At 38.7% G+C, this 144,179-nt stretch overlaps 1 protein-coding gene and 1 pseudogene across 1 annotated transcript in view; both read right to left on the reverse strand.

Moving 5' to 3' along the window:
* Positions 1-54,113: 54,113 nt before the first annotated feature.
* LOC128636468 (cytochrome P450 2G1-like) lies at positions 54,114-102,504 on the reverse strand (annotated as a pseudogene).
* Positions 102,505-126,439: 23,935 nt separating this feature from the next.
* Positions 126,440-144,179, reverse strand: part of LOC128636469 (putative inactive cytochrome P450 2G1) — a 49,954-nt gene continuing 32,214 nt past the window's right edge. The window contains exons 2-5 of the mRNA XM_053689481.1: positions 137,923-138,064; positions 132,778-132,965; positions 131,484-131,625; positions 126,440-127,314 (exon numbers count right to left, since the gene is read on the reverse strand). Coding sequence (XP_053545456.1) covers positions 127,133-127,314; positions 131,484-131,625; positions 132,778-132,965; positions 137,923-138,064 — 654 coding nt within the window. The 3' untranslated portion in view covers positions 126,440-127,132. The remainder of the gene's footprint in view (positions 127,315-131,483; positions 131,626-132,777; positions 132,966-137,922; positions 138,065-144,179) is intronic.

Consider the following 144,179-nt stretch of genomic DNA (forward strand, 5'->3'; position numbering starts at 1 on the left):
ATAGAAAATGAAATTAGATTACACTAACAAAATTATTTAAAAAGTTTTTTGTTTAAATTTACACTAATGATTGTTAATCAGATATCAGTGGTGGCAGAGAGCAATTAACCACAGTATATGCTGTGTGAGCCTGACACACATGCCTGATAGAAAATGAAATTAGATTACACTAGCAAAATGATTTAAAAGTTTTTTTGTTTAAATTTACACTAATGTTAAGCTGATATGAGTGGTGGCTGGCACAGCAATTAACCACAGTATATGCTGTGTGAGCCTGACACACAGGCCTGATAGAAAATGAAATTAGATAACACTAGCAAAATGATTTAAAAGTTTTTTTTTTAATTTTACACTAATGATTGTTAAGCAGATATCAGTGGTGGCACAGAAAAATTAACCACAGTATATGCTATGTGAGCATGACACACAGGCCTGATAGAAAATGAAATTAGATTACACTAGCAAAATGATTTAATTTTTTTAAAAAAATTACAATAATGTTAATCAGATATGAGTGGTGGCTGGCACAGCAATTAACCACTGTATATGCTGTGTAAGCCTGACACACAGGCCTGATAGAAAATGAAATTAGATTACACTAGCAAAATGATTTAAAAGTTTTTTGTTTAAATTTACACTAATGTTAAGCAGATATGAGTGGTGGCTGGCACAGAGCAATTAACCACAGTATATGCTGTGTGAGCCTGAGACACAGGCCTGATAGAAAATGAAATTAGATTACACTAGCAAAATGATTTAATTTTTTTTTTAAATTTACAATGATGTTAAGCAGATATGAGTGGTGGCTGGCACAGCAATTAACCACAGTATATGCTGTGTAAGCCTGACACACAGGCCTGATAGAAAATGAAATTAGATTACACTAGCAAAATGATTTAAAAGGTTTTTTTTTTAAATTTACAATAATGTTAAGCAGATATGAGTGGTGGCTGGCACAGAGCAATTAACCACAGTATATGCTGTGTGAGCCTGAGACACAGGCCTGATAGAAAATGAAATTAGATTACACTAGCAAAATTATTTAAAAAGTTTTTTGTTTAAATTTACACTAATGATTGTTAAGCAGATATCAGTGGTGGCAGAGAGCAATTAACCACAGTATATGCTGTGTGAGCCTGACACACAGGCCTGATAGAAAATTAAATTAGATTACACTAGCAAAATGATTTAAAAGTTTTTTTGTTTAAATTTACACTAATGTTAAGCTGATATGAGTGGTGGCTGGCACAGAGCAATTAACCACAGTATATGCTGTGTGAGCCTGAGACACAGGCCTGATAGAAAATGAAATTAGATTACACTAGCAAAATGATTTAATTTTTTAAAAAAAATTACAATAATGTTAAGCAGATATGAGTGGTGGCTGGCCCAGCAATTAACCACTGTATATGCTGTGTAAGCCTGACACACAGGCCTGATAGAAAATGAAACTAGATTACACTAGCAAAATGATTTAAATTTTTTTGTTTAAATTTACACTAATGTTAAGCAGATATGAGTGGTGGCTGGCACAGAGCAATTAACCACGGTATATGCTGTGTGAGCCTGAGACACAGGCCTGATAGAAAATGAAATTAGATTACACTAGCAAAAAAAATTTAAAGTTTTTTTTTAAATTTAAAATAATGTTAAGCAGATATGAGAGGTGGCTGGCACAGCAATTAACAACAGTATATGCTGTTTAAGCCTGACACACAGGCCTGATAGAAAATGAAATTAGATTACACTAGCAAAATGATTTAAACGTTTTTTTTTTTTTAAAATGTACACTAATGTTAAGCAGATATGAGTGGTGGCTGGCACAGAGCAATTAACCACAGTATATGCTGTGTGAGCCTGAGACACAGGCCTGATAGAAAATGAAATTAGATTACACTAGCAAAATGATTTAATTTTTTTTTTTTAAATTTATAATGATGTTAAGCAGATATGAGTGGTGGCTGGCACAGCAATTAACCACAGTATATGCTGTGTAAGCCTGACACACAGGCCTGATAGAAAATGAAATTAGATTACACTAGCAAAATGATTTAAAAGGTTTTTTTTTAAATTTGCAATAATGTTAAGCAGATATGAGTGGTGGCTGGCACAGAGCAATTAACCACAGTATATGCTGTGTGAGCCTGAGACACAGGCCTGATAGAAAATGAAATTAGATTACACTAGCAAAATGATTTAAAAGTTTTTTTTTAAAAATGTACAATAATGTTAAGCAGATATGAGTGGTGGCTGGCACAGCAATTAACCACAGTATATGCTGTTTAAGCCTTACACACAGGCCTGATAGAAAATTAAATTAGATTACACTAGCAAAATGATTTAAAAGTTTTTTTGTTTAAATTTACACTAATGTTAAGCAGATATCAGTGGTGGCAGAGAGCAATTAACCACAGTATATGCTGTGTGAGACTGACACACAGGCCTGATAGAAAATGAAATTAAATTACACTAGCAAAATGATTTAAAAGTTTTTTTGTTTAAATTTACCATAATGATTGTTAAGCAGTATCAGTGGTGGCACAGAAAAATTAACCACAGTATATGCTATGTGAGCATGACACACAGGCCTGATAGAAAATGAAATTAGATTACACTAGCAAAATGATTTAAAAGGTTTTTTTTTAAAATTTACACTAATGATTGTTAAGTAGATATCAGTGGTGGCACAGAGCAATTAACCACAGTCTATGCTGTGTGAGCCTGACACACAGGCCTGATAGAAAATGAAATTAGATTACACTAGCAAAATGATTTAAAAGTTTTTTTTTTTAATTTACAATAATGTTAAGCAGATATGAGTGGTGGCTGGCACAGAATTTAACCACAGTATATGCTGTGTGAGACGTACACACAGGCCTGATAGAAAATGAAATTAGATTACACTAGCAAAATGATTTAAAAGTTTTTTGTTTAAATTTATAATAGTGTTAAGCAGCTATGAGTGGTGGCTGGCACAGCAATTAACCACAGTATATGCTGTGTGAGACTGAAACACAGGCCTGATAGAAAATGAAATTAGATTACACTAGCAAAATGATGTAAAAGTTTTTTTGTTTAAATTTACACTAATGATTGTTAAGCAGATATCAATGGTGGCACAGAGCAATTAACCACAGTATATGCTGTGTAAGCCTGACACACAGGCCTGATAGAAAATGAAATTAGATTACACTAGCAAAATGATTTAAAAGTTTTTTTTTTTTAATTTACAATAATGTTAAGCAGATATGAGTGGTGGCTGGCACAACAATTAACCACAGTATATGCTGTGTGAGCCTGACACACAGGCCTGATAGAAAATGAAATTAGATTACACTAGCAAAATGATTTAAAAAGTTTTTTGTTTAAATTTACACTAATGATTGTTAATCAGATATCAGTGGTGGCAGAGAGCAATTAACCACAGTATATGCTGTGTGAGCCTGACACACATGCCTGATAGAAAATGAAATTAGATTACACTAGCAAAATGATTTAAAAGTTTTTTTGTTTAAATTTACACTAATGTTAAGCTGATATGAGTGGTGGCTGGCACAGCAATTAACCACAGTATATGCTGTGTGAGCCTGACACACAGGCCTGATAGAAAATGAAATTAGATAACACTAGCAAAATTATTTAAAAGTTTTTTTTTTAATTTTACACTAATGATTGTTAAGCAGATATCAGTGGTGGCACAGAAAAATTAACCACAGTATATGCTATGTGAGCATGACACACAGGCCTGATAGAAAATGAAATTAGATTACACTAGCAAAATGATTTAATTTTTTTTAAAAAATTACAATAATGTTAAGCAGATATGAGTGGTGGCTGGCACAGCAATTAACCACTGTATATGCTGTGTAAGCCTGACACACAGGCCTGATAGAAAATGAAATTAGATTACACTAGCAAAATGATTTAAAAGTTTTTTGTTTAAATTTACACTAATGTTAAGCAGATATGAGTGGTGGCTGGCACAGAGCAATTAACCACAGTATATGCTGTGTGAGCCTGAGACACAGGCCTGATAGAAAATGAAATTAGATTACACTAGCAAAAAAAATTTAAAGTTTTTTTTTAAATTTAAAATAATGTTAAGCAGATATGAGAGGTGGCTGGCACAGCAATTAACCACAGTATATGCTGTTTAAGCCTGACACACAGGCCTGATAGAAAATGAAATTAGATTACACTAGCAAAATGATTTAAACGTTTTTTTTTTTTTAAAATTTACACTAATGTTAAGCAGATATGAGTGGTGGCTGGCACAGAGCAATTAACCACAGTATATGCTGTGTGAGCCTGAGACACAGGCCTGATAGAAAATGAAATTAGATTACACTAGCAAAATGATTTAATTTTTTTTTTAAATTTACAATGATGTTAAGCAGATATGAGTGGTGGCTGGCACAGCAATTAACCACAGTATATGCTGTGTAAGCCTGACACACAGGCCTGATAGAAAATGAAATTAGATTACACTAGCAAAATGATTTAAAAGGTTTTTTTTTTAAATTTACAATAATGTTAAGCAGATATGAGTGGTGGCTGGCACAGAGCAATTAACCACAGTATATGCTGTGTGAGCCTGAGACACAAGCCTGATAGAAAATGAAATTAGATTACACTAGCAAAATTATTTAAAAAGTTTTTTGTTTAAATTTACACTAATGATTGTTAAGCAGATATCAGTGGTGGCAGAGAGCAATGAACCACAGTATATGCTGTGTGAGCCTGACACACAGGCCTGATAGAAAATTAAATTAGATTACACTAGCAAAATGATTTAAAAGTTTTTTTGTTTAAATTTACACTAATGTTAAGCTGATATGAGTGGTGGCTGGCACAGAGCAATTAACCACAGTATATGCTGTGTGAGCCTGAGACACAGGCCTGATAGAAAATGAAATTAGATTACACTAGCAAAATGATTTAATTTTTTAAAAAAAATTACAATAATGTTAAGCAGATATGAGTGGTGGCTGGCCCAGCAATTAACCACTGTATATGCTGTGTAAGCCTGACACACAGGCCTGATAGAAAATGAAACTAGATTACACTAGCAAAATGATTTAAAAGTTTTTTGTTTAAATTTACACTAATGTTAAGCAGATATGAGTGGTGGCTGGCACAGAGCAATTAACCACGGTATATGCTGTGTGAGCCTGAGACACAGGCCTGATAGAAAATGAAATTAGATTACACTAGCAAAAAAAATTTAAAGTTTTTTTTTAAATTTAAAATAATGTTAAGCAGATATGAGAGGTGGCTGGCACAGCAATTAACAACAGTATATGCTGTTTAAGCCTGACACACAGGCCTGATAGAAAATGAAATTAGATTACACTAGCAAAATGATTTAAACGTTGTTTTTTTTTTAAATTTACACTAATGTTAAGCAGATATGAGTGGTGGCTGGCACAGAGCAATTAACCACAGTATATGCTGTGTGAGCCTGAGACACAGGCCTGATAGAAAATGAAATTAGATTACACTAGCAAAATGATTTAATTTTTTTTTTTAAATTTATAATGATGTTAAGCAGATATGAGTGGTGGCTGGCACAGCAATTAACCACAGTATATGCTGTGTAAGCCTGACACACAGGCCTGATAGAAAATGAAATTAGATTACACTAGCAAAATGATTTAAAAGGTTTTTTTTTTAAATTTGCAATAATGTTAAGCAGATATGAGTGGTGGCTGGCACAGAGCAATTAACCACAGTATATGCTGTGTGAGCCTGAGACACAGGCCTGATAGAAAATGAAATTAGATTACACTAGCAAAATGATTTAAAAGTTTTTTTTAAAAAATTTACAATAATGTTAAGCAGATATGAGTGGTGGCTGGCACAGCAATTAACCACAGTATATGCTGTTTAAGCCTTACACACAGGCCTGATAGAAAATTAAATTAGATTACACTAGCAAAATGATTTAAAAGTTTTTTTGTTTAAATTTACACTAATGTTAAGCAGATATCAGTGGTGGCAGAGAGCAATTAACCACAGTATATGCTGTGTGAGACTGACACACAGGCCTGATAGAAAATGAAATTAAATTACACTAGCAAAATGATTTAAAAGTTTTTTTGTTTAAATTTACCATAATGATTGTTAAGCAGTATCAGTGGTGGCACAGAAAAATTAACCACAGTATATGCTATGTGAGCATGACACACAGGCCTGATAGAAAATGAAATTAGATTACACTAGCAAAATGATTTAAAAGGTTTTTTTTTTAAAATTTACACTAATGATTGTTAAGTAGATATCAGTGGTGGCACAGAGCAATTAACCACAGTCTATGCTGTGTGAGCCTGACACACAGGCCTGATAGAAAATGAAATTAGATTACACTAGCAAAATGATTTAAAAGTTTTTTTGTTTAAATTTACAATAGTGTTAAGCAGATATGAGTGGTGGCTGGCACAGCAATTAACCACAGTATATGCTGTGTGAGACTGACACACAGGCCTGATAGAAAATGAAATTAGATTACACTAGCAAAATGATTTAAAAGTTTTTTTGTTTAAATTTACACTAATGATTGTTAAGCAGATATCAGTGGTGGCACAGAGCAATTAACCACAGTATATGCTGTGTGAGCCTGACACACAGGCCTGATAGAAAATGAAATTAGATTACACTAGCAAAATGATTTAATAGTTTTTTAGTTTAAATTTACACTAATGTTAAGCAGATATGAGTGGTGGCTGGCACAGAGCAATTAACCACAGTATATGCTGTGTGAGCCTGAGACACAGGCCTGATAGAAAATGAAATTAGATTACACTAGCAAAATGATTTAATTTTTTTTTTAATTTACAGTAATGTTAAGCAGATATGAGTGGTGGCTGGCACAGTAATTAACCACAGTATATGCTGTGTAAGCCTGACACACAGACCTGATAGAAAATGAAATTAGATTACACTAGCAAAATGATTTAAAAGTTTTTTTTTTTAAATTTACAATAATGTTAAGCAGATATGAGTGGTGTCTGGCACAGAGCAATTAACCACAGTATATGCTGTGTGAGCCTGAGACACAGGCCTGATAGAAAATGAAATTAGATTACACTAGCAAAATGATTTAAAAGTTTTTTTGTTTAAATTTACACTAATGTTAAGCAGATATGAGTGGTGGCTGGCATAGAGCAATTAACCACAGTATATGCTGTGTAAGCCTGACACACAGGCCTGGTAGAAAATGAAATTAGATTACACTAGCAAAATGATTTAAAAGTTTTTTTGTTTAACTTTACACTAATGTTAAGCAGATATGAGTGGTGGCTGGCACAGAGCACTTAACCACAGTATATGCTGTGTGAGCCTGAGACACAGGCCTGATAGAAAATGAAATTAGATTACACTAGCAAAATGATTTTTTTTTTTTTTAAATTTACAATAATGTTAAGCAAATATGAGTGGTGGCTGGCACAGCAATTAACCACAGTATATGCTGTGTAAGCCCGACACACAGGCCTGATAGAAAATGAAATTAGATTACACTAGCAAAATGATTTAAAAGTTTTTTGTTTAAATTTACACTAATGATTGTTAAGCAGATATCAGTGGTGGCACAGAGCAATTAACCACAGTCTATGCTGTGTGAGCCTGACACACAGGCCTGATAGAAAATGAAATTAGATTACACTAGCAAAATGATTTAAAAGTTTTTTTTTTTAATTTACAATAATGTTAAGCAGATATGAGTGGTGGCTGGCACAGAAATTAACCACAGTATATGCTGTGTGAGACGTACACACAGGCCTGATAGAAAATGAAATTAGATTACACTAGCAAAATGATTTAAAAGTTTTTTTGTTTAAATTTACAATAGTGTTAAGCAGCTATGAGTGGTGGCTGGCACAGCAATTAACCACAGTATATGCTGTGTGAGACTGACACACAGGCCTGATAGAAAATGAAATTAGATTACACTAGCAAAATGATTTAAAAGTTTTTTTGTTTAAATTTACACTAATGATTGTTAAGCAGATATCAGTGGTGGCACAGAGCAATTAACCACAGTATATGCTGTGTAAGCCTGACACACAGGCCTGATAGAAAATGAAATTAGATTACACTAGCAAAATGATTTAAAAGTTTTTTTTTTTTAATTTACAATAATGTTAAGCTGATATGAGTGGTGGCTGGCACAGCAATTAACCACAGTCTATGCTGTGTGAGCCTGACACACAGGCCTGATAGAAAATGAAATTAGATTACACTAGCAAAATGATTTAAAAAGTTTTTTGTTTAAATTTACACTAATGATTGTTAAGCAGATATCAGTGGTGGCACAGAGCAATTAACCACAGTATATGCTGTGTGAGCCTGACACACAGGCCTGATAGAAAATGAAATTAGATTACACTAGCAAAATGATTTAATAGTTTTTTAGTTTAAATTTACACTAATGTTAAGCAGATATGAGTGGTGGCTGGCACAGAGCAATTAACCACAGTATATGCTGTGTGAGCCTGAGACACAGGCCTGATAGAAAATGAAATTAGATTACACTAGCAAAATGATTTAATTTTTTTTTTTAATTTACAGTAATGTTAAGCAGATATGAGTGGTGGCTGGCACAGTAATTAACCACAGTATATGCTGTGTAAGCCTGACACACAGACCTGATAGAAAATGAAATTAGATTACACTAGCAAAATGATTTAAAAGTTTTTTTTTTTAAATTTACAATAATGTTAAGCAGATATGAGTGGTGTCTGGCACAGAGGAATTAACCACAGTATATGCTGTGTGAGCCTGACACACAGGCCTGGTAGAAAATGAAATTAGATTACACTAGCAAAATGATTTAAAAGTTTTTTTGTTTAACTTTACACTAATGTTAAGCAGATATGAGTGGTGGCTGGCACAGAGCACTTAACCACAGTATATGCTGTGTGAGCCTGAGACACAGGCCTGATAGAAAATGAAATTAGATTACACTAGCAAAATGATTTTTTTTTTTTAAATTTACAATAATGTTAAGCAAATATGAGTGGTGGCTGGCACAGCAATTAACCACAGTATATGCTGTGTAAGCCCGACACACAGGCCTGATAGAAAATGAAATTAGATTACACTAGCAAAATGATTTAAAAGTTTTTTTTTTTAAATTTACAATAATGTTAAGCAGATATGAATGGTGGCTGGCACAGAGCAATTAACCACAGTATATGCTGTGTGAGCCTGAGACACAGGCCTGATAGAAAATGAAATTAGATTACACTAGCAAAATGATTTAAAAGTTTTTTTGTTTAAATTTACACTAATGTTAAGCAGATATGAGTGGTGGCTGGCACAGAGCAATTAACCACAGTATATGCTGTGTAAGCCTGACACACAGGCCTGATAGAAAATGAAATTAGGTTACACTAGCAAAATGATTTAAAAGTTTTTTTTTAAAATTTACAATAATGTTAAGCAGATATGAGTGGTGGCTGGCACAGAGCAATTAACCACAGTATATGCTGTGTGAGCCTTACACACAGGCCTGATAGAAAATGAAATTAGATTACACTAGCAAAAAAAATTTAAAGTTTTTTTTTTAAATTTACAATAATGTTAAGCAGATATGAGTGGTGGCTGGCACAGCAATTAACCACAGTATATGCTGTTTAAGCCTGACACACAGGCCTGATAGAAAATGAAATTAGATTACACTAGCAAAATGATTTAAAAGTTTTTTTGTTTAAATTTACACTAATGTTAAGCAGATATCAGTGGTGGCACTAATCACAGTATATGCTGTGAGCCTCACACACAGGCTGAAGCCAGGCAAATGCAAATACAAAAAAAAAAACAACTGAAGTTCGAGCCCTAAAAATGGCTTTTTTGGCTGAAGTTCTAGCCCTAAAAAGGGATTTTTGGGGTGCTGTCCTTACAACAGAGATTAGATGAGTCCTTCAGGACTGTAGTGGACACTAAATACACTAGCCTAGCTATCTATTTCCCTATAATATTAGCAGCAGCAGCACTAAACCTCCTCTCACTAAGAAAGCAGGATCGTAATGAATCTAAAATGGCTGCTGCCCAGGAGCTGGGAGGGTCTGTGTGGGAGTGTCTGCTGCTGATTGGCTCAAATGTGTTTGAAGGCTGTGAGATACAGGGTCAAAGTTTCCTCAATGATGACGATCGAATAGGGGGCGGATCGAACATCGCATATGTTTGCCCGCAGCGGCAAACACGAACAAGCTATCGGCTAGATTTAGAGTTTTGTCGGTAAGGACCCGCGTAGCTAACGCCAGCTTTTTTCTGGCCGCACCATAAAAATAACTCTGGTATTGAGAGTCCACATAAAGGCTGCGTTAGCCTCCAAAAAAGGAGCGTAGAGCATATTTAATGCAGCTTCAACTCTCGATACCAGAGTTGCTTACGGACGCGGCCAGCCTAAAAAACGTGCTCGTACACGATTCCCCCATAGGAAACAATGGGGCTGTTTGAGCTGAAAAAAAACCTAACACCTGCAAAAAAGCCGCGTTCAGCTCCTAACACAGCCCCATTGTTTGCTATGCGTAAACACTTCCTACGTCTGCACCTAACACTCTAAAATGTACCCGAGTCTAAACACCCCTAACCTTACACTTATTAACCCCTAATCTGCCGCCCCCGCTATCGCTGACCCCTGCATATTATTTTTAACCCCTGATCTGCCGCTCCGTAAACCGCCGCTACTTACATTATCCTTATGTACCCCTAATCTGCTGCCCCTAACACCGCCGACCCCTATATTATATTTATTAACCCCTAATCTGCCCCCCACAACGTCGCCTCCACCTGCCTACACTTATTAACCCCTAATCTGCCGAGCGGACCGCACCGCTACTATAATAAAGTTATTAACCCCTAATCCGCCTCACTAACCCTATAATAAATAGTATTAACCCCTAATCTGCCCTCCCTAACATCGCCGACACCTAACTTCAATTATTAACCTCTAATCTGCCGAACGGAGCTCACCGCTATTCTAATAAATGGATTAACCCCTAAAGCTAAGTCTAACCCTAACACTAACACCCCCCTAAATTAAATATAATTTTAATCTAACGAAATTAATTAACTCTTATTAAATAAATTATTCCTATTTAAAGCTAAATACTTACCTGTAAAATAAATCCTAATATAGCTACAATATAAATTATAATTACATTGTAGCTATTTTAAGATTAATATTTATTTTACAGGCAACTTTGTAATTATTTTAACCAGGTACAATAGCTATTAAATAGTTAAGAACTATTTAATAGCTAAAATAGTTAAAATAATTACAAAATTACCTGTAAAATAAATCCTAACCTAAGTTACAATTAAACCTAACACTATACTATCATTAAATTAATTAAATAAAATACCTACAATTACCTACAATTAAACCTAACACTACACTATCAATACATTAATTAAATACAATATCTACAAATAACTACAATGAAATAAACTAACTAAAGTACAAAAAATAAAAAAGAACTAAGTTACAAAAAATAAAAAAATATTTACAAACATAAGAAAAATATTACAACAATTTTAAACTAATTACACCTACTCTAAGCCCCCTAATAAAATAACAAAGACCCCCAAAATAAAAAATGCCCTACCCTATTCTAAATTACTAAAGTTCAAAGCTCTTTTACCTTACCAGCCCTGAACAGGGCCCTTTGCGGGGCATGCCCCAAGAAGTTCAGCTCTTTTGCCTGTAAAAAAAAACATACAATACCCCCCCCAACATTACAACCCACCACCCACATACCCCTAATCTAACCCAAACCCCCCTTAAATAAACCTAACACTAAGCCCCTGAAGATCATCCTACCTTGTCTTCACCTCACCAGGTATCACCGATCCGTCCTGGCTCCAAAATCTTCATCCAACCCAAGCGGGGGCTGGCGATCCATCATCCGGTGGCTGAAGAGGTCCAGAAGAGGCTCCAAAGTCTTCATCCTATCCGGGAAGAAGAGGTGATCCGGACCGGCAACCATCTTGATCCAAGCGGCATCTTCTATCTTCATCCAATGACGACCGGCTCCATCCTGAAGACCTCCACCGCGGACCCATCTTCTTCCGGCGACGTCCAACTGAAGAATGACGGTTTCTTTAAGGGACGTCATCCAAGATTGTGTCCCTCGAATTCCGATTGGCTGATAGGATTCTATCAGCCAATCGGAATTAAGGTAGGAATATTCTGATTGGCTGATGGAATCAGCCAATCAGAATCAAGTTCAATCCGATTGGCTGATCCAATCAGCCAATCAGATTGAGCTCGCATTCTATTGGCTGATCGGAACAGCCAATAGAATGCAAGCTCAATGTGATTGGCTGATTGGATCAGCCAATCGGATTGAACTTGATTCTGATTGGCTGATTCCATCAGCCAATCAGAATATTCCTACCTTAATTCCGATTGGCTGATAGAATCCTATCAGCCAATCGGAATTCGAGGGACGCCATCTTGGATGACGTCCCTTAAAGGAACCGTCATTCTTCAGTTGGATGTCGCCGGAAGAAGATGGGTCCGCGGTGGAGGTCTTCAGGATGGAGCCGGTCGTCATCGGATGAAGATAGAAGATGCCGCTTGGATCAAGATGGTTGCCGGTCCGGATCGCCTCTTCTTCCCGGATAGGATGAAGACTTTGGAGCCTCTTCTGGACCTCTTCAGCCACTGGATGATGGATCGCCAACCCCCGCTTGTGTTGGATGAAGATTTTGGAGCCAGGACGGATCGGTGATACCTGGTGAGGTGAAGACAAGGTAGGATGATCTTCAGGGGCTTAGTGTTAGGTTTATTTAAGGGGGGTTTGGGTTAGATTAGGGGTATGTGGGTGGTGGGTTGTAATGTTGGGGGGGTATTGTATGTTTTTTTTACAGGCAAAAGAGCTGAACTTCTTGGGGCATGCCCCGCAAAGGGCCCTGTTCAGGGCTGGTAAGGTAAAAGAGCTTTGACCTTTAGTAATTTAGAATAGGGTAGGGCATTTTTTATTTTGGGGGTCTTTGTTATTTTATTAGGGGGCTTAGAGTAGGTGTAATTAGTTTAAAATTGTTGTAATATTTTTCTTATGTTTGTAAATATTTTTTTATTTTTTGTAACTTAGTTCTTTTTTATTTTTTGTACTTTAGTTAGTTTATTTCATTGTAGTTATTTGTAGATATTGTATTTAATTAATATATTGATAGTGTAGTGTTAGGTTTAATTGTAGATAATTGTAGGTATTTTATTTAATTAATTTATTGATAGTGTAGTGCTAGGTTTAATTGTAACTTAGGTTAGGATTTATTTTACAGGTGATTTTGTACTTATTTTAACTAGGTAACTATTAAATAGTTCTTAACTATTTAATAGCTATTGTACCTGGTTAAAATAATTACAAAGTTGCCGGGGGGCGGAGCCGACCAAGGAAGAGCATGGTCGCAAAGTTTTAGAGCTCCGATAGTGATCAGCCAGATAGGGGCCCAACCTGGGGGAAAATCTTATGCAATCAAGCTAAAGGGCACCAAAACGAATCCCGACTAGCACAGGAGGCAAGCGACCACAGTGACAGTCGTGTCATCAGGCAGAAATGTCCTTTTATCTGTAACGGCAGAGAACTGGGCCTAGCTGGGAACAGAAAAGCCTACCTAAAGTTGGAACAACAGAGCAGCAGGTGAACAACGCATGGCGCTAAGCTGGACATAAGCAGTGTGCGATCACTCTCACTAAGCAAGACGACACAAGACGCCATAAAGGCCCACAGTACCTGAGCACACAAAGCTTAGAACACAGAGTACACCATAACGGATCCCGCAAAGACGCCATAAAAGGTACGTCACTTACACACAACGCTGAAACAGAATAGAGCGCCTCACACGATCATCCCTGAAGTACAACTTAAGACTTTATCTGAATATAACACAGCTTGACAAGGCTACAGAATAAGCCAAAAGGGAACCCCAAACACGCTATACCACAGAATAATTACAGTCACGCTATCATGGCGGCCACAAGTAAAAACAAAAACGACAGACAAAAACCGGCAACCCCAGGAGCAGGGAAACTCAACTCATTCTTCAAATTGACTGATACAGGGGGAGATTTAGAACCACCATATACCCACACTGAAGTCGATATGCAAGAGAGAACACAGTCTTCAGATGGAAGCAATTCACCCATAACAAAAGCGGACCTCTGCTCCCTTCCTACTAAACAAGATCTGACCACATTTATGTTACAGGTTAATAAAGCCATTAAAGATGGGTTGGCAGACATCAAGAGAGACATAAATGCACTGGGAAACAGAGTACAACAATTAGAGGAACAGACAGAGGAAACTGTTATGACGACAGACACAATGGCCTTAGAATTGCAGCAACAAAACTCCACTATTCTTCAGTTACAGACACAACTTGAAGATTTAGACAATAGAGGCCGGCGCCAAAATCTCCGTATCAGAGGGGTGCCAGAAAAAATTCTCCCTGCACAACTACAATCATATGCTCAGAATTTGTTCCGGTTTCTGTTGGAGTCAGGCAATAATGACACAGTCACTATAGACAGAATACATAGAGCCCTTAGGGCGAAGCCTTCAGACACAGCACCACCACGGGACATTGTCCTTTGTTGCCACAAGTTTACAGATAAGGAGAGGATTCTACAAGCAGCAAGGAAAAGGCCATCCATTACATTCGGCGAGGACAGGCTTCAAATATATGCAGATCTAAGCCCAATGACATTAGCAAAACGCAAAGAGGCATGATACCTCACTCTGCATCTGACTGAGCTAGGGATCCCATACAGATGGGGCTTCCCTTTTTCAATAAAAGTGGTCAAGGAAGACAAAACATATGTTTATAAGGAACCTGAAGATATTGACCAATTCTGTAAGCACCTGGAAATCCCTCAACCCTCCTTGCCAAAATTACGGGACAACAAAGATGAACAAAGAGCAACTCTCGCACCGCACCCTCAACGTCCAAAATGGGTGACAATACCCAAGAAAAGGAAAAATGGCCCGGTGACAGGCGATAATGAAGAGAACGCAGAAGCTTAGATCACCTGATAAGATCTGGACTCTTTTTAGATGAAAACCAATGGACACTCTCATGTGGTATAGTATAGCACAGCCTAGTTAGAGAAAGACCCATGGGACATATTCCACTATCCCCAAACGAAGCCCTTTTTAACACCCCCTCCCCCGGGGGGCTGGCCGTCTGGTAGATTACTGGCAAATTTACTGCCTTTCACCCCCTTACCCCCCTTTTTTCCACTTTTCTCCTTCCGCCTTTTCTTGTCCCCACCTTTCCCTCCTCTCACTTTCCCCCAGAACTTCCCTATATCAAGGAATTCTGACACCTGATAACGTTAGTGGGGGGCTGTGGGAAGGGCGGTGGGGAGGAGATTGTGAACTAGTAATGATGACTGGTAAAATGTTAACATTATTTTTCAACTTGTTTATAAATGTTAATTTTCTTGTATTTTTTTTTTAAGTTCGTCTGTTGCAACTCTTCAGGGCAATACTCACCCTCTCCTCATAAAGAACTTCTGGATACTGATCAGGTACTCTCTCTCATTCCAATACACTACAAAGGTCTGGTACAGAATATAGTTTGTATATATAAGATATGATATCATTAAACAGATGCACAAGTATAACCTAGTATACATAGATGACTGACCCAGTTATATCAATTATCACACAAAACACAAAGGGACTTAACTCACCTACCAAGCGCTCTATAGCCCTTAGAACCTTCAGGAAACATAAAGATTCCATTATATTCATACAGGAAACTCACTTTTTAGCTTCAGCAGCTCCAACATTCAAATCCAGAGACCATCCAGTAGGGTATTTTAACTCACACACTGCGGCAAAAAGAAATGGGGTAGGAATCCTTTTTCACCGAAACATACATTTCACTCTACTGAATAAGGCCTCAGACAAAGAAGGGCGTATAATGATTCTCGTAGGAATACTGTTCAATAGACCAGTGACTTTAGTAAATGTATATGCACCAAACAGTGGCAGACACAAATTTTACCAGCACCTATCAAAGTTAGTCACAACACACAGGAAAGGAATGTTAATACTAGGAGGTGATTTGAATGCAGCGCTGGATACAGCGTTGGACACCTCTACAGGCAGGGCTACACCAGGATCTAGACCGCCTAATGCAGTATATAATTGCCTCGCACAGCTAAGTACACTTGATGTATGGCGTATACAACATCCAAAACAAAAAAATTACACCTTCTTTTCTCACCCATGGTCTATATATACACGAATAGACTATATAATGGTAGATAGAAACCACTTGTCCTTGGTAAGAGACTCACATATACTACCGACCCCTTGGTCGGACCACTCAGCCGTCCTAGAAACCTTGCAGTGGCCGCACCACCCAGTCACCCCTTTTATATGGAGGATAGATGACTCATTATTGAGACACCCAGCCACATTGGAAGCCCTGACTAAATCACTAAAAGAATATTTTCACCATAATGCAACATAAGACATAACACCTGCCACTTTGTGGGAAGCCCACAAAGCGGTATTACGAGGAGAGTGCATTAAACACACAGCATACAGACGAAAAACTTACAATGACAGGACTAACATGTTGACGGAAAAGATGAGACAATTAGAGATAACCCATAAAAACAACCCTAGGGACTCAGCTTCCTTCAAACAACTAACAGAAACCAGAAAGGAACTAAATGCAGTCTTAACTAAAGAGGCACAGAGGAGAGCCCTTGGAATTAAAAAGATGTATTATTATGAAGGAAATAGGTCAGGACCGCTACTGGCTAAAATGTTAAGAAACCAAAAGGTAACATCACAAATACACAAACTAGTAACAACAGAGGGAGTCGAGGTCGTAGATAGTAAACATATAGCTAATCATTTTGGCTCTTTCTACAAAGCACTCTATAACTTAGACACTGACAACACTGCCGAACACCAAGAACACATGAAAGAATACATTAGACAGGCAAACTTACCACAGCTGCCGAATGTTAACAGGGAGGAACTGGAATCGCCCATCACTATAACAGAGATCCTAACAGCAATCCAACACTTACCGTCAGGTAAAAGCCCTGGGCCAGATGGTTTTACTAATTCATACTATAAAACATTCAAACACATATTAGCTCCACATCTACTAAAACTGTTCCAAGCACTGGATGATAATCACCACCTCCCACGCGAAATGCTATTGGCGCATATATCAGTTATCCCTAAGCCCAACAAACCACTCACCGAACCAAGCAGCTACAGACCTATATCCCTCCTAAACTCAGATATCAAGATTTTAGGCAAAATATTAGCCAACCGGATAAATAAAGTATTATTACATCTCATTCATTCAGACCAAGTGGGATTTGTCCCGGGAAGGGAAGCAAGAGACAATATTATTAGAGCCTTAACATTAACTTCATATGCCAAATCACACAACATCCCCACGACCTTGATAGCCACAGACGCGGAGAAAGCGTTTGATCGCATTAATTGGACATTCCTAAAAGAGACGCTAATAGCACTAGGATTCGGATCGAAAATGATAACGCGTATCCTCCAATTATATACGCATCCCAGTGCCAAAGTGAAAGCGAATGGCATGCTGTCCACCCCCTTTAACATCCAAAACGGGACAAGACAGGGATGTCCCCTGTCCCCAATCCTATTTATCCTATCAATGGAGGTATTTGCTGCACACATCCGACAAAACCAAGAGATCCATGGCATTAACATCGGCCCACATAACTTCAAAATCGCGTTATACGCAGATGATGTGCTGTTTACACTCACAAATCCCCAACTCTCTGTACCAGAGACCCTGAAGGAAATCAAACATTTCGGGGGTTTCTCGGGTTTCCTGGTTAATACACAAAAATCAGAGATTATGAATGTATCCCTGACGCCACAAAGATTCCAACTAATAACAGATACTTGCCCCTTAAGAATACAAAAGAAATCTCTAAAATACCTCGGAATACAACTCTCCTCTACCACATCACAGCTGTTTAATGATAACTATCTTGCACTGGCACGAAACATACAACAGGACCTATGCACTTGGGCAGCGAAACCAATCACATGGTGGGGACGCATACAGAGTATAAAAATGACAACACTACCCAGAATATTATATATAATACAGGCCCTCCCCATCCCTATCCCCAAATGGTATATACCCCAGTTACAGAGACACATCAACTCATTTATCTGGAACAAGAGTAAGCCTAGAATCAATAGAGAAAATATGTATAGGAGGCCAGAAAATGGAGGTTTAGGGGTCCCCCACATAGCAGACTATCATGAGGCAGTCACATTACAAAGGATTTTAGACTGGCATAGATCCAGGGACACAAAGGCGTGGGTGGCGATAGATTCTCATATCTTGAGGGTCCCAGAGGTGGGGGCGCTCTGTTGGGTACCAAAAGAATTGAGACCCCCTCAATGCACAGAATTAGCAATACATAAACATACTTTTGATACCTGGGATAACATAATCGCACGAAAGAAACATATCTCGGGTGTGCGCTCTCCTCTATTCCCTATCCCTATAAACGCAGAGTTAGTGGGGGGTCTAGATAGAGGAAAACAAAGGACCCAAGAATGGGGCTACTCCACACCTTTGAAGAGGTTCATAAGAAATGGAAAACTAGATAATAGAGAAAACTTAATGACAATTGCAGAGGGTAGATATTCTACCTGGTTAAAATATTCACAACTGGCACATTTTATACATACCTCCCCACATAAACAAGAGTTCCTAAGAGAATTAACTCCTTACGAAACACTTTGTTCTAACACAGAAGAGATCAGACACACACTCTCTATCTCCAAAAGACTAATACAATCTGACCACACTCGGAACCTGCCCACATATACATCTAAGTGGCAAGAAGAGCTAGACCATAACATAACAGGGGAAGAATGGTTGAGGATTTTTAAAAACACTAAGACAATTTCAACATCACCACAATTATTAAAATTGAATTTTAAAGTCATCATGAGGTGGTACCTAACCCCTTCAAGGTCACATTCAATCTACCCAGGTGTTAGCGACAGATGTTGGAGAGGTTGCGAAGAGAAGGGCAGTTACCTCCATATGTGGTGGAATTGTGGGAAACTCAAAGATTTCTGGTTAGACATAGAGAGACACTTCAGGCAGATATTAACACCCGAGTTCACACTAACACCCAGCGTGGCACTACTGAACGACACAACAAAGATCACATGCACCCTCAGACGCACTCTTTTACATTTGGGAACGTCAGGAGCAAAAGCATTAATCGCCCTGAATTGGAAGAGCCAGACACCACCCTTGATAGGTGCATGGAAAGAAAGGGTAACCGATATACTGGTAATGGAAGAATATGGCTATCAGAGAAGGAACAAGCTAAATCTTCTGGCGGAGGTCAGATTCTTATGGGATGAGATGATAGAGGGAACTAGGGTAGATATAAGATAAGCACACTAGAATAATAATACATATATGCTGAATTTAACAACACAGCTGAGTTCTAGAAAGATGGGCATAAACTTTTATACCTTTGTGTTAACGTTTTCTTACGACTCTACCAAGACCTAAACAGCAAAGAGAGAGAGTGATGAGAGACCAACAGAGCCCCGAACAAGGGGATAAACAGCCCCACCTAGTTAATGCCCTGGGGAGCGCAGCAGACGAAGCCCCTCAATAACAGGGGATTGTATTTCTATTTTATTTCGATTTCAAGTAAGTTTTCTTGTATTGCTATTTTTGCCTTTTGTGTTTTTTTTTTTTGTTGTTATATTTATTTCTCTCTCCGTTTAAAGAGAGGGAAAGAAAGAGAAAAAGCTCAACATTTAGATAAAATTTCCTCTTCACATACATATTTATGTTACCTCACATAAGGACAAAACAGACTATAGAGAGAGCTATACTGAGGTGAACATAACAAAGACCTTAGATGCAATTGGAAGGGAATACGAATGTATCTTTATAAGAGCAACATGTAACCACTTTGTTCTTCTTTGTTCTTTTCTCTTATATTTTGTGTTGTCAAGATGTAAATGTTGAGCAATAATAATAAAGCTTTTGAAAAGCCAAAAAAAAAAAAAAAAATAATTACAAAGTTGCCTGTAAAATAAATATTAATCCTAAAATAGCTACAATGTAATTATAATTTATATTGTAGCTATATTAGGATTTATTTTATAGGTAAGTATTTAGCTTTAAATAGTAATAATTTATTTAATAAGAGTTAATTAATTTCGTTAGATTAAAATTATATTTAATTTAGGGGGTGTTAGTGTTAGGGTTAGACTTAGCTTTAGGGGTTAATCCATTTATTAGAATAGCGGTGAGCTCTGGTCGGCAGATTAGGGGTTAATAATTGAAGTTAGGTGTCGGCGATGTTAGGGAGGGCAGATTAGGGGTTAATACTATTTATTATAGGGTTAGTGAGGCGGATTAGGGGTTAATAACTTTATTATAGTAGCGGTGCGGTCCGCTCGGCAGATTAGGGGTTAATAAGTGTAGGCAGGTGGAGGTGACATTGAGGGGGGCAGATTAGGGGTTAATAAATATAATATAGGGGTTGGCGGTGTTAGGGGCAGCAGATTAGGGGTACATAGCTATAATGTAGGTGGCGGCGCTTTGCGGTCGGCAGATTAGGGGTTAATTATTGTAGGTAGCTGGCGGCGACGTTGTGGGGGGCAGATTAGGGGTTAATAAATATAATACAGGGGTCGGCGGTGTTAGGGGCAGCAGATTAGGGGTACATAAGTATAACGTAGGTGGCGGTCGGCAGATTAGGGGTTAAAAAAATTTAATCGAATGGCGGCGATGTGGGGGGGCCTCGGTTTAGGGGTACATAGGTAGTTTATGGGTGTTAGTGTACTTTAGAGTACAGTAGTTAAGAGCTTTATGAACCGGCGTTAGCCCAAAAAGCTCTTAACTACTGACTTTTCTCTGCGGCTGGAGTTTTGTCGTTAGATTTCTAACGCTCACTTCAGACACGACTCTAAATACCGGAGTTAGAAAGATCCCATTGAAAAGATAGGATACGCAATTGACGTAAGGGGATCTGCGGTATGGAAAAGTCGCGGCTGAAAAGTGAGCGTTAGACCCTTTTTTGAGTGACTCCAAATACCGGAGTTAGCCTAAAACCAGCATTAGGAGCCTCTAACGCTGGTTTTCACGGCTAACGCCAAACTCCAAATCTAGGCCTATGTTTGCCGGGAACTGTTCTCCGGCGAACTGTTCGCGACATCACTATTAACTATATCACTAAAATATCTCTTTATTAGACATAAATTAACCACAGTATGTGCTGTGTGAGACTGACACACAGGCCTGATAGAAAATGAAATTAGATTACACTAGCAAAATGATTTAAAAGTTTTTTTTGTTTAAATTTACAATAATGTTAAGTTAAGCAGATATGAGTGGTGGCTGGCACAACAATTAACCACAGTATATGCTGTGTGAGACTGACACACAGACCTGATAGAAAATGAAATTAGATTACACTAGCAAAATGATTTAAAAGTTTTTTTGTTTAAATTTACACTAATGATTGTTAAGCTGATATCAGTGGTGGCACAGAGCAATTAACCACAGTATATGCTGTGTGAGCCTGACACACAGGCCTGATAGAAAATTAAATTAAATTACACTATTTTTTTTTTTTTTTTAAATTTACAATAATGTTAAGCAGATATGAGTGGTGGCTGTCACAGCAATTAACCACAGTATATGCTGTGTAAGCCTGACACACAGGCCTGATAGAAAATGAAATTAGATTACACTAGCAAAATGATTTAAAAGTTTTTTAAAATTTTTTTCCAATAATGTTAAGCAGATATGAGTGGTGGCTGGCACAGAGCAATTAACCACAGTATATGCTGTGTGAGCCTGAGACACAGGCCGGATAGAAAATGAAATTAGATTACACTAGCAAAATGATTTAAAAGTTTTTTTTTTTAAATTTACAATAATGTTAAGCAGATATGAGTGGTGGCTGGCACAGAGCAATTAACCACAGTATATGCTGTGTAAGCCTGACACACAGGCCTGATAGAAAATGAAATTAGATTACACTAGCTAAATGATTTAAAAGTTTTTTTGTTTAAATTTACACTAATGATTGTTAAGCTGATATCAGTGGTGGCACAGAGCAATTAACCACAGTATATGCTGTGTGAGCCTGACACACAGGCCTGATAGAAAATGAAATTAAATTACACTAGCAAAATTATTATTATTTTTTTTTTTTAATTTACAATAATGTTAAGCAGATATGAGTGGTGGCTGTCACAGCAATTAACCACAGTATATGCTGTGTAAGCCTGACACACAGGCCTGATAGAAAATGAAATTAGATTACACTAGCAAAATGATTTAAAAGTTTTTTTTAAAAAAATTACAATAATGTTAAGCAGATATGAGTGGTGGCTGGCACAGAGCAATTAACCACAGTATATGCTGTGTGAGCCTGAGACACAGGCCGGATAGAAAATGAAATTAGATTACACTAGCAAAATGATTTAAAAGTTTTTTTTTAAAATTTACAATAATGTTAAGCAGATATGAGTGGTGGCTGTCACAGCAATTAACCACAGTATATGCTGTGTAAGCCTGACACACAGGCCTGATAGAAAATGAAATTAGATTACACTAGCAAAATGATTTAAAAGTTTTTTTAAAAAAAATTTACAATAATGTTAAGCAGATATGAGTGGCGGCTGGCACAGAGCAATTAACCACAGTATATGCTGTGTGAGCCTGAGACACAGGCCTGATAGAAAATGAAATTAGATTACACTAGCAAAATGATTCAAAAGTTTTTTTTTTTTAAATTTACAATAATGTTAAGCAGATATGAGTGGTGGCTGGCACAGCAATTAACCACAGTATATGCTGTGTAAGCCTGACACACAGGCCTGATAGAAAATGAAATTAGATTACACTAGCAAAATGATTTAATTTTTTTTTTTTTAATTTACAATAATGTTAAGCAGATATGAGTGGTGGCTGACACAGCAATTAACCACAGTATATGCTGTGTAAGCCTGACACACAGGCCAGATAGAAAATGAAATTAGATTACACTAGCAAAATGATTTAAAAGGTTTTTTTTTTAAATTTACAATAATGTTAAGCAGATATGAGTGGTGGCTGGCACAGAGTAATTAACCACAGTATATGCTGTGTGAGCCTGAGAAACAGGCCTGATAGAAAATGAAATTAGATTACACTAGCAAAATGATTTAAAAGTTTTTTTGTTTAAATTTACACTAATGTTAAGCAGATATGAGTGGTGGCTGGCACAGAGAAATTAACCACATTATATGCTGTGTAAGCCTGACACACAGGCCTGATAGAAAATGAAATTAGGTTACACTAGCAAAATGATTTAAAAGTTTTTTGTTTTTTTTAATTTACAATAATGTTAAGCAGATATGAGTGGTGGCTGGCACAGCAATTAACCACAGTATATGCTGTGTGAGCCTTACACACAGGCCTGATAGAAAATGAAATTAGATTACACTAGCAAAAAAATTAAGTTTTTTTTTTAAATTTACAATAATGTTAAGCAGATATGAGTGGTGGCTGGCACAGCAATTAACCACAGTATATGCTGTTTAAGCCTGACACACAGGCCTGATAGAAAATGAAATTAGATTACACTAGCAAAATGATTTAAAAGTTTTTTTGTTTAAATTTACACTAATGTTAAGCAGATATGAGTGGTGGCACTAATCACAGTATATGCTGTGAGCCTCACACACAGGCTGACAGCCATGCAAATGCAAATACAAAAAAAAAACAAAAAAAAACAACTGAAGTTCTAGCCCTAAAAAGGGCTTTTTTGGCTGAAGTTCTAGCCCTAAAAAGGGATTTTTGGGGTGCTGTCCTTACAGCAGAGATTAGATGAGTCCTTCAGGACTGTAGTGGACACTAAATACACTAGCCTAGCTATCTATTTCCCTATAATATCATCAGCAGCAGCAGCAGCACTAAACCTCCTTTCACTAAGAAAGTAGGATCGTAATGAATCTAAAATGGCTGCTGCCCAGGAGCTGGGAGGGTCTGTGTGGGAGTGTCTGCTGCTGATTGGCTCAAATGTGTCTGAAGGCTGTGAGATACAGGGTCAAAGTTTCCTCAATGATGACGATCGAATAGGGGGCGGATCGAACATCGCATATGTTCGCCCGCAGCGGCAAACGCGAACAAGCTATGTTCGCCGGGAACTGTTCTCCGGCGAACTGTTCGCAACATCACTATTAACTATATCATTAAAATATCTCTTTATTAGACATATATTAACCACAGTATGTGCTGTGTGAGACTGACACACAGGCCTGATAGAAAATGAAATTAGATTACACTAGCAAAATGATTTAAAAGATTTTTTGTTTAAATTTACAATAATGTTAAGCAGATATGAGTGGTGGCTGGCACAGCAATTAACCACAGTATATGCTGTGTGAGACTGACACACAGGCCTGATAGAAAATTAAATTAGATTACACTAGCAAAATGATTTAAAAGTTTTTTTGTTTAAATTTACACTAATGATTGTTAAGCTGATATCAGTGGTGGCACAGAGCAATTAACCACAGTATATGCTGTGTGAGCCTGACACACAGGCCTGATAGAAAATGAAATTAGATTACACTAGCAAAATTATTTAATTTTTTTTTTAAATTTACAATAATGTTAAGCAGATATGAGTGGTGGCTGGCACAACAATTAACCACAGTATATGCTGTGTAAGCCTGACACACAGGCCTGATAGAAAATGAAATTAGATTACACTAGCAAAATGATTTACAAGTTTTTTTTTAAAATTTACAATAATGTTAAGCAGATATGAGTGGTGGCTGGCACAGAGCAATTAACCACAGTATATGCTGTGTGAGCCTGAGACACAGGCCTGATAGAAAATGAAATTAGATTACACTAGCAAAATGATTTAAAAGTTTTTTTAAAAAAAATTTACAATAATGTTAAGCAGATGTGAGTGGTGGCTGGCACAGCAATTAAACACAGTATATGCTGTTTAAGCCTGACACACAGGCCTGATAGAAAATGAAATTAGATTACACTAGCAAAATGATTTAAAAGTTTTTTTGTTTAAATTTACACTAATGTTAAGCAGATATGAGTGGTGGCTGGCACAGAGCAATTAACCACAGTATATGCTGTGTAAGCCTGACACACAAGCTTTATAGAAAATGAAATTAGATTACACTAGCAAAATGATTTAAAAGTTTTTTTGTTTAAATTTACACTAATGTTAAGCAGATATGAGTGGTGGCTGGCACAGAGCAATTAACCACAGTATATGCTGTGTGAGCCTGACACACAGGCCTGATAGAAAATGAAATTAGATTACACTAGGAAAAAATTTAAAAGTTTTTTTTTAAAATTTACTATAATGTTAAGCAGATATGAGTGGTGGCTGACACAGCAATTAACCACAGTATATGCTGTTTAAGCCTGACACACAGGCCTGATAGAAAATGAAATTAGATTACACTAGCAAAATGATTTAATAGTTTTTTAGTTTAAATTTACACTAATGTTAAGCAGATACGAGTGGTGGCTGGCACAGAGCAATTAACCACAGTATATGCTGTGTGAGCCTGAGACACAGGCCGGATAGAAAATGAAATTAGATTACACTAGCAAAATTATTTTTTTTTTTAAATTTACAATAATGTTAAGCAGATATGAGTGGTGGCTGGCACAGCAATTAACCACAGTATATGCTGTGTAAGCCTGACACACAGGCCTGATAGAAAATGAAATTAGATTACACTAGCAAAATGATTTAAAAGTTTTGTTTTTTTTAATTTACAATAATGTTAAGCAGATATGAGTGGTGGCTGGCACAGCAATTAACCACAGTATATGCTGTGTGAGCCTGACACACAGGCCTGATAGAAAATGAAATTAGATTACACTAGCAAAATGATTTAAAAGTTTTTTTTTTAAATTTACACTAATGATTGTTAAGCAGATATCAGTGGTGGCACAGAGCAATTAACCACAGTCTATGCTGTGTGAGCCTGACACACAGGCCTGATAGAAAATGAAATTAGATTACACTAGCAAAATGATTTAAAAGTTTTTTTGTTTAAATTTACACTAATGTTAAGCAGATATCAGTGTCGGCACTAATCACAGTATATGCTGTGAGCCTCACACACAGGCTGACAGTCAGGCAAATGCAAATAAAAAAAAAAAAAAACATCTGAAGTTCTAGCCCTAAAAAGGGATTTTTGGGGTGCTGTCCTTACAGCAGAGATTAGATGAGTCCTTCAGGACTGTAGTGGACATGAAATACACTAGCCTAGCTATCTATTTCCCTATAATATCAGCAGCAGCAGCACTAAACCTCCTCTTACTAAGAAAGCAGGATCGTAATGAATCTAAAATGGCTGCTGCCCAGGAGCTGGGAGGTTCTGTGAGGGAGTGTCTGCTGCTGATTTGCTCAAATGTGTCTGAAGGCTGTGAGATACAGGGTCAAAGTTTCCTCAATGATGACGAATAGGGGGCGGATCGAACATCGCATATGTTCGCCCGCAGCGGCGAACGCAAACAAGCTATGTTCGCCGGGAACTGTTCTCCGGCGAACTGTTTGCGACATCACTATTAACTATATAATTAAAATATCTCTTTATTAGACAAACAGTGCTGTTGTAAGGTATCTTTTTTTCTTTTGCAATGTTGAATAATAAAAGAGAACTCTAATGAAAAGAAGTGGGATTCGGGGGAGGGATAAACAATACACCTCACAACCATACATTGAATTGTCACTATATGCCAAATATATGCAAATGAGTCTATTTCCCCAGTACACATTTTGATGATGAACCTCCTACCAATAGATGGAGCTGTGTTACACATGCCAAGGAACTTTCAACCAACAGATGGCGCTATGGCGTGTTAAACAATGTCCATGTATGTGACTGGGGAACAGTTACAATTTTATTTTATTTTTTAAAAACTGGTTCTTAAACAGCTCTTGTTTATTTTATAGAGTTTAAAACAAATTTTTTTCTTTGTAATTTTAGTTAATACATTTACTTTATCTTTAAGAGTTAACATCTTGATGCTCTAAATATAAACATTAAAATGTTAAGTGCTTGTTTGCTGTTTATAACCAGTATCATTGGATATATCGGTTATTGAGTATTTTTTTTTTTGCTTCTTGTATGTTACCAACAACGATTGAACATAATTATTTTGCTGTACAACATGTATGTTGCGCTCATTTTGGGTAACTGCCAGTTATGTGAATATGAATAATTGAGGTGTACATATGATATGGACTTGCAGAGTTTGGCAGCCTTGAACCACCCATCCCCCTCAACCTTTTAGTCACACAAGTGTTTGTACCTTTTTGGGGGGATTAAATGGTACAGACATGGGCCCTTTGACAGTGGGAAACATATTTGTACCTTATTTACCAATAAATGGTACATATTAGTTCCTTAAGGTGTTGGCAAACGGACACCAACCGTACCCTTTTTTTTCTGACAGTGCAGACACTCAATCAAAAACCACTGTGAAACAAAATAATGTACCCCTGTTGGTCACCATTTCACCCAACCTGGCCACTCCATCCAAAACCTCAAAATCAAGATTCTCAGAGGCAACTTAAAAAACACCATGGATAGAAAAACCTTTGAAATGAAAATAATGCACTTCAACTTGCTAAATTCTGGACTAAATGTGGACCCTAGTTTCTTAACCCATTATCAAAAAATGTTGTAATCTACTTTCATATACTGTAGTCAATTACATTGTATATTCCACACTCTCTATGCATAGCTACGCAGGTAAGCCTATGTCCACACTTTTGTCATTATTATTATTCCCCTTTCTTTCCATTCTCCTTTCTTGGCTATATTATATTCCCCTGTATACCTAATTTCCCATCTTTATTCATATTGATTCTATGTTGATATATAAATTTGTCAGTATATGCTTTGTGTATAACCATATATTTCCCCTGTCTGTTATCCTTTACTGACACTGTCTGCCTCTGCCTCTGTCTCCTAAACCCCTCTTATGATTTTACAACACCCCCTCCTCCCCCTGCATTCAGTCCTCTGTAACACTTTCTGTCTTTTTTTTTTTTAAATACTTTATTTATACCAGTGTGGCTTACAGCGACAAATCAACAAATAACAAGATACAGAAAAACATTGAAATACAATATGTGAACATGACTCGTCCCCTCCACCACAATGGATTTTACTTTTTCAATCCCCTCTCCACAATCTCCATATCCTCACTCGAACCTTTCCTGTTCCACTCTCCCTCATCCCCTACCATGTATGTTATGTTTACACTGAGTAGCATCTGGGTAGTATTCTACTCCTATTGCCGTCAATCTCAGCCTCACTGATTTATCTATTTCTCAGCTTCTAATTCATCAGCTCTCCCCCCCGGGTGCCGCCCAGAGGAACTTCCCTCTCAGAACTGGGCCCTATGTCAACTGTTCTCCCCCTCTCTAGGCAAAGATATTCCATTGTCCCCTCATTTGTGCATTTAGTATATAGTCCGAGTCTTTGAACGGGTAAATGATTTGTCTTTGGTGGTGAATATCTAGTGATCTAATGAATGGTTCCCATTTAGTCATAAACTTCTTCGTTCTCCGTGTTATGTCTCCCTGAGTGTCTTTTTGTTCATAAGTCATCTGTCGTCTTAAGGCTTCTTTGAGTTGTGCTAAGTGCGGGGGGGGGGGGGGCCTGAGCCAGCCACTGTTGTAGAATAAGTCTCCTAGCATGCAGTATAACATTGTATATGTACGCCCCGTGTTTTTTATGTCCTGTCTGTGTATATAAGAATATCACCATTTCGGGTGTAAGTCTGATTCTTTCCCCAGTATGTCTCTCCAACCACCTCTGCGTCATGCCCCAGAATTTTGTAAGTTGTGGACATTGCCATATCATATGTATAATGTTTGGGTTGTCATTGGAGCATTTTGGGCACAGACCTGTTGTGTCATGTTTCCACTTGAGAAATAGTTTTGGCGTAATATATGCATTGTGGATCAGTTTGGTGTGTGATTCTCTTATCTCATTTGACAGGGTGGCTTCTCTTACTTTTACGAAGCTTTGTTCAATACAGCTGTCTGGGACAGCCTGCCCCAGTAGTTCAGTCCATGTTTTCGTAATGTGTGTTAAGTTAGCTTTGTTCGGTCGTTTTTGCAAAGTTTTATAGGTGTATGATATAGAGGTCAGTCCCCCCCTTGTCAGAGTTAGTAATTGATATATGTCACAATTAGTGTCTGGCAATTTCCCTGATCTTAATAGGGACACTTTCTGTCTTTTTAGCCATCCTACATTTTAAGATATAATCTGTAAATTCAGTATTGCTTCAGACTTGACATTCTTCCGAAAACTTGTCATCTTATAAATGTATAGTTAGTCCAATAAAATAGTATATATATATATATATATATATATATATATATATATATATATATATATATATATTTAGAAATAAATAGAACATATTCCGTTAACAAAACAATTGATGCTTACGTCATTACAGACGTTCCGAATACACATTCGGCTCTATTTGACACTTTTTCCCATTTATCAAATAGTTAACAGGTACACTCTCGGCTGTTCCGACCCAGCGTACCTGGTTTTCAATCCGCCACCCTGGAGGCCGCGGATGCTATAGAAATCAATGGGAGTCTAAAAGCACTAAAAGCTTATGTTCGATGCTGCCAGATATCCCATTGATTTATATGGTTGAAAACAAGTTATGTTTACACCTAATACCCTAACATAAATCCCGAGTCTAAACACCCCTAATCTGCTGCTCCCGACATCGCCACAACTTAAATAAAATGTAATAACCGCTATTCCGCCACTCCCGACACCGCCGCCACTAAATAAACTTATTAACCCCTAAACCCCTAGCCTCCCACATCACTACCACTAACTAAACCTATTAAACGCTAAACCGTCAGCCCCCCACATCGCCATCAACTAAATTAAGCTATTAACCCCTAAACCTAACAACCCGCTAACTTTAAATTAAAATTACAACATCCCTATCTTAATATAAATGTAAACTTACCTGTAGAATTAAAATAAACTATTTTAAACTATTAATTAACCTACCCTAACTATTATACTACAATTAAATTAAACTACTAATTAAATTAACTAAATTACATATTAAAAAACCCTATAATGTGAACCCTACTCAAATTATTTAAATATACTATTAAACTTTATTAAAAGTACTACATTACCAAAAAAACCTAAGTTACAACCCCCCCCCACTAAATTACGAAAAATGAAAAAACACATTATCAAAAATAAAAAAGAATTACACCTAATTTAATAGCCGTATCAAAATAAAAAAGCTCCCTTAAAATAAAAAAAAAAACCTACAAGGGCATTTAGCTCTTTTACATGCCCAGACCCTAATCTAAAAATAAAACCCACCCAAAAAACTCTTAAAAAACCTAACACTAACCCCCGACGATCCACTTACAGTTCTTGAAGTCTTGCTTGTAGGATCTATCCAGCCGGAGAAGTCATCAACCAGGCGGCAAGAAGTCTTCATCCGGGCGGCTCTTCCATCTTCATCCAGCCGGAGAAGTCCTCATCCAGACGGCAAGAAGTCTTCTTCATCCAGACGGCATCTTCTATCTTCATCCAGCTCTCATCTTCATGAGCTCTCAACCTATCGGCTGATTGGAACAGCCAATAGGATTTTAGCGGCTCTAATCCTATTGGCTGATTGAAATCTTTCAACCAATAGGAATGCAAGGGACGCCATCTTGGATGACGTCACTTGCATTGAAGTTCCAGTTTACGTTGGCGACCGTATGCCGGATGTCTTCAGGATGGACCCGCTCTGCGCTGGATGCATAAAGATAGAAGATGCTGTCTGGATAAAGACTTCTTGCCGCCTGGATGAGGACTTCTCATACTCTCTGACTCTAAGATTACAAAAAATAATAAACAAAATGATCCAAAATAATAAAAAGTACACCTAATCTTAAAGCCCTATAAAAACAAAAAAAAATAACAAAATAAAAAACCTAAAATACTTATTGCCCCTAAAGGGGCATTTGATCAGCCAATAGGATTTCAGTAGCTCTTATCCTATTGGCTGATTTGAAAATGTCAGCCAATTGGAATGCAAGGTACCCCATATTTAAACGGGTATCTTGCATTTAAGCTTCAGTGTACGCAGTGATCGTATGAAGAGGATCCTCCATGCTGGATGTCTGCACCACCGGCAAAGATGCTCTGCGCCACCACAGCTCCGCAACACCAGGATGAAAAAAGAAGATAGGGCTGGTCATTTTAAGACACTTTTAAATTCACTTCTATTTTCAAATGTGCTTCATTCTCTTAGTATACCTTGTTGAAAATGAATACGCACATATCATACACTAGTGGGAGCTGCTGCTAATTGGTGCCTGAAAACATCTGTCTCTTGTGATTGGCTAACTAGATGTGTTAAGCTAGCTGCCAGTAGTGCAATGCTGTCCCTGCAGCAATGGATAACAATAGGATAAAGCAAATTTGATAATAGAAGTAAATTGGAAAGTTGTTTAAAATTACATCCTCTATCCAAATCATAAAATAAAATGTTGGGGTTTACTATCCCTTTAGGGGTTAATCATTTTATTTAGTGTGGGTGATGTCGGGGAGCGGCGGAGTAGAGGTGTTTAGACTAGGGGGTTATGTTAGGTTTAAACATAACTTTCTTTTCCCCATAGACATCAATAGGGTTGCGTTACGGCGATCGGCATTCTGCGATCCCAGGTGTTCGTTTTTTTCTAACACTTTCTCCCCATTAATGTCGAGGATGCTTATATGTTTCATTTTATAGTTAGGATGCCCCTACATATTGCCTCCTCACTCAAAGTTATTTTAATTTAAACTTTATAAAGAGAACCACATAATTTTACTTTAGTATTAGGAGATATATCTGTCATTTTCTCCCTACCCTTTTAATAAGTTTTAGTTTTTGGGGTTCTTCCTTAATATATATTTTATTACATTTTAGGTTAGCTTCCTTACCAGGGCAAAGCTACTTAAAGGGACAGTCTAGTCAAACTTAAACTTTCATGATTCAGATAGGGCATGCAATTTTAAACTACTTTCCAATTCACTTTTATCATACAATTTGCTTTGTTCTCTTGGTATTCTTAGTTGAAAACTAAACCTCATATGCTAATTTCTAAGCTTTTGAAGGCCACCCCTTATCTCAATGCTTTTTTCACCATTAGAGGGCATTAGTTCATGTGTGCCATATAGATAACATTGTGTTCACAGCTGTGGAGTTAGTTGCAAGTCTGTCAAAATAGCTGAAATAAGGCGGCAGCCTGCAGAGGCTTAGATACAAGATAATCACAGAGGTAAAAATGTATTTATATAACTGTGTTGGTTATGCAAAACTGGGGAATGGGTAATAAAGGGATTCGCTATCTTTTTTAAACAGTAAAAATTCTGCAGTAGACTGTCCCTTTAAATTACAATTTTTTCTGCAAATAATAATAATTTGCATATTATCTATAATTGGCCTATAGCTTTTTGCCCAAGAGCATGAACTGAATTTGAGGTCCAAAAAGTGGTCTATTTTGTATCCCTTCCTCTTATCCCTAGGTGACATATATTATGCAAGCAGTCCAAAAGAAACAGCATTTTGTTAAAGGGACAGTAAAGTCATAATTAGAGAGTCATAATTTAGACAGAGCATACAATTTCAAACAACTTTCCAATTTACTTCTATTATTTAATTTGCTTCCTTCTCTTGTTATCCTTTGCTGAAATGTTTATCTAGGTAAGATCAGGAGCAGCAAAGACCCTAAGTTCTAGCTGCTGATTGGTGGCTGCATTTATATAAACCAATTGTCATTGGCTCACTATGGCCTAGATTTAGAGTTTTGTCGGTAAAGAGCTGCGTTGCTAACGCTCCTTTTTTTTCCAGTGCACGCTTTAAACAACGCTGGTATTATGAGTTGTCTGAATGGCTGTGTTAGGCTCAGAAAAGTGAGCGTTGAGCATAATTTAGCACCACTTCAACCCTCAATACCAGCGTTGCTTACGGTAGAGGTAAGCTGGAAAAACATGCTCGTGCACGATTTCCCCATAGGAAACAATGGGGCAGTTTCGGCTGAAAAAAACACCTGCAAAAAAGCAGCGTTCTGCTCCTAACGCAGTCCCATCTTTTCCTATGGGGAAACACTCTCTAAATCTACACTTAACACCCTAAAATGAACCCCGAGTCTAAACACCCCTAATCTTACACTTATTAACCCCTAATCTGCCGCCCCCGACATCCTCGCCACCTGCATTATATTATTAACCCCTAATCTGCCGATCCGGACACCGCCGCCACCAACATTATAGCTATGAACCCCTAATCTGCTGCCCCTAACCTCGCTGACACCTACATTATATTTATTAACCCCTAATTTGCCCCCCCATGTTGCCGCCACCTAACTATAATTATTAACCCCTAATCTGCCACCACTATAATAAAGTTATTAACCCCAAACCGCCGCACTCCTGCCTTGCAAACACTATAATAAATTGTATTAACCCCTAATCTGCCGTCCCTAACATCGCCGACACCTACTTACATTTATTAACCCCTAATCTGCCACCCCCAACTTCGCCGCTACTATAATAAAGTTATTAACCCCTGGATGAAGATAGAAGATGCAGCCTGGATGAAGACTTCTACCGGATGGAGGACCTTTTCTTTCCCCGCTTGGATGAAGACTTCTACCGGATGGAGGACCTCTTCTTTGCCGCTTGGATGAAGAGTTCGGCCCGGTTGGGTGAAGACGACTCAAGGTAGGGAGATCTTCAGGGGGTTAGTGTTAGGTTTTTTTAAGGGGGGTTTGGGTGGGTTTTAGAGTAGGGGTATGTGGGTGGTGGGTTGTAATGTTGGGGGGTTGTCTTTTTATTTACAGGTAAAAGAGCTGATTACTTTGGGGCAATGTCCCGCAAAAAGCCCTTTTAAGGGCTGGTAAAAGAGCTGATTACTTTGTAATTTTGGATAGGGTAGGGCATTTTATTATTTTTGGGGGCTTTTTTATTTTATTAGGGGGCTTAGATTAGGTGTAATTAGTTTAAACTTCTTGTAATATTTTTTATTTTCTGTAATTTAGTGGGGGGGGTTTTTGTACTATAGTTTAGTTAATTTAATTGTATTTAATTGTAGGTAGTTTAGTTAATTAATTTAATTATAGAGTAGTGTTAGGTGTATATGTAACTTAGGTTAGGATTTATTTTACAGCTAATTTTGTAATTATTTTAACTAGGTAGCTATTAAATAGTTAATAACTATTTAATAGCTATTGTACCTAGTTAAAATAAATACAAAGTTGCCTGTAAAATAAATATAAATCCTAAAATAGCTATGTAACTATTAGTTATATTGTAGCTATATTAGGGTTTATTTTATAGGTAAGTATTTCGTTTTAATAGGATTAATTTATTTAATTATAGTAAGTTTATTTCGTTTTATTTAAATTATATTTAACTTAGGGGGGTGTTAGGGTTAGAGTTAGGTTTAGGGGTTAATAACTTTATTATAGTAGCGGCGACGTTGGGGGTGGCAGATTAGGGGTTAATAAATGTAAGTAGGTGTTGGCGATGTTAGGGACGGCAGATTAGGGGTCAATAAAGTTTATTCTAGTGTTTGCAAGGCGGGAGTGCGGTGGTTTAGCGGTTAATAACTTTATTATAGTGGCAGCGATGTTCAGTCTGCAGATTAGGGATTAATAATTGTAGTTAGGTGGCGGCGACGTTGGGGGGGGCAAATTTTGGGTTAATAAATATAATGTAGGTGTCGGCGATGTTAGGGACAGCAGATTAGGGGTTCATAGCTATAATATAGGTGGCAGCGGTGTCGGTCGGCAGATTAGGGGTTAAATCATTTAATTTTAGTGTTTGCAATGTGGGGGGGGGGCTCGGTTTAGGGGTTCATAGGTATTTTATGGGTGTTAGTGTACTTTTTAGCACTGTAGTTAAGAGCTTTATGTTCCACGTTAGCCCTGACGTTTTTAGGCGGTAGGAGTCTTGTCGGTAGAGGCTGTACCGCTCACTTCTTCCAAGACTCGTAATACCGGCGTTAGGTAAATCCCATATAAAAGATAGGATATGCAATTGACGTAAGGGGATCTGCGGTAGCCAAAAGTCGCGGAAGAAAAGTGAGCGGTACACTTTTACCTACCTGACTCTAAATACCAGCGGGCGGTAAAAAGCAGCGTTAGGACTTTTTACGGCTAACGCAGAACTCTAAATCTAGGTGTATGTGTTCAGTTAGAAACCAGTTATGCATTGCTGATCCTTCAACAAATGATACCAAAAGAATGAAGCAAAATTGATAATAGAAATAAATTGGAAAGTTGTTTAAAATTTTATGTTCTACCTAAATCATGAAAGAAAAATGTTGGGTTTCATTTCTCCTTAAAGGGACACTGAACCCATTTTTTTCTTTTGTGATTCAGATAGAGCATGCAACTTTAAGCAACTTTCTAATTTACTCCTATCATCAAATTTTCTTCATTCTTTTGCTATCTTTAGTTAAAAAGCAAGAATGTAAGTTTAGATGCCGGCCCATTTTTGGTGAACAACCTGGGTTGTTCTTGTTGATTGGTGGATAAATTCATCCACAAATAAACAAGTGCTGTCCAAAGGTCTGAACCTAAAACATAGCTTCTTTTTCAAATAAAGATAGCAAGAGAACGAAGAAAATTTGATAACAGGAGTAAATTAGAAAGTTGCTTAAAATTGCATGCTCTATCTGAATCACAAAAGAAAACATGTGGGTTCAGTGTCCCTTTAAGGGAGGTCTGTCTTATAATGAGGTTATTAGGGTTTCGTTAATTTCATCTAGGTTATTTTAAAACACACATTGGGCGCGATCCGATATACGGCGCAGGTTTCAGCGCAAGCGTGGAAACCTGCGCCGCCCGTAGTTTCAGCTCACAACTCGAGCTATCCCATATACGGCGCCGTCAGAGGCTAAAGTGCCGTAAGTCTCACAAACCAGCAATGTCCAGAAATCTGCGTAAGTACAAATTTCTGGAGTCGCCAGTGACTTACGGCACTTTAGAAACTGCCGCCGCATAAAAAACCTGACTAAGTTATTAAATCACCCGTACTGTCTAACACGCCTCCCAAACATAGCCCGACACGTATACCCCTCTATCCGCTATCCCCCCTCACTCTCCTAATAATAATAAATGTATTAATCCCTAAACTGCCACTCCCGGACCCCGCTGCACCTAATAAAGTTATTAACCCCTAAACCGCCGCTCCCGGACCCTGCCGCCACCTACATTATCTATATTACCCCCTAATGTGAGCCCCCTACACCGCCGCTACCTATTTTATCTATATTACCCCTAATGTGAGCTCCTACACCGCCGCCATCTATATTACCTACCCCCTAATGTGAGCCCCTTACACCACCGCCATCTATATTACCTACCCCCTAATGTGAGCTCCTACCCCGCCGCCAGCTATATTAAAATTATTAACCCCTAATCTAATCCCCCTACACCGCTGCCACCTATATTAAATAGATTAACCCCTAATCTAATCCCCCTACACCGCCGCCACCTATATTTAATAGATTAACCCCTAATCTAATCCCCCTACACCGCCGCCACCTATATTAAATAGATTAACCCCTAATCTAATCCCCCTACACCGCCACCAGCTATATTAACTATATTAGCCCTAATTATATTAGGCTTAATCTAGTTAATATAGTTATATTATATATATTAACTATATTAACCCTAATTATATTAGGGTTAATATAGTTGATATCGTTATTATATTATATATATACTCCTCTAGTAAGACAGGGACGATCTTTTTTGAAAGACACTAGTGATTTTCTAAGTAAAATCAGAAGTTTGGCTGACCTTCCAGAGGATATCATTTTGGCTACTTGGGATGTAAGCAGTTTGTATACTATAATCCCCCATACTGATGGTTTAAACAGTGTCTGGTCTTCTCTTATGCGGTCAGCCAAATATTCTGATAGACAAATCAACTTCTTTATGGAGTTATTAGAACTAGTGTTAACCCACAATTATTTTTCTTTTGATTACAGATTTTTTCTGCAGTTACGGGGTACCTCAATGGGTTCAAATGTTGCTCCTGCCTACGCCTGCCTCTATATGGATCAATTGGAGGAACAAGTGATATATATTGATCCTGAATTTCATAAATGTTTGGCTTGGTGGCGCTATATAGATGATCTGTTTATAATTTGGCAGGGCGACATTGAATCCATTGAGGCACTCCGTTTAAGATCTCACTAATTTATGACATTATGCTGTCCAAACAAACGCAAGGCTTCCTTAGTAAGATCAGTGGTCAATGGAGTAGATCAATACGGGATATAGATCCCGATAGAATTATACAAAGTTTCAAGTCCCTAGAAAACTGTAAAGTCCCCTCAATATGGAAGGAATCGCATATGAAAGTAATAAACAATTTTTATCTCCATCCAGTCAAACTGGCGCGATTTTATCCATCTAGATCAGCTCATTGCCCTAGGTGTGTATACAAGGAAGCGGACCTATCGCATATGTTCTGGACTTGTCCTAAGATAAACCAGCTCTGGTTGAAATTTATATATTGGTTTAATAATATATTCGGTGTGTCTGTCTCCCTCACGTTCCGGGATATTATCCTATTGGTGGAATCCTCGAACAGTTCAGGATCCGCTCTATAAATACTTCAATATTAGCCATAAGACAGAGTATTCTTAAAAAATGGAAAGCTAAAAAAGGGCCTGTATTATCCGAGATCTTGTACGCTATTCAAGATCAAATTATCTTTGAATCATATCATCTACAGGATGCCTCAGAAGCCAGAATTAAAAAATTTCTATTGGGCTGGTATCCCATTATTAACTCTTATCCTGTGCCCATACAAAAACAGATTTTAGCGCCCTTTACATCCTCAGTAAGCTTTGCCGAAATGGTCATATTAGATCTTTTTCCACATTCATGGATATCTAATGGTACAGAAATTTAATATCAACTTTGGTTAGGATAAGGGGGCTGAGTGAGGGGATTCCTTTCCCTTTTTTTTTTTTTTTTTCTCTCTCTCTTTCCCCCTTCTTTCTTCCACTCTTTTTCTTTTTATTCTTTTTTTTTTTGTCTTTTGCCAATGTGAGTGTTTCTTTTTTTGTTTGATGTACTTAAAACAGAAAAAATCCAGCTCAGTGCATAAATATTGCTCACAGGGAGATGATTAATCAATTGTGAGAAAATTTATATGTTACTCTAATTTGTTATGTTTTTGCTTTATAACATGCTTTACCTTGCCCTGTGTGGCATAAAAGGCTGGAGTTATTTGATTGTACACTGTGTTGGATATAAAATAAATATATTAAAAAAAAAAAAGAATAGAAAATAAGGTGCCAGCAGTAAAATTTACTGCTAATTATCATACTGAGAGTGTGGCTTTCCTAGACACTGTTGTCATGCGTGCTGGCAACCATTTTGAGACAGACATTTTTAGAAAGCCTACTGACAAGAATACCTTATTGTCCCGTCAAAGCCATCACCCGCCAAGAGTGTTTAAGAGTGTACCAAAATCTCAATTGCTTAGAGTGAAGAGGATAGTCTCAGACCCCTTAACCTGTTCATTGCGCTTAGATGAGATGCGTATGAGGTTTCAAGAAAGAGGTTATTCTTATGGGGAATTAGAATCTATCAATCTTCAACCTAAGCAAAATAGAGATGAGTCTAAGAAGTTGGCCTTTGTTTCTAATTTTAGCAATATGAGTGTCAAATTACATAGAGTGATTTGTAAAAATTGGTTTATGTTAAGGGATTCTATGCCTGAAATTAGGGAGTTTAAATTACCACCTTTTTCTTCTTTTAGAAAGGGTAATTCTATTGGTAAGCAATTAGTTAGGGCTAAGGTAACATCTATGAAAAATGCACAAAGGGTTTTTCGACCTATTGAAAATGGGACTTTTCCCTGCCTTAACTGCTCTCATTGTAATAGCATTATTAAGGGTAATACAATAAGTCATCCCCATTCAGGAAAAATCTTTCATATTAAAGGCCATTTCACTTGTAAATCATCTTATATGGTGTATGCTCTTAAGTGTCCGTGTGGACTATTATATGTCGGTGAGACGACACAGAGTGTCAAGGAGCGACTCACCCAGCATAAGTCTACTATTAGGAACTCCAAAATGAGACACCTTCCGGTCCCCTTTCATTTTTTTGAGAGGGGACACCAGGTGAACCAGTTGAGATTTATGATACTTGACTCGGTTTCAAAAGGTTCTATTGGCTTTGACAGGGAAAGGATGTTGCTAAAAAAGGAAGCTATGTGGATACATAGACTTAGCACATTACATCCTAGGGGGATTAATAGAGAATATCATTTGGCAGGTCTGTTTTAATACTCTTTAGGTTAGAGAAAGGATAATAAGTAACAATAATAAAGAAATAATAATAAAAAAACAAATAAATAAAAAACAAAAAAAGTAATATTAATAACATAACAATAAATATCTCAAATGTATGAAATGCGTATGATATATGTTTAAGGTATGAACAGAGAGTGAGGCATGAGAAGTGGTGATTTGTCATGCTTAAATATCAGATTATATGAGATTGATTGTATAGTGTTATTAATTGAATGTTACAAAAAAGGGGTGTATTTTCTTTGTATTTTCTTTCTTTTGATGATGTCATAATTGACAATTGTTAATTGGGGGTGGGTCTATTTGGCTATATAAGATGTACATTTGGCATTTGTTTGTATTGAGCCTGAGGAGGGGGTAACTTCCCCCGAAACGTTGCTCTGTATGTCTGCCTAATTTCTTTGACATATATATATATATATATATATATATATATATATATATATAAAGTATAATAACCCTATCTAACTCTAACATCCCTAACTAAATTCTTATTAAAATAAATCTAATTAATATTATTAATTAAAATATTCTTATTTAAATCTAAATACTTAGCTATAAAATAAACCCTAAGATAGCTACAATGTAATTAATAATTACATTGTAGCTATTTTAGGGTTTATATTTATTTTACAGGTAACTTGGTATTTATTTTAACTAGGTACAATAGCTATTAAATAGTTAATAACTATTTAATAGCTAATTAGTTAAAATAATTACCAATTTACCTGTAAAATACTAAAATAATTACCAGTTTACCTGTAAAATACTAAACTAAATTACAAAAACAAACACTAAATTACAAAAAATAAAAAAAGATTACAAGAATTTTAAGCTAATTACACCTATTCTAAGCCCCCTAATAAATTCTATTGGCTGATTTGAATAGCCTATTACACCTATTCTAAGCCCCCCTAACTTTAATTCTATTGGCTGATTTGAATAGCCAATAGAATAAGAGCAACTGTAATTCTATTGGCTATTCTAATCAGCCAATAGAGTTACAGTAGCTCTTATTCTATTGGCTATTCAAATCAGCCAATAGAATTAAAGTAGCTTGCATCCGATTGGCTGATTTGAATTTGAAGGCTCAAATCAGCCAATAGGATTTCAAGGGACGGCATTTTTAATCGCATACCTTGAATTCCTAATCAGTGTACGGCGGCAATCGTATGAATAGGATCCTCCACGTTCCAGCTCCGGTCTTCAGTTCCAGAGATCTTCGGTTCCAGCGTCGCCGATCTTCAGTTCCAGCATCGCCGGTCTTCAGTTCCAGCATCGCCGGTCTTCAGCTCCGCGGTCATCGGTCTTCAACTCCTCCGCTCCGCACCGGCTGGATCCTGGAAGAAGAAGAGGTAGCCGCCTGGAAGAAGACATCTCCGCCTGGAACAGGACCTTCTCCGCCGGTCTTCAGGACAGGTAAGGAGCACTTGGGGGTTAGACTTAGGTTTTTTAAGGGGGGATTGGGTGGGTTAGAATAGGGGTATGTGGGTGGTGGGTTGTAATGGGGGGGTGTTATTTTTTTTACAGGCAAAAGAGCTGATTTCTTTGGGGCATGTCCCACAAAAGGCCCTTTTAAGGGCTGGTAATAGAGCTGTTAAATTTTGTAATTTAGATTAGGGTAGGGAATTTTTTTTATTTTGGGGGGCTTTGTTATTTTATTAGGGGGCTTAGAATAGGTGTAATTAGCTTAAAATTCTTGTAATCTTTTTTTATTTTTTGTAATTTAGTGTTTTTTGTTTGTTTTTTTGTAATTTAGTTTAGTGTATTTAATTGTAGTTTAGTTTAGATATTTGTAGTTTATTTAATTTATTGATAGTGTAGGTGTATTTGTAACTTAGGTTAGGATTTATTTTACAGGTAAATTGGTAATTATTTTAACTAGGTAGCTATTAAATAGTTATTAACTATTTAATAGCTATTGTACCTAGTTAAAATAAATACCAAGTTACCTGTAAAATACATATAAACCTTAAAATAGCTACAATGTAATTATTAATTACATTGTAGCTATCTTAGGGTTTATTTTATAGGTATTTAGATTTAAATAGGAATATTTTAATTAATAATATTAATATTAATTAGATTTATTTTAATAAGAATTTAGTTAGGGATGTTAGAGTTAGATAGGGTTATTATACTTAATATATACACTGCTCAAAAAAATAAAGGGAACACTTAAACAGCACAATGTATCTCCAAGTCAATCACACTTCTGTGAAATCAAACTGTCCACTTAGGAAGCAACACTGAGTGACAATCAATTTCACATGCTGTTGTGCAAATGGGATAGACAACAGGTGGAAATTATAGGCAATTAGCAAGACACCCCCAATAAAGGAGTGGTTCTGCAGGTGGTGACCACAGACCACTTCTCAGTTCCTATGCTTTCTGGCTGATGTTATGGTCACTTTTGAATGCTGGTGGTGCTTGCACTCTAGTGGTAGCATGAGATGGAGTCTACAACCCACACAAGTGGCTCAGGTAGTGCAGCTCATCCAGGATGGCACATCAGTGCGAGCTGTGGCAAGAAGGATTGCTGTGTCTGTCAGCGTAGTGTCCAGAGCATTGAGGCGCTACCAGGAGACAGGCCAGTACATCAGGAGACGTGGAGGAGGCCGTAGGAGGGCAACAACCCAGCAGTAGGACCGCTACCTCCGCCTTTGTGCAAGGAGGAACAGGAGGAGCACTGCCAGAGCCCTGCAAAATGACCTCCAGCAGGCCACAAATGTGCATGTGTCTGCTCAAATGGTCAGAAACAGACTCCATGAGGGTGGTATGAGGACCCAACGTCAACAGGTGGGGGTTGTGCTTACAGTCCAACACCGTGCAGGACGTTTGACATTTGAAAGAGAACACCAAGATTGGCAAATTCGCCACTGGGGCCCTGTGCTCTTCACAGATGAAAGCAGGGGCACACTGAGCACATTTGACAGACGTGACAGTCTGGAGACGCAGTGGAGAACGTTCTGCTGCCTGCAAAATCCTCCAGCATGGCCAGTTTGGCAGTGGGTCAGTAATGGTGTGGGGTGGCATTTCTTTGAGGGGCCGAACAGCCCTCCATGTGCTCGCCAGAGGTAGCCTGACTGCCATTAGGTATCAAGATGAGATCCTCAGACCCCTTGTGAGACCATATGCTGGTGCGGTTGGCCCTGGGTTCCTCCTAATGCAAGACAATGCTAGACCTCATGTGGCTGGAGTGTGTCAGCAGTTCCTGCAAGACGAAGGCATTGATGCTATGGACTGGCCCTCCCGTTCCCCAGACCTGAATCCAATTGAGCACATCTGGGACATCATGTCTCGCTCCATCCACCAACTTCACTTTGCACCACAGACTGTCCAGGAGTTGGTGGATGCTTTAGTCCAGGTCTGGGAGGAGATCCCTCAGGAGACCATCCGCCACCTCATCAGGAGCATGCACAGGCGTTGTAGGGAGGTCATACAGGCACGTGGAGGCCACACACACTACTGAGCCTCATTTTGACTTGTTTTAAGGACATTACATCAAAGTTGGATCTGCCTGTAGTGTGTTTTTCCACTTTAATTTTGAGTGTGACTCCAAATCCAGACCTCCATGGGTTGAAAATTTTGATTTCCATTTTTTAATTTTTGTGTGATTTTGTTGTCAGCACATTCAACTATGTAAAGAACAAAGTATTTAATTAGAATATTTTATTCATTCAGATCTAGGATGTGTTATTTTAGTGTTCCCTTTATTTTTTTGAGCAGTGTATATAATATAATAATGATATTAACTATATTAACCCTAATATAATTAGGGTTAATATAGTTAAGATATATAATATAATAACTATATTAACTAGATTAACCCTAATATAATTAGGGTTACTATAGTTAATATAGCTGGCGGCGGTGTAGGAGGATTAGATTAGGGGTTAATCTATTTAATATAGGTGGCGGCGGTGTAGGGGGATTTAGATTAGATGCAAAAGAGCTGATTACTTTGTGACAATGCCCCGCAAAATGCCTTTTTAAGGGCTGGTAAAAGAGCTGATTTCTTTGGGGCATGCCCCGCAAAAAGCCCTTTTAAGGGCTGGCAATAGAGCTGTTACTTTGGGGCAATGTCACGCAAAAGGCCCTTTTAAGGGCTGGTAATAGAGGTGATTACTTTAGGGGGATTAGATTAGGGGTTAATGTATTTAATATAGCTGGCGGCAGTGTAGGGGATTAGATTAGGGGTTAATTAATTTAATATAGCTGGCGGCGGTGTAGGGGGATTAGATTAGTTGTTAATACATTTAATATAGCTGGCAGCGGGGTAGGAGCTCACATTAGGGGGTAGTTTAATGTAGCTGGCGGCGGTGTAAGGGGCTCACATTAGGGGGTAGTTTAATGTAGCTGGCGGCGGTGTAAGGGGCTCACATTAGGTTGTAGATAATGTAGATGGCGGCGGTGTAAGGGGCTCACATTAGGTTGTAGATAATGTAGATGGCGGCGGTGTAAGGAGCTCACATTAGGGGGTATGTAATGTAGCTGGTGACGGTGTAGGGGGATCACATTAGGGGGTTATACTTTTAATGTAGGTGGCGGCGGGGTCCAGGAGCGGCGGTTTAGGGGTTAAATACTTTATTAGGGATTGCGGCGGGGGATCGCGGTTGACAGGTAGATAGACATTGCGCATGCGTTAGGTGTTAGGTTTTATATAGCAGATCGCGGTTGACAGGTAGATAGACATTGTGCATGCGTTAGGTGTTAGGTTTTATTTGGCAGCTAGTTTAGGGAGTTACGGGGCTCCAATAGACAGCGTAAGGCTTACTACGGCTGCATTTTGTGGCAAGGTAAAAATGGAGTAAGATTTCTCCATTTTCGCCACGTAAGTCCTTACGCTGTATATTGGATACCAAACTGCGCGGGTTTGGTATACCTGCCTATGGCCCAAAAAACTACGGGCGAAGGCAGAAATATACGAGCGTAACTTCTAGGTTAAGCCGTATATAGGATACCAAACCCGCGCAAATTTTGGCGTCGCCGGCTTCTGCGGGCGACGCTGTATATCGGATCGAGGCCCTTGTGTTTACATCTTGCACATTTTAAGGGACAAAAAATAAAAATAAAAACAGAGTTTTATACAGTTTGTTCATATGGATACACTATGTGAAACAGGCATAATATATGTTGGTTTAAATTTACAATACGTTTTCTTTTCCTGTAGTTTGTATTATCTATGTACTGTTGAAACCTCAAAAAAATAAAAAATAAAAAAAAATATATCTATATAAACATTTAATTTTATATACAAATCATTTGCAATGTAGGGCGACATTACATATGCAGCGTAAGTTTCAGCGCAGCTGCTGAAACCCACGTCGCCTGTATGTTCACCTCGGGTGAATCACATAAACGGTGCCGCCAGATGCTATACTGGCGTAAGTAGGAGAAACTGGCAAGGTTCAGAAATGTGCGCAACTACAATTTCTGGTGTCACCAGTAACTTACAATTACAATTTCTGGCGTCACCAGTAACTTACGCCAGTATTTTGCACGCGTAAGTTGAAAATAAAAAGTAGTTTTATGTAAATGAGGAGTTTACACGTAAAAATCAAAACCGAAAGAAAAAAATAAACTGACACATGAATTTTAATACACCATTCAAAATCCCTATATAAATCCATGCATAACCTCCATATTTTGCATGTGTTGGATTGTTCTTTGAGCTACAACACACTGCCCAGGAGTGGAGGATTTAGATAGTGAAGAGAGAGAGGCGCATACAAAAAAGTTAGTAAGGTCGCATTGGTTTGAGGAGAATTTGTACACTTACACATATTTGGACATATTGCGCACATTGCATACATACATATATACATACACCACACTTTTATTTTCAAACATCTCACACATTTTTATTTTTTGTACAGTGCGATAGGCTGAGTGCTTGTTTGTGATTGTGTGTGACTACGCCTGCGTGGGAGTGACTGAGAGTGTGTGTGGTGTGAAAAGTGTTAGGATGGCAGGGAGAGGTAAGGAGGAGGGGAGAGGAGTGGCAGGGAGAGTAGAAGAGGAGAGGACAGGAGGAACATTGGGTTCCCCCGACAGGGAGTAAGTGGAGTGGGGAGAAGGAGAGCCAGAAGGGAAGATGGGAGGAGAGATGCCAGAGAGCCCCAGAGCCCAGGAACAGAGGGTGCACATGGGAACAGAAGGGGGAAGATAGCTAGGAACATACACTGCCAGGGACATCTCAGGGAGGAAGACAAGTGGCCATAGATGAGGAGAGGCTGAGATGGCCCAACTTTTCCTTAGAAGAAAATGTTGTCCTAGTCCAGGCCATCACCTCCTCCACAGAACCAACTCTTGAACCACCTCTGACAAGGATACAAACAGCACCCTCTGTGCAGTCATCAGGTCCTTTCGCCATGCCACCACCACCAACATTCTCCAGGCAACCACAGGACCTGTAGGCTCCCAGGCAGGAGCCTGGTTGGCTGACTTTAATGCAGGACCTGGGAGTGATGCCGCCAACATTGCCATATGACCCATGGCTAATATATCTGGTTTTGAGGGGAAGCCAACATGGGAACAAAGGGTCCAGGTATATACCCCCCACAAATGCAATCACAGTCTCAAATCAGTCACAGCTATGATCCAAGGACACTGTCACAGGATGTGGCTATTGAAAAGGCTGGGTAGTCGCACACTTGTCCACAGTAGGAATTTGAAGCATCTGGGCGACCTCCACCATCGGCATTATTTTTACGAGCTCCACCATCTGCTTCCTTAGGACGAGCTCCAACATCTGCAACCTCAGCAGCATAAACTACACCAGCAGCTTCAGCAGAAACAACTACAACAGAAGCATCAGCTATTCCACATCCATCAGCAGAAGCATCAGCTATTCCACCTCCATCAGCAGAAGCATCAGCTATTCCACCTCCATCAGCAGAAGCATCAGCTATTCCACCTCCATCAGCAGCTATTCCACCTCCATCAGCAGAAGCATCAGCCATTCCACCTCCATCATCAGAAGCAGCAGCTATTCTACCTCCATCAGCAGAAGCAACAGCTATTCCACCTCCATTAGCAGAAGCAGCAGCTATTCCACCTCCATCAGCAGAAGCAGCAGCTATTCCACCTCCAACAGCAGAAGCAGGTCCATCAGCATCACCTGTTCTCCAACATCCTGTAGCTCAACATTCTGTGCATGCAGTGGATTCTCCCTTTGATCAAGAATACATTATGCTCCAGAGGAGGAGCATCAGAAGCACAGAGAGGTTCCAAAGATGGAGCCTAGAGCTGCAGAGAGACATAGCAACATTGTTAAGTGCAACTGTGCAAAATCAGTCACAGATGCTGAGATTGCAGATTGATATGCAGATGCAGCTGGACAATAGATTCCGAGAACAAAATCAGCTTTTGAGTGTGTTGGTGGAACACCAGCAAAACACAGCCTCAAGCTTATCATCTAAACAAGTAGGACAAGGTCATCCACCACAGGCACATCAGCTCCCTCATCCAAAAAGCCACATAAAAAATAAAGCTTTTTTTTAAAAAAAAAACAAAACAATTTAATTGGATAATTATATTTATACAAAAATGTCATTAATTTTTCTACAGTTACTTCTTTTAAACAAAGATTCCAGATATTTTGAATGTGCCTCACTGGCACAAGGGATTAGAAGAATCTTTTTATTAAAGCTACTAGTTTACAAATTCACTTAGCCAAGCATACCTACTTCTCTTCTCTCATATCTACTCTTTCCTCAAACCCTAAACGACTCTTCTCCCCCTTTAACTCTCTCCTCTACACACCTGCTCCACCCCCATCTGTCTTTAGTGCTCAAGACCTGGCAGACTACTTTTTAAACAAAACACGTACTATCCGAAGCAACTTCCCAACACTAACCTGCAATATTCAATCAACAGGCCCAGTTACTCCCTCTGCCACCCTCTGCATCTTCCATCCAACCACTGAGAATTAAGTTTCTTCCTTACTATCTTCGTCACGCCTCACTACCTGCCGGCTCGACCCTATCCCTTCCCATCTAATACCCTCCCTATCTTCCACCCTCACTCCTGCTCTTACGTACATCTTCAACCTATCTCTCAATACCTGCTCATTCCTATCTTCTTTCATACATGCAAAAGTCACTCCCATACTCAAAAAACCTCCCTCAACCCTAATTCTCCTGAAAGCTACTGCTCCATATCACTGCTTCCACTAACATCAAAACTCCTTGAAAAACTAGTTTACAATCGCCTAACCCACTTCGTGTCCGCCAACTCCTTGCTTGACCCCCTGCAATCCGGATTTCACCCCAAATACTCAACTGAGACTGCCCTTATCAAGGTTACTAACAATCGTCTCTCTGCTAAAAATATTGGCCACTACTCTATACTCATCTTAATTGAACTCGCAGCTGCCTTTGACACAGTGACCACCCCCCCTCCTCCTACAGACCCTTAGCTCTTTTGGCCTCTGTGACACTGCTCTTTCCTGGATTCACTCCTATCTTTCTCACAGGTCTTTTTCTGTGTCATTTGCCGGTAACTCCTTTACAATTCATCTGTCTGTTTGAGTACCTCAAGGATCTGTTCTGGGTCCTCTACTCTTCTTCATTTATACTTCTTCACTGGGTAAACTTTTCAACAGTTATGGCTTCAAATATCACCTCTATGCTGATGACACCCAGAACTACCTCTCCACCCCTGCTCTCTCTCCCTCTGTCCTTTCTCATGTCAACGACTGCTTATCTGGTATTTCTTCCTGGATGGCCTCTTACCACCTTAAGATTAACATGTCCCAGACTGAGCTTCTTCTTATCCCTCCCTCAAGCTCTTCACCAACTTGTGAATTCTCTATCACTGTTGACGGCATCACCCTTTCCCCATCGCCCCAAGTCCGCTGCCTCGGAGTTACTCTTGACTCAAATCTATCCTTCGTCCCCTATATCCAATTGCTTTCTACATCCTGTCGCAACCATCTACGCAATATTTTCAAGATTTTACCTTTTCTGTGCACTAACACCACAAAGAAAATAATCCACTCCCTTGTTATTTCCCGACTTGCCTACTGCAATAACCTACTTACTGGCCTTCCTTTTCCCGCCCCTCCCCCTTCAATCCATCCTAAATGCTTCTGCCAGGCTGATCCACCTTTCCCGTCGCTCTGTATCTGCTGCACCTCTCTGTTAGTCCCTTCATTGGCTCCCCATTCACAGCAGAATTAAATTCAAAATTCTCACCCTTGCATACAAAGCGCTCACCAACACCGCTCCCCTCTACCTATGCTCTCTAATCAACAAGTATACTCCAGCCCACCCACTAAGATCCACTAAGATGCTCCTTGCATCTGCGACTATCACCTCTGCTCATGCTAAACTGCAGGACATCTGTCGTGCAGCACCTACCCTCTGGAACACTCTCCCTTGTGCTGTCAGGCTTTGCCCTAATCTTTCTTCCTTTAAATGCTCTCTGAAGACTTTTCTGTTCAGAGAAGCCTACCACCCAACTCAATAATAAATTAATTTCTCTTACCTAACATAATTTCCCTCATCTAACTCTGCATTAACATCTTTCTCAATCTTGCAGTCCTCACCTCCTGTTTCTCAACCCTTCTAGATTGTAAGTTCCCACGGGAATAGGGCCCTCAATTCCTCCTGTATGTGTTTGTAAATTTTGTGAATTGTATCCATGGACAGCGCTGTGGAATATGTTGGCGCTTTATAAATAAAGTATAATAATAATAAGGAGAAGAACGTTGTAACACCATAGTGATATACTGGTGGTATTCTGCACCAACTTAAAGCTGCATTCAGGACCTCCACTTTGGATATATTCCATTTCCTCATTAGACATGTATTTTCTTCTGTATTTCTATGGAAGTGACCTCATTGATTCAGACGTGTCTGGTGTCCCTTGTGCCTTACGGATGGACAATATGTTTTGATTTCCTGGAGGGTTATCACTGACTGTTTTATGAGCAGTTATCGGGGGTGTAGTGAACGGAAATATCATGGATTTTAAGGCTTCTTGTACATTAGGCTTAGGATCGTCGTTCTTCCTATCAGGAAACCTAATTATAGGTACATGAGGCTTCACATTCTGAACGACCCTGCTGGCCACCGCCATTTTACTTTTTCTATTTCACCACAACCATTGTCCTTTGTTATTTGCCATTTGAAGGTCATACACATCCATGTTATGGGTGTTAGAGCACACTAATATTGAATAAAAATGATGATATACCTGTGTTAAAGTGGCACTACACCACAGGTAATATTATCATCTTTATGATATATTATTGTACTCTAACTCACATGACATAGGCATCTATGTGCAGCTATTGAGCTAATTTATATATACTTTTCAACTAAGGATATCAAGAGAATGAAGCAAATTAGATAATAGAAGGGAATTGGAAAGTTGTCTAAAATTGGATGCTCTTTCTAAATCATGAAAGAAGAAATTTGGGTTTCATGTCGTTTTAAGTGACCATACAAGGTTTAAAGGGATAGGAAAGTCAGAATTAAACTTTCATGATTTAGATAGAGCATGTAATTTTAAGACACTTTTAAATGCACTTCTAGTTTCCAATGTGCTCCGTTCTCTTAGAATCCCTTGTTAAAAATAAATACGCACATATCATACACTAGTGGGAGCTGCTGCTAATTGGTGGCTGCACACATTTGTCTCTTGTGATTGGCTAACTAGATGTGTTCAGCTTCCTGCCAGTAGTACAATGCTGTTCCTTCAGCAATGGATAACAAGAGAATTAAGCAAATTTGATAATAGAATTAAATTGGAAAGTTGTTTAATATTGTAAGTTCAATCTGAATCATAAAAGAAAATTTTGGGGGTTTACTATCCCTTTAACTGTTTGAGATGTGCGTCTTAAATGTATGTGATTGCGCATGCGTTGGATGTTTGTTAAGGCTTCCAGGGAGTTACAAGCTTTTACTCAGTGCAAGGCTTGCTGCGTGAAAATGGAATAAAATCTCTCCATTCTGCACTCGTAAGTCCTTGCGCTGAATATGTGATACCGACTGCCAATGCCAGTTCTATGTTAGATAATGGTAGTAAAAACTGCGGGCAACGTGTAAAATATACGTGCGTAACTTGTATGCGGCACCATATATGTGATCGCTCGATTAGACTAAAAATTGGCGATGCCGGGTTTCGCACCTGATGCCACATATGTCATCTCTCCCCTAGTGATTAATTGCTGGTTTATACTGTATATATAATACATTACTTTAATGTCCTTTTAAGGCTAATATACATAAAAGGACTATATTCCAAGCAGAAGTTATAGGAGCTGTAAAGGAAAAGTCTGAAATTAAGAGCTTATTGTTTACCAGTAAAATGGGAAACCCTGCCGCATTGAAACTACAGTCTAGTAATATGATATACAGCTTCCCAATGAACTGGGTCAAAGTAAGCTTATAACAGGCTTATAATATGAAACTGTCCTAAGGAGCTTGCAATCGTTTCGTATTATGATACGTTCTGTCCCAAGAATCTTTCACTTTAGTTGTATAATGGGAGACCCAGCTTCAAGGAGCTTACAATCTAGTGGTATAATGGGAGATAATGTGGTAGATTTATTAAATGTCCGCCCAACATCGCTAAATGCCAACTGCATACGCTGTTGGCATCTAACATTGAACAAGCATTTCTAATGAGCAGGGGCCGTCAATCACCTGGATCAGATCAGGAGGATTTCAGTCCGTCACCTAAAAGGTGTCGGAGAAGTTAAGGAGCAGCAAGCTTAAAGGGATATTAAACCCAAAAAATTTCTTTCATCATTCAGACAGAGAATCCAATTTTAAACAACATTCCCATTTACTTCTATTATCTAATTTGCTTCATTCTTTAGATATCCTTTGCTGAAAAATTGCAATGCACATGGTTGAGCCAATCACACAATGCATCTATGTGCAGCCACCAATCAGCTGCTACTGAGCCTATCTACATATGCCTTTCAGCAAAGGATATCAAGAGAATTAAGCAAATTAGATAATAGAAGTAAATTAGAAAGATGATTAAAAATGCATGTTCTATCTAAATCATGGAAGAAAAAAATGTGGGTTTCATGTCCCTTTAAGACCGCTGCTTCTTAACTTCCGTTTCTGGTGGACCAGAAATGATGGGGCGTGGATGCATTATCTGCTGCTTAATAAATCGAGGCCCCTAATCTTTTACTGTTTTTCTACTTTTTAGAGATGAAATTTATATGAGGATATAGTCTTTTGAGTTTAAAAAACACCCACACAATTGTTAACAAATTTGTTTATTAAAATGTTTATAAAATATACATTTTTCACACATTTTGTTGTAGAGAACTCACGTGCCATGATATTTACATAAAATAACAGTATAGTTTGAATCTGCTGGATATATATATATATATATAAAAATGACCAGTAGGGATTTAATATTAATAGCATATACAAACTCCAAAACAGCTCAGCACAATGGTTGTAATGGCTCAGCACTTAGGGGTTTATCAATGGTTTATTTACAAAGTTAAAATGTCACAATATGTGTGTACCTACATAAAAAATTAATAAAAACGAATAAGCAGTGTGTGTCACAATACTAAATTGACAAATCAATGGAAAAGCAATAGATTGTAAAGAGACCGTTTAAACTGCTTGCCTGGCCAGGTACATTTAATCTTTACTACGCGTTTCACGGCTCCTCCCCCTTCCTCAGCTGTGTCCGGCTAAGAGATATTTGTATATTTAAAGGGATATTAACCCCTATTTTTTTCATGATTCAGATACAGCATGCATTTTTAAACAACTTTCTAATCTACTTTGATTATCAATTTTGCTATGTTCTCTTTAACATAAGCTCAGGAGCCTACGAGTCTCCGGAACACTACATGGCAGCAGTTTTGCAAGAATGTTATCTATTTGCAAGAACTTTAGATGGCAGCACTGTTTTCTGCCATATTGTTCTCTAAACACCTACCTAGGTATCCCTTCAACAAATAAAAACATGGGAACAAAGCAAATTTGATATTAGAAGTAAATTGGAAACTTAAAATTGGTTTGCTCTGAATCACAAATATTATGTTGACTGTTGATCTAAAGGGACATCAAACCCAATTGTTTTCTTTCATGATTTAGTAAGAGCATGCAATTTTAAACAACTTTCCAATTTACTTCTATTAACAAATTTGCTTCTTTCTCTTGATATCCTTTGTTGAAAAGCATATCTAGATAGGCTCAGTAGCTGTTGATTGGTGGCTGCACATAGATGCCTCATGTGATTGACTCACCCATGTGCATAGCTATTTCTTCAACAAAGGATATCTAAAGAATGAAGCAAATTAGATAACAGAAGTAAATTGGAATACATATGTTGGGTTTCATGTACCATTAAGTTGTGCTTAATATCTGCAAATATAGATGTCCTGAATGCATTACTGTGCCACCAAATATGTCAGAAGGGAATGTCAGGCGGTAAATATCAGTGTGCTCTCCATTAGGATTGTGAGTTTCTTAGAACTATTTCTGCTGTTATACTTGCGGACAATTATTTTGTTAAAGAGACAGTCTAGTTAACATTAAACTTTTATGATTCAGATAGGGCATGCAATTTTAAACAATTTTCCAATTTATTTTTATCATCACATTTGCTTTGTTCTCTTGATTTTCTTTGTTGAAAGCTAAACCTAGTAAGGGTAATATGCTAATTTCAAAGCCCTTGACGGCCGCCTCTTATCTCAGTGCATTTTTACAGTTTGTCACAGTTAGACAGTGCTAGTTCATGTGTGCCATATAGATAACATTGTACTCACTCCCGTGGAGTTATTTAACAGTTTGTAAAAAGCACTGAAATAAGGGGGCAATCTGCAGAGTTTCAGATACAAGGTAATAACAGAGGTAAAAAGTACATTAATATGACTGTATTAGTTATGCAAAACTGGGGAATGGGTAATAAAGGGATTATCTATCTTTTTAAACAATAACAATTCTGGAGTAGACTGTCATTTAATGCACATAAAACTCATTTTACTCTGCAGCAGTGTATGTTACTATATCCACTGCGGCCAATTTGGGACAGATATGTGGCAGAGTTAGGCTTTGGAAGTCTGCAGCATTCACTACTTCCAGTTCTCAGAATTGGAAAGCCAAACATATTCAGAGTTTTCTTCAGAGTTTTTTCATACGCTGTCAGCATTTATCATTACACAAGCATTTCTAGTGAACTGCTTGTGCAATGCCGCCCCCTGCACATTCGCGTCCAATTGGCCGCTAGCAGGGGGTGTCCATAAACCCAATTGTATCCAATCAGGATGATTGCTGTCCGCCGCCTCAGCGGTGGCGGACGAGTTAAGGAGCAGTGGGCCGGAAGCAGCATCCACTGATTCATAAATCGACTCCCTAGGCTGCACATTGCCTCTTGCTATACCCAATGTGGTCAGTAAGCTCATTGTAGTGCATTTCTACTCCTTCAAAAAAGGATACTAAGATAATTAAGCAAATTTAATAACAGAAGTAAAATAAAAGTTGTTTAACATCATATGCTCTATAGGAATCATGAAAGAAAAAAAATTGTTTCATATCCCTTTAAGAACTGTAATCAAAAAGACAGTTTAAAAAATAAACAGACTGGGAAAGGATGGGGGTACATGTTAATTATTGTGTTTAATTGAGCCCTAACAGTTGATTGGTAGATTATTCTCATCAGCTCGGGATGAAGGCAAGCTTGTAATTTATGGGAATGTTTGCTAATCCATTCATTCTTGGAGCAATGTCGGATTCTGTAAATTGTGTTGAAGAGTTGAGTCTAAAGTTCTGCAGGATGGTAGTTAAAAACAGGAAGAGTTCCATACGTGCAAGGCCTTCCCCAAGGCACTTCCGCTTCCCTGTTAGCAGCAAGATCAGGGAAAAGATGTTTCACAAATTAATACTGTAAAACATAGGCCATTGTTTATAAGAACAAGTGGTTTTTTTAAGTTTGAAGAATATAACAAATGTTCCCCTTGACATTTGTTCCACTTTTCAGAAGTTTCTATAGACCAGGTTTAAGGGGACATATAGCTGCAATAAGTAAATGCTATAATGAACTAGAGTAATTTCTTATTGTGCAATTGGTATTGGCATGACTAAGGGTGGATAACCCAAAACGTTGCTGTATCATGTATTGGATCTAATTCCTTAATAAAAGTATCTCAAAAGAATTCAGTGTTGAGGATTAAGAATAAAAATATTAGGTTTTATGTCCCGTTATAACGTGTGGGACATCTTGTGAAATGAAACTTAAACTACATATTATTTATTATCATTTGTACCTGCTGAAAATGCCATAAAAGCATCACTCTTCCTAAAACAGCCGTTGTTGTCTAGAAAATGATCAGGGTTAAATTTGTCTGGAGTAGAGTATTGCTCTGGGTCACTTAACACTGAACCGAGAAGTGGTATAACATCAATGCCCTATGGGGGAAAAAAAAGATATTGTGAGATAAATACTGTTCATTTTTTTTTAATATATATACAGTATATATATATATATATATATATATATATATATTTGGAGAGTAGCATTAATGTTTCCCTAAACATCTGTCCCACATTCAAATCTTTCTTTAGAACAAATGTGAACATTCAAAAATTTTACTTCAATATTTGCATGTTGAATAAATTATTGAAAAGTAATATTTAAATATTATATTTGAATGTTGATTCCTATAGACTACCATTGATTTATTTGAAAATCAACATTCAAATGTTAATATCTAATATCTATTACATTGTATATTCAAATGTTGAATGAAATATAGATAACTAATGTTTGTTTCCAAGTATTCAACATTTCTTTCTAATAAATTAATGTGTCAAAAACTTGTTATTTTTTAACAAGATGCCACAATATTACCCATCCTTAGTTTGTAAAAATATAAATTTAAAATGTATGTTTTTTTTTATGTTTTGTAATTTATTATAGAGAATGTTTCTTAAATATATGAACAAGACGTTGACCCAAGACCATTATGATTGTATGTACAATATTTCTTTATCTGGAAGTGTGTACATGTTGTAACAGAATTTATTGGTGTGTTACCTTAGGGATAGCAAATCCCCTGAATTTAATATTCCTAGTTACAGAATGTGTGAGACCCATAGGAGTGACATTGCAAAATCTCTGAATTTCATGGATCACTGCGTTCATGTATGGCATCTTAATCCGGTCTTCCATATTTGGAAGACGATTCTGACCAATAACCTGGTTAATTTCCTTGTGTAACTTTGCTGAAAAAATAAAATAAAAAATAGTAATGTATGTTTAAATTAGGGCAAGAAAATGATTTTATGTTATAAAATATTTATTTTCATTATTAATATACTTAAAACAAAAATATATCATAAAAATCATATATGGCAGTGCTATACATTCTATTCATTATTAATTTAATGACAAAAAATAGAATAGTGAACTATAATAAAATGTAAATGATTAAGCACTTTATCTCTATGGGTATTAATAATGTTGATGGTTTTAAAATGTTGTTGCCTCCATATGAAGAGTAAAAAACATGGTATAAAAGTTAGAATGGTATTCTTAAATAAAAAATAAATTAAAAATAAACATTTTATAGTACTTTGAGAGCATAGAAACACCTGTTAACTACATGGGCTAGATGATATTTGTTAAAGAGACATGCAAGTTAAAATTTAAAGGAGCAATAAATACATTAGAACTCCAAAATCAATAAATGCATAATAAAAAAGGCATTGTAATTGCACTTACTCTAAATTAAGCAGTAGATTTTTTTTAAATTCCATTCCCCCAGCCCCTGTATCATGTGACAGTCATCAGCTAATCACAGACTCATATACTTATACACTGTGAACATGTCAAATAGAAGATGGTGCCTAGAAAAGTGTGCAAATAAAAAGATAGTGCACAATTTAATAAGGGAAATACATTAGAATTATTTTTTTTTTAAATTACATTCACTATTTGAATTGTGAACATTAAATTTTCATTTCATTTTAGTTATATATATATATATATATATATATATATATATATATATATATATATATATATATATATATATACTGTATATATTTAAAAATAAATAGAACATTTTTGACTATGTGAAGAACATTTGAATGTTAATAATTTATGTTGGGTATAGTTTAGGGCACTTGGTTTAAATAGAGTCGGGTTTAGCGCACAATCGATGTATTACGTGTTTTTTTCAATTTCATTTCTATTGAAGTCTATGGGGGATATTTATCAAAGGTCTGGTGGACCTGATCCGACAGTGCGGATCAGGTCCGCCAGACCTCACTGAATGCGGAGAGCAATACACTCTCCGTATTCAGGAAAAACAATACCGGTATTGGCGCTGTGGTAGAAGAAATATATGCTGATCAGTGCATAATGGAAACGTGTTGTCCCTGTTTAGGAAAATGGACAAGCACAGAGCGTAGATGGTTCAATCTAGAAAGTGGTTCTGGATCCTCTGTGATGTCATCTAGGTGGCCTGCTAGTGGGTGTGTACTTCCAAATTACACCCAATAGAAGGAGAAAGCTGTATGAGACAAAGAAACACAGGCTCAGCCCGACTCAAATGCAGATTATTTATTACAGAGTAAGTCCATGTGACAAAATGCATACTCACTAGCATTTAAAATCAATAGAAGCATGTGTAATACAAACAATCCTTCCGGTGTGATTCTCAAGTCCTGAGCAGATTCAGCCCACCTCGGTCGAACTATACCAAGTCTGGATGTAAGGTGCCAGGGAATATTAAATACACTGCTGGTGCAACGTCGCCCCCTGCAGATTCGCGGCCAATCGGCCGCCAGCAGGGAGGTGTCAATCAACCTGATCGTACTCGATCGGGTTGATTTTCGGCGATGTGTTTCCACCTGCTCAGAGCAGGCGGACAGGGTTATGGAGCAGCAGTCTTGATAAATGGACCCCTATGGGTAGAATAAATTAACAGTGCTACAGTATCCAAAGTCCTGAAGTTTGCGCGCATCGGCTTTAGCTCACACACAAACCATTTACTTTCAACTTATAATACCAGCGCTAACCAGCACGTGCAAAATGGTTACTTCTAGCAGTGTTTATGCTCAAGTGGAATCTAGCCCTATGCACATTTTATAAGCATAGTATTGTGGATATTCCCTATCTCCCTCTAGTCGTGGGTGCAACCATGTTGAAATTTGCCTTTCATTGCATTCCAGTGCTGACGTGTTTGCACATGTGCAGTAACCCTTCTTCAGATACCTGCAGTGTAACCTAAGTTCCAAAATGGCGGCACCTATAATTAGAGGGAGGAGCATGAAATTTATTTAATTTTTAGTGTTTTTTTAAGCAGTAAATGTATAACTTGTTTGCAAACACTGCTGCTGTATAGGGCTCAAGACACATGCGCACTTCTACACCTATCTAGGTAAAGTCTCAGGAAAGGAACTGTTTTAACAAAGAGAACAGTAAATTTGATTAAAACAAATTTAAAAAAATAATAAACTCTGGGCTTTATCTGAGCCTGTTTTATTTAGCTTGGTTTAATATTGACTTCTTATTGACAAGTCTCTTTATAGGAAATAAAACTAAATATTGCCATTCGATGTTAGACATTTTTCATTTTTCAAATTGAATTTGATGGTTAATCAACAACAAATTCAGGGCTAGAAATTCTTAATGTATTATGTTTGCAATATTTATATCCACATACATTTTTTTAATTTGAAGTTTGGACATTTGGAATATTGCAATAAATGTATTGAGAGAAAATGATGGAATGGTGTAAGATCGCACATTGGTTTGTGTATACTCCATAGATGAGCCCAATAAATTGGTAATTATATGTTTGCATTCAAAGGATCAGAATATGAGTCTGAGAACAACTGATTAAACATTTGTTCCTATTCATGTGCCTCGTATATCAGAACATTGTACCTTGTATCTCTGGATATTTGAGAAGAATTAGTAATCCATAATTCAACGTAGTGCTAATTGTCTCTGTCCCAGCAAAGAACATGTCCAGACATGATATGAGCATATTGTTCGTGTTGAACTCAGAGTCTGGTTTGTGCTTCTCCTAAATCCATATAAGAATGAACAAAAATAAGGTTAGTAAGGGACACACCACATTGTGAGATTTTGGATTCTGTTTAAAGGGACACTAAAGGGACATTCCAGCCAAAATTGGAATCCACGTGGATGCATTTCAGTTTTGAATAGAATCCTTTTTGAAATATAAATGTATAAGCAAAAATTATTCTAATAAAATCTATTGCTGTTTCAAAAGAGTATTTAAGTATGCACAGTGCACCAACATTTTAAACACAACAGACTCAATTTGTTAATTGCTGATATGATACAAGCCCCACTGACACTCAGAGCAGCTGCAGTATTTAAAATGCTGGTGCACTGAGAATATCTAGCTATGCTTCACATGCACATGCAGAGAAAAAATTAAAAAATGTCATAACTTTTACTAGAAGCTTTTTTTGCCAATATATGTATATAGCAAATATGTTTCTATTCAAAGATGTAACTCATCTATGTGTATTTCAATTTTAACTGGAATGTCCCTTTAAATTCTGCTTGGTAAAAAAAAGCTTTGCAATATACTTTCATTATTTAATGTGCCCCATTTTCCTGTAATTTAATTGTGTAGACTATGTGCTGTTCCAATTCCCATGACGACTTGGAAGTGCAAGTTCAAAACTTTCCAAACACGGTTACATTCCCCACAGACATTCCGCTAGATTTAGAGTTTTGTCGGTAAAAACCAGCGTAGCTAACGCTGCTTTTTTTCCCAACGCACCCTTCCAACAACGCTGGTATTTAGAGTAGTCTGAGGGGCTGCGTTAGGCTCAAAAAAGGGTGCGTTGAGCCTAATTCAGCTCCACTTCAACCCTCAATACCAGCGTTGCTTATGGTAGCGGTAAGCTGGAAAAACGTGCTCGTGCACAATATCCCCATAGGAAACAATGGGGCATTTTGGGCTGGAAAAAAACAGCGTTCAGCTCCTAACGCAGCCCCATTGTTTCCTATGGGGAAACACTCTCTAAGTCTGCACCTAACACCCTAACATGAACCCCGAGTCTAAACACCCCTAACCTTACACTTATTAACCCCTAATCTGCCGCCCCCGCTATCGCTGACACCTACATTATATTATTAACCCCTAATCTGCCGCTCCGGACACCGCCGCAACCTACATTATAGCTATGAACCCCTAATCTGCTGCCCCTAACACCGCCGACCCCTATATTATATTTATTAACCCCTAATCTGCCCCCCCAATGTCGCCGCCACCTACCTACACTTATTAACCCCTAATCTGCAGACCGGACCTCGCCGCCACTATAATAAATGTATTAACCCCTAAACCGCCGCACTCCCACCTCGCAAACAGTAGAATAAAAAGTATTAACCCCTAATCTGCCCTCCCCAACATCGCCGCCACCTACCTACAATTATTAACCCCTAATCTCCTGCCCGCACCGTCGTCGCTACTATAATAAAGTTATTAACCCCTAAACCTAAGTCTAACCCTAGCACCCCCTAACATAAATATAATTTAAATTAAACGAAATAATATTCCTAAAATTAACTAAATTAATCCGATTTAAAACTAAATACTTACCTATAAAATAAACCCTAATATAGCTACAATATAACTAATAATTACATTGTAGCTATTTTAGGATTTATATTTATTTTACAGGCAACTTTGTATTTATTTTAACTAGGTACAATAGCTATTAAATAGTTAATAACTATTTAATAGCTACCTAGTTCAAATAAGTACAGAATTACCTGTAAAATAAATCCTAACCTAAGTTACAATTACACCTAAAATTACACTATCATTAAATTAATTAAATAAATTACCTACAATTACCTAAAATAAAGTACTATAAAATAAACTATTCTATAATACAAAAACAAACAAACACTAAATTACAAAAAATAAAAAAGAATTACAAGAAGTTTAAACGAATTACACCTAATCTAAGCCCCCTAATAAAATAAAAAATCCCCCCAAAATAAAAAATTCCCTACCCTATTCTAAAATACAAAAGCAATCAGCTCTTTTACCAGCCCTTAAAAGGGCTTTTTGCGGGGCATTGCCCCAAAGTAATCAGCTCTTTTACCTATAAAAAAAAATACAATACCCCCCCAACATTACAACCCACCACCCACATACCCCTACTCTAACCCACCCAAACCCCCCTTAAAAAAACCTATCGCTAACCCCCTGAAGATCTCCCTACCTTGAGTCGTCTTCACCCAGTCAAGCTGAATTCTTCATCCAAGGTGCGCAGAGGAGGTCCTTGATCCGGTAGAAGTCTTCATCCAAGTGGCAAAGAAGAGGTCCTCCATCTGGTAGAAGTGTTCATCCAGGCGGCGTCTTCAATCTTCATCCATTCGGAGCGGGGCGGAGCCATCTTCAACGGAGACGACGCAGAGCCATCCTCTTCAACCAATGACTTCCCGACGAATGAAGGTTCCTTTAAGGGACATCATCCAAGATGGCGTCCCTTCAATTCCGATTGGCTGATAGAATTCTATCAGCCAATCGGAAATAAGGTTGAAAAAAATCTGATTGAAGTTCAATCTGATTGGCTGATCCAACTAACCAATCGTATTGAACTCGCATTCTATTGGCTGATTGGAACAGCCAATAGAATGCGAGTTCAATACGACTGGCTGATTGGATCAGACAATCGGATTGAACTTCAATCTGATTGGCTGATTGAATCGGCCAATCAGATTTTTCCTACCTTAATTCAGATTGGCTGATAGAATCCTATCAGCCAATCGGAATTCGAGGGACGCCATCTTGGATGACGTCATTTAAACGACCAGGCATTCATCGTTAGTCCGTCGGCCAAGAAGGATGCTCCGCGCTGGAGGTCTTGAAGATGGAGCCGCTCCTCGTCGGATGGCTGAAGATAGAAGATGCCGCTTGTATGAAGATGTCTGCTGGTCCGGATGTCTTCTTCTGCCCGGATAGGATGAAGACTTCTGCTGGTCTGGATGTCCCCTTCTGCCCCATCGGATGAAGACTTCGGCCCGGCTGGGTGAAGACGACTCAAGGTAGGGAGATCTTCAGGGGGTAGTGTTAGGTTTATTTAAGGGGGGTTTGGGTGGGTTAGAGTAGGGGTATGTGGGTGGGGGGTTTTAATGTTGGGGGGTATTGCATTTTTATTTTCAGGTAAAAGAGCTGATTACTTTGGGGCAATGCCCCACAAAAAGCCCTTTTAAGGGATGGTAAAAGAGCTGGTTACTTGGTAATTTAGAATAGGGTAGGGATTTTTTTATTTTGGGGGGATTTTTTATTTTATTAGGGGGCTTAGATTAGGTGTAATTAGTTTAAACTTCTTGTAATTCTTTTTTATTTTTTGTAATTTAGTGTTTGTTTTTTTGTATTATAGAATAGTTTATTTTATTGTATTTTATTTTAGGTAATTGTAGGTAATTTATTTAATTCATTTAATGATAGTGTAGTGTTAGGTTTAATTGTAACTTAGGTTAGGATTTATTTTACAGGTAATTTTGTACTTATTTTAACTAGGTAGCTATTAAATAGTTATTAACTATTTAATAGCTATTGTACCTAGTTAAAATAAATACGAAGTTGCCTGTAAAATAAATATAAATCCTAAAATAGCTACAATGTAATTATTAGTTATATTGTAGCTATATTAGGGTTTATTTTATAGGTATGTATTTAGTTTTAAATAGGATTCATTTAGTTAATTTTAGGAATATTATTTCATTTAATTTAAATTATATTTATGTTAGGGGGGTGTTAGGGTTAGGGTTAGACTTAGGTTTAGGGGTTAATAACTTTATTATAGTAGCGGCGACGGTGCGGGCGGGAGATTACGGGTTAATAATTGTAGGTAGGTGGCGGCGATGTTAGGGAGGGCAGATTAGGGGTTAATACTATTTATTCTAGTGTTTGCGAGGCAGGAGGGCGGCGGTTTAGGGGTTAATACATTTTTTTATAGTGGCGGCGAGGTCCAGTCGGCAGATTAGGGGTCAATAAGTGTAGTTAGGTAGCGGCAACGTTGGGGGGGGCAGATTAGGGGTTAATAAATATAATATAGGGGTCGGCGATGTTAGGGGCAGCAGATTAAAGGTTTATAGGTATAATGTAGGTGGCGGCCGTGTCCGGTCGGCAGATTAGGGGTTACAAAATTTTTTTTATAGTGGCGGCGATGTGGGGGGGGCCTCGGTTTAGGGGTACATAGGCAGTTTATGGGTGTTAGTGTACTTTAGAGCACAGTAGTTAAGAGCTTTATATTCACGCATTAGCACATAAAGCTCTTAACTACTGACTTTTTTTGTCGCTAGGAATCTTGTTGGTAGAGGGTCTGCCGCTCACTTCTTCCAAGACTCCAAATACCGGCATTAGGCAGATCCCATTGAAAAGATAGGATACGCAATTGGCATAACGGGATCTGCGGTAGCCTGGAGTCGCGGTAGGGAAGTGAGCGTTAGGCTCTTTCCTGCCTGACTCTAAATACCAGCGGGCAGTAAAAAGCAGCGTTAGGACCCCTTAACGCTGCTTTTGATGGCTAACGCAGAACTCTAAATCTAGGTGATTGTTTTCGCACTCTGGTAATTCATTAACATAAAACCTAAACATTTCTAATTTACTTATCTAATATGTTTCATTGTCTTGAATCCTTTGTTGAAAAGCATACCTAGGTAGTCTCAGAAGCAACAAATTACTACTGGGAGCAAGCTGGTATTTGTGGCTACACATATATGTCAGTCATGTGTGTTCAGCTAGCTCCCAGAAGTGCATTATTGCTCCTTCAAAAAATGATTCCAAGAGAATGATGCAAATCTGATCATAGAAATAAATTGGAAAGTTGTTTAAAATTGTATATTCTATCTGAACTATGAAAGCAAAATGTTGTGGGTATGTATGTCCCTTTAATTGGCCTCAGCAGATAAGACAAATTAAATCTAGTTTTTAACATGATGGATGGCACTGTTTTTCAAACCTGTCCTAACAGGCCAGATTTTGAGGATATCTGAACTAGAGCACAAGTGAAATAATCAGATGATTAGTAAACATGATTATTTTACCTGCTCTCACCCATGGTAATCCTGCAAATCTGACCTGTTAGGGAGGCCTGAGTATAGGTTTGAAATAAGGATGGGCAGATGTTTCAAAACACCCATAATTTAAAACAATGTTTGATATATTTGTTCATTCAAATCAAATTTCAAATGTTCATAAAACATTCTAACATTCTTTTTTCGAATGTTTGTTTTTGCATTTTAAAGAACATGATCAAATGTTTAGCTATGTATTTTACATCAAATTCGAAAATATTACTAACATTCAATTTCAAATTTGTTTTATGCAATCAAATTTTTAATATTCAATTTCAAAATAGTATTTATAATCTACATTTATCTTTTTATAAATGTAGAATTCAATTTCGAATTCAATTTCTAAATAGTATTTCTAATCTACATTTATCTTTTATAAGTGTAATTTTGATTTCGAAATAAACATTCAAATTCAAATCCAACATTCAAAATAGAAACCAAAATTCAAAATAGAAAGTTACATTAAAAAACTAAAGTTTTATTGGAAATCGAAACCAAAATTTGAATTTAAAAGTTACATTTGAAAACTGGAAATAACATTTGATTTTCGAATTTTAAAGAATATTCGTTCTTATCAACATTCAATTTTCCAAACCTAATTTCGACAATAAAATTAATTCTACCATTTAAATTTAAACACATTCGCCCATCCCTAGTTTGAAAACCAAAGGCTTTAGTTATCATGTGTCGCTGTAGCGTATCATATCCGCAGGAAAGAAATACTTGTGCAATGCCGCCTCCTGCTTACTGGCGGCCAATCAACTGCTAGCAGGGGCTGTCAATCATCCCGATCATATAGGATCAGGATGATTTAAATCCACCACCATTTAGATAGTGGAGAGGTTAAAGGGCAGAGCTGCTTTTTAACTATAATGAGCTTCGGAAACAGCATTCGCTACAAGATAGATGGAGCCCTAAAATTTTAAAGGGACACTTGTCACTTAACCTAAATTTTTTATTTCATGATTCAGATAGAGCATGCAGTGTTGAGCAACTTTCTAATTTAATCCTATTATCAATTTTTCTTCATTCTCTTGCTATCTTTATTTAAAAAGGAGGAATGTAAGAAGCCAGCCCATTTTAGGTTCAGAACCCTGGATAGTGTTTGCTTATTGGTGGCAACATTTAGCAAACTAATAAGGAAGCAAACCCAAGTTCTGAACCAAAAATAGGCCGGTTCCTATCCTGCTTTTTAAATAAAGATAGCAACAGAACGAAGAAAAATTGATAATAGGAGTAAATTAATAAGTTGCTTAAAATTGCATTATCTATCTGAATCATGAAATAAAATATTTGGGTTTAGTGTCCCTTTAAGGAACAGACTTTCCCTTTAGCTTCTACTCAAAGAAACATATGAACCTCAAAAAAGTGTGTGTGCAAAATTAAAGCACCTCTTCAATTTTATTGATGAAGCAGTCAATGTAATCTCTGGGTGAGGATGGATCTATTGTCTCTTGGTTTTGTTTCACTTTTTCAGCAATGTATTCTATAATCATGCTGGTAATTTTTGTTATCTTATGGTGAGGACCTGGTATGTGGTTCATTAACAGAGGAAATAAATCTTGAGCCTGAAAGACAGAAAAAAAATATTAATAACGTTTACTTGAACAAAGCCCCTCTAAACATCAATACACAACTGAATGATCAGTCCACATTAATATGTTGTTGCAAAATGTGACATTTCCATGTACCCACTATGGTTAAAGGGACATGAAACCCAATACTTTTCTTGATTTTTATTTATTTAAACAATTATTAAATCCTATTTACAATAAATAAAGCAATATCAGTTTTTCATTTCCTTCCAATACTCATTGGCTAAAAAGGACTTCCTGATAAACCATCATTGGCAGATGGTTTCTCATAGGTGAGAAATACCTATCAGCTAATAAGCACATAATAGGCAACAAGCAACTCATACTGCTGCATTAGTGTCCACTTAAAGTTAAATAGCTTTTAATTCATATTTTTAACGGGGAAAAAAAAATCTTAAATACTGTTCTCTGCTAGGACCCTTTAAAAAAAACACAATTGCCCCATTAGAGATTGTGCTGTGAAAATGTATTCAAATTCATTTTTGTTTTTTTGCTTCCTATTCTATGATATTCCAATCCATTAGCATACATCCTAACATTTGTGGCTGAGGAAACCTATCGATCAAGCTCCGAATGGAGCTTGATCCCCCGTGTTTCTGGCGAGCCTGATTGACACCTCCCTGCTGGCGGCCGACTGGCCGCGAGTCAGCAGGGGGCGGCGTTGCACCAGCAGCTCTTGTGAGCTGCTGATGCAATGCTGAATACAGAGAGCGTATTGCTCTCCGCATTCAGCGAGGTCTTGCGGACAAAGGTCCGCAAGACCTTTGTTAAATAGAGGCTTGAGAATGAGATACATAGTAGGTTGATATGAGCCTGTCACCACATTGTGGGTGGAGCCATGTTGGGAAGGGAGAGATCATAGGTGGTTATTGGACAGGATTGTGGGTATTTCTGGGAGGGACATCTGGCTGTCTCAGAGGGACAGAGCACAGATTCAGGGACTGTCCCTTTTAAATAGGGACAGCTGGGAGGTCTGCTTAGACATTTATTATGACTATGATTTTACAATCAAATTAAGTAAAAATTCTAAAAATGATGATCCGGTTTTCATTGGTGGTGTTATTTGTTTTAGGTCATCTGTTATCCATTAAAAGAGTTGTTGATAAACCTAAAATCATATGTCAGTTTAGAAATCTGTCAGATCTTTTTTTGGCACTCCCCATACTATAGCATTTAAATGCTGTTTTTTCAATTGAGTTGAGTGGGAGGTGAAAACCTCAAATGTTTCTTTCATGGTTTGGATACAACATACAATTTAAACAACTTTCCAATTTACTTCTATTATCAAATTTGCTTCATCATCTTGGTATCCTTTGCTGAAGGAACAGCATTGCACTACTGGCAACTAGCTGAAAACATCTAGTTAGCCAATCCCAAGAGACAAATTTGTGCAGGCACCAATCAGAAGCTAGCTCCCACTGGTGTAGGATATGTGTAGGATATGTGGGTACCAAGAGAACAAAGCACATTTAAAAATAGAAATTAATCTAAAAATGTCAAATTTGTCCTAAAAAATGACTTCAGTGAGTTAGGTAGCAAGCTTAAAGGAAGGACCTCCATTTCCAACTGGAATCTTGTAGACAGTTACCAATTACTCTGCTTGTCACATGTGTATTCAAATAACCTGCAGGCATGCTACAACTGGAATCTTGTAGACAGTTACCAATTACTCTGCTTGTCACATGTGTATTCAAATAACCTGCAGGCACGCTACAACTGGAATCTTGTAGACAGTTACCAATTACTCTGCTTGTCACATGTGTATTCAAATAACCTGCAGGCACGCTACAACTGGAATATTGTAGACAGTTACCAATTACTCTGCTTGTCACATGTGTATTCAAATAACCTGCAGGCACGCTACAACTGGAATCTTGTAGACAGTTACCAATTACTCTGCTTGTCACATGTGTATTCAAATAACCTGCAGGCACGCTATAACTGGAATCTTTATCGCAGCAACCATCTCCACTGCTTTCACTTGTAGAGACCACAACACAGTTACTTGTGGGGTCTGGGGAAGAACATTTTTGTAGAGATATTTAGGGCCCCATGCACGAAGGAGCGAGCAGACAAGCTTTTTAACTCGAGAAGTTGTCCGCTTGCCTTCGCTACATCAGGCAGCGGATGAACAGGATCCGCTGCTGTTTGTATCATTACACGCTGAAGGTAGTATGTAATGCCCGCCCCTTCTCTCGTGCAATTAATCTCGTGAGAGAAGGGATTGTCAATCACTGAGAGCAAGCGCGTTTAATATCTAGGATTTCTTGACATACAGTGCTCCAATTTCATAACGGCTAGGCACCAAACGCTGTAATGTTATTTCTCTGCTTTACCGACACATGTTTCAACCCAGCATGCTTTGCAGGTCACAGGGGCCTAATCTTCCAACCTTGGAATAGACTTGTATTGTGGCATAACTTTATGGGGTAGATTTACTAAATGTCGAGTGGACATCAATCGCTATAGCGGCATTTATCATTGCACATCCGCTGCTTGATAAATGGAGCCCTATGTCTGGCTGCAATATCTTGTTACTATTGTTATTATGTAACTACACTTGGTGATTTTATTAACTTAATAACATTGCCAGCTCCCTTACTTTTATGACTGTGTCTAGGCACTAATGGTTCTTATTGTAAATACTTGCACATTTGCTGTGACTATATAATGATGATATATTTATAATCTGTTAAAGAGACAGTTTAGTAAAAAAAACTTTCATGATTTAAATAGGGCATGTAATTTTAAACAACTTCCCAATTTACTTTTATCACCAATTTTGCTCTGTTCTCTTGGTATTCTTAGTTGAAAGCTAAACCTAGGCGATTCATATGCTAATTTCTTAGACCTTGAAGACTGCCTCTAATCTGAATGTATTTTGACCACTAGAGGGCATTAGTTCATGTGTTTCATATAGATAACATTGAGCTCATGCACGTGAAGTTACCCTGGAGTGAGCACCGACTGGCTAAAATGCAAGTCTGTCAAAAGAACTGAAATAAGGGGGCAGTTTGCAGAAGCTTAGATACTAGGTACTAACAGAGGTAAAATGTGTATTATTATAACAGTGTTGGTTATGCAAAACTGGGGAATGGGTAATAAAGGCATTATCTTTCTTTTTAATCAACAAAAAATCTGGTATTCACTGTCCCTTTTATCAATTTTTGATATATTTAAAAAGAGTGCTGGAATCCCTTTCTCTTTTTCAGGTTGACTAATGGTTTAAACATGATTATTCTTTCTACATTTACTATTTTAGTATTAAGTGTAAGGGTCTGCACCAATTGATACTATAATATATTGATATATAAGAGCCTTCAAAATAAAAGTTGTTCTCTCTCCAACTTTTGAATATATCAGTTAAATTATAATCACTAAATCTACATCTATCTTATAACTGCTTGCTTAGAACAAGTTCCTATGGGGCTGATTTATCACGGCCCTAATGGGGCTGTATACCCCTGTTTCCGCGATTGGCCGCAAATCTGCAGGGGGTGGCATTGCACAAGCAGTTCACCAGAACTGCTTGTGCAATGAAAAATGCAGACAGTGTATGCTGTCGGCATTTATCAATGTCTGATGGACATGATTCGCCAGACACTTGATAAATTGAGCCCTTTGTCTAAGATACCGCTATCACAATAAACATTTCAAAACCTTACAGGACAAACTAATTAAAACTGTAAAATATACAACCTCTATAAAAAAGTTCAAGAGAATAAAAATAAAAATGATACATCTTTGTCAGTGAGGCATGACCACAAGAGTAATCTTGACTTTCTAAATTCTGGATGCTGAACCAAGGTTTAGGAGGAAAACTCTTAGAGAATGCCCCAGAATGCCCGGAAATTGTTCAGTTATGCAACGTTTCTGAGACACCGTTCATTCTATCCAGTAAGACTACATTAAAGGACCATTAAATGGGCAGTAAAGTCATAATGAGACATTCATGATTTAGACAGAGCATACAATTTTAAACAATCATCCAATTTACTTCTATTTTTTAATTTGATTTGTTCTTTTGTTATTCTTTGCTGAAAGGTTTTTCTAGGTACGCTCAGGAGCAGCAAATAACCTATATTCTAGCTTCTGATTGGTGGATGCAAATATATACTGATTGTCATTGGCTCACCCATGTGTTCAGTTAGAAACAAGTAGTGCATTGCTGCTCCTTCAACAAATGATACCAAGAGAATGAAATAAATTTGATAATAACATTTTAAACAACTTTTCAGTTTATTTCTATGCTCTACCTAAATAATGAAAGAAAATTTGGGGTTTTATGTCCCTTTAACCTCAAAAAATGGCCTTTGACTTACTAAAATATTGGTAAATTTTCCAATTTGTATAAACTGAACCAGAATGGAAACAATATTTTATATGGACTTTAATTCATCCATTCTAATGAAGATGCTTTATAACGTACTTTTTATTATATCAATGAAATTCTAATACACTGTGCTCTGTCCACCCGCTTCAAAAGTAATTTTTTTTTGTGAGCTAATGGTTTTGACAGTTCTCCAATTGGCGCCACGCACACAAATTTTTTTTTGCATGAGTGCCATATGACTAGAGCACCGATTGGAGAACAGTCAAAACTGCTAGCTCACAAAAAAAATCTTTTTAAGTGGGCGGCCGGAGCGAGGGGTATTAGAATTAAATTAAAAAGTTCATTCCTGATTTTCATATAAAGATACAAAGAGAACAAAGAAAATTTGATAATAGGAGTAAATTAGAAAGTTGCTTAAAAATTGCATGCTTTATCAGAATAATTCAAGAAAAAAAATCGGGTTTGTTATCCCTTTAAGAAATTTCTTTCTCCAATGTCCTTTTTCTTATTATAGTAAAATGTTGAGAATACAATCATTTACCTTAGCCCATGGAGAACTCATTACTTGGTACCCTTCATTAAACAAGTAGAGCAATTTCCACAGCTTCTTGTCTTCATAGTTAGATCGTTTTCCAAAGACCATTGAGGACATCACGTTGGCTACAGATTGGTTGAGGATATGAGTTGGATCCACCTCCCTCTCTAGAATGGAATAACATCATTCTCAAATTCATATTACATATTATGTAAAAACATCCTGAAGAGTGCCCACAGGCCAAAATATGTAAATGAGATGACTCTAGAGGCATTCAGTAGCTGTTCATGCTTCTGAAGTAATCAGTAAGGTAAGCTGCTAATCATTCAAAGTCATAACCCAGAAATTTTTATTTTAGCTGATGACTTTACAAGCCTGGTGGTGTTTAATGATGTGCAGATTACCTCTAAAGTAGTTTTTAAACCATCAAATGTCTCCAAGATGTTCTCCGATGTAATCCTGTTTGTCTTGGGAGCACAATGTCTACTATACCAGGGGTCAGACACCTTGGGTCCCCAGATGTTTTGGGACTACATTTTCTATGATGCTGAGACACTCTTTATGCTCTCTGAGCATCATGGGAAGTGTAGCTCCCAAACACATGGGGGCCAAAGGTTGCTGACCCCTGTACTATACTAATAACGCCCTTGCTTAAATGATTTAAAAAATACATACATGCATATTTCTATGGTTTTGGACCACAACAGGTTAATTTCATGCATGTAACTTATTAGCATCACTACACACTATTAGTGATGTCCCGAACTGTTCGCCCGCGAACGGTTCACAGCGAACATAGCTTGTTCGCGTTCGCGTTTGTGGGCGAACACATGGCGATGTTCGATCCGCCCCTATGTGTCATCATTGTGGAAACTTTGACCCTTTATGTCACAGCCTCCTGACACATTAGAGCCAATCAACATCAGACACTCCCTCACAGACCCTCCCAGCTACTCGGAATCCGCCATTTTAGACTCATAACGACCTTGCTTTTTTAATGAGAGGACGTGTTGTGTTTTCGCTCCTGACATTAATAGTAAAAACATAGCTAGGCTAGTGTATTTACAGTCCAGAAGGACTCCACTCATCTCTGCTGCAAGCACAGCACCCCAAAAAGCCCTTTTTAGGGCTATATTTCGTGCCGTTTTTTTTTTTTTTATTAGCATTTGCCTGGCTTTCAGGCTGTGTTTTTAAGGCTCACAGCATATGCTGTGACTACTGCCACCACTGATATCTCCCTAACAACATTAGTTTAAATTTAACTAACCCAAAAATATAATTATTTTTCTAGTGTAATTTTTTTTCATTTTCTATCAGGCCAGTGTCACACAGCATATACTCTGGTTCATTGCTCTGTGCCAGCCAGCAGCCAGCAGTGTTAATATCCGTTTATAACATTATTTTTAATTTTAATAAAAACACAAAAAAATATTTTTCTAGTGTAATCTAATTACATTTACTATCATGCCTGTGTCTGTCAGGCTCACTCAGCATTAATATACCTCTTTTTTTTTCAGTCTTTTGGTTAATTGGTCTGTGCCAGGCAGCCACCCAGCACTCATATCTATTTTTCTTTCACCTTAATTTTAATATAAAAAAAAAGTTTACATTTGTTTGCTAGTGTAATCAAATCTAATTTTCTATCCGGCCTGTGTGTTTTGCTGACATAGAGAGCCTACTGTGTTTACTTGCTGCCCTGAGGATACTTCTCTAACCGAACCGCTCAACAAAAGTGAATTAGAGAACAAAGTCCGACAACATCCAACTAAATAATTAACAAGAACAAAGAGAGGATTGTATTTTGCACAATAAAATACACTTGAAAGACAGTGTAAGACCCCCTGGTGGGTCCTCCAACAAAGGATACAAAAAATCGTAACCTCCACATCATCAAAAAGATCACAACTAAAGCAACAAACTATTGCCATACTAACCCTCTGGATACTATTATAAGAGACCCCCTGGTGGGTTTCCACAAAAGTTTGCCTCAACGAACAGGATTTACAGAATAACTATACCGGTATAGTACAACCATCTTGGAATTTTTTCTTTTTTAAGGTACCTTTTATTTTTTAAGCCCCGGGCGAATGCATTTTTGCATACTCTTCTATTTCATGTGTGTTATATCAATATCTGCAGGATTCTACATATAAACTGTAAGCCCCTTTTTTGCTCTAGTTAATAATATCACATACACATTTCTAGGAACGCTATTATATTTTAGAATAATTATATTTCTTACTGTTTTGTATTGATTATATTTTAATTCCGGATCCGGTCAAAAAATAGGTAGTTCTAGCTTTTATTGTTTTTACTGTATGCATGTATTTATAAGTTACTTTGAATAAATTCTTATATATTATTTACTAAATATCAGATATCTGTCTTTCATATAACGGATTGAAATTATTATACTTCTAGTAAATTCAAACTTACACTTGCATTTGTTTTACACAGTATCAAATAAACATCTTAACATAGTATCAAACACTAGGCAAGATTTAGACTAGAGTAAATCTGGTTCAGAGCTACTCCGGTCGCACTGCAAACTATACAAATATCCCCATATTCTAACAACTATTTTTTTAGTTATAGGTGGTTTTCTTTGAGGTAAAACCACAGTTTGTAGTGTTTTCGTTGCCGCTAAATTCACACCAACATTTAGGGTAAAATTGAAAGTTGCTCTTCCAAAAGCAACTATCACATTTGTCCATTACTTGCTGCCCTCCCTAGTCTATGAGCCACGACTCATATGTGTTTAACCTTTTTTTAATTTCCCCCCCAAAAAAATAATTTCAATCATTTTTCTAGTGTAATCTAATAGTATTTTCTATCAGGCGTGTGTGTATCCGACATACATAGCCTACTGTTTTTAATAGCTGCCCTTCCAAGGCTATCAGCCACGATTCATATGTATGTGCTTAACCTTTTTCTTAAAATTTCCAAAAAAAAGTCTTTAAATCATTATGCTAGTGTAATCTAATTGTATTTTCTATCAGGCCTGTGTCTAACTGTCTATCTGACTTACACAGCATACTGTTGTTATAATTGCTGCCCTACGTAGCAGCCAGCCAGTGCGACCACTCATAGAGTCATATGTGCATTGCACTTCTTAACATAATTTTAATATTAAAATCTAAAATTTTAAAATATTTTGCTAGTGTAATGTAACTTAATTTTCTATCAGTCCTGTGTTTTTGTCACTTACACAGCATACTGTGTTCAATTACTGCCCTACCTACCATCCACGACTCATATCTGCCAGCCTGTCTGCTAGGCCCAAGTAGCCAATTAGTGGCACCAATCACAATTCTTGTAACAGTAATAAAAATAAAAAAAATCATAATTTTTTGGACTGCAAATATTCAGTCTCCTAGGGCCATTGAATTTAATTTACCTCCTGCCTGCCACTGCCAGCCTTTTGTGCCAGGCCGTCTAGCCAACTATTTACACAAATCATAATTGTTGTCACAGTCAGACAGTATAGTTATTAATTTAAATAAAAAAAAAATTTAGTGTTGATCTTAACCCTCAGTTTGCTCGTGCCTTTGAATTGCACTTTTCTACAGCCTTCCAAGCCTGTGTGCCAGGCCTACTTAAAAAATATTTACACCAATCATATTTGTTGTGACAGTATTCTAATAATTAAAAATTAAAATTTTTAGTAATAGTTGCTGTGATTTGAATCGTCAGTTTGCTGGTGCCATTGAAACGCACTTTCCTCCTGCCTTGCAGCCTGCTGTGAGCCAGGCCCCTACCTAGACAATTGTTGTCAGCAATCATATTTCTGTTAACAGTATTGCAAAAATTGTCAATCATCACTGTTTAGACTGTCAGTAATCAGTCTCCTAGTGTCCTTGAATTGCATCTCCCTCCTGCCTGCCATCCTTTTGTGCCAGGCCGTCTTGCCAACTATTTACACCAATCCTAATTTTTTGTCACAGTATAGTTACTAATTATAATTAAAAAAATCTTTATTGTTGATGATCTTAACCCTCAGTTTGCTCGTGCCTTTGAATTCAGTTGTCTACAGCCTTCCAAGCCTGTGTGCCAGGCCTACTTAAAAAATATTTACACCAATCATATTTGTTGTGACAGTATTCTAATAATTAAAAATTAAAATTTTTGGTAATAGTTGCTGTGATTTGAATCGTCAGTTTGCTGGTGCCATTGAAACGCACTTTCCTGCTGCCTTGCAGCCTGCTGTGAGCCAGGCCCCCACCTAGCCAATTGTTGTCAGCAATCATATTTCTGTTAACAGTATTGCAAAAATTGTCAATCATCACTGTTTAGACTGTCAGTAATCAGTCTCCTAGTGTCCTTGAATTGCATCTCCCTCCTGCCTGCCATCCTTTTGTGCCAGGCCGTCTTGCCAACTATTTACACCAATCCTAATTTTTTGTCACAGTATAGTTACTAATTATAATTAAAAAAATCTTTATTGTTGATGATCTTAACCCTCAGTTTGCTCGTGCCTTTGAATTCAGTTGTCTACAGCCTTCCAAGCCTGTGTGCCAGGCCTACTTAAAAAATATTTACACCAATCATATTTGTTGTGACAGTATTCTAATAATTAAAAATTAAAAATTTTGGTAATAGTTGCTGTGATTTGAATCGTCAGTTTGCTGGTGCCATTGAAAAGCACTTTCCTGCTGCCTTGCAGCCTGCTGTGAGCCAGGCCCCCACCTAGCCAATTGTTGTCAGCAATCATATTTCTTTTAACAGTATTGCAAAAATTGTCAATCATCACTGTTTAGACTGTCAGTAATCAGTCTCCTAGTGTCCTTGAATTGCATCTCCCTCCTGCCTGCCATCCTTTTGTGCCAGGCCGTCTTGCCAACTATTTACACCAATCTTAATTTTTTGTCACAGTATAGTTACTAATTAAAATTAAAAAAATCTTTATTGTTGATGATCTTAACCCTCAGTTTGCTTGTGCCTTTGAATTGCAGTTTTCTACAGCCTTCCAAGCCTGTGTGCCAGGCCTACTTAAAAAATATTTACACCAATCATATTTGTTGTGACAGTATTCTAATAATTAAAAATTAAAATTTTTGGTAATAGTTGCTGTGATTTGAATCGTCAGTTTGCTGGTGCCATTGAAACGCACTTTCCTGCTGCCTTGCAGCCTGCTGTGAGCCAGGCCCCCACCTAGCCAATTGTTGTCAGCAATCATATTTCTGTTAACAGTATTGCAAAAATTGTCAATCATCACTGTTTAGACTGTCAGTAATCAGTCTCCTAGTGTCCTTGAATTGCATCTCCCTCCTGCCTGCCATCCTTTTGTGCCAGGCCGTCTTGCCAACTATTTACACCAATCCTAATTTTTTGTCACAGTATAGTTACTAATTATAATTAAAAAAAATCTTTATTGTTGATGATCTTAACCCTCAGTTCACTCGTGCCTTTGAATTCAGTTGTCTACAGCCTTCCAAGCCTGTGTGCCAGGCCTACTTAAAAAAATATTTACACCAATCATATTTGTTGTGACAGTATTCTAATAATTAAAAATTAAAAATTTTGGTAATAGTTGCTGTGATTTGAATCGTCAGTTTGCTGGTGCCATTGAAACGCACTTTCCTGCTGCCTTGCAGCCTGCTGTGAGCCAGGCCCCCACCTAGCCAATTGTTGTCAGCAATCATATTTCTTTTAACAGTATTGCAAAAATTGTCAATCATCACTGTTTAGACTGTCAGTAATCAGTCTCCTAGTGTCCTTGCATTGCATCTCCCTCCTGCCTGCCATCCTATTGTGCCAGGCCGTCTTGCCAACTATTTACACCAATCTTAATTTTTTGTCACAGTATAGTTACTAATTAAAATTAAAAAAATCTTTATTGTTGATGATCTTAACCCTCAGTTTGCTCGTGCCTTTGAATTGCAGTTTTCTACAGCCTTCCAAGCCTGTGTGCCAGGCCTACTTAAAAAATATTTACACCAATCATATTTGTTGTGACAGTATTCTAATAATTAAAAATTAAAAATTTTGGTAATGGTTGCTGTGATTTGAATCGTCAGTTTGCTGGTGCCATTGAAACGCACTTTCCTGCTGCCTTGCAGCCTGCTGTGAGCCAGGCCCCCACCTAGCCAATTGTTGTCAGCAATCATATTTCTGTTAACAGTATTGCAAAAATTGTCAATCATCACTGTTTAGACTGTCAGTAATCAGTCTCCTAGTGTCCTTGAATTGCATCTCCCTCCTGCCTGCCATCCTTTTGTGCCAGGCCGTCTTGCCAACTATTTACACCAATCCTAATTTTTTGTCACAGTATAGTTACTAATTAAAATTAAAAAAATCTTTATTGTTGATGATCTTAACCCTCAGTTTGCTTGTGCCTTTGAATTCAGTTGTCTACAGCCTTCCAAGCCTGTGTGCCAGGCCTACTTAAAAAATATTTACACCAATCATATTTGTTGTGACAGTATTCTAATAATTAAAAATTAAAAATTTTGGTAATAGTTGCTGTGATTTGAATCGTCAGTTTGCTGGTGCCATTGAAACGCACTTTCCTGCTGCCTTGCAGCCTGCTGTGAGCCAGGCCCCCACCTAGCCAATTGTTGTCAGCAATCATATTTCTTTTAACAGTATTGCAAAAATTGTCAATCATCACTGTTTAGACTGTCAGTAATCAGTCTCCTAGTGTCCTTGAATTGCATCTCCCTCCTGCCTGCCATCCTTTTGTGCCAGGCCGTCTTGCCAACTATTTACACCAATCTTAATTTTTTGTCACAGTATAGTTACTAATTAAAATTAAAAAAATCTTTATTGTTGATGATCTTAACCCTCAGTTTGCTCGTGCCCTTGAATTGCAGTTTTCTACAGCCTTCCAAGCCTGTGTGCCAGGCCTACTTAAAAAATATTTACACCAATCATATTTGTTGTGACAGTATTCTAATAATTAAAAATAAAATTTTTTGGTAATAGTTGCTGTGATTTGAATCGTCAGTTTGCTGGTGCCATTGAAACGCACTTTCCTGCTGCCTTGCAGCCTGCTGTGAGCCAGGCCCCCACCTAGCCAATTGTTGTCAGCAATCATATTTCTGTTAACAGTATTGCAAAAATTGTCAATCATCACTGTTTAGACTGTCAGTAATCAGTCTCCTAGTGTCCTTGAATTGCATCTCCCTCCTGCCTGCCATCCTTTTGTGCCAGGCCGTCTTGCAACTATTTACACCAATCCTAATTTTTTGTCACAGTATAGTTACTAATTATAATTAAAAAAATCTTTATTGTTGATGATCTTAACCCTCAGTTTGCTCGTGCCTTTGAATTCAGTTGTCTACAGCCTTCCAAGCCTGTGTGCCAGGCCTACTTAAAAAATATTTACACCAATCATATTTGTTGTGACAGTATTCTAATAATTAAAAATTAAATTTTTTGGTAATAGTTGCTGTGATTTGAATCGTCAGTTTGCTGGTGCCATTGAAACGCATTTTCCTGCTGCCTTGCAGCCTGCTGTGAGCCAGGCCCCCACCTAGCCAATTGTTGTCAGCAATCATATTTCTGTTAACAGTATTGCAAAAATTGTCAATCATCACTGTTTAGACTGTCAGTAATCAGTCTCCTAGTGTCCTTGAATTGCATCTCCCTCCTGCCTGCCATCCTTTTGTGCCAGGCCGTCTTGCCAACTATTTACACCAATCTTAATTTTTTGTCACAGTATAGTTACTAATTAAAATTAAAAAAATCTTTATTGTTGATGATCTTAACCCTCAGTTTGCTCGTGCCTTTGAATTGCACTTTTCTACAGCCTTCCAAGCCTGTGTGCCAGGCCTACTTAAAAAATATTTACACCAATCATATTTGTTGTGACAGTATTCTAATAATTAAAAATTAAAATTTTTGGTAATAGTTGCTGTGATTTGAATCGTCAGTTTGCTGGTGCCATTAAAACGCACTTTCCTCCTGCTGCCTTGCAGCCTGCTGTGAGCCAGGCCCCTACCTAGCCAATTGTTGTCAGCAATCATATTTCTGTTAACAGTATTGCAAAAATTGTCAATCATCACTGTTTAGACTGTCAGTAATCAGTCTCCTAGTGTCCTTGAATTGCATCTCCCTCCTGCCTGCCATCCTTTTGTGCCAGGCCGTCTTGCCAACTATTTACACCAATCCTAATTTTTTGTCACAGTATAGTTACTAATTATAATTAAAAAAATCTTTATTGTTGATGATCTTAACCCTCAGTTTGCTCGTGCCTTTGAATTCAGTTTTCTACAGCCTTCCAAGCTTGTGTGCCAGGCCTACTTAAAAAATATTTACACCAATCATATTTGTTGTGACAGTATTCTAATAATTAAAAATTAAATTTTTTGGTAATAGTTGCTGTGATTTGAATCGTCAGTTTGCTGGTGCCATTGAAACGCACTTTCCTCCTGCCTTGCAGCCTGCTGTGAGCCAGGCCCCTACCTAGCCAATTGTTGTCAGCAATCATATTTCTGTTAACAGTATTGCAAAAATTGTCAATCATCACTGTTTAGACTGTCAGTAATCAGTCTCCTAGTGTCCTTGAATTGCATCTCCCTCCTGCCTGCCATCCTTTTGTGCCAGGCCGTCTTGCCAACTATTTACACCAATCCTAATTTTTTGTCACAGTATAGTTACTAATTATAATTAAAAAAATCTTTATTGTTGATGATCTTAACCCTCAGTTTGCTCGTGCCTTTGAATTCAGTTGTCTACAGCCTTCCAAGCCTGTGTGCCAGGCCTACTTAAAAAATATTTACACCAATCATATTTGTTGTGACAGTATTCTAATAATTAAAAATTAAAATTTTTGGTAATAGTTGCTGTGATTTGAATCGTCAGTTTGCTGTTGCCATTGAAACGCACTTTCCTGCTGCCTTGCAGCCTGCTGTGAGCCAGGCCCCCACCTAGCCAATTGTTGTCAGCAATCATATTTCTGTTAACAGTATTGCAAAAATTGTCAATCATCACTGTTTAGACTGTCAGTAATCAGTCTCCTAGTGTCCTTGAATTGCATCTCCCTCCTGCCTGCCATCCTTTTGTGCCAGGCCGTCTTGCCAACTATTTACATCAATCCTAATTTTTTGTCACAGTATAGATACTAATTATAATTAAAAAAATCTTTATTGTTGATGATCTTAACCCTCAGTTTGCTCGTGCCTTTGAATTCAGTTGTCTACAGCCTTCCAAGCCTGTGTGCCAGGCCTACTTAAAAAATATTTACACCAATCATATTTGTTGTGACAGTATTCTAATAATTAAAAATTAAAATATTTGGTAATAGTTGCTGTGATTTGAATCGTCAGTTTGCTGGTGCCATTGAAACGCACTTTCCTGCTGCCTTGCAGCCTGCTGTGAGCCAGGCCCCCACCTAGCCAATTGTTGTCAGCAATCATATTTCTGTTAACAGTATTGCAAAAATTGTCAATCATCACTGTTTAGACTGTCAGTAATCAGTCTCCTAGTGTCCTTGAATTGCATCTCCCTCCTGCCTGCCATCCTTTTGTGCCAGGCCGTCTTGCCAACTATTTACACCAATCCTAATTTTTTGTCACAGTATAGTTACTAATTATAATTAAAAAAATCTTTATTGTTGATGATCTTAACCCTCAGTTTGCTCGTGCCTTTGAATTCAGTTGTCTACAGCCTTCCAAGCCTGTGTGCCAGGCCTACTTAAAAAATATTTACACCAATCATATTTGTTGTGACAGTATTCTAATAATTAAAAATTAAACTTTTTGGTAATAGTTGCTATGATTTGAATCGTCAGTTTGCTGGTGCCATTGAAACGCACTTTCCTGCTGCCTTGCAGCCTGCTGTGAGCCAGGCCCCCACCTAGCCAATTGTTGTCAGCAATCATATTTCTGTTAACAGTATTGCAAAAATTGTCAATCATCACTGTTTAGACTGTCAGTAATCAGTCTCCTAGTGTCCTTGAATTGCATCTCCCTCCTGCCTGCCATCCTTTTGTGCCAGGCCGTCTTGCCAACTATTTACACCAATCTTAATTTTTTGTCACAGTATAGTTACTAATTAAAATTAAAAAAATCTTTATTGTTGATGATCTTAACCCTCAGTTTGCTCGTGCCTTTGAATTGCAGTTTTCTACAGCCTTCCAAGCCTGTGTGCCAGGCCTACTTAAAAAATATTTACACCAACCATATTTGTTGTGACAGTATTCTAATAATTAAAAATTAAAATTTTTGGTAATAGTTGCTGTGATTTGAAACCTCAGTTTGCTGGTGCCATTGAATAGCACTTTCCTCCTGCCTTGCAGCCTGCTGTGAGCCAGGCACACCTAGCCAATTGTTGTCAGCAATCATATTTCTGTTAACAGTATTGCAAAAATTGTCAATCATCACTGTTTTGACTGTCATTAATCAGTCTCCTAGTGTCCTTGAATTGCATCTCCCTCCTACCTGCCATCCTTTTGTGCCAGGCCGTCTTGCCAACTATTTACACCAATCCTAATTGTTGTCACAGTATAGTTACTAATTTAAATAAAAAAAAATCTTTATTGTTGATCTTAATCCTCATTTTGCTTGTGCCATTGAATTGCACTTTTCTACTGCCTGCCAGCTTGTGTGCCAGGCCCAACTATCCAATCAGTGCTAGCAATCATATTTCTTTTAACAGTATTGCAAAATTTGTCAATCAACACTGTTTTGACTGTCAATCTGCAGTCTACTAGTGCCCTTGAATTGCATTTTCCTCCTTCCTGTCTGCCTGTGTGCCAGTCCCAACTAGCCAATTAGTGCCACCACTCATATTTATTGTAACAGGATTGGAATTTTTGTTAATCATAACTGTTTTGACTGTGATTCTTCAGTCTCCTAGTGCCATTGAATTGCAGTTTCCTTTCTCCCAGCGTGTGTGCCAGACAGGCTCATTTGCCAAATAGTGCCAAACAATCATATTTGTTGCCACAGTACTAGTAATATTTCAAAAAATTAACAATTTGTGATTTTTAAAACATCTGTCTTTTTTGTTGTTGTCAGTCTCACAGCGTATACTGTGCCCACTTTCACAGTGCCACCACTCAATTGGTGTAATAGTATTGTTAGCGTCCATTTAAAAAAAAATGACAGACAGAGGCAGGCCACCCCGCAGGTTCCGTGGTCGTGGTCGTGGTGCTGTGATTCCTTTAGACCCTACAAATATGCACATTGTTCAGACGCCGGGTGCCAGGGGGGATGCAAAAACTTCTGAGGAGGACCTAGTTGAATGGCTAACACAGGAAACCCAATCTTCTTCAGCTTCCGCTGCTAGTCCTCCTAACCTTGACGCACCATCTAAGTCCAGCTGTGCTTTGGGCAGGTCTCAAGTGACCAGTGACACTCCGCCGCCTGTCGCCACCACCAACACTAGAACCACAGCCGCTTCACTTGATCTGTCACAGGAGTTATTGACACATCATTTTGAAGAAATGAGTGATGCGCAACCATCATTGAGGATGTAGATAATAGTGATCAGTCTCAGTCAGGCAGCATTACCAACATGGAGGTACGGTGTGATGATGATGGTGATGTTGTACCCACTGCTGCTTCCTTTCTTGATGTTTCAGATACAAGTGAAGCGGTTGATGATGATGTGTCGGTGGATGTCACGTGGGTGCCTGCTAGAAGAGAAGAAGAAGAGGGGGAAAGTTCAGATGGGGAGACAGAGAGGAGGAGGAGGAGGAGACGATTTGGAAGCACGGGGAGGTCGTCTCAAGGAGCTAGTGGTACAGTCAGACAGCATGCATTGTCACCAGGGGTCAGCCAGACAGCCCGCCGACGCCCATCAACGCATGCTGTTGCCACCACCAGAATGCCGTCATCGCAGAGCTCAGCAGTGTGGCATTTTTTTTGTGTGTCTGCCTCTGACAACAGCGATGCCATTTGCAACCTGTGCCAAAAGAAACTGAGTCGTGGGAAGTCCAACAGCCACCTAGGTACAACTGCTTTGCGAAGGCACATGGTCTCCCATCACAAAGGCCAATGGGAAGAACACATGAGTAGAAGCAGCACACAAAGTGAAAGCCGCCCTCCTCCTCCTGCTCCAGCATCTTCAGCCACGTCAACCAGTGCTGTCCTCCTTGCCCCCTCTCAACCATCCTCCACTCAGTCTCTCTTACGTAGCAGTTCCTGGTCATCTGCCCACAGTCAGGTGTCTGTCAAGGACATGTTTGAGCGTAAGAAGCCAATTTCTCAAAGTCACCCCCTTGCCCGGCGTCTGACAGCTGGCTTGTCTGAACTCTTAGCCCGCCAGCTTTTACCATACAAGCTGGTGGAGTCTGATGCTTTCAAAAAATTTGTATCTATTGGGACACCGCAGTGGAAGGTACCTGGCAGAAATTTTTTTTCACAAAAGGCAATCCCAAACCTGTACTCTGTTGTGAGAAAGGAAGTTATGGCATGTCTGGCACACAGCGTTGGGGCAAGGGTCCATATGACCACGGATAGCTGGTCTGCAAAGCATGGTCAGGGCAGGTATATCACCTACACTGCGCATTGGGTAAACCTGCTGACTTCTGACAAGCATGGAATGCGTGGCTCTGCAGAAGAGTTGGTGACACCGCCATGACTTGCAGGCAGGCCTGCTGCTACCTCCTCTACTCCTCCTACTCCATCCTCTTCCATAACCTCTTCCTCGGCTGAGTCCTCTTCAACTTCTGCGTCTTGCTCCACATCTATGGCACCCCCCCAGCTCCCCAGGTACTATGCTACATCCCGGGTAAGGCAGTGTCACGCCGTCTTGGGGTTGACTTGCCTGAAAGCGGAGAGTCACACCGCACTAGCACTCCTGATGCACAGGTGGAGCAGTGGCTGACTCCGCACCAACTGGAGATTGGCAAGGTTGTTTCTGACAATGGAAGTAATTTGGTGGCGGCATTGAAATTGGGCAAGTTGACACATGTGCCGTGCATGGCACATGTGTGTAATCTGATTGTACAACGATTTGTCCATAAGTACCCAGGCTTACAGGACGTCCTGAAGCAGGCCAGGAAGGTGTGTGGCCATTTCAGGCGTTCCTACACGGCCATGGCGCACTTGTCTGATATCCAGCGTTGAAACAACCTGCCAGTGAGGCGCTTGATTTGCGACAGCCCGACACGGTGGAATTCAACACTCCTAATGTTTGACCGCCTGCTCCAACAAGAAAAAGCTGTTAATGAGTATTTGTATGACCGGGGTGCTAGGACAGCCTCTGGGGAGCTGGAGATATTTTTGCCAAATTACTGGACGCTCATGCGCAATGCCTGTAGGCTCATGCGTCCTTTTGAGGAGGTGACAAACCTTGTCAGTCGCACCGAAGGCACCATCAGCGACATCATACCATTTGTTTTCTTCCTGGAGCGTGCCCTGCGAAGAGTGCTGGATCAGGCAGTAGATGAGCGTGAAGAGGAAGAGGAAGAGTTGTGGTGTCCATCACCCCCACAAACAGCCGAATCAGCATTTCTTGCTGGACCTGCGGCAATGCAGGAAGAGGATTGTGAGGAAGAGGAGTCAGAGGAGGAATGTGGCTTTGGGGAGGATGAGGAGGAGGAAGACCGAGCACAACAGTCATCCCAGGGTGCTAGTTGTTGTCACCTCTCAGGTACCCGTGGTGTTGTACGTGGCTGGGGGGAAGAAGATACCATCAGTGAGATCAGCGAGGAGGAGGAACGCGACATGATTAGCTCAGCATCCAACCTTGTTCAAATGGGTTCTTTCATGCTGTCGTGCCTGTTGAGGGACCCTCGTATAAAAAAGCTGAAGGAGAACGACCTGTACTGGGTGTCCACGCTCCTCGACCCCCGGTATAAGCATAAAGTGCCTGAAATGTTACCAAATTCCGCAAGTCGGAAAGGATGGAGCATTTTCATAATAAATTAAAAACTATGCTTTATACAGCGTATAAGGGTGATGTCACAGCACCACGGGAATGTAACAGGGGAAGAGATGAAATTTATCCTTCTCCTCCCACGACCACGGCGGCAAGGAACGGGCGCTTTCCTGACGTCTTGTTGATGGAGGACATGCGTACCTTTTTAACTCCCATGCACCATCAGAGCCTTTCGGGATCCAGCCTTAGAGAAAGACTCAATCGACAGCTAGCAGACTACCTAGCTTTAACTGCGGATCTCGACACTCTCAGGAGCGATGGACCCCTTGACTACTGGGTGTGCAGGCTGGACTTGTGGCCTGAGCTATCCCAATTTGCAATGGAACTTCTGGCCTGCCCCGCTTCAAGTGTCCTGTCCGAAAGGACTTTTAGTGCAGCAGGAGGTTTTGTCACTGAGAAGAGAAGTCGCCTAGGTCAAAAAAGCCTTGACTATCTCACTTTTATAAAAATGAATGAGGGCTGGATCCCGAAGGGACTGACATTGGGCGATACATTTGAATAAAAAACTACTGATGATGATATGAGCTGCCTTGGGCTACAACTGTTACACAGGCTGGCCTTTTTTTCTTGGTTATAAAGACGGAGGACTTGCTTGACTTATCCGCCAACAACTAGTGTTCAAGCCACAAGCTTTTCGGGCACTTTATAAATGTTTCACAAACATCGATTTTTCTGGCCGCTGCTACAGCAGTTGCTCCAACAATACCCCAATGTTTCAGTCATTTGTACATTCCTAATTTTTCTGGCCTCTGCTGCATCTCTGTGGGTACAAAACTCAAATAAAAAAAATAAGGCACATAACACTAGTGATTAAACTGTTACGAATTGTACAACTTTACACACCACTCATATCCGGTGGACCATTCAATTGAACGCAAAATGCAACAAATTTGAAAGAGTAGGACCGACCAAGCATCTTTATCCGTCTCTTGGTTGATCTAAATTATCTCTGTGTTCCATCTATGACATACCTGTACTCTATTGTGCAAAAGGGTGGCATATGTTTTGTTTCATGCTGTTGTGCCTGTTGCGGGTCGTGGCCCATGATATAAAAAGGCTGAAGGAGAACGACCTGTAGTAATGGTTGCCCCATCCAGTTTTTATAAAAATGTTCCTGGTTCCTCTCAATTATCTTTGGGTTTCTAAAATGGATGCCATACCTGTACTCGCTTGTGCAAAAGGATGGCATATGTGGTGGTGTTTCCTGCAGTTGTTTCTGTTGAGGGTGCTGGACCCTCTTATAAAAAAGCTGAAGGTGAACGACCTGGAGTGGGAGTCCAAGCATGGTTTTTGGTGCTATTTCACTTTTACAAACAATTATCTGTTGTTTTCACAAATCAATGCCGTACCAGTACTCTATTGTTCCAAAGTATGCCATATGTTCTCTTTCTTGCTGGTATTTTGTTTGAGGGTCCTGGACACTCTTATAAAAAGGCCTAAGGTGAAAGAGGTGTACTGGGTGTCCACTCATTTTTATTTTCTATTTCTCATTTGACCAAAATTATCTCTGGTTTTGTAAAATCAATGCCGTACCTGTACTCTATTGTTCAAAAGGATGCCATACGCCCTCTTTCCTGCTGGTGTTTTTTTTGGAGTGTCCAGGACCATCTTATAAAAAGGCCTAAGGAGAAAGAGGTGTACTGGTTGGCCACTCATTGTTATTTTTCTATTGAACAATTGACCAAAATGATCTCTGTGTTTGTAAAATCAATGCTGTACCTGTACTCTATTGTTCAAAAGGATGCCATACGTCCTCTTTCCTGCTGGTTTTTTTTTTGAGGGTCCAGGACCCTCTTATAAAAAGGCCTAAGGAGAAAGAGGTGTACTGGCTGTCCATTGAATCATTTTTTTTATTCAAATTTACATTTTAAAAAAAAATTCTATGGGTTTCTAAAATCTATGCCTTTCCTGTACTCTATTGTTCAAAAGTATGCCATATGTCCTCTTTCCTGCTGGTTTTTTGTTTGAGGGTCCTGGACCCTCTTATAAAAAGGCATTATGGATAAAGAATTGTACCTGGTGACTGTCCATCCAATCATTTTTTTTAATTCAAATTCACGGTTGCAACAAATTATCCCCGGGTTTCTAAAATCAATGCCTTTCCTATAATCTTTTTTTTCACAAAGGATGCCATATGTCCTCTTTCCTACTGCTGGTTTTGTTGAGTGTCCTGGAGTCTCTGCTAAAAAGGCCGAAGGATAAAGAAGTGTACTGGGTGTCTATTCAATGTTTTTTTTAGATTTCACATGTGTATCTTATTTTTTCTGTCTTTCAAAAATCAATGCCTTTCCTGTAATCTATTTTTCAAAAGGATGCCATATGTCCTCTTTCATGCTGTTCTTTCTGTTGAGGCTCCGGGACACTCTGTTAAAAAGGCCTAAGGATAAAGTAGTGTACTGGGTGTCCAATCAATGTTTTTTTTCTATTTCCCGGGTCATATAACTGATCTCTGTTTTTCTACAATCAATGCCTTTCCTGTAATCTAATTTTCAAAAGTATGCCATATTTCCTCTTTCCTGCTGGTGTTTTTTTTGAGGGTCCAGGACCCTCTTATAAAAAGGCCTAAGGAGAAAGTGGTGTACTGGGTGTCCATCGAATCATTTTTTTGATTCAAATTTACATTTGCAAAAAATTATCTATGGGTTTCTAAAATCAATGCCTTTCCTGTACTCTTACTGTATTGTTAAAAAGTATGCCATATGTCCCCTTTCCTGCTGGTGTTTTGTTTGAGGGTCCTGGACCCTCTTATAAAAAGGCCTAGGGAGAAAGAATTGTACTGGGTGTCCATCCAACCATTTTTTTGATTCAAATTCACGGTTGCAACAAATTATCCCCGGGTTTCTAAAATCAAGGCCTTTCCTATAATATTTTTTTCACAAAGGATGCCATATGTCCTCTTTCCTACTGCTGGTTTTGTTTAGTGTCCTGGAGCCTCTGCTAAAAAGGCCGAAGGATAAAGAAGTGTACTGGGTGTCTATTCAATGTTTTTTTAGATTTCACATGTGTATCTTATTTTTTCTGTCTTTCAAAAATCAATGCCTTTCCTGTAATCTATTTTTCAAAAGGATGCCATATGTCCTCTTTCATGCTCCGGGACACTCTTCTAAAAAGGCCTAAGGATAAATAAGTGTACTGGGTGTATAATCTATGTTTTTTTAGATTTCACGGTTGCAACTAATGATCTCTGTGTTTCTGAAATCAATGCCTTTCCTATAATCATTTTTTCCAAAGGATGCCATATGTCCTCTTTCCTGCTGCTGGTTTTGTCGAGGGTCCTGGAGCCTCTGCTGCGCATAATAAAGAAAAAAAAAATTAATTTAACTTGACATAATAACTGAGGCATGACTTCAGGAGTCAGGTGTGGTCGTAGGTAGTGGTTGTTGTTAGCAGATTATTTTTATTGCAAATTGCAATTGCCACAGCGTGCATAAAATGTGCGTCACTAGTCCAAATTGTTATTTTTTTTTTTCATTCAGGATTAGTTTGGGGTACGGCGCAATATTGGAAACGCAAAAAACAGGTCTCCATACCCGTTGATATAAGGGGTGACTACTACTGCTTTTACCAGGCTCCTCTTGGATAGCCCCAGAAAGTGTGACTATGAATCCCAAAAAGAAAATTAAATTAAGGTTGAAAACTAACTCCAAAGTAACTTGTAAGACCTGGAGCTCCTCAAACACACGTCCTACCTTAACAGCTATAGGCTCCACAACCCACAAATCTTAACTTTTTCATGCCAATTGATATTGCCACAGCTGGAACAACAGTAAATAACATGTGCGTCACCACAGTCTCCGAAGCTGTTGTCGGATGTATACAAAAACACTGATAAAGTATTCCTTTAGGAGCGCAAAGAGCTGGCTACCGGAACACCAGGAACTTCACAAGAGTGGCTGTATTGTGTTTCTGGTGATGTTTGAGACATCTGGGTAGTGTACAGGGAGGGCAAAAATCGTCTCCATCTCTGTGCACCAAAGGACATGACGTCCTTGTCATCCATAAGCACATGAAATTGCTGGCATTTTTGTTGCTTCAAGAAGTTCATTTTTTGTGGTGATAGATAGTACTGAATTAAATAAACTTTGGTTTCCTACCATACTCAAGAAAAACTTGTATTTCAAAATTCGTACTTGCTGTGGGAAACACTGGCCTGTCCATACCAGGAAGATGATTTAGACAGAAGTAACGAGCTCTGCTTGCAGGTGACACATGTTTATCGTTAATCATCAAAGGGGTTGCGTGCAGAATATGGCTGATGGCCCCTTATTCACATGTTTGTCCAGAGCCACAACATTTGCAAACAGCCAGAAGAAAGTTCGTTTCTCACCAGCCTAAGTTGAGCTTCATTTAACAAATGCTGATATTCAAAAAAATAGACAAACAGTGCCTTAAATAACACATTTGCGATATGGATTCACCAGAGCAAGGTCATTGCAAGTACTAAGTTCCCACGATAACAAAATTAAAATGCCACAACTATGCAATCTTCACCTTCAGATTATTATTGTCACACTCCATTGTACTCCTATGCCCAGCTCCCTGCTCTTGTTTTTATTGAGGGTCCTGGAGCCTCTGCTGAAAAGGCCTATGGATAATAAAGTGTACTGGGTGTCTGTTCAATTTTTTTTTTGATTTCCCGGTTGCAAGTAATTATCTCAGTGTTTCTAAAATCAATGCCTTTCCTGTAATCTATAATTCAAAAAGATTGACATATGTCCTCTTTCATGCTGCTGTTTCAGTTGCGGCTCCGGGACCCTCGTATTAACAAGGCCTGAGGATAAATAAGTGTAACCGGTGTCTAATGAATGTTTTTTTCTATTACACGGGTCATATAAATGATCTGTGGGTTTCTAAAATCAATGCCTTTCCTGTAATCTTTTATTCAAAAGTATGACATATCTCCTCTTTCATGCTGTTGTTTCGGTTGAGGCTCCGGGACCCTCGTATTAAAAAGGCCTGAGCATAAATAAGTGTCACGGCTATGTAATCATTTTTTTTTTCTAAATTCACGGTTGCAAATAATGATCTGTGGGTTTCTAAAATCAATGCCTTTCCTGTAATCTTTTATTCAAAAAGATGACATATCTCCTCTTTCATGCTGTTGTTTCGGTTGAGGCTCCAGGACCCTCGTATTAAAAAGGCCTGAGCATAAATAGGTGTCACGGCTGTGTAATCAATTTTTTTTTCTAAATTCACGGTTGCAAATAATGATCTGTGGGTTTCTAAAATCAATGCCTTTCCTGTAATCTTTTATTCAAAAGGATGACATATCTCCTCTTTCATGCTGTTGTTTCGGTTGAGGCTCCAGGACCCTCGTATTAAAAAGGCCTGAGCATAAATAAGTGTGACGGGTGTGTAATCAATTTTTTTTTCTAAATTCACGGTTGCAAATAATGATCTGTGGCTTTCTAAAATCAATGCCTTTCCTGTAATCTTTTATTCAAAAGTATGACATATCTCCTCTTTCATGCTGTTGTTTCGGTTGAGGCTCCGGGACCCTCGTATTAAAAAGGCCTGAGCATAAATAAGTGTCACGGCTGTGTAATCAATTTTTTTTTCTAAATTCACGGTTGCAAATAATGATCTGTGGCTTTCTAAAATCAATGCCTTTCCTGTAATCTTTTATTCAAAAGGATGACATATCTCCTCTTTCATGCTGTTGTTTCGGTTGAGGCTCCGGGACCCTCGTATTAAAAAGGCCTGAGCATAAATAAGTGTCACGGCTGTGTAATCAATTTTTTTTTCAAATTTCACGGTTGCAAATAATGATCTGTGGCTTTCTAAAATCAATGCCTTTCCTGTAATCTTTTATTCAAAAGTATGACATATCTCCTCTTTCATGCTGTTGTTTCGGTTGAGGCTCCGGGACCCTCGTATTAAAAAGGCCTGAGCATAAATAAGTGTCACGGCTGTGTAATCAATTTTTTTTTCTAAATTCACGGTTGCAAATAATGATCTGTGGCTTTCTAAAATCAATGCCTTTCCTGTAATCTTTTATTCAAAAGGATGACATATCTCCTCTTTCATGCTGTTGTTTCGGTTGAGGCTCCAGGACCCTCGTATTAAAAAGGCCTGAGCATAAATAGGTGTCACGGCTGTGTAATCAATTTTTTTTCTAAATTCACGGTTGCAAATAATGATCTGTGGGTTTCTAAAATCAATGCCTTTCTTGTAATCTTTTATTCAAAAGTATGACATATCTCCTCTTTCATGCTGTTGTTTCGGTTGAGGCTCCGAGACCCTCGTATTAAAAAGGCCTGAGCATAAATAAGTGTCACGGCTGTGTAATCAATTTTTTTTTTTAAATTCATGGTTGCAAATAATGATCTGTGGCTTTCTAAAATCAATGCCTTTCCTGTAATCTTTTATTCAAAAGGATGACATATCTCCTCTTTCATGCTGTTGTTTCGGTTGAGGCTCCGGGACCCTCGTATTAAAAAGGCCTGAGCATAAATAAGTGTCACGGCTGTGTAATCAATTTTTTTTTCAAATTTCACGGTTGCAAATAATGATCTGTGGCTTTCTAAAATCAATGCCTTTCCTGTAATCTTTTATTCAAAAGTATGACATATCTCCTCTTTCATGCTGTTGTTTCGGTTGAGGCTCCGGGACCCTCGTATTAAAAAGGCCTGAGCATAAATAAGTGTCACGGCTGTGTAATCAATTTTTTTTTCTACATTCACGGTTGCAAATATTGATCTGTGGGTTTCTAAAATCAATGCCTTTCCTGTAATCTTTTATTCAAAAGGATGACATATCTCCTCTTTCATGCTGTTGTTTCGGTTGAGGCTCCAGGACCCTCGTATTAAAAAAGGCCTGAGCATAAATAAGTGTGACGGATGTGTAATCGATTTTTTTTTCTAAATTCACGGTTGCAAATAATGATCTGTGGCTTTCTAAAATCAATGCCTTTCCTGTAATCTTTTATTCAAAAGGATGACATATCTCCTCTTTCATGCTGTTGTTTCGGTTGAGGCTCCGGGACCCTCGTATTAAAAAGGCCTGAGCATAAATAAGTGTCACGGCTGTGTAATCAATTTATTTTTCTAAATTCACGGTTGCAAATAATGATCTGTGGGTTTCTAAAATCAATGCCTTTACTGTAATCTTTTATTCAAAAGGATGACAGTACTACAGCCAATGAAGGGCCTTAGGAAGACTGAGCCAAGGTTGGATTGTAGTATTTGGTTAGGCTAATCATGATGGCCATGTAGACCACCACCGCCGAGAGTCCTGGAAGTAACAGGGATGATGAGATGAAAGAGCTAAGAATAGTAGAACTTGAAACAACAGAGTTAGCCATGGGTGTTAGTGCAAAACCGCTTGGCTTTTTTTTGGCTTTGGGTGCGGCTATTCATGCAGGCCATATAGAGCTGACAACATTCGGTGTCGTATCAGCTATTAAACTAATAAGAACAGTACTACCAAAATACAGCCAATGAAGGGCCTTAGGAAGACTGGGCCAAGGTTGGATTGTAGTATTTGGTTAGGCTAATCATGATGGCCATGTAGACCACCACCACCAAGAGTCCTGGAAGTAACAGGGATGATGAGATGAAAGAGCTAAGAATAGTAGAACTTGAAACAACAGAGTTAGCCATGGGTGTTAGTGAAAAACCGCTTGGCTTTTTTTTGGCTTTGGGTGTAGCTATTCATGCAGGCCATATAGAGCTGACAACATTCGGTGTCGTATCAGCTATTAAACTAATAAGAACAGTACTACCAAAATACAGCCAATGAAGGGCCTTAGGAAGACTGGGCCAAGGTTGGATTGTAGTATTTGTTTAGGCTAATCATGATGGCCATGTAGACCACCACCACCGAGAGTCCTGGAAGTAACAGGGATGATGAGATGAAAGAGCTAAGAATAGTAGAACTTGAAACAACAGAGTTAGCCATGGGTGTTAGTGCAAAACCGCTTGGCTTTTTTTGGCTTTGGGTGCGGCTATTCATGCAGGCCATATAGAGCTGACAACATTTGGTGTCGTATCAGCTATTAAACTAATAAGAACAGTACTACCAAAATACAGCCAATGAAGGGCCTTAGGAAGACTGGGCCAAGGTTGGATTGTAGTATTTGGTTAGTCTAATCATGATGGCCATGTAGACCACCACCACCGAGAGTCCTGGAAGTAACAGGGATGATGAGATGAAAGAGCTAAGAATAGTAGAACTTGAAACAACAGAGTTAGCCATGGGTGTTAGTGCAAAACCTCTTGGCTTTTTTTTGGCTTTGAGTGCGGCTATTCATGCAGGCCATATAGAGCTGACAACATTCGGTGTCGTATCAGCTATTAAACTAATAAGAACAGTACTACCAAAATACAGCCAATGAAGGGCCTTAGCAAGACTGGGCCAAGGTTGGATTGTAGTATTTGGTTAGGCTAATCATGATGGCCATATAGACCACCACCACCGAGAGTCCAGGAAGTAACAGGGATGATGAGATGAAAGTGCTAAGAATAGTACTACTTGAAACAACAGAGTTAGCCATGGGTGTTAATCCAAGACCGCTTGGATTTATTTTTGTATTGGGTGCAGCTAATCATGCAGGCCATATAGAGCTGACAACATTCGGTGTTGTATCAGCTATAAAAATAATAAGAACTGTACTATCAAAATACAGACAATGAAGGGTCTATGAAGACTGAGCAAAGGTTGGATTGTAGTATTTTGTTCGGCTAATCATGATGGCCATGTAGACCGCCCGTAACAGGGATGAAAGTGCTAAGAATAGTACTAATTGAAACAACAGAGTTAGCCATGGGTGTTAGTCTAAGACCACTCTGCTTTTTTTTGGGTTTGGGTGCAGCTAATCATGAAGGACAGATAGACCTGCCACCATTTGGTGTTGTAACAGGTATGAAAATGCAAAGAACAGTACTACATAACACAACCTACTTACCATGGGTCCCAGAACATATGTTTGGTTGTTATATTTTGTAAGGGTAATCATGCAGGCCATATAGACCTCCACCGATAGGGTGAGTATGAGTAACAGCTATTAAAATGCGAAGGACATTACTAATTAACACAACATAGTTACCATGGGTCGCAGACCAAGAGCAGATGTCTTATTATTATATTTTGTATGGGTAATCATCCAGGCCGTATAGACCTCACCAAATAGGGGGAGTTACAGAGATTAAAGTGCTAAGAATGGTAGTACTTAAAACACAACCTTGTTAAAATAGGTAGCAGACCACATGTCTTATTATTATAATTTTTCAGGGTAATCTGGCAGGCCATATAGAACTCCCACGATAGGGGGGGGGGGGAACAGGGATTAAAGTGCTAAGAAAAGTACTAATTGACACAAGCTAGTTGGGTCCAAGAACGCATGTTTGATTATTAGAATTTATTAGGGTAATTATATATCTAACAAATATATCTATTTCTCTTCTATCGATTCTATCTAACTATCAATCTATGTATATCTATCTATCCTATCTATCACTATCAATCTATCTTCTGTCCGGGATGTTTTGAGACAGCCACTTTGGGAATGTTAGTTGATTTAGACCCATTATGGCTTAAAAGCAGACTCTGCATCAACTATGTAATTTTCCATGGGAGTTTTGCCAGGGATCCCCCTCCAGCATGCAACAGTCCAGGTGTTAGGACCCTTGAAACAACTTTTCCATCACTATTGTGGCCAGAAAGAGTCCTTGTAGGTTTTAAAGTTCGCCTGCCTATTGAATTCAATGGCGGTTCGCGCGTTCGCGAACAATACCGGAAGTTCGAGTCTGCGGTTTGCGAACCAAAAATTTTAGGTTCGCGACATCACTACACACTATAAAAAGGCATCAAACAATATACAGATGCCCATTAACCTGTAATGTATTTCCTAAACCCAACACAAATCTTTATTTTGTTTGTCATTAAAGAGACAGTAAAACAAAATTAATAAACTTAAATGATCTGGATAGAGCAAGGAATTTTTGAACAACTTTGAAATTTACAAAACAAAAAAAAGGACCACACTCTCAGACTGGACAGAGTACACATCCTAAGTCACTGCTACACCACAGCCCTGAATACTTACAGACAGTTGTACAGTTCCAAGCAACCCAGACAGGTAACCCCTGAGCAGCCCGGGTGACAGGCCCATAGCGAAACTCACATAGATTATTAACATAGCACACAGAAAACCTGGTACTCACTAGCAGGCACACAGTAATATTTAAAGGCAAAAATGGGAGAGTCAGTTGTATTTGGGTGACACGGGCCTTTGTAATTTCCCTATGTACATACAAAACACAAACATGGACAGCACTCTCAGTAAAGAAAAAAATAAACTTAAATGGACTGGATAGCGCATGGAATTTTTGAACAACTTTCCAATTTACAGAGCAAAAAAATGGACCACACTCTCAGACTGGACAGAGTACACATCCTAAGTAACTGTGACCCTACAGCCCTGAATACATACAGACAGCTGTACAGTTCCCAGCAACCCAGACAGATAACCCCTGGGCAGCCTGGGTGACAGGCCCAAAGAGAAACTTCCAAAAATAATCAATACACTGGCACTCACTAGCAAGCACACAGTAATTTTTGAAAGCAAAACAATGGGTGAGTCAGTTGTATTTGTAAGTTTCCCTTTGGGACGGTCACCCAGGCTGCTCAGGAGTTAACTGCTTGGGATGCTGGGAACTTTACAGCTGTCTGTAAGATTGTGCCATTTTTGCTTATAAATATTGCTGTGTGCCTGCTAGCGAGTGCCAGGTTTTCTGTATGTTGTGTTGATAATTTTCCAATTTACTTCTGTTATCAATTTTGCTTCATTCTCTTGCTATTCTTTTTTTAAATTCTAGGTGTACTCAGGAGTGTGCATGTGTCTTGAATCATCTGGCAACAGTGTTTATGTTATACATAGAAGCTCAGGAGCATGCATGTCTTTAGTAGTCTATGGCAGCAGTGTTTGTATCTATCAGCCTACCTAGCTTTACTCTTAAAGCAGTGGAGGCTCCTCTATAGGAGCACAGATGCACGTAAACCTCCTTTTTGGCTGAATAAATATCATTTTTCCAATAGCCCCACTATTGGAAAAATTATATTTATTCAGCTAAAAAGGTTCCAGTCCAATCTTGTAGAAAAAAATGCAGTTTTTGCTTCTATCACACCGCACGTGCGATAGATAGAAATAAGTGCAAAGGGCTTTAAGCCTATACTTCTAAGTGCCTGTGCGCCGCCCTCAACCCTGCTCCTAACCTTCTTAATCTCATAGTTTTTGCTCTGCGAGTGAGAGCCACGTGAGAGTAAGTGATGACAATGTGCAGGAGGAGGAGCCTGGTCGGAGCAAAACGGAGTCGGAGCGTGTGAGAGGAGAGGCCAGGGGTGGACCTACTGCAACCACAATGTAAGCTTATAGGGAGAAAAGTGGACTTGGAGTTGGAGCACCTTATCTTCAAAACACAGCAATTCAGATTATTTTGCAATAATTATAGATTTGCATCATGGCCTAAGCACTAAGACAGGGCCAATTGGAAATTGATTTATGCCAGCTTCCACTTATCAGCAATCTATGCTGACTTTCTAAAGCCAATAGTCCCCTATACCCTACCAATATACCAACTGTTTCAGGAATCTTGGCAGTATTGGACAGAGCTAGGAGACAGTTTAATGTTATATCAACACCTCTATCTCTCTCCGTACCCCATTGTTGAATAACACTTTTTTTTTTCTAAACCAACTTTATAAGTAGATTTTTATTGTTCAAGGATGGGCATTTACCATCTCTATTCTAACCTTTTTTCAGGTACCTCTATACAACTATTTGTGCTAATAAAGAAAAAGATAGGCCATCTTTTAACACCTGACTGTCCTATTTCCAAATAAGGCATTTTCTTACCAGTGTTCCTTATAAGTCTGACATTGCTAGATCTCTATCCTCTTTCAAAAGATTTATGCACATGAAAAGAGAAGGTTTGGGGCTCCATTTTCTTGATGCAGCATAACTGTATAAAGCTGACAGGAAAATATCACCTGAACATCTCTATGTAAGAAAGGAATATATTTTACTTCACAATTTCCTTAGCTCACCAGAGTAAGTTCTGTGTATAAAGTTATACTTCAGCTGCTGCCCAGTTGCAGGTAAAACAAATAAAAATGAAGAAATGAAATGCAGTCAATCAGCATCAACAGTGCTGAGGTCATGAACTCTTTTACTGTGATCTCATGAGATTTCATAGTAAACTTTCTAAAAACTGAATTGGGAAATAACATGAGTGTGCACAAGGCTCACTCCCTTGCCTGTCCCGGGACAGGCATACTGATTTGCTGCTTAAAGCCCTTTGCAATGGGGTTTGAATACTATGAACATTTTAAGGTAAAATATCTTTATTTTTTTACATAGAGTTGTTCAGGTGATATTTTCTAGTCAGCTTTTTACAACTATGCTGCATCACTTTCAAGTGTTTCAACATTTGGGTATCATGGCCCTTTAAGGAAGCAAGTAGCCCTTACTCTCCCCCTTTAGTTGACATTGGTAATGAGAACTTGACATAAGTTTGATAGATAAGGAATGTGGGAAAACATTTTAAAATGTAAAATAATCCTCTTTCTCCACTGCTATATTTGAAGCAAATTATAAAATACTTTCTAGGTGGTATTTAACCCCAGTTCATGTATTGTTCATGTATGTATTTGAATAAGCCACAAGCCGCCACTGTCTTAAAGTCTACTTCAGAATTGTTTTTTTTTTTTAAAGATAGATAATTACCCATTCCCCAGTTTTGCATAGCTAACACAGTTATATTAATATTCTTTTACTTCTGTGATTACCTTGTATCTAAGCCTCGGCAGACAGCCCCCTTATTTTAGTTCTTTTGACAGACTTGCATTTTAGCCAATAAATGCTGACTCATAAATAACTCCACAGGAGTGAGCACAAAAATATACAAATGGCACACATGAAATAGAACTTTCTAGCTTTGAAAAACTGTTACATTGCACTGAGATAAGAGGCAGCCTTCAAGGGCTTAGAAATGGGCATATGAGTCTACCTAGGTTTAGCTTTCAACAAAGAACGCCAAGAGTACAAAGCAAATTTGATAAATAAAAGTAAATCAGGAAGTTGTTTAAAATTACATTCTCTATCTGAATCATGAAAGTTTATTTTTGACTTACTGTCGCTTTAATGATGCACACTTTCTTTACCAGGTACAAACATTTTGAAATTAACAAACAAGACAACACTTTTTTTTTATTTTAGGGAAGTAACAATTTTAACCCTTTGAGTGCTAAGCACTTTCCCACCTGGGTGCTAAGAACATTTGAGGGTTTTTTAATTTTTAATTTTTTAAAATATTTTTTTTTTTTTAACTTTTTTTTTCTTTATGTTAAGATCCCCAAGACTTATACCGTTTTTTTTCTTCAATTTACTTCTATTATCAAATTTGCTTCCATCAAATTTGCTTCATTCTCATGTTATTCTTTGTTGAAGCGATATCTAGGTAGGTAGTGGGCACATGCCTGAAACACTGCATGACAGGAAATAGTGCTACCATCTAGTGCTCTTGCTAATGGTCATATAGTACTGCAGTCACATGCACACTCCTGAGCATACCTTCCTAATTTTCAACATAGGATAACAAGAAAACAAAGAAAATTTGATAAAAGAAATAAATTGGAAAGTTGTTTAAAATTGTATGTTAGATCTGAATCGTGAAAGAAAAATGTGGGGGTTTGTGTCCCTTTAATGCTAAAGATTACCTTTATAGGATCGCAGTTCCTTCATCAGGTAACACATTTCCTCCTGGATCTTTTCTTCAATTCCCTTGTTGCCAAATCCAAATTTCTTCAGAGTGGACAAACCAAATCAACGTAAAATTTTCCAGCGTTCGCCATTGCTGAAAATGATCCCTAAAAAAAAGATGTTTTAGTACTAATTAAAAAACAGTAGATACAAGCTATAGCTTCTAATAAATCTGTGGCCCTCTCTGCATTGGACAGCGATGGTGCTGATCGTTGGTGGGTGGGAGCATGAGGAGGTAGGGCGGCGCTTCACTGGAGGAGGCGGGAGGAGGGCAGGAGTGGGTGGGACTGCTATGCCATGCTACAGGGTATAGAATAAAACAAAAAACTGCATCATTGTGGGGGAAGGAGGGAGGAGGGAATAGGGGCAAAGAGAGGGATCCCATGTGGGATCCGTTAACAGAAAGGGATATGGGAGGGGGGTAGTTTATTGAGGGGGGGCAACTAAACTAAAGAAATCGAGCTGTTTAAGAGGGGTCAGGGAGGGATCAGGGGGTGGGATGTGTCAGGTGGGAGGCTGATCTCTACACTAAAGCTAAAATTAACCCTACAAGCTACCTAATTAATCCCTTCACTGCTGGGCATAATACAAGTGTGGTGCACAGTGGCATTCAGCGGCCTTCTATTTACCAAAAAGCAACGCCGAAGCCATATATGCCTGCTATTTCCGAACAAAGGGGATCCCAGAGAAGCAATTACAACCATTTGTGCCATAATTGCACAAGCTGTTTGTAAATAATTTCAGTTAGAAACTAGATATGTGCAATTTTTTTCGGATCGATTCGGAAATTCAGAAAATTCGGCAAATTCGGAGATTCGGATCGAACCGAATTTCCGAATTAAAATACTGCTGAATTTACCGAATAAATCCGAATTAGTTCGGATTTATTCGGTAAATTCGGATGGCCATGGATTACACTAGTATTGTATAGTATATTAGGTTATATCACTCTGCTATGGGTTACACCCAATATACAGTACATAATACTAGTCTAATACACAGCACACATACCAAAATTCCGAATTTCCAAACCGAACCGAACCGAATTGAACAGAATCCAGCCGAATTTTTTCGAATCCGAATGAATCCGAAACGATTCCGAAACGAATCCATTAAAGTTTTCCAAATTCGAATCGATCCGAAACTAAATTCGAAAAACTCTGAATCGATCCAAACTGAACCAAAACGAATCATGCACATATCTATTAGAAACCAAAAATTGTGAAAAAGTTAAAGTTTTTTTTAATTTGATCGCATTTGGCGGTGAAATGGTGGCATGAAATATACCATAATGGGCCTAGATCAATACTTTGGGTTGTCTACTAAAATAAATAATATAGTTTTGATAGGTAAATCTAAAGAAAGGCTCTATTTCTGTTGCTCTGGTCTTTTGGGGAAGTTTTTGTCTGAAATGCCCGGTCCTTAAAGGGTTAAAGAGGTTTACAAGGAAATGATGCAGGACTATTCCTAAAATCAGCTATCAAGTTAAAAACATCTGTAGTATGTTTATGAGGGAGTTATAGTGAGGTGAGGTGGTATATCCTGGTGTCAGGGACAGTAAAGCCATATTTAGACATTCATGATTTAGACAGAGCATACAATTTTAAACAGCTTTCCAATTTACTTCTATTATTTAATTTCCTTTATTGTACTGTTATCCTTTGCAGAAAGGTGTATCTAGATAAGCTCAAGAGCAGCAAAGAACCTGGGTTATAGCTGCTGATTGGTGGCTGCATATATATACTGATTGTCATTGGCTCACCCATGTGCTCAGTTAGAAACCAGTAGTGCATTGCTGCTCCTTCAACAAATGATACCAAGAGAATGAAGGAAATTAGATAATAGAAGTTAACTGTAAAGTTGTTTAAAATTGTATGTTCTATCTAACTCATGAAAGAAAAATGTGGGGTTTCATGTCCCTTGTATCATACCCTAAATGCTAGGTCACACCAATGAATTATCCAGACATGCACTACACAGTTCCAGCTCTACCAATGAACAGCCTAGTCATGCACACTGAATAACCAATGGGAGGTATGAAGTGAAGGCTCCTCCATAGGGGCAGCAAGGGCAGTGCACCATAAGATTTGGGCTAATAAATAAGTAGTAATTAAATAAATGCAAATGTGAAGTGGTATAGTAAGGATACTGTTTTTTTTTCAGGAGGGTGGGGCAGGGGGTTAGTTTAAAGGGACACTAAACCCATTTTTTTTCTTTCATGATTCAGATAGAGCAGCAATTTTAAGCAACTTTCTAATTTACTCCTTTTATCAATTTTTCTCCATTCTCTTGGTATCTTTATTTGAAAAGCAGACATGAAAGCTGGACCATTTTTGGTTCAGCACCTGGGTTGTGCTTGCTGATTGGTGGCTAAATGTACCCACCAATCAGCAAGTGCTATTTAGTGTACTGAGCCAAACATGTGACTGCTGTTAAGCTTATTTTCCTGCTTTTTCAAATAAAGATACCAAGAGAATGAAGAAAAATTGATAATAAGAGTAAATTATAAAGCTGCTTAAATTTGCATGCTCTATCTGAATCATGAAAGAAAAAAAATGGGGTTAGTGTCCCTTTAATAACAATAATAAAAAAAAACTTTACACAGTCTGCTCCTGTAAGAGATTTCTAACTTCTCTATTCTCCATAAGGACCCGTAAGAGCTCCTACATTCCCATTGGCTAACAGCAAATCACTCTAGCTCTGAATCCTACCCTGCCTGGGCACTATAATGTATCTTATATTAAGTACTGGCATACCATATCCATTGAAGACTTTGTCTAATAATGGCATATTTCCTCTGGCACCAAATTCCTCAGCATTGTAAATTAGAGCTTCTTTCACAGCCTGATAGCCACAAATGATAATCGCTGGTCGGAAGCCAAAGTAGAGTGTATATACTGAGCCATACTGACTGCTTAGCTGGAGAAGAGACAGATGCTATCAAAAATCCTTCAGATGATGGGAAGCTCAATAAAATACAGAATGGATACATACAGCAGTGACCATCTCCATCTATATATATATATCTATCTATTTGTATTTCCATCTCAACATCTATCTATCTATCTATCTATCTATCTATCTATCTATCTATCATCTATCTATCTCAACATATACTGTATCTATCAATCTACCTATGTATTTATCTATCTATCTCAACATCTATCTATCTATCTATCTATCTATCTATCTATCTATCTATCTATCTATCTATCTCAACATATACTGTATCTATCAATCTACCTATGTTTTTGTCTATCTTTCTATCTATCTATCTCAACATCTATCTATTTATCTATCTATCTAAACATCTATCTATCTATCTATCTATCTATTATTATTATGATCATTTATTTATAAAGCACCAGCAGATTATGCAGCACTATACAAAGAATAAAAACATTACAGGGATACAGTAATACACAAACAAGTACAGTAGGGGTAAATAACAGTTGTAGGTGCAATAATTGAGTTATACAAAAGGAGAGGAATGCCCTGCCCTTGAGCACAAGGTAGTTAACTTTAAATACAAAGTGGCCTACAGGTAGAGAGGCTCTCAAGCTTACAATCTAAAGGAGAGGGAATGGACACAGAAGGTGAGGGAGAAAGGAAATAAGTCTGATATAAGGCAGAGTGAACTGAGAGTGAGTGATGACATGGGGGGGGGGGTGACTGAGCAAGTGAGGTTTGGAAAAGTGTAAAAGAATGTGGTAAAATGTCAATACAAAGGCTGTGAGTCTATTTCAACATTCATCTATCTATCTATAATCTATCTATCTATCAATATCAACATCTTTCTATCTCAACATCTATCTTTCATCTATTTTTCATCTATCTACCTATCTATTTAATTATTTATCTATTACCTCTCTATCATCTATCTATCTATCTATCTATCCTATCTATATAGCTCAACATCAGTCTATCTCAGCATCTATCTATCTATCTATCTATCTATCTATCTATCTATCAATATCAACATATATCTATCTCAAAATCTATCTTTCATCTATCTATCTATCTATCTATCTATCTATGTATCATCTATCTCAACATCTATCTCAGCATATATCTATCTATATATCTATCTCAACATCAATCTATCTCAACATCTATCTATCTATCTCAACATCTATCTACCTATCTATTTATTTATCTACCTATCATCTATCTATCTAATCAATCTATCTATCAATCATATATCTATCTGTCTATCTATCTATCTATCTATCTATCTATCTCAACATCCATCTATCTTTCTGTCTCAACATATATCTTTTTATCTATTATCTATCTATCTATCTATATATCTAATCTGTCTATTTATATATCTATCTATCTCAACATTTATCTATCTATATCAATCTATCTATCTATTAATATCAACATCTATCTATCTCAACATCTATCTTTCATCTATCTAGTTATGTATCATATATCTACATCTATCTATCTATCTGTCTGTCTATCTATCTATCTATCTATCTATCTATCTATCTATCTATCTATCTATCTATCTATCTATCTATCTATCTCAACATCAATGTTTTTGAAGAACAGACCATTACCTTTAAAAGCTATGGTCAAATATTTACAGGCACAAAAAAATGTTAGAAAGTACCAAACATAGATTAAAAATCAATGATCTAATATACATGTACAAAAACACACTGCAATTTTCACCAAGAAGTAACATTTTTAGGAAGTTTCTCTAATTGTGATTCCATACCTCCATGAGGGTTTCGACAAGATTTCCTCGTTTTATTAGCAACAAATTCCCAATTATTGGAAGAGGAATTGGTCCTGGAGGAAGATTTTGTCTTTTGTAAAAATAAATCCATATTATGTTGATCAGAAAAATTGAGATAAGCAGAGTAACCAGTAGACTTCCAAGCCCCGTTGATTCCATGTTGACAATTGTGGTATCACATTTCCCATTGCATATATAGAAGAAAAAGAAGTCGACCTTCCTGTATTTCAAGTATTTAAAACACATTTTTTTATGTGTTTTGTGTTTCCTAATTTAAATACTAATTAACTCCCTGCTCAGCAACATCTCCTGATGGGTTTTGTGTTTAATACAAGGAAGAGAAAAGCATTAAAGGGACACTGAACCCAAATTTTTTCTTTCGTGATTCAGATAGAGTATGAAATTTTAAGCAACTTTCTAATTTACTCCTCATAGGCTCATATGCTAATTTCTAAGCCCTTGAAGGCCGCCTCTTATCTCAGAGCATTTTGATAGTTTTTAACAGCTAGAGGGTGTAAGTTCATGTGTGCCATATAGATAACATTGTTCTCACGACCGTGGAGTTACCTAGGAGTCAGCACTGATCGGCTAAAATACAAGTCTGTCAAAAGCACTCAGATAAGGGGTCAGTCTCCAGAGGCTTAGCTACAAAGTAATCATAGAGGTAAAAAGTATATTAATAGGACAGTGTTGGTTATTCAAAACTGGGGAATGGGTAATAAAGAGATTATTTATTTTTTATAAACAATAAAAAATCTGGAGTAGACTGTCCCTTTAACATTACACAGGTGAAGAGATAATAACATATGAAATAACACCTGGTTTTAAGATGCTGCAGTCATTAAATGTGGTTGATGATACAATCATTACATGCAGTTATAAGTAAAAAGACAGTTTTCTTATGAATGCTTAAATAAATATAAACAAAGGAACATAGGGGGCGCCACATAGTGTATCGCAAATATCATTGCTTTGTATGTAAGATTTAAATGTGCAATACTACTCACATTTAATAATTACCAATAGATGGTGATCATAAGGAGACTGAACTGTTAAAGCCGTTCAGCTGGATCACCTCCCGATTGGAGGAACACACAGGATGACCCATTGGGGTAGATTTATCAAGTAGCAGATGCCACCTCTAAGGGGGCGTTATTGCACAAGCATTTCACATTGTGCAATGATAAATGCCGACAGCGTATGCCGTTTCATCAGGAATATATATATATGTTTTTATATATATATATATATATATATATATATATATATACACACACACACACACAATATATATATCTATATATATATACCAAAAATTAATAGCACTGTACCTTCAAAGTAAGCTTAAAGGGTCACTGAACCCAAATTTTTTCTTTTGAGATTCAGATAGAGCATGCAATTTTAAGCATCTTTCTAATTTACTCCAGGTATCAAATGTTCTTCATTCTCTTGGTATCTTTATTTGAAATGCAAAAATGTAAGTTTAGATGCCGGCCCATTTTTGGTGAACACACTAAGTTGTTCTTGCTGACTGGTGGATAAATTCAGCCACCAATAAAAAAGTGCTTTCCATGGTCCTGAACAAAAAAATAGCTTAGATGCCTTCTTTTTCAAATAAAGAAAGCAAGAGAACGAAGAAAAATTGATAATAGGAATAAAATTGGAAAGTTGCTTAAAATTGCATGCTCTATCTGAATCACAAAAGAATAAAAAATGGGTTCAGTGTCCCTTTAAATAAGAAACATCAGCAAAAGTGTAACAATGAATGCACAAGACTCAGTCTGCCTCCAGTGTACGGAACCTATATAGAATGTCCCTGCACTCTTAAAATAAAAACAACAGCATATATTTGTGAAAATATACAACAATATTTTATTAATATACAGTTGAAATCAAAATTATTCAACCCCCATTGCAAATCAGGTTTATTGTCAAAATTGACAGACGTTCAGCTGTTTGCAATGAACAAATCAAACAAAGGCAATTAAAATAGCTCAACACAACGAATGCTTCAAGGGGTCGATCCGATATAAAGCGTCGCCCGCAAAAGCCGGCGACGCCAATAATTGCGCGGATTTGGTATCCTATATACGGCGTAAGCTAGAAGTTACGCCCGTATATTTCTGCCGTCGCCCGCAGTTTTTTGGGCCATAGGCAGTTATACCAAACCCGCGCAGTTTGGTATCCAATATGCAGCGTAAGGACTTACGTGGCGAAAATGGAGAAAACTTACTCCATTTTCACCTCGCCACAAAAAGCAGCCGTAAGAAGCCTTACGCTGACTATTGGAGCCCCGTAACTCCCTAAACTAGCTGCTAAAATAAACCTAACACCTAACGCATGCGCAATGTCTATCTCCCTGTCAACCGCGATCTGCTAAAATAAACCTAAAACCTAACGCATGCGCAATGTCTATCTCCCTGTCAACCGCGATCTTCTAAAATAAACCTAACACCTAACGCATGCGCAATGTCTATCTCCCTGTCAACCGCGATCTGCTAAAATAAACCTAACACCTAACGCATGCGCAATGTCTATCTCCCTGTCAACCGCGATCTTCTAAAATAAACCTAACACCTAACGCATGCGCAATGTCTATCTCCCTGTCAACCGCGACCCCCCCCCCCCCCGAAATCCCTAATAAAGTTATTACCCCCTAAAACGCCGCTCCCCGACCCCGCCGCCATCTACATAAACTAACCCCCTACTGTGAGCCCCTAAAACCGCCGCCATCTACCTTATCTATCCCGTAATCTGACCCCTTACACCGCCGCCACCTATATAAAAATTATTAACCCCTAATTTAATCTACCTACCCCGCCGCCAGCTATGTTATCTATATTAACCCTAAGTATATTATAGTTAATATAGTTATTACATTATATATATTAACTATATTAACCCTAATTATATTAGGGTTAATATAGTTAATATAGTTACTATAGTATTTATATTAACTATATTAACTCTATCTAACCCTAACACCCCTAACTATATTTATATTAAATTAATCTAATTAATTTATAAACTAAAATATTCCTATTTAAATCTAAATACTTACCTATAAAATAAACCCTAAGATAGCTACAATATAATTAATAATTACATTGTAGCTATGTTAGGGTTAATATTTATTTTACAGGTAAATAGTTAATTATTTTAACTAGGTATAATAGATATTAAATAGTTATTAACTATTTAATATCTACCTAGTTAAAATAATTACCCAATTACCTGTAAAATAAATACACCTACACTATCAATAAATGTAATAAACTACAAACATCTATCTAAAAATACAATTAAATTAACTAAACTAAATTACAAAAAAAAAAAACACTAAATTACAAAAAATAAAAAAAAGATTAAAAGATTTTTAAGCTAATTACACCTATTCTAAGCCCCCTAATAAAATAATAAACCCCCAAAATAACAAAAATTCCCTGCCCTATTCTAAATTAAACAAATTTCAAAGCTCTTTACCTTACCAGCCCTTAAAAGGGCCTTTTGTGGGGCATGCCCCAAAGAATTCAGCTCTTTTGCATTCAATAAATACAATCCCCCCCCCCATTACAACCCACCACCCACATACCCCTATTCTAAACCCACCCAAACCCCCCTTAAAAAATCCTAACACTACCCCCCTGAAGATCTCCCTACCTTGTCTTCACCACACCGGGCCGAACTCCTGATCCGATCCGGGCGATGTCGTCCTCCAAGCGGCAAAGAAGAAATCTTCCTCCGGCGATGTCATCCTCCAAGCGGCAAAGAAGAAATCTTCCTCCGGTGATGTCATCCTCCAAGCGGCAAAGAAGAATTCTTCCTCCGGCGACGTCTTCCTCCAAGCGGCAGCAAAGTCTTCATTCTTCCGGCGGCATCTTCAATCTTCTTTCTTCGCTCCGCCGCCGCGGAGCATCCATCCCGGCCGACTGCTAAACTTGGAATGAGGTACCTTTAAATGACGTCATCCAAGATGGCGTCCGCCGAATTCCGATTGGCTGATAGGATTCTATCAGCCAATCGGAATTAAGTTAAAAAAATCTGATTGGCTGATTGAATCAGCCAATCAGATTCAAGTTCAATCCGATTGGCTGATCCAATCAGCCAATCAGATTGAGCTCGCATTCTATTGGCTGTTCCGATCAGCCAATAGAATGCGAGCTCAATCTGATTGGCTGATTGGATCAGCCAATCGGATTGAACTTGAATCTGATTGGCTGATTCAATCAGCCAATCAGATTTTTTTAACTTAATTCCGATTGGCTGATAGAATCCTATCAGCCAATCGGAATTCGGCGGACGCCATCTTGGATGACGTCATTTAAAGGTACCTCATTCCAAGTTTAGCAGTCGGCCGGGATGGATGCTCCGCGGCGGCGGAGCGAAGAAAGAAGATTGAAGATGCCGCCGGAAGAATGAAGACTTTGCTGCCGCTTGGAGGAAGACGTCGCCGGAGGAAGAATTCTTCTTTGCCGCTTGGAGGATGACATCACCGGAGGAAGAATTCTTCTTTGCCGCTTGGAGGATGACATCGCCGGAGGAAGATTTCTTCTTTGCCGCTTGGAGGACGACATCGCCCGGATCGGATCAGGAGTTCGGCCCGGTGTGGTGAAGACAAGGTAGGGAGATCTTCAGGGGGGTAGTGTTAGGATTTTTTAAGGGGGGTTTGGGTGGGTTTAGAATAGGGGTATGTGGGTGGTGGGTTGTAATGGGGGGGGGGATTGTATTTATTGAATGCAAAAGAGCTGAATTCTTTGGGGCATGCCCCACAAAAGGCCCTTTTAAGGGCTGGTAAGGTAAAGAGCTTTGAAATTTGTTTAATTTAGAATAGGGCAGGGAATTTTTGTTATTTTGGGGGTTTATTATTTTATTAGGGGGCTTAGAATAGGTGTAATTAGCTTAAAAATCTTTTAATCTTTTTTTTATTTTTTGTAATTTAGTGTTTGTTTTTTTTTTGTAATTTAGTTTAGTTAATTTAATTGTATTTTTAGATAGATGTTTGTAGTTTATTACATTTATTGATAGTGTAGGTGTATTTATTTTACAGGTAATTGGGTAATTATTTTAACTAGGTAGATATTAAATAGTTAATAACTATTTAATATCTATTATACCTAGTTAAAATAATTAACTATTTACCTGTAAAATAAATATTAACCCTAACATAGCTACAATGTAATTATTAATTATATTGTAGCTATCTTAGGGTTTATTTTATAGGTAAGTATTTAGATTTAAATAGGAATATTTTAGTTTATAAATTAATTAGATTAATTTAATATAAATATAGTTAGGGGTGTTAGGGTTAGATAGAGTTAATATAGTTAATATAAATACTATAGTAACTATATTAACCCTAATATAATTAGGGTTAATATAGTTAATATATATATAATGTAATAACTATATTAACTATAATATACTTAGGGTTAATATAGATAATATAGCTGGCGGCGGGGTAGGTAGATTAAATTAGGGGTTAATCATTTTAATAGAGATGGCGGCGGTGTAAGGGGCTTACATTAGGGGTTAATAATTGTAATATAGATGGCGGCGGTGTTAGGGGCTCACTTTAGGGGGTTATAGATATAATATAGCTGGCGGCGGGGTACGGGAGCGGCGGTTTAGGGGTTAATAACTTTATTAGGTTGCGGCGGGGTAAAGGAGCGGCGGTTTAGGGGTTAATAGCTTTTTTATTGTTAGGCTAGTGAGGGGGGATAGCGGATAGAGGGTTAGACAGTGCGGGCTATGTTAGGGAGGCGTGTTAGACAGTGCGGGCTATGTTAGGGAGGCGTGTTAGACAGTGCGGGCTATGTTAGGGAGGCGTGTTAGACAGTGCGGGTGTTTTAGACTTTAGTCAGGTTTTATAGGCGCCGGCAGATTCTAACGTGCCGCTAGTCACTGGCGACGCCAGAAATTTGTACTTACGCAGATTTCTGGACATCGCTGGTTTGTGAGACTTACGGCACGTTAGCATCTGACGGCGACCTATATGGGATGGCTCGAGTTGCGAGCTGAAACTGCGGGCGACGCCGGTCTCCTCGCTTGCGCCGCAAACTGCGATCTATATCGGATCGCGCCCCAAGTGGTTTCCTCAAATTCAACTGAAAATGCAACTTTTAATGAATTCTGCAATCTCAAAATTATTCAACTTCCTGAAAAGAAACCCTCACAACAGCACAAATATGCAAAACAGGTGTTGTCTCAAGCACACCTGATGCAACTAATCAAGGGCTTCATTCGTTGCTCCAGGTCGGCTTGAGCTAGAACAATATGGGGGTTGAATCGTTTTGAGTACAACTGTGCAATAAAGTTATATTCTATGTGATGCACAATATTAAAAACACGACTGGGCGTCCCTAGTCAACATTAAGAAAACAGCTTCAGTCATTGTTTAAGGGAATCCCATGAAATGATGATAATGTCTTGAAACAAATGAATGTGAATATGAGGCAAATATTTTTAACTTGAAAATGTTATTTCCCAATGTGGGGCAAGATTAAAAGTGGAGCCCTCGAGCGTTAATTGCGCTAGCAGTAAGCTTTTTGCACTGTTCGGGTTACGTTCATATTATGAGATGAAAATAATCTGAGCACTAACCCGACGAGCGCAAAAAGCCTAACTTAGAATACTGACCTTCGAAAAAGCCGCCACTTAGACGGCGAAACATGTCAGGGGAGGATGTTGAACTCCTTTCAACCCTCATCTATTTTTAATTAAGCATTAGAATTTAGACCATAGAAAAATAGATACTTTATATTAATTCCAGAGTAATATGAGATACCAGTACAATTCTATCTTAACCAGATAATAATTTAAACAATTGTTGGAGACGCTGGGTTCCGATTTAGTTACAAGCATATCAGCAGCGGTGAACAGTGCAAACTGTGAACTGGACATATTTATTTTTTAATTTTAGTCAATAACAGTGGTGTGAACTCCTTAATAATCAGATACTTTATATTAGATACGCTAACTGACTTATATCACTTGTATACCAACAATGTTTAATTCTTTGTAACTATCATTAGGATGACTAATGAATAAGCTGTAATAATTATTTATATCTAAAATAAATTGGTGGTTATGTTATAACACCAACTACCGTAGCAGTAGAGATTCGTTTTCCAGCCAAACACTTGCAACACAGTTTACACACTTAATCAAGATTACATGACCATAATTTAAACAGCAAGCTGATTCTTGGCAAACAAATCTCAATCCTGTTTATAATGAATCAGCAATATCGTGGGAATCACCAGTGATACGTTACTTTATAGTGAATCCTGAACATATTATAATCGCAGGACCACTGAACAGTATACAATATAGTTATAATAAAAACAGCTGATAAGTAACCTTAGCTGAACCATATTTATTAATAGATATATTCAATGAATATTTGAGTGGTTAAAAGGGACAGTTTATTATATTCCCAGCATTCATTCAATGAGATAGAAATTAATAGACCCTCTACTTATGTTAGCCACTTGAAACAATTGTGAACCAGTTATAAGTAATTATTAGGAAAATCCACAATCCTTAACAAGTGTGCACCAACATTATATTTTTGGTATCTACCTAACTCAAAGATTTTTTCTCACACATTAGCAATTATGTATAAACTGTGAATTTGTTACAGTAAATGATTAATGGAAAGACCCATAATTCCAATTGTGTTTATATAAACATAATATTTCAAGAACCACCCAGAATTGTAGGAGTTAATCTGCAATATTAACAGTTTATAAGATGCAATCACAATTGTTGCAAGGTACAGTACTGTGAATTAATTCAAACTAACTTTGAGATGTGCTTTGTCACTGAGCAGTACATATAGGTAGTTACAACAAGAGTAGCTGACAAGAAACCTAAGTGGAACTATTTACATTGACCATTATTTAAGCAAATATCATAGTGGTTTCACAGGGGCATTTATTACACTCAAAGTATCTATTTAATGAGATACTAATAAACAGATCTTTTATTTATATCAGCCATCTGGAATAAACTGTGAACCAGTCACAGATAAATAGCTGTCTAATGAGATATAAATAAATAGATCCTCTGCTCATACCTGCCATCTGAAACAAACTGTGAACCAGTTACTACCTAGTATTTGTGGGAAATTTTTATTGTGTATGAACAATCATTATATTGGAAGTGGAGGGCCCTCTACTGGGCCTGTAACAAAATTAAGGGATAACTGAGTTGAAGTCTGGAAGGTACTAGATGTTACATTGTTGCAAGTAGGGGGGCGGGTGTTTCTGCTTACCTTTATAGGTCCTGACTGCAGTGAATCCAGCCCTCTTTTGTTCCTGGTTCCAGACTTCAAGGAAGAAATTTTTCTGTAGAGATGGAGCGTGCCAAGAGAAAGTCTGTGCCGCCAAAGCGCTACAGAGAAGTTGTGAAGGAGGTTCCAGGCATGAGGGGAGCTGCAAGAGAGAGCGGATCAGCATCAGAGGATGTGGTACCCCCCTCCCCTGTTCACAAAAACAAGTCAGCCCCCAGGGCCCAGGGCAGGCCTAACACGAGGGGGGAGCTGGGAGCCAGGGCCACTGCTGTGGGCTCTGGATCGCAGTGCCCTCCCTCAGTCCCTCACCCCATCCAAATCGCCTCCCCTGTTATTATGGTGCCCCCCGGCCCCTGAGCTGGATGATGGGCCTGGGCCTTCCTCCGGCCGGGGGGCTATGGGGACTGTATTGCATACCCCTCCCAGGGGTCCCGTGGTACAAGCGGCTGTCTCCCCATCACTTTACCCCCATCTAGATGATCCGGATACACCTGCCGGTCCCCCTCCGGTGGAACATGCGCTAGCGGGCCAAGCTGCTGCCGGGCAGGCGTCATGGCAGCAGCTTACGGCACTGCCGCCTGAGGCCTTAGCTTCGGTCCTCACACTGGCCCAGGCGCTTGCGGGGAACTTGTCCCCGGTAGGCCTGGGCGGTGGAGCAGCGGTGCAGGCCGGAGTGCAGGGCGCCCACGTGGTCAGGGCTCTCCATGAGCCCGGGCGTGCGTCGGGCTGTAGCCCCACCCCTTCCAGCGTCGCGTTGCGCGCATCCTCCCTGAGTGACGTCTCAGACAGGGAAGAGCGCGGGCGCTGCAGTGAACGCAGCGTAGGAGCCAGGAGCAGGTCACCGCACGGAGCACACACTAGTGAGTTGGGGAGGCTCCGTGCGGGTGAAGGGGCAGCTGGGGCGCGCGCGAGAGGGAGCTTTGGGGGTATGTGTGGCAAGGCACTGGGTAAAACGCCTGGAGGTAGGAGAGCTACAGCGTTAAGACAAAGGGGGAGAAGTGTTATTTCCGGTCGTGCTGCGCAGTCAAGATTGCTTACAGGGGTCCACAGGGGGATAACTGTGGCTAGGCAGGGGGATTCACCTGGTGATACTGAATATTTGGATGTGGCAGGCACAGCTTCAGGGGGACACGTTGTCAGGGATAGTAATAGGCAGGTGTCTTCAGGCATAAGGCGGGCGGCTGCCAGTGAGAGTGTGAGTGGGCCACAGGGCCATATTGCCAGTGGTACTGAGGAGATCATCAGGAGGGCGGTTGCTGCTGCGCTTGGTGTCTGTCTGTCTGGGGAACAGGGTGGGAACCCCCCAGGGGTCCAGTCATCCACGCGGAGTACTCCCCAAAATGTCTTGTTTTCACAGGGTTTCCAGATGGATCTGGCAGTTCCAGCTATGGCATCTATGCCACGGCAAGGGACGGTACCGCTTACTGCTTCATCGCCAGCTACCACAGAGGAAAGACATCAGCAGGCGCCTGCAGGAGCTGCGCCACCACTGGCCCCCAGCGGTGAGTTTCTATTACACACATCTGCACATGTAGAGCTGGGTTCATCCTCTAGTGAGTCGGGATCTGAGAGTGAGGGTGATTTGGGCTTAGTTGGAAAGGGCCAGAAGGAGATGTTTAAGATGATAAAAAAAGCTGGTTGCTGCTCAGGTGAAAGGGAAAGTCCCTAGAGCTCAGAGTAGTCACATAGTTCCGTTAGCGCAGGAGCCCCCCCTGGGGTTCCCGGGCATGGGAGCGCCCCCGGTGTCTAGGAAAGTGGCGTCTCACGGGGACACATACCCGTGTTTGGTGCACTCCCTATATGGTCACCTAAAATCTAAGGTGGTCAAAAAAATTCAAGATGGGCGTTATGTCAACATTTTTGAATTGTCCCCCGAGTCTTGTAGGGCTAGAGAACGCGCGGCGGATGGCACAGGACCAAAGAAGGTCCAGAGGCCAGAGACGTTCGAGGAGTGGCATCGTTGCTTTAGGGTACTGGCCATGTGTTATGTAGATAAGTGGCCCTCACAGGGGCATAACTTATTTAAATACGAAGATACCATTGACGATATACGGGCTAGGTTTAAGGAAGGTGCGTGGCGGGAGTACGACATGGCCTTCCGCAGGAAAATGGTGGGTAACCCCCTCCTGCACTTTGGTACTAAGGATATTGACCTTTGGTCAAAGCTGGGGTTGGAAGGGGGTGCGGGCAGCACCCTTCCCCCTAGGCAAGGGGCTAATAGAGTGGCCCAGCGGCAGAAGCGGCGTGGCAGAGAATGCTGGAAATTCCAGGATAAACAATGTGACAGAGGGGCTAGTTGTTCCTTTCGTCACATCTGCAAATTCTGTGGCGGACCCCATTCAGGGACGGATTGCAGCAAGCGGAAGGAATCCGGCAGTGACAAGCCAGCATCCAGAGGGGTCCCTGGGTACAAGGGCCCCAACCCCACTTAGATTAGCAGCCATGGAGCCTTGGCTGGCTCATTACCCGGACCAAGAAGCTGCTCAGCTGCTTCGGTCTGGGTTGCGGGAGGGATTTAGGATCCCGGTGGTGGGTGATGTTGCGGGTTCAGTGGTTCACAGGAACCTTAAGTCGGCTTACGAATTCCCGGAAGTAGTGCAGGAAAAACTGAATAAAGAACTGGCTTTGGGAAGGGTAACGGGCCCATTCAGGGCCCGGCCGCTTCCCGACTTAGTGGTGTCCCCTTTGGGGGTAGTCCCTAAGAAGGACACGGGAAAGTTTCGGCTTATTCACCACTTGTCGTTCCCAAAAGGGGGGTCGGTGAATGATGCCATCGACCCGGACATGAGCTCGGTCCACTACCAGTCATTTGACGATGCTCTGGGGATCATCAGGGGTAAGGGAGCTGGGGCTCTAATGGCGAAACTGGACATTGAGTCAGCTTTTCGTCTGCTGCCCCTTCACCCATCAGCATTCAGGCTTATGGGTATGAAGGCGGATGGGGCTTTCTATGTGGTCAAATGTCTTCCATGGGATGCTCGCTATCATGCGCCTTGTTCGAGTGTTTTAGTTCCTTTCTACACTGGGTGGTGCAGAGGGCATCTGGGGGTGGGGCCGTGGCCCACTACCTGGATGACTTCTTGCTGGTAGGTAGGGCGGATTCGGACGAATGCTCACACATGATGGTTATCATGCAAGACATGATGGGTAGATTCGGGGTGCCTCTGGCAGAGGATAAGACACAGGGTCCCTGCCCGTGCCTTACTTTCCTTGGTATCGAAATAGATACTGAGGCGGCGGTTTGCAGGTTGCCACAGGACAAAGTCGACCGCCTGTTGCAGGTGGTTTTGTATGTGCGCAGTGCGGAAGCGATTTCACTTAAGGAACTGCAGTCCTTGTTGGGTCTCCTTAATTTCACGGGCAGGGCTATACCCATGGGAAGGGTTTTCAACAGGAGGCTGGAGAGTCAGCTGCAAGGCCCGAAGGGACGCGGTTCCCGGGTTAGGGTGTCCGCGGAGATGAGAGAAGATCTCGGGGTATGGGAGGAATTTCTGATTAAATTTAACGGTGTCTGCATTTGGCAGGAGGGCCCTATGTCCAATCAATCGCTTCATCTATTTACTGATGCGGCGGGTGGCTTTGGGTATGGGGCTTATTTCAATGGCGAATGGAGCACGGCTCCTTGGCCTGTGGATTGGGTTTCCGCTGGTTTGACCAGAAACCTAACGTTGCTGGAAATTTTCCCAATCATTGTGGTGGTCGAACTCTGGGGCCAGAGGCTGGCCAACCGGGCGGTGATTTTCTGGTCGGACAACATGAGCGTTGTCTTTGCCATAAACCGGCTATCTGCTTCTTCCCCCAGGGTGGTTACATACTTACGACACCTGGTGTTGCGTTGTTTGCAGTTGAACGTGCGTTTCATGGCGCGACACGTGCCGGGCGTTAGAAACATCGTAGCAGATGCTCTGTCCAGGTTTCAATCAGTTTAGGAGGGTGGCACCAGGGACCGCGAGAACCGGTCTAAATTGCCCTCCTTTTCTTTGGCAGATGGCGGGGGTTGGGAAAGTGTCCTCCCCCTGATAAGGGCATCCTTGGCTCCCAAGACGTGGTGTGCATATGAGAAGCACTGGAGATCGTGGGTCTGCTTCGCCAGCCAACAAGGGTTTACTGTAATGGCGGCTACACAGGTACAGGTGCTTGACTAGCTTGCGGGGTTACATAGTCAGGGAGTATCTAGGCTGTCGGTTCAGAGTAGGCTTACGGCCGTGGCGTTCTTCAATAGGGCGTTCGGTTTTGCGGATTTTTCCAGGTCATTTCTAGTGAAACAGGTAATGAAGGGTTGGGGGCGGATGTCCCCACGTGAAAAAGACCGCAGAGAACCAATTACACCTCTAAGATTGCGCGAACTGGTGGGTACACTGCAGTCAGTGTGCTCATCCTTGTTCGAGGCGGCACTGTTTAGGGCAGCCTTCTCGTTTGCCCTGGCTGGGGCATTGAGGGTCGGCGAACTTGTGGCTGCATCAAAGAGGGATACGTATGGTGGGATACAATGGGAGCATGTGCGCCCATCAGATGATGGGCTGCTGCTTCTAGTGCCTAGGTCTAAGACGGATCCGGAAGGCAAGGGAGCTTGGCTAGTGCTAGGAAAAAACGAATTCCCTGAATGTTGCCCGGTTAGGAGTTTCAACGATTATTGCCAGCTTAGACCACAGGGTTTTCGTCAGTTATTCATCCATGAGGATGGGTCCGCGTTATCGTTGTTTCAATTCAAAAGGGTCCTGGCGAAGGCTGCGGCCGCTGCCGGCCTGGATCCGTTGAAAATTGCGTCCCATTCCTTTAGGATTGGGGCTGCCACTACCGCAGCGACCAGTGGTGTTTCTGAAGCAGATATTTAGAAATTGGGGCGTTGGAAGTCAGGTCGTTTTAAAGCATATATACGCCCTTTGGGGGGCGAACCCAGGTAGGCTGGGTTTCGCATGTTGATTAAAGGGGTACCGATGTGGTTGGCAGTTGGGTGTTTGGTATGCAACGGTGGGTCATGGTTTGCTCAGTCTTGTATCCTATGTTTTCAGGCATGAATGCCCCCGCGAAACGGGTGTGGATCGTGGGGCATTCCTTCGTGCACTGGGCGTCCATCAGGGCGTCGCAGCGGCCAGACGGGCAGCAATTGGGATTGGCGGCATCCAGAGCTAATGTGCGGTGGCTAGGGCGCAGGGGTTTAACTTGGGATGATTTGCCCACCTTGCTACAGGATGCACACAGGCGGTGGGGAATGCCTCACATTATTGTGCTGCATTTGGGAGGGAACGACATGGGGTCCGTTCCTGTTTTGGAGTTGATTCGAAAGATGGCTTCTGACATACGCTGGATCTGTGCTTGGCTTCCTGAGGTACAGATTGGTTGGTCCAACGTAGTTGCACGACTGCGTTGGAGGTACATTGTAAATCAGAGGGCAGCGTATAACGTGAGGAAGAAGCTGAATAGGGAAATGGGGCGGTCGGTCACGGCGTTAGGTGGTTTTGCCATTAGGCATGACGAGTTGACGGCTGACAACAAGGCTCTCTATCGCCCTGATGGGGTTCACCTGACAGAGGTGGGCTTGGACATTTTTCTGGGGGATATTAGGAAAGCATTGTTACTGGTTGTTTGAATGCATATGTTCTATATTTAAGGTTGTATTGTTATAGAGTTAATATATATGGTAAGAGCTTGTCAGTTGTGGTGGCAAGAGGCGGTTGACTCTTGTTGCTGTCGGTCAGGGCCCAGAGAGCGGGCAGGGAGAGAGATGAGTGATGTCATGGGATGGGGGAGGTGACACTCACTAGGTGCCGACCTAGGGGTTCCTCCCCCCTACGAATCTTAGGCAAATACCTCTTTCAGCTTACAGCTCTCTCTCCCCGCCAATTGGGTGTGGCAATCGTGCCACACTGCCACACCGTGTAGGGCTCTGACCGTCTGCTAGTAGGGGTTAATTTTAGCTAGTTCATTGCCGCCACCATCGAAGAACTGTTACAGTTCTCCTATTTGAAGTACTTTGGTTGCCTAGTTGGCATATTTACATAGGCCTAGTTTTAAAGGCTTATGTGTTAATAAATGTGACCGTGACCGGTCTTTTGCCCATTTAACTGGTTGTCAAGTGTTTTTATTTCATGCAAATTATGGTTAAGTATTAGTATTTCATTTAAGTCAGGTGGGTACAGGTAAGACGCAATAGGAGGTTTATCCCTTATGGAAGTGGAGGGCCCTCTACTGGGCCTGTAACAAAATTAAGGGATAACTGAGTTGAAGTCTGGAAGGTACTAGATGTTACATTGTTGCAAGTAGGGGGGCGGGTGTTTCTGCTTACCTTTATAGGTCCTGACTGCAGTGAATCCAGCCCTCTTTTGTTCCTGGTTCCAGACTTCAAGGAAGAAATTTTTCCCGCCCACCCGACCCTGGATGAAGATGTGGCGGCTTAGGGTAATGTTGAGGGCTCACCCTGGCGTGGGTAGGTTTAATTGAACTAGCTCATTAAGACCAGGGGGTAATTTAGTCTTCCACCCTCTTGGAGCGTGTTTTACGACTCGTACCGGGGGGTCGCCTTACTAGGCTGGTCGTATGTGCCCTAGCGGGCGGTCGGTCAGGGCCCAGAGAGTGGGCAGGGAGAGAGATGAGTGATGTCATGGGATGGGGGAGGTGACACTCACTAGGTGCCGACCTAGGGGTTCCTCCCCCCTACGAATCTTAGGCAAATACCTCTTTCAGCTTACAGCTCTCTCTCCCCGCCAATTGGGTGTGGCAATCATGCCACACTGCACACCCCGTGTAGGGCTCTGACCGTCTGCTAGTAGGGGTTAATTTTAGCTAGTTCATTGCCGCCACCATCGAAGAACTGTTACAGTTCTCCTATTTGAAGTACTTTGGTTGCCTAGTTGGCATATTTACATAGGCCTAGTTTTAAAGGATTATGTGTTAATAAATGTGACCGTGACCGGTCTTTTGCCCATTTAACTGGTTGTCAAGTGTTTTTATTTCATGTAAATTATGGTTAAGTATTAGTATTTCATTTAAGTCAGGTGGGTACAGGTAAGACGCAATAGGAGGTTTATCCCTTAATCCTTTGTATCCATTCAATCCAAGATTTTTTGCTCATATTAGCTATTTCAAACAACTATGAATTTGTTACAGCAAATTATTGGGGATATTGTCACTATTTTTCAAAATGTTTCATAAGATCGATGAACAATGATAATTACAGAATAACCAAGACTGGCAATACTGATCAGTTCCCTAATAGATCACGTTATTCATATATATTCTCTTACTCATATCATAGATGTGTATGTCCCACTAAAATATTGGACTATTTACCTGATTGAAAATTTCTAGCCTGATAGTACCACAGTGTTTATCTCAACATCTGGATAATTTGAATTTTCACTGGTCTAAACATTCTAATGTGTTTTTAATACTTATGTTGTTTGTGTTCTATGATTTTAATACAGACCAATAAATGTTAAATTTTAAATATATCACCCTATCACATCTCCAGATAATGATGTTGTATCCCTTATAATTCAAAAGGGAGTGTGAAGTGCTATTCAGATGCAGCTTTTTGCCAAATTTCTCTTTATTTGACAAATCCACACCAGTTTGTACTTGCATCAGCATTCCAGCCTAAGAACGTGTAATACCTTTCAAAAGTATAGGCATCTCCCACATTACAAGTGTAGTGCCGTTGCACCTTGTTCTTTCTTGAAATTAGAATATTGCATGCTTGTTCACGTATTCCTCCATAGAAGAAGGAAAAAACACCCCACTCTCGTATAATTTTAATTGGTTTTTGAGATATACGAATCCTCAAAAAACCTTTTCACCCCATTAAGTGGATTTTTGGGAAATGGAAAAACACCCTTTTCTTTATTTTTTTTTATAATTTATTTATTGAGATTATTCAAGAAAAATACAGCTTTAAACACATTTTCAATATACGAGTACATTAATAATTGTTTTTTGATACATGCACATACAAAGTTATAAGGAAGAATACACAACACTATGTAAGATCTGGAAATCAAAACAACACCAACAACCATAGTGCTACTGAATAATATGATAGTATATAAGCCTCCATAACTAGGGTCACTCATGGACCCATTAAAACTTTTATATCTCTGAGGAGGGATTTTAATGGTATATATGATTGTAAACGTCCAAGGGTGCTCAAGAGGCCACTTTTCGTTCTCAAGTGTATGCATAGAAAAACTAAGAATGGAAGCTAACCTGTAATAAAGGAGACCACTTTTGGACCTCAAAACTAGACAAACCTCCTGTTTGAACTCAACTGAAAGTTAACAAGATACAATTGAATATCTCCTATCAGATTAACATTAGTAACAGTACAAGCTATGCCTCCATCAGGGAGCTGTGGCTTTTTCGGAATAGAGAGGCTACATATGAGGACTAAGAGGGCTAGTAAAGTATATATAGTACATTTAAAAATAAATGATGATGGCTCAGTATATGGAATGAATTATCTTGCAGAGTACAGTATATGGGCAGTATTAAAACTCTTAGTTATGTGAGGGCCGGCTTGTGACCTTGACAAAATGGCTAAAAGATAATTTATTTAAGTTGGCAAAGTAAGGGCAATAAGGTTGGAGAGTTAGGGTTAATAGGATCCCGCTGCTATAGCTCATATTTAACATACCTATATCTTACTGGGTCATAATTAGGACATAAAATAAGAAATTAAAGTATCAAGAGATCACCTTTATAGCCTTATATCTTCCCGTAAAACTGTATTAATAACCTTAACCATAGTTCCTACATATCACTCCTGTAGTAAATTGATTATATAGACAGGGAGCTGTACTTTTAAATTATGGAGATCTTATGTAAAAGGACCCTTAATTCTGGAAATTATAGTGAGCAAAGTCCCAGCCCATAAAACTTTATGTTATTCAAAAAACATGCAAAGTTACCCAGCTACAGTATGGTACCATTGTGCATAAGTAATGAGGATCCTCATGTTAGGAATGGGGTTGGGTCCCACTGTTCCGGCTGCGAACAGCGCTTCCCGAGAGTTAATATGTGGGATAGAGGATCCCTATCTAGAGTGGTGTTAAAGCTGAGTTTATTTACTTACATTGCTATAACATGGAACTAGGATCATACATATAATTAACTGAGTGATAGAGGGCATCTCCAATGCAAGCAGATGGAAAACACTAGTTGTGAAAAAGCAGCTCGCTAGATTATACTTGGTGTATGCGTAAGCCTCTCATATTATTATGTACCAGTAATATTGCGTAAGGATGAGGATGAGACCTCCTATTACTTTCAGTATATTTACATAAAAGAAGAGGTTGAACATATCACTGAATTAGTAGAGTTATCTCAATGGTATTTTTAACATGTACTAGGATTGGTGGTTGCCAGAGAAACAAAGCATTCTTATCTAAAATTACTGCCTACACTGTAGCTTCTACTGAAAAATGTAACCTTCAACACAAATACACACAATGTGATGAGCATATAATCTTGGACGGCCCTTGCTATGGTAGGCACGTTTATTCTGACAATAGTAGTCCTCATATGAAGCACTTTCGTAGTGAAAATGACATAAAGTTCTGGCAGGTGTTTCTGTTATATAGGCCTCACTGAGAAACTTATAAGCAACCATAGAATTTCAGAGACCAGCCAATGAAAGTTTACTGGTGTGGGTTTCCATGTATACGGACAGTGAGCGCTCAGATGTAATATATGGGCATTGTCAGCCTATTCCTAAATGCAGGAAAACAGGACCTGCTATAGAATTAACTCTCTCATTTGTCTTCTCCGATACAGAGAGGTGGTCATTCATGAGGGTCACTTGGTGACAAAGGAGAACATCGCAACTGACCAGCGCCACAACTTCCTTCTGAATGCTGTCTCCTTTGTCGGTTCAGCCGGACTACCGACAGAGAGCGGAGCATGGTATAGTTGGTAACTCTCTATGTTCTGCTGGGACCGCATAGAGGCTGTAGGATCACTTTTTCCAGTCTGGGCTGCCATGGCCATAATTTGTGGCAGTGGGGTACAGTTTTCTCAGGGCAGAGATCTAGAGTGGGGTAAGGCATACCTGTGTCTTCCTGCTTTCAGGCAACAGAACAGCTGCTGATTCACTATCCAAGCACTCTGTATCGCCGTTGTAATAGGAGGTGAGTACTGCGTGGAACTCTTTATTCTCTGCGTCGTCTGATACCTCTTCCATAGTTGATAAGGATGTAAGCCTCTTGTGTGTAGTTATCTGGGGGGTAGTTAAGAGTCCATCTGGCTCTTTAGCTTCACCACTTTCATAAGGGTTACCCTCGGGAGGGTCATTAATGTGCACCCGTTAAAGGCCTCAGGAGGAAGCTGGAATGCATTTCTAAGAGCATCTGAGAAGGCCTCTTGGTAATAGGAGAGCAGATTGCATATTTCGCTGATAAAGTGAGCAGCCTCCATGGAAGACATTTAAGGGGATAGTCAGCTTGGTGTTTTGTAGGGAGGTTCTTGCAGTGTTTTGCGGAGTGTCACTGCACTTTAACAACAGAGGTACGAAAGTACCCTGCCGGGGGGGTCAGATGGTAGGCTGCAACCTGTGAATCCAGCACCAAATCTACAGAGTATTGGTATTATTCAGAAGAGCTGTCACTACTGCAGAGTATTCTGTAATTTATAACACTTAATGAAGCATTGAAAAGGGGATTTAGTGGAGATATGAAACAGCAAACAATCTTGCGACCTATCATGGCTGCTACCCGGACACCCCCCCTCCCTTTTCTTACTTTTGAAAGGAGAATCTAAATAACAATTTTCAACTCTGTAACATATTTGAGATATAGGTATCCTCAAATCACCCCACCTTTCCCCCCCTTAAGTGAATTTTCGGGAAACGGTAAAACACGTTTACTTTTAAAGGAGAATCTAAATACCAATTTTCATGTCTGTATCATCATTGGTTTTTGAGATATAGGTATCCTCATAAATCACTCCACCTTTTCCCCCCCTTAAGTGAATTTTCGGAAAAACTGTAAAACACTTTTATTTTAAAAGGAGAATCTAAATACCAATTTTCCCATCTGTAACATCTTCGGTACCATATTCGTTTTTTGAGATATAGGTATCCTCATAAAAAATATACCCCCTTACCTGACTGGACAAGACCTATGACCCGGTTCGAGACTATATGTTCTGCTCAAGGCCCCCTCAGGCACACTTTATCACTAGCAAAATCCATGATACAGGCAGCCAGCAGGGTTACAAGACCGTCATATACCACCAAATGGCAACACGATCTAAATATTGTCCTAGAGGACAAAGAGTGGAGTAGAATATATGCCCTGGTAGGGAAGTCATCATCATCAACTAAAATACTAGAACTCAACTATAAGTTATTATCAAGGTGGTACCTGACACCGTCACGCCTTAAAAGCATATACCCACACACATCCGACCTCTGTTGGAGGGGATGCAGCCATAGGGGGTCTATGTCCCACATGTGGTGGCATTGCCCCGTGGTTAAGCCATTTTGGCAGGAAATAGAGCTTTTCCTAAGACACCTGATAGGCGACACATTCACACTAACCCCTGCTGTTGCATTGCTGAATGCACTCCCCAGAAGTATCTGTCAAATTAGACAAAAGGTGGTCCAGTTCTCCCTAAACTCAGCTAGGTCCTTGATAGCTAGTAAATGGAAAACCCCTGTTCAACCTACAGTGCAGGAATGGTTGAAACATGTAGATGACACTCTATTATTAGAGGAATACAGCTATTTTAAAACACAAAGAAAAACACTGTTTCTAGACATCAAATTATATTGGGAACTGACAAAAGATGGTTTCACACAAACAGGGCGGGGGCGGCCTCCAACATCCCCGGAGCGAGACATCAGACTAGAAGAAGGGCGCTAGGCGATTGCTTACACAGATGTATAGGTAATAGAAAGTATAACATAAAAACAGTAAACATGAAGTTACCAAATTGTTTGCCTAGACTATATATATACCAGGACGAGATGTATCTCAGAAAGTAATCTTCTTTTGTGAAGCTGACATTGTATAGTTAAAGTTAATTGGTTTGTAGATATGTAATTCTACCAACACTGTTGCATTATTGTATTAAAGAGAAAATTTTCAATAAAACTTTTTGAAAACAAAAAAAATATACCCCCTTTTTTCACCCTCTTAGGGACGTAATTTCCAAAAATCATTCCTCTAGTGGGTGCCTACATCATAAAAACAATGTACTTTCCGAATTTCACGTTCCTAGGTTAAACAGTTTGAGCTGGGCATTGATGAGTCAGTCAGGACTTCTCATTTTATATATATATATATATATATATATATATATATATATATATATATATATACTACTTAAAAGAAAGAGTTCATACGTATTGAATGAAACAAAGCAGAACTAAGGCCGCACCGGATACTTATTAACACACTGTGATTGCAACAGTGATGCCCTCACCGATTTTGCTTTAACATATATAGATTTATTAAAAATACAAAGCCACAAACAGTAGCAGATGATGGTTCTGTACAGAAATATAGATATACAAAATTTCCTCAAAGATATATCAGCATGCTAGCATATTAATGAGCTGGCTTTTCAACAGTCCACCTGTGTATCCGGGCACTTAGTGTTAGCAACATGCTCCGGTGCAAGTGAACAATAATACCATCCTTTATCCTCTTAAATCCAAGTTCTTGTCCGGTACCGGACTCCGTTATAACTTAGAGTGTCAATAATGGACAGTAATTCAATGCCAAACTCCTCAATGCTTTGCGTTGTTTGGGAACCTCTGAGTGCAAGACTTATTGCTGCACGGCTTACCTTCACTTGTATAATATCGCTACGGGTACCTTCCGAACACGGATCCCTTCCGTAGTATCATTCACTGTGATGCAAACCAGCCTGTGCAGTACTTCACTTGCCTCGCCAGTAGTATGTCAGCCAATTCTTACAGCAACCACCAAAGCTGCTCCACCATGATAGCGTTACCACGCTGTGTAAGGTAATCCAATCATTACGCGTTTCGCCCCTCCCCCTTTCCGGGTTGGACTTAGGGCTTCATCAGATGTAACGAAGTCCGGTACAGGAAAAGTACTCAGATTTAAGAGGATAAAAGAAGGTATTATTGTTCACTTGCACCGGAGCGTGTTGCTAACACTAAGTGCCCGGATACACAGGTGGACTGTTGAAAAGCCGGCTCATTAATATGCTAGCATGCTGATATATCTTTGGGGAAATTTTGTATATCTATATTTCTTTACAGAACCATCATCTGCTCCTGTTTGTGGCTTTGTATTTTTAATAAATCTATAAATGTTAAAGCAAACTCGGTGATGGTATCACTGTTGCAATCATAGTGTGTTAATAAGTATCCGGTGCGGCCTTAGTTCTGCTTTGGTTCATTCAATACGTATGAACTCTTTCTTTTACGTAGTATATATACATTTTGGGACTGCCAGCACGGATATAGGTGCTCTTATACATGCAATCTGAGTGCCCCCTGCCCTAAGTAATAAATAAATAAATATATATATATATATATATATATATATATATAAATACTTAGAACATATTCCCCAATGTGCAGAACATTGGAATGTGAAATATTTACAGTAAATACAGTGTTAAATTCTATATTAAATATGAATATTGCATAAATATGCTTTTACATGTTTTCATCTACTTAACTGCAAAGGGTTCCATCTATATATATGCATATGTATGTATGTGTTATACTGTATGTGTATATATGTCTGTAGATATATATATATATATATATATATATATATATACATAAATACATATGTACACATGTTTATTTATATATCTCTTAAGGGATGTATATGTATGTATGTCTAAGTTAAAGCCATATGCCTGCCTTTTTTTTCTAACACCTGATTGCATAAACCTGATATCGTTTTCAATTGCAGCAAACAAGGTGAGGAAGCAAGGTGAGGAAACGGCCCTTCAGTGCCGAGAAACGCGTTGCATTAGAGGGGATTACCCCCTTGACCACTACTTGTTTTTATTATATTCTTTTACTATTTTAATTTTTTATTTCCATTTTTGTTTTCAGCTTTTTAATAAAAATGTTTTTTACTATAACACAAGTATAGTGGTTTCTATCTTACCTCTCACTGCCCAATATTGGGTTGTTTGTGCATTTATCCTGTTTTTGGACCATATCATTGGCAACACCTGGAGTGGGTTGATCTGCACATGTAGTTTCCTTTGTTGTCTTGACTCTCCATTACAGACACACCTGGCGGGGATATCCTGGAGTGTGTATACTGACACACCATATTATGTCAGTCTGCTTCTATTAGCACATCGGGGTGCTTATTTCAAATGTGAGTACCAATTTGGCTCAAGTGCATAAGCTTTGGCTTTTTTGGTTTAGTGATTCTACACATGAGACGCCCCTCCCTTTCTTCTATTTTACAGTTTATCCAGTATCTTCTGTGAAGAGGAGTGCAGCCATCATTCACGCTGAGGACATATCTGATTTTTTGCATTTTTGCACTATCACAGTGACTTTTAACATGGGACTTTGATATAATTGTATGTTAATAGGTACAAGTGCCATATATTGAATGAGTTGTGTATGTTGTTTTTTTGAAGTTGCACAGTGTATATATAGTGTATGCGCCCTCTCTTATCTTTGATATTTCTGGTATATATTAAACAAGGTTCTAACTGGGCTGATATGTTATTCTAAATTTCTATAGCTAAACAACATACATATCTTGTGTTTATATGTCTTGGCATTAATGTTTAAAGGGACAGTCTACACATGATGAAATACTACCTTATTTTGTTTGCTGTGCTGGGGACGCTGTGCTGCACCCCCAACTAGGGATGGGCGAATGTTTCTAAAAATTTTAAATTTAAAATGAATTTTGATACATTCATTCAAATCGAATTTCAAATGTTTATATAACATTCAAACATTCTATTTTCAAATTTTCGTTTTCGATATTTTCAATAAAATTCGAAAATATTCGTTCAAATAATAGAATGTTTAGCTATGTAGTTATTCAAATTCGAAATGTAATATTCGAATTCGAATGTGACATTCGAATTTGAATGTAAAATTCGAATAAGAAATAGTATTTCTAGTCTACAACTGTGTTTAACAAATGTAATATTTGAATTTGAATGCTACATTCGAATTTGAATGTAACATTCAAATTCAAAATAGTATTTCTAGTCTACAACTGTGTTTTATAAATGTAATATTCGAATTCGATAATAGAATTTTTAAGAATATTCGTTCTTATCAACATTCTATTATGTAAATCGAATTTCTACAATAACATTCGTTCTAACATTTGAATTAGAATATAAACACATTCGCCCATCCCTACCCCCGACACACCATGCTTGCCAAAACAAAAGTATTTTAATTAAAATACTTTGTCGTTCGGACGTGAAACGATGGCCGAATAGCTCCTACTATACAATCAGTGGGCACCGCACGTCTATGTGTGAGCTGCGTTTAATCAAAAGGCTCTCACTTAATAATGCTGCGCCCATAGTTTTGCACTGCCTGGAGAGGTTTCTACCAGAACCACAGGAATGAGAAAGAAGGAGGGAGGAGGAGCAGGGCAGCCATGTTGGAGCAGCCAAACAATGAAAATGTCCCTACCGTACTTATTTCACTTTGGCCTTGCATGGTGCTGCACCGCGTGGAGCACGATATACCCAGCGCATCAATTCCGTGTAGGTATTGTGTAGACTGTCCCTTTAAATGATCACTAAATACAGCAGAATTGAATAATTGACAAATACACAATAAAAAACATAGCAATAGCACTTACTTTGAATTTTTAATTGAGCAATAGAATAATTTCTGGCAAATTTTAAAGTAAATCAAATTTTCCCTTCCCATATATCATGTGACAGCCATCAACCAATCACAAAATGCATTTACATATGTACTGTACACTTTATAGGAGCTGGAGACTCAGAATGTATATTGGAAAATTGTTGTTTTGTAAATTGCATGCTTTAAATGAATAACAAAACTTAAAAAGAAAAAAAAAACAAACCCAAACATTTTCTTTCATGATTCAGATAGAACATACAATTAAATTTTTTTTCCAATTTACTTGTTTGATAATTTTGTCTTTGTTTTCTTGTTACTCTTTGTTGAAAAGCAGAAAGGTAAATTCAGCACGTGTCTGTAGCTTTATATTGCAGCAGTTTTTGCAAAAGTGTCATACATTAGCAAGTTCTCCCGACATGTACACGCTACCTATCTGGACATCTCTTCAACAAAGAATAACAAGAGAACGATACAAATTTGATAATAGAAGTAAAATAAAAACTTTTTAAAAATTATATTCTCTATCTATATCATGAAAGAAAAAAATTAAGTTTCATGTCCCTTTATTTGGAACTTAAAGTCCCTTTTTCTATCAACATCCCGGATAGTCTCCAACCTAAACACCGTCATAATAATGATGGACAGTGTCTTTAAGAATCGTAAAAAACTTTCTCATGAGCAGCATTGGATAACTGATTGAATTCTTAGCGAGCTTCAAAAGACAACTTGTAAGGTATAGCAACGTTTGCAATTCCAGTCATTTTGGGGACAATATCAGCTTCTGTAAACTGCATTTTAGAGGTCAGTGTAAAGTTCTGTAGGATGTTAGAAAAGAAAAGGAAAAGTTCCATACGAGCCAGGCCCTCCCCTATACATATCCGTTTCCCTGAAAAGAGAAAATCAAAATTTAGGTTTTGTGCTGCCCTAGGAATAACAAAATACATACACTCCAACATCAATTTTTATCACATATACTTCCTATATATATATATATATATATATATATATATATATATATATATATATATATATATATATATATATATATATATATATATATATATATATATAGTTATATTTAACCCATATGGTGTCACAATTTAACTTCTTTATTGCAAGTAACTCACGTAGATCATTGACATAACCCAAAATTCCCAGTGACCCAAATACAGCAGCGATTAAGGGGTAGTCTACTCCAGAATTTTTTATGTTTAAAAAGGATAGATAATCCCTTTATTACCCATAACCAACACAATAATAGTAATATACTTTTTACCTCTGTGATTACCTTGGATCTAAGCCTCTGCAGACTGCCCCCTTATGTCAGTTCTTTTGACAGACATGCATTTTAAACAATCAGTGCTGACTCCTAGGTAACTCCACAGGCGTGAGAACAGTGCTATATATATATATATATATATATGACTCACATGAACTAACGCCCTCTAGCTGTGAAAAACTGTCAAATACATTTTGATAAGAGGCGGCCTTTAAGGGCTTAGAAATTAGCATATGAACCTACCTAGGTTTAGCTTTCAACTAAGAATACCAAGAGAACAAAGCAAATTTGATTATAAAAGTAAATTGGAAAGTTGTTTAAAATTACATGGTCTATCTGAATCATGAAACTTTAATTTTGACTAGACTGTCCCTTTAATCTCACAATTGGCAATTGCCTGTACTCAGCATTGATTTGACATCTATATTGATATCACAGTGCAGTTATGTAACCCCACAGTTGCCAGTAACACACATATTGAAGCGTCAGCCCATACTATGCCAGTAACACACACAGAACAATGATTTAACCCTTTTATTACCAGATGTTCACACAGTGCAGTGTTATTACTGTCACATAGCACAGGAACCATTTTTACAGACAGAGAGGACCTCAAAAGTTGATTATTATCAAGGGAGTATGACCAGATCACTAACTCCCCTACCCCAAACACCAGGCAAGTATATTTATATTGGGATACATGAACGATTCAGGGCTAGATTAAGTAAAGCGCTCAGTGGCGTCACTAGGGTTGGTGTCACCCGGTGCGGTAAGTTATGGTGTCACCCCCCCCCCCCCCCCCAGAAAGCAGACACACACAAAAACACAGGCAAACACACATACAAACACTCAGACACACTTAAAACATACTCAGATGCACACACAAACACTCGGAAACACACTCAGACACACACACAAAAACACACACACAAAAACACTGAGACACACACACACACACAAAAACTCAGACACACACATACAAAATATGTAAACTGCACTGCATTAATTATAAAGCTCATGCCTAGAGCTGCTCCCTGGCTCAGCAGAGCATCAAATGAAAGATAAACAGAGCACTCTAAAAATAAATCACTAAAGAAAAGTTTTAGGTGCAAACTATGAAAATTCTGCTCTCTGACTCTGTTCCAAGTCTGTCAGTGCACAGCCCCGGGCCGCGTGCCTACCGCTTCTTATAGCCAATCACCTCTGCACTCTGCCCACCCCCAGACCCCCGCCCGCCCTCCTACCTGTTCAGTGTGCACTTAGTGTACCGTAACCGTAATGGTCTGGTGGGCATCATACGTGGCTCCTTCACTTTAAAGACAGTGTCAAACAGTCATGCGGTCAGGTGCCAGGCATCCCCTCATGATTTGCCAGTTCCCGTTTAGAGAGACAGCACAGCAGTGAGTGACTCCACTGCTCCACATGTCACTGAGCAGTGAGCACAGATAGGCAGGCAGGTTTAGGCTAGCAGCGCAACTTTGCAAGCCCCACGGCATTCCCACAACATTCATAGCGAAATTGGGCAGGGGAGAAGCAAAGTACAAACAAGCAAAAGCAGCCGGGAAAACTATTTGTTGAAATTGCAGCACTGGCTCAAGGGGCAAAAAAAATTGTGTGTCTACATCTTCCCCAGTCCCACCAATGTTCACAAATGCCAGCCCCTCTAATAAAAAAAAAATCTATGCATCTCAACATTGTATTTATTTGAATCTCAATAAAATAAAAAAAAAAAAAAAAAAAAAAAAAATTTTTTGGTGTCACCCCCTGGTGGGTGTCACCCTGGTGCGGCCCGCCCCCCCGCCCCCCCCTAGTGACGCCACTGAAAGCGCTAAATTCACCAGTTTACGGGAGTGTGATAAGTAACCAGCCATTACAAGCGAGCTTGCGGTAGCAATTAGTGCTCAAAAAATTAACCAGATGTTAATTTTGTAAATATTTCCCAATTGCCCCCAAAATAACATGTCCCTAAAAAAACAAAAAAAACAAAAAAATGCACTAAGCGCTTTTTGGGAGATAAAGTTGCTCACAGTAAATATATATGAATATGCTTATATACATTTATATTTATGCATTATATATATATATATACATATTAACAAATAAATATTTATGTATATATTCATATAAATATATATTTGCTACCCATCGCTGCCTATGGAAACGCTCTCTCATGAGCGCAATGCTTCAGTGCAATGCGCACGTAAGGTCACATTCACATTGCACCTCACTTGTAATACCAGAAAACATTAGCGCGCACTGGTATTACTAAAATAAGCGCAAATATCGATTTCGCGGAAGCGATATTTGCGCTCAACTTGAAATCTAGTCCTCATTAGGTTGCTAGTGGATTCAGCATTTTCCACCCCTAAAATCTTGGGTTGTCTGCCTAGTTGTGAATACAGTGATGATATTCACATTAAAACCTAAGCAATAGTATCTAGTACCATAGCTATATCAACCAAAACATAGGCATATGCAAATACAATTCTTTTTTAAACTGTTTGTCACAATAAAAAGAATAGTTTTGTCTATTATTTTTTCATGGTTTGTTACAATTTTTTATTTTTTTATTTTAAATCTGCTGTTTCCTATGGGGAACAGTCTTCAAGGCAGCAGAGAAGCCTCCAAAGAACAGCTTACACAAATACAGTTAAAGTAGTAGCTAGTGCTGCTGCTACAAGCTAGCAACAGTAAAATTTTTTAAATGTGATCAGCGTTTGCAGCACTATATGACAGTTCTTTTGCAACAATGTAATACATTAGGAAAAGCACTAGATGGCAGCACTATTTCCTGTCAGGTAGTACACGCTACCTATCTAGATATTTCTTCAACAAAGAATAACAAGAGACCAAAGGAAATTTGCTAATAGATGTAAATTGGAAACATTTTTTTAAAAATGGTATTCTTTGGGGTATATTTAACAAGCAGCGGATGCTGCTTTCTACCCCCACAGTTTCCAGCTCACCGGAAACATAAGTTAAAGGGACATGAAACCCAAATTTTCATGATTTTGAAAGAGCATGCAATTTTAAAAATCTGTCTAATATACATCTACTATCTAATTTGCTTCATTGACTTGTTATCATTTGCTGAAAAGCCTATCTAGATAGGCTCAGTAGCTGCTGATTGGTGGCTGCACATAGATGCCTCGTGTGATTGGCTCAGCCATGTGCATTGCTATTTCTTTAACAAAATATATCTAAAGAATTTTAAAAAATAGATAAAAGAAGTAAATTGGAATGTTGTTTAATATTGTATCCTATACCTAAATCATTAAAGAAAAATTTGGGGTTTAGTGTCCCTTTAAGAAGCAGCAGTCATAAGACCGCTGCTCCTTAACTTGTTTGCCACCTTTTAATTGACGAACTGCAATCATCCTGATATGATCGGGTTGATTGATACCCCCTGCTAGTGGCCGATTGGCTGCAAATGTGCAGGGGGGGGGGCATTGCACAAGCATTTCACAAGAAATTTTAAATTTCTTGTGTATGCTGTCGGTATTTAACGATGTTGGGCGGACATGATCCGCTACATCAAATCATGTCCACCCGGCAACTGATAAATCTACCCCTTTATCTGAACCAAATATGTTGCAACAAATATGATATTTAAATTTTATTTTATTAATTTTTTCTAAATGCTTTTGTTTAGAAGGTTTAATTATTGCAAGATATCCAGAGAAAATACACTATATAATAATTCCACAAAATAATTATGTTTATTACACAAAATAACTTACAAATTTGTTTATAGAATTGGTTTGATGGTTTCTTACCTGTAGAAAATGGCATGAACGCATCATTCTTCTTAAAGGAGCCAGAGTCGTCCAGAAAATGATTTGGGTTGAATTTGTCCGGTGTAGAGAATTGTGTTGGATCTCGTAAAACGGAGCATAGCAAAGGGAAAACTTTTGTACCCTGGGGTGAAAGAATGATTAACAAAGTGACTTATAAAATTAAAAAAAGTCTATGGGCCCCATTTATTAAATTACCCCATTTATTAATGATGGTGATGGCTAATGGGTGTACCAATGCACAAGCACAGGGTGTCCGGGTGTTTTATCTCTGAGTTGCTGGAGAGGTTAAGAATCAGCATTTATATCTATTTGTTAAGAAAATACTTAGGGGCCAATTCATAAAGCTCCGTATGGCTCGCCGGAACAGAAGTTATGAAGCAGTGGTCTAAAGACCGCTGCTCCATAACCTGTCCACCTGCTCTGACAGAAATCAACCCGATCGAATATGATCCGGTTGATTGACACCCCCTGTTAGCGGCTGATTGACCCCAATCTGCAGGGGGTGGCATTGCACCAGCCGTTCACATGAACTGCTGGTGCAATGATAAATGCCGACAGCATATGCTGTCGGCATTTATCGATGTGTGGCGGACATGATACGCTACATCATACCATGTACGCTTGCACATTAATAAATATACCCCTTAATCTCATGTTGACTTTAAAATAATAAAACAAAAAGTATAGTTATACAATTATCAAGATACAGGAAGTTGGTGGTGCTTAGCAATTGAAAAAAAACTCTAGAATATATACCCATTACATTGTATTGCTGTTGTTAAAACTTTTATGCACATGTTAACATGACTCATGAAAAGCCAAAGATTAGATTTATATATCAGACCCAGTCATATGTTTTATGAGGGAGATACAAATTTGTGTTTATTTAACACTTTTTATCTGACATTTGTTAGACTTAAAAGGTTGTACCGTGCAGGTTTTAAGGATATCATTGATATTGTTGGTGTGAGTCTGGCTTGGAATAGGGAGCTTAACACTGGATTTTAACTGTGCTCACCTGCTGCTGGATCTGTACTTGTGCATGGTAGGCTTGAAATAAACTGCTGACTATATAGCATCTTCACTGCCTGGAATTGCTGAGGGATCAGCTATTGGGTTAGCATGTAGAACACATATGCTTTCGGCATTTAGCGATGTCGGGCGGACATTATTCGCCCAGCACTTGTTAAATCTACCCCCAATAATTCACTTCTGCTCTTGCAATGTGCTATTATAGTGAGATGCCACTCCTTCATGGTATCAGACTACTTACCTTTGGTATTGTATATCCTCTAAATTTAGTATCCTTTATGACGGCATGAGGTAAATTAGTTGGGATAATATCACAAAACCTTTGGATTTCATGGATCACTGCATCTGTGTACGGCATCTTACTCCTATCATCAATATTTGGGCAACGATTATGCCCTATCACATGATCAATTTCCTGCTGCACTTTTGCTGTTGACCAATAAAACAGCAACAAAAAAGATTTACATAAAATTCAATTTGATTAATTATTACAACAAATATTTACGGATTGTTAATCAATTTGCTTTTATTCTACTGTATTACAATCTGCAATGGTAAATTTAAGTCCTTTAGTGTCAACGAAAAACATTCCAGATAAGCGCTATAAATTGATTCCACAATACTGCAAAATCCACTTTTTAAATTTTGTGCTGTATGCAAAAATGTGATATATGTTGTTTAACCCTTTAACTGCTGAGCTATTTCCAACATATGTGCTGATCTTTTTTGCAGGTTTTAGATTCTGCTTATATTAAAGAGACACTGTACCCAAAATTTTTCTTTCGTGATTCAGATTGAGCATTACATTTTAAGCAACTTTCTAATTTACTCCTATTATAACATTTTCTTCATTCTCTTGGTATCTTTATTTGAAATGCAAGAATGTAAGTTTAGATGCCGGCCCATTTTTTGTGAACAACCTGGGTTGTCCTTGCTGATTGGTGGATAAATTCATCCACCAATAAAAAAGTGCTGTCCAGAGTACTGAAACCAAAAAAAAGCTTAGATGCCTTCTGACCTCATTTTTTTTCCTTTCATGATTCAGATAGAGCATGCATTTTTAAGCAACTTTCGAATTTACTCCTAATATCAATTTTTCTTCATTCTCTTGCTTTGTTTATTTGAAAAATAAGGCATCTAAGCTAAGAAACTAGCCATTTTTTCATTGTTCTTTAGTGCTTTCCAATCAGCAAGGACAACCCAGGTTGCGAACCAAAAATGGGCCGGCTTTAAATGTACATTCTTGCCTTTCAAATAATGATAGCAAGAGAACGAAGAAAAATTGATAATAGGAGTAAATTAGAAAGTTGCTTAAAATTGCATGCTCTTTCTGAATTACAAAAGAAAAAAAATTGGGTACAGTGTACCTTTAAGGCCCTACTGTAGGTCACTTTAAGAGAGAAACCCACACGTATTTATATATATATATATATATATATATATTTTATATATATATATATATATATATATATATATATATATATATATATATATATATATATATATATATATATATATATATATATATATATATATATATGCTAGTCCTAAAGCCCCTTTATATGGGCCAAAATTCCCATCCACTTGGATCTCCTATCCCTCCCTCCTTCCCTTACCTGCCGTTCTCAACTGTTTTTTTTTTTCTGTAGTGCAGTCTTTTATAACTTGCTTTTTTATTCGTTTTTCACAACAGGGGGCTGCTAGTGGGCCAATGGCACTGCTGATTGGTATTTTAAACCCCAGTGTTCAAAGAGATAGGTGATTTTGTATGTAGATGCTGAGTGCATTAACCTAAACTACACAGATACTAGAGTAGAAAGAATCTGCTCAAGAAAAGAATACACAAATAGCAATCACTAACAGCTAATTTAGCTGGAAATACAATAACAGCTTATATCTTAAGTAAGTTTGTGGGGAAAAAAAAAAATAACTTTTATTAAGTTAGCAAATAAAATAGGAAAAATATATATAAAACCACACTTAGGATCCTTCAGTAGTAAAACAATCAGTATATATATGAAGTGACAATTATATTTAAATTCACTAGTATGCTAGGAGCGAACAAAGTTAGATTGAACACAAGTTATATGACTGTGAATGTAGCCTCTGGGTGTTTCCTAATAAGCTGTTGATTGGAACCTGGTATTGAATTTATTACGTGAATTGAAGTATTCAATATCTTGTGATAAATTATCCTTGTCATGGATATCACTTAATTATAAATCAGGTCATGTTTATAAATACCATATCATTGGTCCCAAATTATCTAAGAGTGTATTTGTTGGAAATGAACAAGTCTAGTTAACAAACGCAACAATGTTGCGTATATATCCCAAGTTGTATATTGTTTAATGTATGGTGTTTTGCCTTTAATAAAACAAAAAAGGTTGGTTGAATAACCCTTGCGCTCAGAGAATGATGATTACAGCACTGTTTCAAAGTCCTTAGAGTTTAAAATTCAGCTCCACAAAGCGCTGTATTAGCGAAGCGCTGTAAAGTGAAGTGCTGTAAAGTGAGGTATACCTGTATATACAACTTGGTATATATACGCAACATTGTTGCGTTTGTTAACTAGCCTTGTTAATTTCCAACAAATACACTCTTAGATACTTTGGGACCAATGATATGGTATTTATAAACATGACCTGATTTATAATTAAGTGATATCCGTGATAATCCTAGGATTTATACTGTGATCCGTGACAAGGATAATTTATCACAAGATATAGAATACTACAATTCACATAATAAATCCAAAACCAGGATCCAATCAACTGCTTATTAGGAAACACCCAGAGACTACATTCATAGTCATATAACTTGTGTTCAATCTAACTTAGTTTGCTCTCAGCATACTAGTGAATTTAAATACAATTGTCACTCCATATATCATATATATACTTATTGTTTTACTACTTAAGGAACCTAAGTGTGGTTTTATATGTATTTTTTCCTATTTTATTTGTTAACTTAATAAAAGTTAAGTTTTATTTTATTTTTCCACAAACTTATTTAAGATATAAGCTGTTATTGTATTACCAGCTAATTTAGCTGTTAGTGATTACACAACCCAGAGTACTATTTGTGTATTCTTTTCTTGAGTAGGTTCTTTCTACTCTAGTATCTGGCTGCTAGTTCAAGTTGGCCGTATAGATAACATATAGATAACATGCCCGTGGGTTGTGGATGACACAGCTCTAATTGGCTAAAATGCAAGTCAGTAGATAATAAATAAATAGTCATGTGATCAGGGGGCTGTCAGAAGAGACTTAGGGGCATATTTATCAAGCTCCGTATGATGCCCCTTGTTTAAAAACTGCTGCTCCATAACTTGCAGAAATCAACCCGATCGGCATTGCACCAGCAGTTCACATTTAAGGGAGCTGAGATTGAGGGGTTTGAACCCCAACAACTCCATCTGGCTCCAGTAAGCCTTCTTCTCCTTGCAGACACCACCGGGTTTCTTGGGTATGATGATGTCATCATGATTCCTCAGGCGATACTGAGCACTAGACCACCAGGGATTAGGTGAGAGTGGAAGGGGGACCCCGCAATGAGCTCTGAGAGCACCCTCCTTAAATGACGACACATGGTCATCATTCACAGTAAATATAGTGCACGGATTGCGGCCATGTGTCATCACAAAAAAGTGCAAAAACAAAATGCTCTGATATTTTATTCTCTAATATTTTATTCACAGCCTTCAGAAACCATAATCATGGCAAAATATTAGAGAATCTGCAAATTTTGAGAATTTTTAAAAATGTAATTTTAAAAACTGTTTACTTAACGGGACATTCCACTCAAAATTTAAATGCACATAGATTTATTACATCTTTGAATAGCAACATAGTTGCAATATACATGTATTGGCAAAAAATGCTTCTAGTAAAAGTTATCACTGTTATAGTGTTAGTTTGATTCTCTGTACATGCATGTGATGCATAGCTAGATATTCTCAGTGCACGAGCATTTTAAATACTGCAGCTGCTCAGAGTGCCAGTGGGGCTTGTATCATGTCAGCAATTAACAAACCTGGTTAAAAATGCTGGTGCATGTTGCATACTTAAATAAACTTTTAAAAAAGTTTATATTATAAGCATTTTTTTTTAATACATGTATATTACAATAATGCTTCTAATGAAAAACTGAAATGCATCCATGTGGATTCCAAATTTGGCAGGAATATCCCTTTAAAAGAATTTTTACCAATATCAATTGCCTGATTAATTAAAATTAGCTCATTATTATTATCATAAATATTTAAATGCATTAATTTACTATGGGCTAGATTGATTGGTTGATCCTTAGGCTGCCAATGAGCCTTTTTGTTCAGACAAGATTCTAGAACCACCACTAATTAAAGCTAATAGGGCATATGTATCAAGCTCCGAATGGAGCTTGATGCCCTGTGTTTCTGGCGAGCCTGCAGGCTCGTCAGAAACAGCAGTTATGAAGCAGCGGTCACAAAGACCGCTGCTCCATAACCTGTCCGCCTGCTCTGAGCAGGCGAACAGACATCGCCGGAAATCAACCCGATCGAGTACGATCGGGTTGATTGACACCCCCCTGCTGGTGGCCTATTGGCCGCGAGTCTGCATGGGGCGGTGTTGCACCAGCAGCTCTTGTGAGCTGCTGGTGCAATGCTGAATACGGCGAGCGTATTGCTCGCGGTATTCAGCGAGGTCTGTCGGACCTGATCCGCACTGTCGGATCAGGTCTGACAGACCTTAATAACTAGAGGCCATTGGCTGAGATTCAGGCAGGTCCAATTTGTTAGGAATTTTGCAATATTCATGTTACAGCAAATTAGTTTTTTTCCCAACTTGATATTAGTTTAAAAAATTAGTTTTATCGATCTAGGTCAGTGTTAATGATCTTAAGATTTTATTTTACATTAGTTAAAGTGAAACGCTAGGATTTATCATTGGAACAAATAATAGAGACTTTCAGTCATGAAGTATAAAATACTTCATGCTGAAAGTTCCTTTATTTGTTTGAAGCGTTCACCACACTGAGCTCCTCAGGCCGCCCACAGCAGAATGCTATTTTGTCATTGAGGTGGTGTTAGCCAATAGTGTGCTAGCTATCCGGCATAATGCCAACTGGCCTGCATGGCTATTGGCTAAGAGGTGGAAACGTCACCTATCAGCAAAATAGCGTTCTGCCGTGGGCTGCCTGAGCAGCTCAGTGCGACAAATGCTAAAAACAAATGAAGGAAGTTTCAGCATTAAGTATTTTATACTTTATGACTAAAAGTCCCCTTTATTTGTTCAATTGGTAAATCCTAGCATTTCACAAACACTAGGATTTACCATCACTTTAATAATATGCTTACATTTTTTTCATATTTTCTCATTATGGCTGCCGGTGGTAAATTGCTTACTTTGGATTTCTGGATATTTCAGAAAAATAAGAAGTCCGTGTCTAATAGTGCTGCTAACAGTCTCTGTCCCAGCAAAAAACAAGTTGAGCACATTGATCATCAGGTTCCTCATGTTGAATTCAGATTCTGGGTTTTGCTTCTCCTGTAAAAGGAAACAAAAGGAACATGAAAATAATTTCTGCTTTTTTTAACCTGAAAGGGCAACATTTTTGACTTATGGGAAATTGACTTCCAATTCAAAACATAGGTTTAAAAAGGGCTTAGTTATATGTATGGCTAAAATATTCAGTCACAAGCACTTTGCATGTCTTGGAATAAAGTCCTTGGCCTCTAGTTATCAAGCCGTCAACCGCAAATACGCTGGAATTCCGCAGCATATTTGTGGCGAGGCTGATTCGCTGTAGTTATCAAGCCCTACAGCTCGGCAAAAGTAGAATCTAGTGACGTAAGCTACGATCCGCTGGACTCAGTCCGACACAGATTGATTCTTACGTCACTCCAGATGTTCCGAACGCAAGTTCGGCACAATCTGACTAATTTTGCTAGTTATCAAAGAACTAGCAGGTACGCGCGGCACTTTTCCGGCCCAGCGTACCTGGTTTTCAATCCGCCACCCTGGAGGCGGCGGATCCCATTGGAATCAATGGGAGTCTGACAGCTGCGAGAGCTCATGTTCGCTGCTGCCCGATATCCCATTGATTTCTATGGGAGATGTCTGCACCTAACACCCTAACATGTACCCCGAGTCTAAACACCCCTAATCTGTCCCCCCTACACCGCCGCCACCTACTTTATACTTATTAACCCCTAAACCGCCGCCTGACACCGTCGCCACCTACATTATACGTATTAACCCCTAAACCGCTGCTCCCGGACCCCGCCGCCACCTACATTATACTTATTAACCCCTAAACCGCCACTCCCGGACTCCGCAACCACCTACATTATACTTATTAACCCCAATCTGCAACCCCCTACACCACCGCCACCTACATTATACTTTTTAACCCCTAATCTGCCGCCCCCTATACCGCCGCCACCTACATAAAGTTATTAACCCCTATCCGGCCCCCCCCTATACCGCCGTCACCTATATTAAATTTATTAACCCCAAACCTAAGTCTAACCCTAACCCTAAATAAATCTAACTAAAAATTACTATTATTAACTAAATTATTCCTATTTAAAACTAAATACTTACCTGTAAAATAAACCCTAAGATAGCTACAATATAATTAATAATTACATTGTAGCTATTTTAGGATTTATTTTTATTTTACAGGCAACTATGTATTTATTTTAACCAGGTACAATAGTTATTAAATAGGTATTAACTATTTAATAACTACCTAGCTAAAATACTTACAAAATTACCTGTAAAATAAATCCTAACCTAAGTTACAATTAAACCTAACACTACACTATCATTAAATTAATTAAATAAATTAACTACAATGACCTAAAATTAAATACAATTAAATAAACTAAACTATAGTACAAAAACAAACAAACACTAAATTACAGAAAATAAAAAAAATTACAATAAGTTTAAACTAATTACACCTAATCTAAGCCCCCTAATAAAATAATAAAGCCCCCAAAATAATAAAATGCCCTACCCTATCCTAAATTACAAAGTAATCAGCTCTTTTACCAGCCCTTAATAGGGCTTTTTGTGGGGCATTGCCCCAAAGTAATCAGCCTTTTTACCTGTAAAAAAAAAATACTCTAAAACCCACCCAAACCCCCCTTAAAAAAACCTAACACTAACCCCCTGAAGATCACCCTACCTTGAGCCATCTTCACCCAGCCGGGCCGAACTCTTCATCAAAGCGGGGCAGAAGAGGTCCTCCATCCGGTAGAAGTCTTCATCCAAGCGGGGTAGAAGAGGTCCTCCATCCGGTAGAAGTCTTCATCCAAGCGGAGTAGAAGAGGTCCTCCATCCGGTAGAAGTCTTCATCCAAGCGGGGTAGAAGAGGTCCTCCATCCGGTAGAAGTCTTCATCCAAGCGACGTCTTCTATCTTCATCCATCCGGAGCGGAGCCATCTTCCATCCAGCTGACGCCATCCTCTTCAACCGACGGACTAACGATGAATGACGGTTCCTTTAAGGGACGTCATCCAAGATGGTGTCCCTCGAATTCTGATTGGCTGATAGGATTAAGGTAGGAAAAATCCGATTGGCTGATTCCTACCTTAATTCTGATTGATGATAGTGTAGTGTTAGGTTTAATTGTAACGTAGGTTAGGATTTATTTTACAGGTAATTTTGTAAGTATTTTAGCTAGGTAGTTATTAAATAGTTAATAACTATTTAATAACTATTGTACCTAGTTAAAATAAATACAAAGTTGCCTGTAAAATAAAAATAAATCCTAAAATAGCTACAATATAACTATTAGTTATATTGTAGCTATCTTAGGGTTTATTTTATAGGTAAGTATTTATTTTTAAATAGAAATAATGTAGTTAATAATAGTAATTTTTAGTTAGACTTATTTAAATAATATTTAAGTTAGGGGGGTGTTAGGGTTAGACTTAGGTTTAGGGGTTAATAAGTTTAATATAGTGGCGGCGGTGTAGGGGGGGGCAGGATAGGGGTTAATAAATGTAATGTAGGTGGCGGGGGGCTCCGGGAGCGGCGGTTTAGGGGTTAAACAATTTATTTAGTTGTGGCGGGGTCCGGGATCCGCAGGATAGGGGTTAATAAATTTATGTAGGTGGCGGCGGTATAGGGGGCAGCAGATTAGGGGTTAATAGGTACAATGTAAGTGGCGGCGGGGTCCGGGAGCGGTGGTTTAGGGGTTAATATATTTATTATAGTTGCGGCGGGGTCCAGGAGCGGCGGTTTAGGGGTTAATATATTTATTATAGTTGCGGCAGGGTCCAGGAGCGGCGGTTTAGGGGTTAATATATTTATTATAGTTGTGGCGGGGTCCGGGAGCAGTGGTTAAGGGGTTAAAAACTTTATTATAGCTGGGGGGGGGGGCCTCCGGGAGCGGCGGTTTAGGGGGTATAACAGTATAGTATAGTGCTTAGTGACAGGGTTATCAATAAAGCTGGGAAAAAGCCGAAGAGCAGCAAGATCAATGACTGATAACACAGTCCACTGTGTACTTGGTGCGCGGCTTTTTGACAGCTTTATTGATAAATTTGGCGAATGTATTCAGGTCCGCGGCAGCGAGGTTAGGCGGGCGTATTGGGGCCGGCGAATGCAGGCAAGTACGGAGCTTAATAACTAGAGGCCCTTGAGTCTATGGACTCCATTACAAGTGATGGTAGATCCTGGAGTTTCAAAAAACGCTAGGATTTACCATCAATAACAATAAATAGGACTTTCAGTCATGACTTTATAAAAAAGTGTGGTAAACTTACCCTTTCTGTGCCATGGCCTCCTCCCTAAACTCAGCGGGACAGCACTCTTTTTTCAATGAGGTGACGTTTCCACCTCAAAACCTATAGCCGTGCTAGTCATATGGCACTGTTCTGTATGCTAGCATGGCTATTAGCTTAGAGGTGGAAATGTCACTAGACTCACCACAGAGTGCTGTGCTGTGCGCGGCCGGAGCCGCTGAGTTTAGCAAGGAGGTCGCAACACATTCTGAAGTAATCGATTCCAGACTAGTCATCAGAAGCCATCCTTAAATATGCCCACAGGCCAAAATATTTAAATCAGATTACTTTAGAGTGATTCACTGGCTGTTCATGCTTGTGAAGTTATCAGTACGGTAAATCTGCTAATCATTTTAAAGTCATGTGCATCAAACACAACATAATTACATTAAGATAAAGAGTTACACTCATATATGCACTATCTGATAAGAAATATTAATGTAAATATTAATTCAAAAAAATATTATAAGGGTTAAAAGGCATATAGATATATGACAAGGTATTATACAATATACGATAAGTGTGAAACTCTGAGCAGCACATCCTCACAACATAATCTATTCCAATTACAAATTTCAAACAAATACATGCAGGTAATTCCTAGATACACTTTTCCAATTCTCCAATGTTAAGTCTATTGGGCATATTTATCAAGCTTCGTATATCGCCGTAAAGAGAAGTTATGAAGCAGTGGTCCTGCTCTGAGGCCGCGGACAGAAATCAACCCGATAGAATAAGATCGGTTTGATTAACACCCCCTGCTAGCGGCCGATTGGCCGCGAATCTGCAGGGGCGGTTTTGCACCAGCAGTTCACAAGAACTGCTTGTGCAATGATAAATGCTGACAGCATATGCTGTCGGCATTTATCGATGTGCAGCGGACATGATTCGCTATATCAGATCATGTCCACTCGCGCCATAGTAAATAGGCCCCTATGGCATTTTCAACTCATACCTCTGTTTTTTCAAACTCAAATATCTCCAAAACTACTAAACCTAATCACTTCAAATTTCCAGTTTTTAAGTAATTTCAGCAAAATATGTTATTCCACTCCAAAGATATGAGCATTTGAATTTTCTTCATTCTCTTACTATCTTTATTTAAAAAGCAGGAATATGATGCATAGGAGCCGGCCCATTTTTGGGTGAGAACCTGGGTTATGCTTGCTTATTGGTGGCTAAATGCAAGCGACCAATGTCACTAATAAGCAAGCGCTATCCATGGTGCTGACCCTAAAATGGGCTGGCAGTTAAGATTTACATTCCTGTTTTTTAAATAAAGATAGCATGAGAAAGAAGAAAAATTGATAATAGTAGTAAATTAGAAAGTTGCTTAAAATGTCATGCTCTATCTGAATCATGAAAGAAAAAAAAAATGTGGGTTGAGTATCCTTTTAAAGGGAATACTAATCCCAATTTTTCTCTTATGATTTGGGTTTAGTGTCCCTTTAAACTATGGTTCCCATAATACATATTTATAAAAATAAATCACACTAGCTTATTCTACAGCACTGCTGCATTTCTACCAACCTTTAAATATTCTGAAATAATAATTCAAGTACTGTTTGTATTTTGTTAATGTTAGTAAAGTGCTGTTGAGTCTATAATTAACACTTGAGGGTTTTGCATTCAAAAGTAGCAATTCTGTGGACAGTCAACACAGTAGATTTGCATAATCAACAAACGCAAGATAACAAGACAATGCAACAGCCATCAGCCAATCACAAATGCATACACGTACCATGTGACAGCCATCAGCCATTTACAAATGCATACACACTAATTCTTGCACATGCTCAGTAGGAACTGGTGACTCAAAAAGTTTAAATATAAAAAGATGGTGCACATTTAGCTAATCGAAGTAAATTGGAAAGTTGTTTAAAATGGCATGCCCTATCTGAATAATGAAAGTATAATTTTGATTGAGTGTCCCTTTAAATTGTAGATTCTACTTAACCAACCCTTTTTCCAGATATTTTTGTTTTATAATATACTATCCCAATAGTCAGAGTCCAAGATCAACATCCAAAATGGCCTTAAAAATAAATATGGCAGCAGTCAATGGAGAGGGCGCCATTATGAGTTTTGTGGAAGCAGGACACTTTTCCCTCTTCATCCCTTTTCTTCACACAAAAAAGAAAGTAAATGAAAAATTATATTTTACTGCTGTGTTGGTAAAACCACAGTTTTGTACCAGCACAGTCAAGTCAAAGTATGTATCTTGCTTATTGCAAGAAGTAAACTGCACTGAGACTACACATGCCTCCTGTCATCATTCAGTTGGTGACTATGGCTGAGCACTGGGGTCACAGAAGGGGGGCTTGGGCAACCACCCCATTAGCATAATGGCTAAGCCTGTGGGGCTGTACATGTTGACACTGCCATCATAAAATAATAGGCAGTGTCACTGACAAGTGCATGCAAGGGGACCCGAATTATCAAGCTCCGCATGGAGCTTGATTCCCCTGTTTCCGCGCGAGCCTTTAGGTTTGCCGGAAACAGAAGATATGAAGCAGCTGTCTAAAGACTACTGCTCCATAACTTGTCCGCCTGCTCCAAGGCTGCGGACTATGCTGTCGGCATTTATTGATGTGTGGCGGACATGATACGCTACATCGTATCATGTCCGCTCGCACTTTTATAAATTGGCCCCAAAGAGCAAGGCTAAGACAGACTCACCTTGCCCAAGAACTTCAGGACTTCAGGAGGAATATTATAAGTATTTTGCCCAGTAAACTAGTTTGATTTTAAGAAAGTAGGGGGGGGGGGGAATGACCCCAAATACTTTTTTTCTTCAAATTTGTAAAGAAATGAAAACATTTTCATGAGACACTAAAAGTATCATGGGTCTTAAGCACTGTACT

This window comes from Bombina bombina, chromosome 7 (genome assembly GCF_027579735.1).
Source record: "Bombina bombina isolate aBomBom1 chromosome 7, aBomBom1.pri, whole genome shotgun sequence".
Taxonomy (NCBI): domain Eukaryota; kingdom Metazoa; phylum Chordata; class Amphibia; order Anura; family Bombinatoridae; genus Bombina; species Bombina bombina.